The sequence below is a fragment of the Tinamus guttatus genome, unplaced genomic scaffold, assembly GCF_059628265.1.
Source record: "Tinamus guttatus ecotype Peru unplaced genomic scaffold, ASM5962826v1 Tinamus_guttatus_pri_ptg000308l, whole genome shotgun sequence".
Lineage (NCBI taxonomy): Eukaryota > Metazoa > Chordata > Aves > Tinamiformes > Tinamidae > Tinamus > Tinamus guttatus.
Genome location: NW_028288842.1, coordinates 1285049 through 1429227, shown reverse-complemented (window position 1 = coordinate 1429227; position 144179 = coordinate 1285049). Strand labels below are relative to the sequence as shown.

The following is a 144179-nucleotide window of genomic DNA, read 5'->3' as shown; positions in this document are numbered from 1 at the left end:
TCAGACGTCACATTTTTTTGAAGGCTCTTTCCATGCTCCTGTGCTCACAGCATCCAGCGGGACTGTGGGAGGTAAAATTAACAGTGACTCCTTCAGAGGTTTCTGGGACAAGCTGTGCTGCTATGGGGGAGTGTTAGTTGTCCTTTTCCTTCCTCCTGTTACCTCATAGTCCTTGTACTGGCATGAAAGTTGGCTCATGGCTTGCATGGGCTGCAAAGAAACCAGCAAAATGATCCAGAGATGAAATATGTAATTCTACCAGTGAAAAATCTATGTTAGAAACAAGCAGAAAGTCATTTTCGTAGTCAAAGCATGATACCTCACTATCTATCTGTAGCATGTAAGATGTTACAAATGTGCTACCTGGGTAAGGTTCCTAGACAGAAGGGGGAAGTGGGACACAGGATGCTCACCCTAGCTGCAAGTTAAGATATTGCTTTGTGTGGCTGTCCCGCCAGGCCACCTTCCACTGCACCTCTTGGGATCTCTGCCTTGGCAGTGAAATTAGACTGCAAACAGCTGTACGCTTTTGCAGATACAACCTGTTTTGCTATGACATTTATGAGCCTACAGGATTAAATAAAAGCTGCATGAAATCTCAAAGCCATAAAGTGATACATGTTCCTACCTCTAAGAAATCTAGATAATTGAAAGCTGGAAAATCTATTATTTTTTGTTGACTACTCTGATGGCCAACATGCACTCCCTTAGGAGATTCCTCTATCAATCCTGCACACCAGGTATGATGGAAATAGCCATTATCTATCCCTATTGAGAAGATTTTGCGCCAGTATAGCAAGTATAGCACATCTGGATGCAACCTGAAGTGCTCATATAGCCTCAAGTCCTGCTTTTTTTTTTTTTTCTGTAATGGAGAAATCTGATATGAATGCCTGACAGGCAACCAGCCCCCTACTATTTGCAATAGATTCAGTATAAATCAGAAACAAATTGTTTTATTTTCTTCAAAAGGGAATAGATCAGTCTTCAATATTCATGTCTCTGATCAATCACTAAAATTGTTTGGCATAGATATTTCATAGAGGAGCATAAACTTGTGTGTCTCAAGCCCGTGCATCTATATCCTGTTTGTGAACTGAAAAAAACCTCTTGTAATCCCTATATGTAGAAAAAATAAAAAAATCCAAACCCTAAAAATTATACTTGCTCACTTTTGAGTAAAAGCTCCCGTTAATGAATACCAACATCCAGACATGCCCTATTACTGTTTCCCTGCGGTGAGCTCTTCAAAAAGAAAAGCCATTAAGACCTTTATAAATTCAAGTAACCTATCAGAACATATAACTCCATTACTTCTGAAACAAAGTTTGTTCTGCAGTGTGTAAGTGTGTGTGGGAGGTAATTGTTGCAGGGAGGTAAAGTGAACCCTTGTAATCTCAGGAACTTACTAGAAAAATCCAATAAATTCTTTCAACACAAGATTTCTTTGGTCATTTGCTGTTTTTTGCAAACAATAGGACAGAAATACAACCTTTGTAACTGAAAAGAGGAATAAAATGGCAAATATGCTAGGTCCCTGCCTTCATGATAGGAACACCTTGCTCCCTAATCCCTCTTGTCTTCATTTTTGGTGGCAATATGTTGGTATAACTTGGTTCATTTAGAGCAGTTCCCAAGTACAGTCCTTCTAGAAACCCTTAGGGACCTGGACTGCATCCTTTACTCTCCAAAATCCATGTTACCCCGTGTAGCTGATCCAAACGTTATTTTGTCTAAGAGACAAAATTTTGGCTAAGAGAAGCATGAGAGTTATTTTTTCTGATATGCTTGGGATTGTTCTGGACACTGTGATGGAAAGGCTGATTCACGAGAGAACTGGGTATGTACAAAGGGAAGGAGACTGTCTCCCTTTGGCCAACAAAGGGTAAGCTGAACGATCAAAACCATTACAAAACCTCCCATCTCACTTGAGGATTAACCTCTCAGTTGGAGTTCATTCAAACACCCATCCCCATAAACTTTAATTTAGATTTTAGGTTGATTTTAGAGCCTCTTGTTCATTAATATAATAGTTAATTAATTTTGCTGTTAGCTATTTTCATTTCTCAATAGAATAATCAGATATCTCTTCCCTACTAAATCAAACCTGCCTGTAACCTATCTTTCAGCATAAGAATAAGACCGTCTATTTAATTTCCCAGGCATTAAATAATTAAAGCTTCCTTGTTGGGGAAGAGAGTCTGTTACTGCCACTGGTGAAGACATGACAGAGATGCATTTTCTTTAGGGAAACATGAAGAGGATGAAATACCTCCTATCCATGTTTGCCATGGCTTATCTCTATGCTTTGCATTTACTACTAATGAATACTGCTAATTAACTTTGTTAAAATATCTCTCAGGGGAGCGCTACATATCTGAAGTGTGGTATTGTCAAGTGTATCACTCAAGAATACTTGGATTTACTGCCTTTCCAAACAGCACAGAAAACACATGTGCAAAGCACTGTGGCAGAAAGCAGAGTAAAAACTTCCGCTGAGCAGATTTCCCAGGCCGGGAACATGACGTAAAATAATAACCCCGTTGTGCATACCTATTTAGTGCAAAGCCACCTCAAAATTATATCCTTGTCCTGCCATGCTTGTTTGCCATGGTGGATGCAGAATAAATCCTTCAAAATCAGTAAAATTGAGGGGCACAGTTAGCAGCTGATGCCCTTCATTGTCCAAACTGTTGGTTTTCATCAGTTTTCCTAACTGTGGCAAAGCTCAAATAGACAGGTTCTGTGTGTGCCAGCGTGAACAGTGTGCCAGTGTGAACAATGGATCAGGCAAGGGAAAGAAATTAGTTTTCTTGCTTTTTTGGAGGACATTCTAATTTTTTCTCCATCAGAAATCATAAAGGCTGAAATTTTAAAATGTGGTAGTGACCTCAGATGCTCACAACATTTAGCCTGAAGTGAAGGAAAACTGGAGCTGATATCCTTCCTTCAGAGCTACCTTCTCTACTCCAGACCTCCCCATGACTGGGAGAGGTCTGCAGGGATCTGAAGTTCACTTAAGCTGTGGTAAGGGAAAAGCAAGAAAAGAAGATGGAAAGAAAAAGAAGAAAGTATTAGAAAACACTGGTAATTATTCAACATTAGAGTTCGACCATGCAGTACAAAGATGTTTGTGTAGCTACCGGGAAGGAACTCAAATGCCCTGATACTTGCCCCTCAGGATATAAGAGGGATGCAGTGAGCTCTGCTCAGAAAAGCGAAGTTAACACATGGAAAGTCATACCAGATAGTCTGTTGAGTTGGAGATAAAAGGTTGAAGGCAGAATGTATTTTGAGGACTACAGTCATCTTTATAAAAGGCATGTCAAGCTGACCTCCAGGCTTTTCCCTGCTGAGATTTTTTTTCATTCCTGGAGAGCAGTTATTAAGTTCCCCTTCAGTAGCTTTCAACTTCTGACAGTCAGGCCTTGGAGTACAGAAAAAAAGGCTTCTCCAAGGTCAGCTTCAGAAAATATTCTGCCTAATCAGGTCAGAGTGAAGATTTGCTTGGCAGAAGGGAGGCCACCCGAGAGAGGAGTTTCTCACACCAAAGCTGTTGTCCGAAAGGATGAACCATGTGGATGCTGGTAACACTGCCCCTTTGCCTGGGAGCCCGGAGTGGTCCACACTGCCCAGACTGAACAAGCAAAACCTGCACAAAGTTGGATGCGAGGAAAAGAGAAAAACACCTCTCTTGCTTTTACTGAATACTGTGATCTGTCCCCAGGACTTGTCAGCTCTTTCCCAACTCTCTTACCTCACTAGCTTTTCATGGTTTTCCAGATTTCAGGATAAAAATAGGCTTTTGTTTACAGCTCATTAAGGTCTGGACTTTCCCGCCTGTCCTCCCACTGCTTTAATTTAAGCTTTTTAACAACGTTGCTTCCATGCCAAGCTTGTGTGACAAATGGTAAGTAGGGTTACATCATGGAGTGAGCTGGAAAAGGCTTTGGGAAACCCTGTCTTTAAGTGTTTCTTTTAAAAGCTTCAGAAAACAGGATTTTGAAGAGAGTAACTCTGTTTTCCTTCAGTGCTTGGTGCTGAAGTAATGCAGGCTGTTACGCTAATCCCTTTGATGCTATAAAATAAATAAAGTGACTGCTGTAGTCTCCTGGCATTGTGCCAGAAAGGAAGGCAACAGCTTGTGCAAGCTAATGAAAACAAGTGCAGTTTTACATGGTCTCAAGACTAATGACCTGAGTTTTAACCAAATCAGTGTTTTCAAAGTGATTGTGCATGTGGGTGTCCAACATTTTGGAAAAGTCAGATGACTTGCGTAGTCATTGCTAGATTATTACTTAGGATGGAGATCCATTTAGATGCATGTGCATGCACCTGTGGCATGCATGAGGGGTCTTCTGAATATTTCTGAATTGGAAGGGATCGTTTGTAATGGTCTGGACAATATGGACAGCTATCATATCATGTCTTCACCTTCAAGATAATGAGATTTGGCCATTAAATAAGCCAAATATTCAAAGTTTTTTTATTAGTTATTTATGATTATTTGGATAATCTGCAATGGATATGGTTGTGAATTCCAGATTTTAGCCTTCAAGGACAAGGACTGAATATAAAAATCTGGTGTAAAAAAACATTTTTGCCACATCTTTTTTTTTTTTTTTTTCTAGTTTTAAAAGTGCTTCAGCCAGTCAAGAAAGGTTAGAAAAAAGTCACGTGAGAAGAAGCAATTAGTCACCCAGATAATGAACAGTGAATAGCTGAAGCAAAATTTTCCTCTAGTTAAAAAGATTGGTAGCTTGGCCCTCTGACACTGAACAGCACATATTTCCAGATGTCAGCTTGCCTATTGAAAATACTCAACCATTAAAAATGAAGCCAACCTAATTGCAAGAAACTCTGAAAAACTCAGTCATGCTGTCATTTGCTCCATCTAGCCTTTTATCTCCCCTTACTTTATTCAGTCCTTTTCTAATATCGGCCTCCTTGTTTAGTGTAAGATGCAAAGTGCTGCTGGGTACATTTAGATTGATAGCATGTCTGAGGTAGAAAAGTTGGCAAATTGAAAGCTCCATTATTTACCCATGATGAGGAACTAAAGACTTGGGGTGTTATTTTCTCCATGTTTGTCAAAATTTTTCTGTGCAGTTGTCATTCATTCTTCTGACTTCTGCTTCCCTTTATTTCCTTACATATTTAAAGTGAAGCTATGGCTACCTATGGATTTCTAATTATTGCTTTATCAAGGTTGTCTGTGGATTTGGTGTATGCTTTGCCCTTCTATTAAGCAGTGTCCCTGTGATTCATAAAAGGTAATAAGTGATGACACTCCATATCTTAAGTAACACATCAAATGGATAGGACAACATGATCCTGCTAATACTTGCTAGCCAGTAAACCTAACACACCAGGGGCTGGACAGGTATGCTTGTTTCAACCTAGGTGAAAGCCTCTAACATCACCATTTTAGTTGATGGCGTATATTTTAATCCATTAGATGATGACTGTCTGATATCAAGGCAGAGGAAGACAGGATTGAATCACCACAATTAGTGGGAAAAATGTCTCAGTGACATTCATGTGAATTATTCAGCTTACTTCATAATCCACAAAGTTACAATCGTTTTATTATATGACAGAGCTAATGCATTAGAGGCTATGGAAAAGATAAGTAATGTCTGAAATGTGGAGCTTTATCAAAATCATTACTTTCCATCAACATTTGTTAAAGTCCATCCTGACTTCTTAAAAGATCATAATACTTCATCTTTCCCTGTGCTTCCCTCAGGAGAGTTACTTCAGCAGTACATCTTAACATACTCTAAAATAGGTTTGCTAAATAAAGGGTAAGCATTAGCCTTCCAGGTCAAGCTTCAGCTTCCCTTGCATGTGCATTTTTCATTCTTAGTCTGAGGATAGACAGGTCTATGTATCATTGCACTGCTGGAGAAGAGCTATTTATTCAATGGTCCATAGATCTGCAAGTATCTGAATGACCCGATGCTGCATTTGTATCTCTAGCATAGAGATAACATTTTGCAATGCAGTGGCTGGGGTAATACAATTTGTCAGTGTTTTTATGTGTTTATACTCCATGTCCATGGCAAAATCTCTTGCTCTGTGATTTCTATTCAATATACTAAAAAATTACTTCAAGCAGACATGTGTATAACCAAAACTCGGCTAAACTATTCTGCTATTTTATTGGATGCTCAATTGTAGGATCTGGACAAGGCTTTTTTCATTGTTTTTCTCAGTGGCAGAAGAAAAGACTGAAATTTACTGTATAGTTGCACATCTATTTTTAAGCATGAGGTGGCTCAGCAAGTCTCTATCCACCAACTGAGCTCCCATAATTAGCCCTGTACCTTCAGTCTCATTAAAAAATTAGATGCATTATTTCAAAGTATACCCTCATTCATGTGATCATATACTGACTGTGATTAGTCATTTCATTATCCTATTTTTACAAAAGCCACCTGTGATACTGTAAAAATCTGCTTCAGTTTCCAGGTTTGACTTTCTAATACATAAAGAGCTTAATGTCTCTATTCATATTTACAAGCAGAAAACCAATGAGAACTTGTGCTCTGCCCACCTGGGAGAAGTGGAACCTTCTACTTTGTGGAAGGTTTGTTGCCCTCCTGCTCTACCAGGAGACAATGAGTCCCTGTGTATTCAGCATTGCAACCACCCACAAAAGCAGACTACTTTGTAAATGTATTGCTTTTTCACTTAAATATGTAACAGAAAAGATGTGTAGAGAAATATGTGAAGGTAGGTATAATCTGGTGTGCATAGATGTGCACATTTAAATATTTAAAGCATCAACAGATTGCCAAGCTAAGTATATTTTAGCTTTATAGAAAAGCCTTCTTGGCATGGCATTTTATAACATTTTTAACAATCTCAGTCTCTTACTGTTCCATGTTTTCCTACTTGGTAATTTTCTCTAATTTTATCATTCCTCTTCCTTCTCTGCCATATCACTTATAAAAAGAGAGCCCATGACTAAGTCCAGGACAAGCGTGACTATTGTCAATGCACCTTCACAATGCACACAGCAGCTTCACCACCTCAGGTATCCTTCCATTCCCAACCTCAAATCCATTCACTTCTGGAAATAAACACATCCGCCATTTCGTAAGGATAAATAACCACACATGGCCATTTGAGTAAACAATCAAAATCATATAAGGAATTGCAATGACAGAGAGACTTCAGGTGACTGAAGGCAAATATTTAAAGAATTTATTGTTACAATTAAAAAGTACTGAGAAATGAAAATAACCAAAAATGGCTCATTTATAAATTTTAGACCCAGCAGGGTCCTCCTGTAAAATGATTTACTGTGCAACAAATTCAATCCAACAGAGATCCCGTGGTACATTTGGGCTTAATTCATAAAGGTTGAACACATTTTCCTGAAGGTCTGGGCCCTGTGGTTTCTCACAGAAAATGACTACTTCTGCAGTACATCAAGCAGCTGAAATGGTTCATAACAGCCCACATGAATGGCAGCTATTTAAGCATTACTCCTTTTTATTTTTTTTTCCCTTCAGCACTTCCAACTGTAAATGGCACAACTATTGATTTCATGCAGACAGCATCTTTGGAGAAATAGAGATGCCTTGAGACCTAATTTTGACACAAGTTGTTGTTATTTTTTCCTGACTATGAGAGGTTAGACTCAGATTGCTGAAGAAGAGTAGCTTGATATAAAAACTCCATGCTTCAGATGTCAAAATAAGTACTCTCAATGTAAGTAAATGACCAGGTGTCATAGCACAAGCATGAAACTTGGTGAATTTTAGGTTTATTTTGTGTGAATCTTTGACTCAGGAGCTTAAAATACCTCGACATATATATATCCCTTTTAAATGGTTTTGCCAGCGCTTTTTAGATGTCAGATGTGAGCTGCTCAGAAATTGAAAGAGACAGATTAGAAAAATAGGTGGTAGGAAGAACAAGGTGTTTGGCAGCTGGAGTAGATTCAGGAAAAAGCGTTTCTCAGGAGATGCTGTGAATGCCCTTAGATTTACAGCAGCTCGAAGGAGATCAAATGGGTCAATGGAAAGTGGAGGTAGAGTGTTCACATTCCTCATCGGCTATTCCAGTCTTAGGGCCCAAACTGGCTGAATCCAGGATGTGGTCCTGAAAGAAACAAAAAAAAGGTCTATCTTGATGCTTTTGCAATGCAAGTAAGGTAAAGTTTACTTGGCAAAAGAATGTTATCTTTTTATTTCCAATCTTTATAATATTTGTAGCTGCTGCAAATGATAAAAATTAATAAATGCTGTGGATGAAGCACCCCCAGTGGGAATGTTGTGATTTCTTGGCTTTTTTAATTGAAGATATATCTGTTAGCTACAGCAGCTGCATCCTTATACACCAGTTAGTTACATTCAAATTTTAATTGTACTGAGCCTCCTGAATTGTTAGTCAGGTGGGGAAGGATAAACTCAGAAACACAGACAATCAGATGGGTCTGGAGGCTATTCTTATGATTTCTGAGAGTCATGGACCTTATTCAGAGTAAGAAATGATGCACAGTACTGTAAAGGCCAATCCAAAAAATGCTTTACTTCTCAGCACTTACTGCCACTGAAATATTAAAATGAATTTTTGATTATTCCTAAGCATTGCTTTTGCAAGTGAAAACTATTTGTTTGTTTGTTTGTGTGTTCATTCCTTTTTGAAGAAGAATAGCCTGGTACAGAAACTCATAACTGAAGCTAGGAATGATACAATTCTTTCTTCTTGAAATTTCTTCCTTACAGAAAATTATAGCTTTCCATACATTCAGGCCAAAATGTACTTGAGAATATAAATAGGTCTTTATCACAAAACAAGCCAACCACTCTTCTGCTGGCTCTTTCGCTTCCTGTGGCACTGGATGCCTTCCCATATAGAATTCTTCTTGGCTGGTTTTCAATTAGTCTTCTCCAGGTATCCAACCTGTTGTGTAATGGAGTGAAAGAGTCTGTCAGTCATTAATGATGAAAAACACTCTGTGAAATAAAATGTCTCAGGTTATGTCTTCTGAAAATAAAAAGAAAAGAAAAGGAAAAGAAAAAAAGAGAAGACAGCCACCAATCAAAGTCCAACTTGAAGAGAATTCTGCATCTTGAAAAAAATTCAGAGCACTGTAAACTTCTTGCTCATCAGGAAGACAGAGTAAAATATCTGATTAACAACTAACAGTAGTGTTGCATGAAAGGTTACTACTGGAAGACTAGAAGGGAAAAATACTGAACTGAAAGCACAGGGGGAATCTGGATATCTCACATGTTATTATCTAAATAGCAGGTGACATGAACTCTTGATTTTTCTGAAGAGACATTTATGGTCTTAGGATCCTAGTTTACAGTGCTTGTATTGTTGACAGTGGGTTTCTATGCTACTCTGAAAAATACTAAGTTACCTAACAGGTCAACCTTCTGTTCTTCAGAATTTCCTTTAGTCTGTTCTGCCTCAATTCCTCATTTTCCTTCCAGTTATCTCATGTTCAGCTCCCTTTTTCAGCAAACTTAGGGAGTGCCTATCAATGGCTTGACCTTCAGAAAAGGAAAAATACCCAGAGAAGGTGCTTGTGCCTGTTAAGTGGCAGCCATCAGTGGGATCTCTCTGATGTATTTTCTATTTTAGTTCAGACTTACACAGACCTGAAGGAGCGCCACATGCCTAGTGAAATGAAGAAATTGAAGAACTTAGAAACAACCATGGGAATCAAAGAGGGGTACACTACATTCATTTTTGCCACCAGTCTGGAAAATGATACTGACATTGTTTTTCTAAGAATGGAAAGAAACTCTGACTTGAAAATTGCAGTTCAATAGGGCTGGCAGATAGATTTTTATGACTGAGTTATACACAGCAGATTGCAACAGAGAAAGATAGTTTGCTTCTCTTTAGATGTAGGACAGCAGGGATTTGCAAGCACATTGCTTTTGTATCTACACAGCACCTACAGTGCAGCACAGCATTAAACCACATGTCCCAGTTTTCTCCCCGAGGATGGAGTCCTTTGACCTTGTCCAGTTTATATATCATGTACAACAAAATATGTAGAAGGGCAATCTGAAGGAGAGGGATTGATAGGAAAGATCACAGCATTTGTTATCTCGGTTGTCATGTGGCTAGTTCATGCAGAATGGTCAAGGCCCCTTTGCTGATACAGAAATCAGCCTGCCCTGCTTCTTCTGTGTAGCTGCTTGTGGAAATTTCCAAATAAGGAGGAAACTTTGTGGCCTCCTATAAGGTCATCAGAAAGAAAATCCTTCAGTGGCCAGAGTTTCTGAGAATTTCATAGGGATAAAGGATTTATCCTCTGTTTCTTTCCCAAAATCTAGCTTAAGGGACTTACCTTTCCCACTTCCGTGGAAGAAGAGCAGAAGTCAGAGGTTTGAGAACGTATATGGAGTCATAAAATCTAGCATTACATGTTTGTCTCGTTAGGTGACCTGATGCAGGGAGGAATACAGCGTGTTTTTTTTTTTTTTTGAATAATTTGTTACTAAGCTAGTTTCTTTTGCTTGACACTAATCATAGCACTTCCCCTAATATTTCCAGCTATAGATGAAAATAACCTTCTCTCCTAGACAAGTTTTCAAAAAGCTACCCTCAAATTAAAATGTATTTTTTTGAAAGCCATCCAATCATAATTTTAAGAGTGATTGAGGAGAAACCCTTCGTTGTAGCTGGTGTCTGCATTTGCCTGTGTTACTGAAGAGATATTTCTAACTTAAATTTTAGCTTTTGGATGCTGGATATTTTTATAACCTGTGTTCATTTAAAGAGCTTTTAAAATTAGCCCTATACTCTATGGATTCCTGCAGACCATGATTCCAGATCCTTGCTTTGAAAGACAAAGCCTCCTACCTCTATCCTCTAGCCATATGGCAGGTGAGTCCATGTTTGTGTGTGGGAGGACGGAAGAGGCAAAGCTAGAAACAAATCAGTGTTAGCATGTTCAGATCCCCCACGTTTCCCCAGCCAGGCTCGGCAGCCCCTGCTGACTGCCCTCCGCTCCTGCTTTGCAGAGTAAGGCCACCAAGACACATTTTCAGAGGTCACAGGAAATCATAGAATCACAGAATCATTATGGTTGGAAAAGACCTTTAAGATCAACAAGTCCAGCTGTAAACCCATCACCACCATGCCTCCTAAATGTGTACGTTTATTGTAACGGGTATACTTATTGCATTCCAATATGCATTTTAGCCTCCAACACAAGATATTATTATGTTTAAATAAGAACAAGTTGCCAGAGGCCTTTTAAAGTTTTATGAATGTAAAGAAAGGGAAAGGAAGCAGAAAGGCACCTCTGGAAAGCCAAGTAGACTAATCAATGTAAGCAGTGAACAGGAGAAGTCCTCTCGGGGAAGCTACCTTAGACCTGCCCTCTGACAGCAGCTGCACCTATCCCTTGGCTTCTTGTGCTCTCAGGTGGGTTTGGAAAGAAACACTCTGAGCTATTCTGTTGTAGTAGATGAAAAAAAATGTCTTGATTTTTGTCTTAAACTCTTTTCTCTGTCATTTGTTATTTCTCCCCTGCCTGTCAGAGTTTATATCTGCTAATCTCAACATTGTGACCAGTAGCTGAAAGAGATTTTCCTGTAACACTGTTCTACTAAAATTAGGCTCATGGTTATGAGATAGGTGGGACACTGGCTAAATTTTCTTGTATAATAATATATTTATTTACTTTTTAAGAACAATGAAAGCAAGATGAAATAATCCAACATGTGACGTGGTTTAAAATGAATCCGAGAAATGTAGAGCAACTTCTTCTGCGAATACACGTTAAATAGAAGATTTTAAAGATGCCAGATCAGTCAAGTGTTATCCTATACAGGAAAAGTCATCACCTAGGGACAAACTGTCTAGCAGTGTTATTAAGCAAAATATGGTTCTAAAGATTCATATCTTCATTTTAGAACATTCAAAAATATTCACAGAGCTGTGAAGGCAAGAAAAAATTCTTTCTTCTTTTAATAAATTGTGACATACACAACTGTGTACCTTAGATGAAGTGTTGTTTTCCCGTGGAAAAGATGCTTTGCTGCTGCTGTGGGTTCAGCCAAAATCAGTCACTGCACAGCTTGCCTTCTCTTAACAAGCTCATGTGGATATAGTCTTTGTAACTGTATTTTAATAAACTGTTCCCAGCTCTCCTCTCTGTGGTGCTAAAAAAAGGTAGTTACACTGTAACTCAAATTTCATGAGCACTGAGGCACAGAAGCAGGAGGACAGGTCTACCTGCTCCAAGCTTGAACCTGTGTTTTTGTTCAGGGAAATTTCCATAATGTAGTAGATGTAGATGTAGATGAAGATAGGCCTAAATTAGAAAATTTGGACCCAGAAGTAAAATACATAGTTGTCATTAAAATTAGCTCTGTTTTGATTTGGGCTTCTTTGTTTTAATGCTGATCATTGATCTTTTAAGTTTGTTGATTTACAGTGAGCTGTGCCACTTGCTTTGACCCTAATAGTTTGCATTTGTTGAATCTTTTTCACTGATGAATTCACTTGATGAATTTCTTACTATTTTGAAAAACTTATCTCTGGAAGGCTTTTTCACTTTTCGTATAGCTTTGTGGAGTAAGTGCTAGAGGAACTAAAAATTTCTTAGAAGTAAAAGCAAATAGCTATTAGCAAATGATCTTCAAAGATACACTTGCCCATTTTAGTTCTGCCTGTACTGTACATCTGAAATGATAATGTATTTTTACCATGCATGAAAAAATACAGTCTTGTGCTTAAAACATAATGGTTTCTAATGTAATGCAATGTAATGTAATGGACAAGAACCTACACTTTTATGTCAATAAGTGAACTACAATAGCATGACACCAACCAAGAATATATATTTTTAAAAAGTAGACAGCCCTGGCTGTTCTGAAAATAATTGTTTGGGCTGTTTGAGACAAGTGATGCAACTATTCTGTGAAGAAGTATCTGTTAAATGAAATACAAGTTTAATACTTTAAAAATGGTCTCCCCGTCCATGGAATCATATGTTTTTCATTTACAGTAATGTTTTTAAAACCTTCCTTAATAAAATAGCTCCCTCACAGAATCATTGTGTGTTTCTCTTTGGTGAAATGAAATGTAATGTATTAATGGAAAGAAAGCTAGTCTCTCCACCTCCACAGAATTAGGTCGTTTCCATCTTCTCAGTGAGACAGATGGTTTCCACAGCAGAGGATTAATTTTGGGTGGTGGTAAAGAATAGAAGTGCAAATATAGAAAGCTTTCAGCAACACTTAGAAGACTCTCCACCCCTCAACAGTAGGGTGAGAAAGAAAAAAACAGTTCTATTTAGTTCCCAGTGATGTGTATCTCCAATGTCTCCTGGTACTAGTTCTGCAATGACACAAGAAGTGGGATTCTTTTATTATTGAAGAAGGCTACTGTTGTTACTTCTTATTCAACAGATACATATATTTATATATATACCTTCACACAGATATACGCATGCATATATATAACATATGTATAAATATACAGAATATATTGTCATGTAGTGAATTAGTGATTACGTTGTATAGCATTCACTTCTCCTTGTAGTAAGAAATATGCCCTACCTTACTAATGCTGGCACATAGTAACACATTTAGCAGATGAAGTGGAGTGTGCAAGAGTCTACTGGGGGAATGAAAAAGCGTATCTTAAATACAAAAATAATAAATCCTTTAGGAAAGTCATGGTAAAGAGGGGAATGGAATTCAGATTTTCTGGGACCTAGTCCAGGTAATTTGCCCACATTCTTCACTTCCAGTGCTTCCTTCTTATTCAAGTTGAGTTTGTTTTTTTTTTTTCTTTAAGTCATACACTGACAGGAGAATATTTCGTAGCCTCATTTCAAGATGAAAGCCATTCATTTATGCCCATAAGTGAATCTAATCCAGAACTGGTCTTTACTCTTCAGATTTAATGCAGGATTTGCTCTTAACCTAGTTCATTTTTTACTCTTGGGGAGGAATATGTTTCTTCACAGAATCTGTAGTAATTAACCTACAAACAGACAGTATTCCAAAGTGCTTCAGGAGCCAGTGATGACATGCTGATGTCTTGGTGTGTCAAGAGACATCAGGTCAATTCCTGAGGAAACTTTTTTTTTTTTTTTCAGTTCTTACATGCTTACATTCTGTATCTCCTCTAATTTCTTTCATCAAAACAGCTAATACTTAGATTGCTACAAGACTCTCCATCTTCTCAAGGAATACTTGATGGGATAAAGATACTGTCTGTGTTTGATTTTAATTAGAGTAAATGATGCTGTCAAGATTTCAGGCCTTGAATATTTGTAAGTTGATTGTTTTCCTCTATGGGATCTTTCACTACGTATCCTAAAGATGAAGGTGATTCTCATTTTGTTAAAGGCTTGCTGCTAACTTCTCTGGGATCATTCTTGATCATTCTTACTCCCTTTGGGACACTAACTTCTGAAGGAATACAGTTTTATTTAAGAAAGGAGTATACCACTGCTTTCTACGCTTCTGTTATGGTAGGTGGTGGTAAGGTCAGATTTCCGTAGCTGTTGCATGCAGGTGGCTGGACAAAACGACCCAAGTTACAAATTGTCTTGATAAAAGATGGAGTACAAGACAGATGTGAAGATTATCTTCTATGGGCCTGGAGAAATGAAAGAGTATAATAAAATTCCTGATAGAATTCCTAGCAAATCCAGAATTTTGAAACAGATCTATTTTCAGAAAGCTAATTAAAATTTTCAAAGCACATTCATGTACGAAATCTCTTCAATAGTGAAGTTCTGTTCTAACTTTGGAATAGAGATAATATAATGTGACTTGTGCAACCAATCACAACCCTTCAATGTGCCTGGAATGCCTCTTTTTAAATAAGGTCATAATAGACACAAAATTTGCTTTCATAAATGCATAATTCCAATATAAAATTCAATGTGCAGTTGTTGTATTAAAAGAAGAACACAAATAATTGGCAAGATTTTTTTTTTAGTATTCCTCGCTCTATTCTCATGTGTTGCAAAGTCTAAAACAGTTTAGGAACCGAAACCGGAGGTCCTCTTAGAAACCATTATGCTTTAAGCACAAGGCTGTCTTTTTTCATGCATGGTAAAAATCATGTCATTAACTAATTACTCCCACCCACAGAAGAACAAGGAAAAAATCCTCATGGATTTTACACTAGTCAAGGAGAAGAGAAAGGAAACAATTCTTGAACTAAAAGATTGTTTTATAATAATGTGGAAGAGTGTTTTACTGTTGTTTGCAGAGAATTAATTTTCATCAAAAGCAAATGAGTGCTGTAATACTGCCAGGGCATTACTTAATGATTTTAATTTTCTCTGTCCCTCTCAATGCCATCTCTTCACTTAGCAGTCATCAAGTTAAAACAGACATGCAACTGAGCAACAGAACTACTGAAGTCAGATTTCTTATGGATTTGTGTCCAATTCAATTCAGTCCAATCCAATTTATGTCCAATTCTTCCACTGTCATCACCGTTTCAGCCAATCCTTCCTGTTTCCTCTGAGCCCTCATCAGATTTCTACAACAAAATAGTTAAAATTTGTTTTTATTGTATATTGTTTTTTCCTTCCTAGCACATGGGAGGAACTCCCCAACTCATAGGTATTATTCAACAATAATTAAAAACATCAATTACAGAAAAAATCAGAATCTGTTTTACCTGTTTTGACAGCTTTGCAGACAAGCGGTATTAAATTTATCTAACAAATTTATCAAAAACAATAGGGTGTGTGTGAGCTGTTTGTGCAGTGTCTCTGTCAAATTGGCCAGTTTAAAAACAAAACAAAAAAAAAGGAAAAAAAATCCCCAGTCACATCTGCTGTGCAAAGAGAGATCATGGTCACCTCCATGACTGCCTGTGGTCACCCAGTGAGTCAACAACCAAACTCAGGAGTCCTGGGCTTTAACTCAACACATGTGATCCACTGCAGGAAATGTGACATGACACTGCAGAGAAGTTGAATGAATTTGTTAAATGCCCAGCAGATATCCTGCTAAAACCCTAAGTGTGCCCAAGTAGCACTTCTTTCCTTGCAGGAAGCAAATATGAAACAGAAGTCTTTCCAGCTGCTCTGTCACACTGGATGCCTCACAGCTCAGGCTATGAGCTTCACTGTTAATGTGGAAATCTGCTGTGTGAGCAGCTGGGGAACATTTGTAGGGGAAGAAAATGTATCTCAGAAAAACAATAAGCTTTGGTGTTGGTAGTAGCCATGGCAAGATACTGTTTGAGAAAGTCCAGCCTCCACAATTTCTGCCAGTGGCCTTAAGTCGAAGAAAACATTTTTTTGCTTGTGCCTAGTCTCATTATCTGAGTTCTTGCTTCCAGACAGAGATATTTCTCAGAGGCAGTTAGCTTAAGAAATGATTCTACCTTGCAGATTCTAGAGCAATTCAGGTACGTTTGTGCCTTTGGATCTCAGATGCAATAGTTACGTGGGCCTGATCCTCATTTAGCTTTCTCTTTTAATTGGTCCTGATTAGGGGCATTACCACATTGTGAGCTAATCCAGAAGGAAGCTTGGCACAAGCACAGGGCTGCAAGCAGGCCCTTGCTTAGATATAATACAAGGCAACAGTTACGTCCTCCTCCAAGGCAAATATGTCCCAAGCTTCAGAGGATGTCACTGACCATGAGATGGCTCCGCTGCACAGTAAGCCCCATGTACAGCCAGTCTTCTCCTGGTCTCTGTGCTGAGCCAGTGGATAAATCTTTCTGTGAGCCTGTATGTCATGGGGAAAGTAAATTAAATGCAGTGTGAGATACATAAGGAGCAGGTAGCGCCTGGCTGGCCTAGCAGACACGGAGCTGGCATAATTCCTGGTGCGAAATTTATCCTGTCTTCAGAAGGAAAAGATGGGCTTGCCAAGATAAAGATGGATTTACCCAAGGTAAAGATGGCCCAGGGTGGAGGGAGGCCACCACCATGTAATCAAAGCTGTGTGGAGTTATGAGCACTCTCTTTAGGGCAGAAGGAAATTACCTTCAGCAATGCTGTAGAGAGATGGGTTTTATAAGGATGAGTTTAAAGCCAATGCCCTAAAATCTGAGGCCTCCTGTAGCTTTCTTCAGTTTGCCAAAAGCCACTTCTCTCTTTCAAATAGCAGATGGAGCAGAAACCAGGATATATTACCATTACAGCTCAGATAAGTGAATTAAAGAAATGGTAACTGTAGCAGAATTTCAAATCCTTCTTCAAAACAGGCAGAGGATTTTATTTTCTAGAGCTGTAAGTTACTTTTTCCCCTGCAGATTGCTTTCAAAACTTTGCAACACTGTGTCAAAGTAAAACACTGAGTTTCTGCTTTTCTTTGGGAAGAATGTAATTCTTCCCCAAATTCCTATGGGGATCCTGAAGAAAAATGCCTTGGCGAGGCTTTGCATTATTTTGCAGTAACTGGGACTGATATGATTATATTGGCACAAAAGTAGAAGAAACATGACCCACCAAGAGCATACTGACTTTTGGATAACCTCTTCCCACATTTTTTTTTTTTACGTGGATTTTCCATCTTCCTACCTACTAAATCTCTGTGTTTCACTCTCAGTGCCATGAATCATTGCCCACTCCTAGTGGCTACTTACAGCTCTGAGGCTGCTGGCTTCACCCTGAGCCTGCACTCTTAAAGCCTTTCCTATCGTTGTGTGAGAGTTCACTCTAAGTTCACTCTTATTCCTGGACCGTGGGTTGGTCACTCCACACAGCAGCAGTGACTTGGAAGAATCTGCATAGTGCTTTGCTAAGTGCCATCGATTAATAGCTATTAGCTAAAGCAGTATCACTGGTATATTATCAAAATTGCTTTATAGTGATATGTAATGTACAACTACTTCTCCAAAGTGGTTGATAAAACTAGAAAGCTCTTCCCTGCTTCTTGCAGAAGCAGCTTCTTGCCTCTCAATTGCTGCATCAGAGCGTAATTTTCTGTACTTCACCCTCTTTGTATCCTTATTGGTTTTGCAAGTGGGATATTTGTTCTTTAAAACTGACATTATTAATGCTCTGCAATATAAGCTAGGTGTTTCTGCACAAAGTCAAGTAAAAGAGGAGTTGAAGGTGCAGCTGTGAGCTGTGGGCCAGCTGCCAAGGTTCCCTGTTCAGGGAACAACATTTCTTTATTACATTTACGTCACTTTGTAATCAGTCTGAATATGCAAATATGTTTTTCTTCTCTTGGTCACGGTCAATAGTATATGTACATGATCAATAATATAACGTATCATTAAAATATTATCTCCATTGGGTGTTCCCATGAAAAAATAGTGCTGGAGGGACATTTTTCCTCCTTTCAAAGGACACATAAAAATTATAAAATGAGGTTAGTGTTTTGATGAATATTAAATTCTACTATCCCTTCACTGGAACATAAACTTTTGCTTTCTTCTGACAAACTTTGATGTTCACCTCAACAACTTAAAAATAGAGCCCAAGGGCTGTGATCCCCAAACCCATGGTTGTCCTAGTGGGGGCTGCTTTGAGAATGCAAGGATTGGTCCTGTTTTTTCTTTTCTTTCTTTTTCTTTCTTTTTCTTTTTTTTTTAATGGAGAAAGAACATCAGTGTACTTTAGTTAGTGAGAAGGAACAAAGCTTTGGCCATAGATACAGTTAAACTGCCAGTCTTTTCCTTTCCTTCTTCAGTATAATGCTGTCAACACCACCAGGTATGGAACTTTACATAATGTGCAGCTACCTGAAGCAGCTGTACAAATAGTCATTTGAACTACTACGGAGCTAATTCCTCCCTGTTGTAATTCCTTTGCCTGCAGTGACTTACCTCCCAGCACTGATTTGACATGAATAATAACACATGTGACTTTTTTTTTTGTGCTCACAGGTGCTCCATCCACTTAGAGAGATGATGTTTCAATTAAAAATTTCTCACAGGTCAACCGAACAGGACTACCTGCAAACAGACAAGAGTAAATTACCCACGTTGTTAGACCCAGCTGCTGCTGGGGATTTTGCTGCATGCATTTCAGCAGCATTCATGGGAATCACACGTCTGTCTTCCTTTGTATCACTGCCCTTGTACTCCCCAGTGGCTACAGCTGAGCAAATGTCTGATTTTTTATTTTCAGGGCATTTTGCAAATCCTGTGAGCCTGCTGCCTACCACAGGCGGTCCTCCCGCCTGCCTCTGTCTGCTCTGATTTTCTGTGCACATCTCCTGAACTCTCTGCTGGTTGGTGTCATTAGTACATCACAGCTGCACTTAGCAGCTCCAGTTGCAATTGGAGTCCCATGGCGTTACCTGCTGCATGTAATAACCATAGTGATTTCAGAAAGATACCATGTGCGTAGGCAAAACACTTACATGAGTGGCAGAGATTGATGCCAAATCCAGATTTATCACTCTTCAGTGTGATCTATCTGTTAGATTAGGCTAGTTCTGCCTCACAGTATCCCTCAGGGTATCCTCTTTTCCCATTATTATATAATATTTCTATTTCACATCTGTTTTCAGACATGAAATAGAAATGTTCTCTCTTCTCTCTGCAGCCACTCTCTGCCAGGAACACCTTTTCCCTGTTATTCTTCTAGTCTCTTTTTTCTTTTATTTCCTATATCCTTCCCTAGAACTTCCAACACTGTCAGGATGCTTTCTTCTCTTTGGTCCATGGGTAGACCAAAAGAGGTAGAGTCAGCAGAAGAAGAAATGTGGGAGCATTTAATGTTTAATATGCTGCAATAAGCTTCTGACTACAGTATGTAAGAAGGGTTACTCAGCAAGGTGACTTCCATGGGTTTTTTAATGGGCTCAGTCCCCAGTTCACCTTCTGCAATTGCTACCAGAGAAAAAAACCTCTCCCAGCTTCCTGCAGGTTTTTGCAGAGATTGATTAGATAATGGCAAAAATACCAATTTCCCTAATTTCTCGCTGAGCTTAGTGTTTACAAAGCACTTTGTGTACCATTTGTGGCACATCTTGCAAGCCCATACCTGTCACAGTTGGAGATGTTGTTGAATAAAGTGATCACACAAAATTGCTGGAGATGTCAATGGAGCTGGCTAAATGATTGAAGATTTTTTTTTCTGATAGAAAATATAATTTCAGCAAAACTCAAATAGTCCACAGAAATATGTACTTTTCAATATAAATGTGCTCAGAAGGTAACAAAGTAACCGATCTAATATGTAATGTAAATGCGTGGACTGGGAGTAGCAGACCATATTGCACACAGTTAGGGTAGAGAGTCCACGTTTCTCAGTTTTGAGTGACACATGATGCCTGTTCCAGCTGCTAGCAAGGAAACAAGTGGAGTCTGCATTTTTTTTCATGTAAGGGTCCCTTTTTGTTGAAAGGATGTTGAAAGGATACCAGTGTAAGAATTCTAAAAATCTTTTCAAGAAATATGTGTATTTTTTTTCCTGCCGTCCTAATTATTACCCTGAACTTAGTTGCTGGGAATTTGGTGGATTTTTTTATCAGAAATAATAACACCCCTGGTCCCAACACACACACAAATGCTTGGTAATCCACACCATATGTTCGATCCTTCATCACTGTTTCAAAGGGAATTCTGCAAGACTGGGGATTGCCAAGTGTCACGTGTAATGAAAATATTCCAGGTTACTATGGAGGCTTTGCTCGGGAAGTCTGTGTTCTTCTGGTGGTTGTGGACACGGTGTATGTTACACTGTGGAAGGAGAACTTAGCCCATTTGGTCTAGGCATGAAAGGGGCTGCCTGAGACAGCTTATTAATTGGGATTGCCTTTAAAAAGTAGATAAATAAATAAATAAACAGATTTATATTCAAAACAAAACAGATTTATATTCAGGTTGGGCAAGAAGGCTTTAATTTGGAAATCTGCCCAAAGCAGTTGATCAATAGGCATTATAAAAAGGTTTTACTATATATGAGAGCAGAAAGAAAACAAGTAATACCCCGTCTTCAAGTAAACGGACGAATTCCAGCAGAATAACATCTGATAGCAAGAATTGCTGAGTCTGATCACACTGCAATGTCTTCCTTCAATTGCACCACGTGTAATACCTTAGATATTCGTATATACTTTCCAAGATTTAATTGTTTATTTCTTCTTTTCTTTTCTTTCTCAAATACAACTACTTACCAAAATGTGAAATATTTTCCTCTCAGCTCTCTGTAGATGCTGCCTGGGCCAATTATGCTAAGCCTACACTGATGTGTGATATTTCACTTGTAAGGCAACTAATCTAAGCCTGCCAGCCTCTGCATCTAGAAGCATTTATAGCTGTCAAATCTAATGAAAGTCAAGTGATTGATCTTCTAGGTAGCAGCTGCAACATCCTCCAGAAACTAATTTAATATGAGACCTGTGGCAAATCCATAGAAATAGTGTTGCTTAGACGATCATTTTACTTCCCATTTTTCCTTCGGTTTGTTTAAACATAATGGGGCAAGGGAGGATAATAAGGCTGCAGAAGCAGATGTGAGAAGAGCATTTGTCCCAGCAGGTGTAATAGTTTCAGAATGAGAATCCGATCCATTTGGAGGATTTTGCGGTCCCCCTGCCCATGTTGCAAACATTTTCCTGATAGTGTTTTTGGCTGTTTGTCTAGTGCTTTACAGATGCTGCAAATGATTGTGTTGTTAGTAGACTGTGGATTGCTTCTAAAGCCATCACAAGTGCAAATATCTTGTTATTGTCTTGCCAGGTGGCTGCTCTCAGTTTCAGTTTATTAGTATATCCAGCATTGGCAAATCATTCATCAGATACAGATGCATTAAAGACTTTCCTATGACTTGGTCTGACTTGACTAGTGGGCAGGCCAACATGCTCTAAATACTCAACGCCGCATGCAGGGTTCAGGTACTGGATAGGAAGCAGTTCCCCGAAGTGCCTTGTTCCTTGCAAGCACCAGATCCTTCTGCCCAGGACTCTGGGTATCACAGTGGCACATCACTTTTCAGTGCATGGTGAGGAGAAAATTGAAAGGTTAATTTTAAGTGGTTTAGATTCATCATCCTCTTAAATCTTCTTGGCCATTAATGGATTATAGAGTAAAGCTAGTAAGAAAAAAATAGAGTCTTTTAAATTAGAGGCTCTCTTGATATAATTCTGTTTTTGTTTTTCAAACAAAACAAAGTCTTAAGTCTTTTTTTCTTATTCTTCTGGATTTTGATAATACTCTCATTGCCCACAGCATACATGATGGTGTCTGGAGGAGTTCACAGTATGCGGAAAATCGGCCAAGTCTGGGGAAGGCCTTCACTTGCTCTGGATCTGCTTGTACATAAATAAACTAGGGGCTGCAGGACTTGGCCTCTGGATCCTGAAAACCTCTCAGACCTCCATACAACATATAATTTTGCCATTTGTCTGTGCATTTTGCACCTCTTGTTGCATTCTTCATATGGGGTCTTATATCTTTCTGTGGGGTAGGGCAGGAGAGAGAGGTAGAGCCAGCAGAGGGAGAAATGTGGGAGGAATTAAGGGCCTGATTTAATGTACTGCAGTAAGCTGCTCGCTGTGGTGTGCCTACTCAGCAGCCAGAAGAGTCACTCATCAAGGATCAACTTTTTCCTGCTTTTTGCATGCTATTTTTTACATTCTATTTTGCAGTTCAATGGCACAGGAAGCAGCAGCAGAAGCACTGCAGGAAGGAGAAGGAGAAGGAATACTCGCTATGGTGAAATTAGTTTAGAAGTGGAGACAAACCAATTTTCCCCATTTTACATCCTGGTACTAGATCCCTGTTGATGGATCTGTCAAGATCTGATAGGTTTGACCAAGGTCATATCAGAACTGGATCTGAATAAATAATAGTCTTAATTTTGTCCTTCTCAAGTAATGATATATCTCACATAATGATATATGGGCATAACCCACATTTGCATCCTGCTAATGTGCAGATTCACACAGTATTACATCTTATTTTTCAGTAAAAGAAGAGCATGGAAATAAATCACTATATGCATGCTAGTAACTCCTTCAAATCTCAATAAGGTGTTTCATTTGCTCAGTTTAAGAAGATAATCGGATATTTTGCTATCATTCTGTGAATTTTAGACTGAAAAAAAATCAATATTTACCTTATAATATAAAATATTTGCATTACATCAATTTATATTTTTATGCCAGAAGGATTATCTAGGACTGGCTCCTATTTGTTGCTGCTTAGTAGAAATATGCCTTAGCGGTAGAAAGTATTCTATGGACTAAGTGAATTAATACTATAGAACTAATTTTGTGATCGTTTAAAAATAAATTAAAATCAATCAATCAAAGATGTCATCTGCCTATCTGAAACAAATTAGTGGCACACTGCCCAGCACAGAAAAATACAACTCTGGACTTAGGTCTCAGAAATTAATAAGCATTAATTCTGTGTTAAAGTTCAGGATATTGGCTGGCTGCTACAACCCACTTTTACATTTCACCAAAGGAGCAGCAGAAGTAAATGCAAAATAGCCTGGAGATTTTAATATGTCTTCATAAATGAGAGTGATCTAATCACTGCTTATTCTACCATCTGACAACAAGAACAGACTTCTGCTAAAATCTTTCACTGTCAGCAAGATAAATCATTTTTCAAGCCTAGGGAAAAGAAATGGAACTAATAAACTGGACTTAATGTTCCTAATATATGAACCTAATTTGCAAAGTATTTTCTAAATCATAAATATGCATTTGAAAACCTCTCTGATTTCAAGATTAAAGGAAAATACAGATTGTATTTACATGTATCTTTTTCCACATTCTAAAGCCAGGTTGGACTTCTACACAGAGATTTAAAGAAACCATGCACTCAACTATTCCATTTTATACTCAGCAATCAAGAACTTTTACAAAGTGATCTTCCTCCAGCTGGTAACATTTTTTATTTTTATTTCTTTCATATTTTTATTTACTTCCTCCAAATTTTTTTTTTCAGATCAGGCAAATCTGGTAATAAAAAATCCAGATTCTTATATCCATGCATACTGTTTTCACTCAACTCAGTGATATTTCTCATTTTCTGAATAAGAATACAGCTCTGGGCCCAGAGTTACATTCATGCAAGAAACAAAGGAATTTTTTTAAAATAAATACATGGCTTTGTGCCAGAAGCATCCCTAAATCATGTATATGCTTGGAACCTTTGGATAAATTTGAGTGGATTTTGATATTTGTATTTCCTATCTATCTAATTCATTTTATAGGATCATTCTAGGAAATTGACTGCAATTGATCATGCAGAAATAAACTACACACCCTTTTTCTTTCATTAACTTTTCTCTTTTATCACTCAGCCAGCTAATTTTTCTTCCTTTTGTGCAGTAACAACAGAATGGTACAAGAAGTAATGAGCTGAAAAGGCAAGAAATTGTGGGCAATTTTGTGAAAAGCAGCTGGAATTCTAGCTCTCTAAAGCTGGCACTAATTTGCTCTATTTTGCATTTAACCTGTCGATCTTCAGAAACATTTGCTTCTCTTTGGGGAAAACTAAAATACCTCATGAAGCTGATAATGCCAGTATGAGAGAATTCTGAAAAAATGTTTGTCAATTGAAGTTCACCTGAAGAAATTATACTCTCAATCAATTAATAAAAAGTGTGTTGATGTGAATGGAAAGTACTGAAGTTGGGTAAGCACTGGTGTAAGGTGGAACCTAGTGAGTTAGAATTTAAAAAAAGACTAATAGATCTGACCAGTTTACACCTTAATCACAGAGGTGACTCCGAAAATGAAGATGGAGCCAATGGGAAATATTGGGTTTAAGGACTTGGGTTATATTTAAGATGTATAAATATGGCTCCACAAGTGTTAATATTGTTGTGGATTCTGGCCCAGCAATCTTTCAAGATTGCACAAATAAAGCTTGTGTTTGAATAGTGGCCTTAGCATCCGATTATAAAATACAGACTGATTTAGTTTAGGTTGGGAGAAAACTGAGGCGAGCATCCATCCCAATCCCTGTTCACAGCAAGGCTAACTGCAAAGATACGTCATTTTGCTCAGGACCTCTACCATTCAAGTTTTGAATAACTTCAGGGATAGATATTTCCCAACTTCTCTGGACAACCTGTTCCAACATTCAACCTCCCTTCTAGTGAAAAAGTCTTCCTAGTATCTGATTGGGATCTCCCTTTTTGCAGCTTGCGATCACTGCTGCATGTCCTTCTGCTGTGCTGAGGAGTGTTCGGCTCCACCTTCACTATAAGTACCTATTATAGTACCTAATGTTGCATACAGCAACAGTATCTCCTCTTCACATTTTTTTCTCCAGGGTAAACAGCCTCAGCCTCTTCTTGTACATCATGTCAGCCCCCAACAAACTCAGTAACCCTCTGCCACACTGGCTCCATTTTACCAATCTCTTCAAAACTGGACTCCAGATACAGCCTCAGAAGTGCCGAAGAGAGGGGAGCAATGTCTTTCCTTGGCCTGATGGCTACAAACTGATTTGTGCATCCCAGTGTATTGTTCCTGGCCAAAATGATATGCTGTTTATTTATATTCATATTCCAGTAAATCCATATCCAGGCTTATCCTCAGCATAACACTAGAAAGTAGCTCATCTGTACATGTTTTGCACAGATCTATGGTCACTGCACCAGGATTACAAATTAGCTGGATGCAAAAACAGTTCTCTTTCCAAGCACTGTGTCTTCTGCAAGGTGGCCATACTACCTTGAGTTCAGCACCTCCAAGGACTTGCTTGGATTCTTTTGATGACTAGGCAGCAGATCTGTGCAGATCTGCCAAGAATGGGCTGTGCAAGGGGCCCGACATACATACATACATAAAGACAAACTACTAAAAGCCTCAGTCTGTTCAAAATATTATCACAGTGGGGTACTGATCACACCTAGGCTATCTGTGTGCTGCAGTGATTCATCTCGAAACCTGAGAGCTCTGCTGCCTGCGTCAGCAAATCTTCCCCTCCTGTGTTCTTGCTTTGTGGAAGTGTTGTGTTGTAATGGAAATCAAGACCAGGGATTTGAACCCATTTGATCTTTCTACCTTGTCTTGAGAAGAACTAATGGTTCTTTCCAGCTCACTCTTAGACTGATGGTGTTGATGAAAAGTTCAGCTAAGCTGAAGCTTCTTCAAGTTTTTATAATACAGAACTTTCCACAAAAACAGTTTGGATTGATTCTTGGTCATTTGCATTCTGAAAAAAAAAATCTATATTTTTTTCTTTAGTGTTCCTCTCAAAGTCAAATTAGTGCTAAGGCACAGATGTAACAGTGGGCATGAATATGTACAGAGAAAGAAATGACTACTCTGTTATTCTGACACTTCAATAAATATGAGTTATGCTTCAGTGTAATAGGCTGTTGAGATCTGTCCAGGTGCAACTGGATGAAACTGTATGCTGTGTTAGATGTATCATTAGCCTATGGGTCTAAATTTGTACCTTCAAACCTCCAAAACAAAATGATATTTCACATGATGGAATGAAAGAGTTATGAGTTCTGCTCACTGTCAGGAAACAATTTGGGCAGCTGTAAGGCTTCTCTTCTCAAAGCTTCCTTTAGTCTACATTTTTTTTTTAACCCTGCTCTCAGTATTACGACTGAAAACACCATGTGTCAGAAAATGACTGATTCATTCGTCCTTTGTTCTGGACCTCCTTCTAGAAGGCAGCTGGGTAATATAGCACAGTACAAACTCTCTATCAAAAGAGAAAAGTAGAAAAACTTTGCTGAATGAAAAGTCTATGCTCAAATAATTCATAAAACATTAGAGCTTAGACAAAAAAAATCTTAAGAACAGAATAATCTAAAAGAATATTGCAGAAGATTAGACAAACAGGACATGAAAGAAGAAAAGTTATACTAAATACATATTTCATTTCTAAAGTCTGGATCTGGCCTCCTTCCTGCTTTCTGATCCTGTTCCAAGTGACAGAGAAGTCTCACAAGAAGGAATGAAGTAACTTTTGCTTGCTCTTTGCAGTTATTTTGGTCTGCCTCAAACTTCCTAGCAGCTCTGCCGACTATCAGGTCAAAGCTTGGTACCTGGGAGCTGGGCATGTGAAAGAAGTGTGGCTCCACCACAGGGTGACACAGCAGTTCCTGTTATTTAATCCTGCTCAAATGAAAAGAACATTATCTATGGCAAGAAAGGTAAGTGTAGCAACCTGGCCTCCAGGTTGCCTGTAGGCCACCTTGCCTGCACAGGAACTTGTCCTCCTGTTTTTTGTTTTTTGTTTTTTTTTTTCCACACACACAGTGAAGGGTAAGATCTTGCTTTGAGCTGCTTTTTCTCCATCTTTCCCCCATACTTTTCTTTTGCATGTGTTGGCCCAGAGAAGGCATCCCTCTGTACCACAGAGCAGGAGCTGGTTCAGGAAGAGCCACCTCTGCCCGTGCCATTTGCCTCTTTGGGGCTATAACCATGACTTGGATCAGCTGTGGATCTAGCACAAAGAGCCTTGGCCAACGTTTCATTGTGAAAGAGATGAAAAGAAGGCAACTTCACAATCTGATATACCATAAAAGCAGTGATTGGGCATAGACTGTTGACCTTCACAGGGTTGCCTAAATGCGGGTGTAGCCAATGCTGATAGCGACAACTTGTAAATCAGACACTGGCAATCAGAGCTGTTAAATCAGAGCTCAAGATTAGTACTGGACTATGGTACAAAGTAGGCAGACCTCCTTGCCTAGACCTCCAGGTTTAGCTGCTGCTGTTATTGGAAATGGGAAGCGTGCAGTCCCCCCATCCGTGACACTGTTCTGGCTAAGGCACGACATCTGGCAGCTGGGACTGGCTCAGAAAACACATGGATGAGCACTACCAGTGACACTGCCGAGGCCTGATGCGTTGAGGACAGCCTTGTGTCCACCTTATCATCAAGTGCTTCTGCTGAACACCAAAGAACTGCCCTGATTTCCCAAACAGATTGAGCACTTGAGCAGTGTTTAGGATCTTACAGCTGTTTCTATTAAATTTTCACTGATGGCAAACTTAAGAGAGACACGCTGAGGTGTTAAAATAAGCAGGGATCAAAATCACTGCAGTTCTGCTGCACGTAAAAGCAAAGGCTGCAAGGAATGGTCCCCACAGAAGGGGTGGTGGGGCTCAGATCCTTGTGGAGGTGCAGAGTTGGGGCCAGGATGGCACAGCACTGCCCTAGCAGGGGATTTCCTGCCTCTAATTCTGTATTGGACATCAAGAAGCAGCTGTGCTCGGCCTTCTGCACTGCGATGTCCCTAGAAGATTTCACTCCACCATCACCCCTTGTGAAGCTGTATGCAGATTTCACACAGGTGCATGGGGACCGTCTGTAGCAACCTAACTTTCTAATTTCAGGTGACTGGTGCATCTGCTAGAGAATTAGGCAACAAAACCGGCCAAGTGATGGTGTCAGTTTTACCTCTCCATTCATTAGTCAAATGTGACAAGATTAAAATGTCACACTGCCTTAGGGCATTTTTGAAAAATGACGAAACTCTTGTTTGACAGTGACACTTAAAAGCATTCGGTAACCTGTAGTTGTACATGGAAATTGTTTCGTATAACCAATACATGTGATTTCATCTACATATTTTGCATAATTTTGCTCTTCCTTTTTGTACTTGCTGCCTGAGATGGCTATGGATGGGATGAGTATTGTGACAGTTCCAATGCATGATGTACGTGGTGCTGTGTTTAACCATACTGAGAAGAGAATGGTCATCCTGAAGTGATCAAGAAGTGGCAGGGCAGAGACAGGTGAAGAACAAATTTGAGGAGTCTTTTAAGGTGGCAGAAAAGGGTCACTCACCAAATGGGAGAAGGTAAGGAGGTCCAACACAGAGGTAAAAGGAGCTGGACTCATGGGGGCCAGGAGTCTGGTATCCGGCCACCAAAATTCATGTTCTACCGACACTGATAGTAGGGCTGGAGAACAGGCCAAAGAGAAGTTGCAATTGTGAGAGATCTGTGTAGTAGATCTCTGCAACAGGCATGACATTTCTCCAACTTTACCTCTCCTTGCATGTGTACATCTGGTTCAACACGTGCCATATGGAAACACTGAAGCCGGTGCTGTAATGCACACCAAGAAGGAGATTAAAGTTGCATGGAGGATTTGATTCTGTAAACACATGCTCTCTTTGTATTAGACTAACCTAAAAATTGTAAATTTGAACCCAGTCCTGTAAGGCACTGATTATCCTCTTCGTTTTTAAATCAGTTCAGGACACTCTGCCCTTTCAGAGTAGGCCCTCTATTCCAAATATAGGAAGCATTTAAGAAGGGAGATCTATTTCAGTGTAATTATCCTGAATTTCCATGCTGACTGACACGCATGATAACAACAGAAAATGGTATAAAAAGTAATTGAGATAAAGAAGAGAAGTGGAATTTTCCTGGCTACTGTGTAGCTTCTGTTTTACACCTTGACCGTTTCAATTGTGGCTGATTAATTGAACTCCAAGTGATTAGATTAGGTCAATGTGCTGACTCAAAATGCAATAGAAATATATGATGTAATGAAAGGGGAAAATCAGGGCAAATATACAACATATTTTACCCATTAACTTTTTTTGCTAGGGCAAGGTTATGCAATTTTATTAACCCATACTAAGTGCATATGGCAGAAATGATGACTACAAAATAAACCTTACAAAACTTTATATTTGAACTACTGCACAAGCTCAAAACAAGACAGAAACAGGAGTATTATGCCTCCGAACATACTTTATACATCTAAAATACACAAAGCAATACAAGCTGCTGATTGAGGAGAAATTTTTAAGGATTTGGACCCTAAGTTCTGAAGCAATGGCTAAGGTCTTCAGAGCCAGGAGCAAGAGAAAAGCGTGGAACTCCTCACCACTGAGAGATTCAAAATTCTTTCTGAATATCAGCATCCCATCAGTCCTACAGCTGACTTTTCTGGATGTTGAATTAGAAGGAAGCAAGCACAGAAGCAATGTCATTATTCCTTGTCAATAAATCGGCTCAGTATCAGGAGTTTATTGGAAGAACTTCTCCAATCATTAACTTCTTATCATGGGTCATGGGAGGTGCCTTTTGCAGCAAGCTCCCATGACCAAACCTAAGTTATTAAGAAATTTGTTATTTAAGATATAAGAGGAACTGAAACATTACTAAACTTGGGAAAATCCTTATCTACTGCCTTTTTTTAGAAAAAGGTTTGCAGAGAAGTCCTCAAGTTGAGCTGAATATATTCCAGTGGCTCAGCTGAATAGATTGTTTGGGTTTTTCAGTAGGAATAGTGAAGCCTCTGGAAGGCTGAGGAAAAGAATGTAAACATGAGTAAAGCTCAGTTTGCAAATGATTTTCTTATCTCATGAAATCTCAGGAATTTTTTTTTTTAGACTTAGAGAAAACAATCCCAATTTCAGATGAAAAACAAAGTCTGCAAGTCTTGGAATCAAATCAACCTGAAAAATTAAAAAAAAAAAAAAAAAAAAAAAGGAGGCCTGTGAAAATGAAAATTGAGAACGTAAAGCATTCCAAAATGTTTTACTTCAGAGCTGAGATATTAAGTTGAATGTTAAAAGCACATTTTTGAGGTCATTTTGAGCAAAAATGGAGCTTTCAGTTTGAAAAATGCTGAATGATGATTTCCACAGATTCAAAAAAACCCCCAAATTTTCAAGTAAGTAATTCAAAACCTAGCTTTACTTGCCTGTCACTTTTGTTTTCTGTTTTATTTACTTATTTATTATTTTGAATATTTTCTGTGGAAAGATTTCAAAATTCTCAACCACTCTTAGTCATGAAATATTTGGATTTAAAGACAATTTGAAGTACCCATCTAAAATTTCCGATTTTTATTGTCCATACTCCTCTTATGGAGACGTATGACAGCTTACAAACTGGTCTTCTGTCCCTCTGTTTCCAAGATGTCTCAGGCTGAAATTCTAAAGTGTTCAAAAATTTATTCCATTGACATCACAGTTTTGAAGCATTCAGAATCACTTTGCACTTTTGAAGATTCAAGCCACCATACATTTGGAAAACAACCCCCTATATATTTTGTTCACACATGTAAAGGAAGACACTGTTTTTGTACTTTTTTGAAAGTACTTCTGGATTTAGCCTTTTTTTTCCTTTAGAAGCAGCAAGTGCTTGCAACAAAGTATAATTTATATGGTAATCATATTAATAACCTTTTATGGGAGTATTTAATTGTTATTTTCTGTAATTAAACTACTTGAGTAGTTTAATCTCCTTTCTTTATCTGGAAATGATAAATGGCATGTATTTTTCATGACAGTGCATTTCAGTTATTTATTAAGGTACCTCTAATATTTCAGTTTTCTTTAACAACTAACCAGAAAAATCAATGTGTGATAGGGCTCCACAGTGTGTAGCGAAGTATATAAGCATGCAGTTTGTATTGCCCGGTCTTTCTCTGCCACTTCAAACTGTCTGCCTTAGAAGTGACTCCTAAATCTGCTTGTCATTTCACTATTATCTGATCTGCAAGAATCCGAGACTTAAGCAAACATGTCCAGCCCCGGTAAGGCAGAACTCATTCATGTGTTTAAGGGAATTCCCTTTACCACTAGGTCATCTCCAGAACTTTTAAAATCCTTGGATAATTTTGATGCTAGAGAAGATGATGTCCTTTTGGTTTCCTACCCAAAATCTGGTAAGTTCTGCTTTTAGATATCTGTCAACTGCAATAAATCTTGATTGTTTGTTTAGTGTTCTCTTCTTAACAAATGTAATGGAAAATGTCTACGTGCAGGAGGCAGAGAAGGATATTTGATTATGGGGATGCATTATTCAAGTGCTGAAGTACAGAAATTCAAGTCATTTATCTAAATTTTGATTCTGTAATTTTAAAAAGTCATGGATGTTTTCATATTGGAAATCAAATAAAGAGCTCTTTCTTAATAAGAAAAATCCATACTTGAAGGATTTGCCTGAAGACTTATTTTGTAGTTAATTATGAGCAACTCAGAGTTGCATTAAGTTGTATGTTTCATGCCTGAAGATGTGTTCATTTCTCCTTCCTTCTTCCTGCTTCTCACTTACACAAGACACACACCAAACTGAGCTAGTTACTTTCCAAAATGTATAGGCTAGTTATTCTAAAATAAACGATAATAGTAATAATGTAACTCTCCACTCCCTGCTGAGATGTAGTTCTTCTAAAGAGAAAATTTTAAAAAAACAACTTGCTTTGGTATTAATAATACTGAAGCCTTCTCAAAGAATTGTTTTATACTTCAGCTACAGGCCTATTTTTTCATTATTTACACATTTGGAGTCAATGGGTTTATTCAATTATATAAAGTTTCTTGAATCTGGAGGCTCAGGACTATCACTTACAAACAAGCAAGCTATTTCCAAATGCAAACTGCAGGATCCATATATTTTTTTCAGTAACAAATCTTCCTTCTTTCTTTCTTCTTTTTTAATTTTTTTTCCTTCAAAATAATTTTTGAAGGCACTCACTGGCTTGCAGGAGTTATAACAAAGCTTTATAAAACTCAAGTTACACTAACATCCCCCATTGAATTTGGAGACACTTCCAAACTGGAGGAACTGGATAAACTTTCATCAAGGAGAATCATCCCAACACACTTAGACTACAACATGCTACCTCAAAACTTTAAGAAGAAAAAATGCAAGGTAAGATATATTATGCATCTATTAGACATCTATTTTATCTCGTTGATCCGTTGATCCCTAATCACTCTTAAAGTTCAATTGTCTTTGGACCAAATTTATTATTTGCCTTTGGAGAAAATTTGGTTTTTAAAAATTCTGTCATAAATCTACTTATTTAAGTAAGTTTTTCTAGATGTAACAGCAGTAATATTGATGGTTAGCCAGAAGAATATTATTTCAGGGCCTAACATAAGGTAGTAAATCTGATTTGTGTGAGCTGTTTAAAACTCCCAGAACTCAGGGTCTAGAATTTCACTAATTACCCATCAGCACCTAGAGCTAAAACACATACAGGTTTTATGAATCCAGGCAGCATAGATTTACCACTTGCAAACACAGTTTGCTCAGTTGTTTTACAGACACACAGCAATAACAAGCAGCCTCAGCGGAGACTTGGTGAGGGTTTGCTCCTGCCCCACAAAATAAAATGTTGATATCTTTTAATAAGAAATATATCATTAAAGGTGGAGTGAGACGTGTGTCTCATCACCCCACATCCTACTAACTGGAGCACCTGCTTAAAAAATAGTCATCTTAGTATCAATAGGCTTTCCTGGGGATGAAGGTACTTGCCTTTCCTGTGGAAGCTTTGTGAAGACCCTCTAAAAAGATATTGGGCAGATATAGGAGAACAAATGTGAAAATGATGATGGTCCAGTAGTTAAGATGCTTAATGCGGTAATGTGCTTCAAAGGTGGGTTTTGATATGTTTTTCTATTTTGTTACTGTTCCATATAAAGCAGGTAAACAGTCTTAGGAACCAGGATCATGTTTTTTTCACTGCTCTAGATCATCATTACTGACCATTCTGTAACACGAAATCATTTGGCTCCACAGATACTATGTATGTAGAATATCCTGTACTGACCAAGAGAATTGGCTTGAAATGGTTGTCCTGATGATTAATCCAGCCATTTCTACCTCCCTATTGATAGTCCTTTGACCATGTGTGTTTGGTGAGGTCCACAGCTAGCAACCTGAAACCCATGTAATGACTGAAATGCAAAGCATTCCGCTTTTGATTTCTAACTGTATTTATTCACTTCTTGTCACATTTTCCTGTTATCTTTCTTTAACACATTATCGTATCTTTGTATCTGTGCTGTGTATCTGTATTCTAACTGTGCTTGGTAAGTCACAGGACTCGGCTTCCAGTCACAAAGCTGATGGGTTTTACCTTCAAGTGAGTGAAGGGGATTCAAAGCACAGTTTTTGGTTCCTGCCACACTAGTGAGGGAGAGCTGTAAAAGAATCACCTCTATGTCTCAGATTTTATAAAGTGAAAATCAAGAATTTTGAAATTTCAGGATTAATCAGATCCAGACTATTGGGTCATGCCTAGTTTAAATGGAATGGTAAAATTTACATTTGTCATACATTATGTAAATATCAGTTGGTAAATGTTTTATCTGTCAGGTATATGAGATACCTAATACGCTCTTGAGTTAAAATTCAAACAGTTTATTTCAGAACATATAATTAGCCATGTGTAAGAAACATTTGTCCATATGTAACTGTACGGTAACCACTGCTGACTTCTGCCTGAAAAGGGACAAATATATTTCTGCCTTAGAGACATAGTCACTGATAAAAGAATCCTAAAGAAAAGGGTTTTGGCATTGCAATGACACATTTATTCACACATATGAAATAAAGGAAGAGTATTATTGTTTTCATTTACAGATGATCTACATCAGCAGAAACCCCAAAGATACTGCAGTTTCCATGTATCATTACTACAGAGATAATCCAAACCTTCCCACTGTAGATACCTGGACTGCTTTCTTTGACTTGTTCTTAGATGGAGATGGTAAGAATAAATGCTATGTTTTCTTCTTATAGCCTATGGTAATAATAAATATTATATTTTCTGCCTGCAGTCTATGTTAGCTTGTCATTCACAGAAAGGGTTGAGAAATATTAATGAAAAGTGAAAACACCTTATTGAACTCCTTATTCATGTGCCCTTGGATTATTTTTAGGCTAAATTCTAATGTCAAATCAAAAAGGGGCAAAAAATATGATATTACTTTTCACCCTCCAAGGAGGCATGTTGACAAGCATCTACATTATATCAATACTCCTGATCTTTGCAGGTTGATGTTCTTTGACACATCTGTTTGTTAAAAAAAATGCTCTCACAAACAAGTTGCTGATTTACTTGTTCCCTCAAAACCAAACACACAATCTGTTGATTCTAAAGTAGATTTGCCAGTATCAAAACATTTTCAGTTATGTCTTGTGAGCTGCAGTAGTGGAATGGTTTACACAAAAAAATATATATTTAATCCTTGCAGAGGAAATAAATACATGTATACAAACAGGCAGCCAGGACCTCTGCAGCCAGAGCATCCCTCCCCCTGGCAGGTGGACCAACAAGGTAGACTTTTCAGTTGAACATGCCCGGAGAGCTCTCCGGACAGTAGTCCCACCAGAGTGTGGATACTACATGGCATGTGAGGCCCTACAGAGGTGGTCCCCAAGCTGAATTGAAAACTATGCTTAGGGACTTGCTCTCTCCTTAAATTCTTTATGATGGTGATGATGGCCTTGGGTAGCCTTTCAAAAGGAGTCTAGACACTCTCATAAAGTGTCTTGCATATTGGCTACCTGATGTGTTGTTTTAGTAGCAGAGTCCAAAGACTAAGGACAAGAGTGAGATTTTTATTAGTGGCAGTGTTAGCGTGGAAGCTGATCACAGGAGCATGTTCCAGGTGCCCACTCCCACTTTTAGTGTTTTATTGCACCTTTGAGGACATGTGCTTATGCTCTACAACCACAGGGATGATAAGAGCAACAATGACCGATGAGATGATAGAAAACATCTGAAAGAAACGTGCTGTTGCAGTCACCATGGGCTTACATCAAAGCTCAAGAAGTCAGTTTTTATTTTCTATTGACTTCTGCAGGCTTTGGTTCAGATGCTGTGTTTCTAGTTCACAGCAGCTCTTAGACATGTTCTTCAAAGATTTGTAGGATCTGGGCCTGTTTAGTATCAATTTTGAACATACAAGAGTCTAAAAAAGAAGGTGGATTATATAAACTTTTTAAAAAAGCACCTCCTATTTATCTGACTAGTAACTTGCTATTTTCTGTGTGTATATGCATGGTGTAAAAGATGATTGTGTTGTTACACGAGAATTTGTGTAAGAGGTGATCTGTGAAGAGACTTTGTCATTGCTGCTCTTAACAGAAACACATGAAAGTTCTGCTGTTTCATTCAGCCCCCCTCACATCCTTTCATAGTTAGTTGGAGTTGAGAACAAGGGCAAGGACACAGAGGCGATGGTGACACTGTCACTGGAGTCTCCTGGCAGGTACTCTGTACCCCGGAAGGCAAAACGATCACTGGCTTTTGATTACTACAAACCAGATCATTCACCCTGATAGTGAGAACCAGTGCAGTAAGAACTCAAGTGCTTTGGGGCAAAAGAGACAGTGATGACCTAATCTGAGAACCTACTGGACAGAAAAGTCATGGCTGTCATTTTTCACTCTATTTTGCTTTGTTTTTAATGGACAGACTTGCACTCTTTGCGTATTTACTTTCTGATACTTTGAAGCCTAGATGGCTTCTTTCCCTGTTAGAAATATATACATATATAAAACAGGAACTCCAACCCTACATGCAAATGTGGAGATCTTCCCTTTCTTAGGCCCCAGATTTGGGCTGAGGAGAAGCAGGAGCAGCCACTGGCTGCTTCACCCATGCGGTTAGCCAAGAGAGCAGGGTTTAACTGCACATTAATCTTGCAGTTAGACAGTGCTTTATGTGCAGGAAAAGACTCTCTTGGAGAATTCAGCAAACTACTTAATTATAGCACAAGGTTAGCAACCAGAATGATGCCCATTACAACGTTGTACTTTTCTAGTAACAACCCAAAAAAAACAAATCTGACTGTGATTGCTCCTTCTGTGCTTTTTCTCTTTGCTCTAGCAGAGGATTTCAACCGAGCCTTAAAACAGAAGGGTCTAAGTTACAAATACTTCACATTTTTCAAATGAAGAGTGAAGAGAGTTGGATGTGCTCCATGCTGAGGGGTTTGGTTTTTTTCAAACAGCATGGTCCACAAAAAGCACAATATCAGCTCTAGAAAATGCTGCTGTTTAATGCCCAAAAAATCTCCTTTGTTTTTGTCATCTGGCTTCTGATCCATTCTAGATACTCCATCCTTCTGTAGTCAGTCTTGCTACCCAACTACAAGAGTCTTTTTTGTTGTTGTTTTTTTTTAATCTGTTGGTTTTTAACTCCCATTGTCCTCCCATAGTTCAGCAAAAGGTACCACAAATCATCTATAAAACCATAGGATCTCTGTTGTTGCCAAATTATGTATTTGGATGATAGCATCTTAGGCACATAATCTTAAAAATACTACAGTATTCTCCTCTGTTGGGCTGAAAAAAAATTAGAAACAACAATGCAGTGCACCAGTGCACCTTTTAAAAAAGATCATGTATTTCCTAGTGAAGTAATTACCTTTCTATTGAGACCACAGACATGTAGACATTTTCTAAGATACTCAGATCTTATTATGTCATTATACTAACCCCAGATACCAGACTTCCAATATGTTTAGAGTCTGTATTCGACTACAAAATCATATTTCAGAATAATATCTGCATCTCTGATATGAAAACAAATTCTTAAAAGAATGTTAATGTCCATGTATTGCAAGTTTGATTCACTTAGCAAAAAGGGTTGAATCAGTTTTAGAGGAGCATGCTAAAAAAGTATTGTGAGAGTTAGAGTCCTTTATGAACCAAGTTTATATGAAGACCTTTTATATATATATTTTCAGTTGTCTGTGGATCCTGGTTTGATCATTTCCTAAGTTGGGAAGAGCATAAAAATGAAAATAATATCCTTTTTTTGTTCTATGAAGACATGAAGAAGGTAAATATGCTTTTTGTTTTTACTTCAAAAAACATTACTTGTAAATCATGATAATTAAAATTTCAAAGAGCAAATTATAATGAAAAAGCACAAAGGTGAATGTTGATGTATGTCTATGAACGCATTTTATATTTGCATAGAACTTTCTGTGTGAAACCAAACTTAGGTGAAATAATTCTAACTGCACATGCTGCATGAATAACGAAGACAAAAAAAAAAAAAAAAAGGCAAGGAGGAGGGTCATTACCCAGGCGTGTCTGACATTTTGGGTGAAACTTCCAAAATGTGACACAAGACAGCAAATCTATCCATGCTCAAGGGAACATGTGCTCCCAATAAAGAAGCAAATCAGAACCTTGGGTGGGTGGGAGAGACATAGTTTTGGCAAAAGGAAATTATTATGTGGAAACTACTTTGCTATCCTTAAAACAGAATTGCAAATTGAACAAATTTCAGTTTCCAGAGAATGAATTTTTGAGTAAATGAATTTTTGAGTAAATATTTTCCAAAGTTTTGATTGAAATAGTTTTGTTAATATTTGTCAAAAATTTCCACTACGAGGAGTACAAATTAGCCTGTTTTGGATCCCAAGTCAGTTGGGACTTGATATGCACTAAAATGAAAATTCCTTCCATAACAACTAAAACTCTCCTCAGAACAGTAAAAAATTTATTTTTCTTGTACCTCAGGATCTCCCTAAGATTGTAAAGGACATCGCTGTATTCCTGGATATAAAAATCAGTGATCATGAAATCCAAGATATTTGCAAGAAGTCGTCATTTTTGGAGATGAAAACAAACACAGAAAAAGAAAATAGTCACCCCAATCATACTGTTTGTGCACTTACTTCCAACACGAAGCTGGTTTTCCGAAAAGGTAAGTGATCTTAACACTGCAAAAAAATTGCCACCTATCTCGAGCCATGGGCTGAAGTCCTTCCCCGACTACAATGAGGTTTTGGATCAGCCCCAGGAAGTGGCAGCAAGAGTCTTCAGATGAAGTCATCTTGAAAATCACTTTCTTTCTGAGTTCTCTGGTTGCAAGTTTATGCTTGTAGTTGAGAAAAAGAGAGGAGTCACAAGAGTTTAATACTGCTCTATATGAGCTTTTGTGCTGAAACAAGAGACTCACATAACATTACTCTTTATTTGCCTTTTTTTTTTTTTTTAATCTGAAGTTTACCAGTATTTAAAAGCAACAACATGTTCCCTCCTGTATCACCTGCGAAGGCTGCTTAGTTTGCTGGAATGGAAAAGAGCTAGACACATTCCTTCTGTTATTAGTGTTCGCCTCTGTACTACCTGCTATCTGTTGAAACGTTCCTCAAAGTAGAATATGCTGACAACCAAAAAGCGTGAAAGAATGAATTAGTCGCTCACATGATGACCTAATAGGAGGCATCTGTAAGATCTTGGCCAAACTCAAGCCACAGTCTGAAGAGTCTTCATGGGTGATGATCCAGCTCCTTCAAGCAGGGTCCCACCACACCTATGAAAACATTACTCATGATCAAGATCTAACAAAGAGACTGTGGCTAATAAAATAATCATAATTTGTGCCAACTATGGCATAAGTAAGAATGGATTACCGCTAAAAGCACAATTAAAATATTTTTTTTGCACAAAATCACATAGTTCTTTTTCTGTTCCTGCTCTCCTAGGTACAGTTGGTGACTGGAAGAATTATTTCACTCCAAAGCAGAACTTGAGATTTGAGGAAATATTTAATGAGAAAATGAAACTGAGCAATATGGCAAAAGATCTCATCTACGAATTCTGACTTCGGGTGAAGAACTGCATCCAGTTATCAAGAGAGAGAGATCTAGTGGGAGAATTTGGAAGGGGACTAGCAGACTTTAGAAGAAAAGAAAAAACATGCCTTTGGAACAGATGCCAGAAAGTTGGAAGCAGCACTGAGGGACCCCATTTTTTTTATCTATCTTTTTTTTTATGTACAAATTTACCTCAGATTATCAACCAATCTTTCACACAGTCAAAAAATAAAAATGTGAAGAGGAGGAATCATGAGCTGGAGGTCTGAGGACAGGAACATTCTGACACAATCCCAGAAACGAACTCCGTTATCAGAGAACAGATATACATGGTGTCAGGCTCATTTTTCTACTGCTAAATCTCTCCCTCCTGCCTTTTTTTTTCTTTCTTTCTTCTTTTTTTTTTCCTTATAGCATATGGCAACAACCAATGAAATTGTGAGTATTTAAGTAGTCTAAAAACACATCAGAACAGTGACCAAAGATTTGACAATGCCTTCCTGATCTGGTATGATTTGGAAAGTGTCTATCTTATCAGATATTGTTACTGAGACTGAAATTGAAAACTGCTTCTGCACATTTGAATATCTGCAGTAAACTTTGTTTAAAAAAGGGGTCTTTTTTTAATTCTATTTTACAAAATGTAGCTCTTTATCATAACTTATTTCTGGGTTAAGGACTGTATAGTGCTTATATCTTAAAGCAATTGATATAAATCCATGCATATTTCTGGACTGTATGTTGGGAATCTAGAAATAAATATATTTTTTCTTTCCAGTGAGTTTCTTCCTGCAAAATGCCAGTTTCCAGTGCTTTTATGAGAACTTCTTTACTTCCCAGTTATTGTGCAATAGCATTCAACAGTTTTACTGTGGTGAACAAGCCAGAGCTCAGAGATAGCTTAATCTGAATGTGACATATTTACCATGTCTTGATAAGACAGGTCTTTCAAGAATCAGTTGCCAGTGTTCACATCCTAGGGACTGCTCCAGGAACTGTGAAGACTTTTCTTATTTTCTGTCTTTGGTTTCAATTTGCCTTGTGGACTGGCTGTATTGACTCTTATCTCCAAACTGCCTTTTCCTCCTGCCCAGCATCAACAGGAAGGAAAAAAAGACAGCAAAAGCAGGAAACTCATGCAAGAAAACTCTGCTCTGGCTTTGTGTGCTCTGGAAAAAGCAATGTAAGCACACCCTCTGCATGAGCTCTCTGAAAGGCTCTCTGAAAGGCTCTTGCATGGCCTTATTTATAGCGAACATAGATGTCCTATTCTCGCATCAGCCCCTTCATTTCCTATCATCTTGCTTGTGCAAGCAGGTATCAGCATCTACAGATTTGGCATCTGCGCAAGTGATACAGAAGAGCTCAGTGAGAGAAAGGCCTGTTCAGCAGCAGTCCCTTGCCAGCTGGACACATTTCAAGGGACAAGCTGCCCTGAGCAAATGTCTCATTGGGAATGTGATGCATGGCTCTCTGGCACCAAAATCTCTCGTTCTCTCTAAAATGCTGCGAACCATCCTTGCCGTGGATGCATCTTTAAGAGATAGCTTTCTCCTGCTACTGAGAGGTAGTAAGAGACTAGAGAATGAAAATATTTGAGCATCTTATTGCACTAATTTTTGCAGCCCTTTGGGGATAGAAGAAAGCAAAATGTCCTTGTGCAAATAAGCAGTTGCAAAGGATTCCTTTAACCTAAGTTAGGTAGTGATATTTAAAGTCCAAATGAAAGGCTCAACAAGAAGCCTTTTAAGAAAACAGGAGTAATGATAGGAGGAATGTTGAGTCACTGTCAAAGGCACAAAGAATAAGGTTTTTACTGTTTTTACTCCCTCCACAACTGAATTCAAGATATGCTTGAAACGGAAAAGCAAGCAAACCCAAACACAACCTCAAACAAATAATGGAAGGGAAAACAATAAAAGAGAAAAACAAGACTAACAAAACAAAGAGGCAGAGGAATGCAGATTTGTACTCCTTTAGAAAACCTTTATAAATATACTCATGCCAGGACTTGGTGTATGAAGGTCTGGGGGCATGCTACTTTGAACGACAAGGACAAGGGGGTTAAGTATGTAGCCCTGAATTGGCTGAAGAGGTAGGACTGGAATATAAGGTAATGAGTATTTTGCAAGCTGGCTGAACTCCAGCATTGCAGAGTTAATTGATCTCTCAGAATAAAGTTCATTTTCATAGAATCATAGAATGCTTAGGGTTGGAAGGGACCTCCAGAGATCATCTAGTCCAACCCCCCTGCATACGCAGGGACACCTAAAGCACGTGGCGCAGGACCGCATCCAAGCGGGTTTTGAAGATCTCCAGAGAAGGAGACTCCACAACCTCTCTGGGCAGCCTGTTCCAGTGCTCTGTCACCCTCACTGTTAAGAAATTTTTCCTTAAGTTCCTATGGAATTTTTGGTGTTTCAGTTTCCGGCCATTTCCTCTAGTCCTATCAGTGGCCACCACTGAAAAGAGACCATGACCGTCCTCTGCACTCCCTCCCTTGAGGTATTTATATACACTGATTAGATCCCCTCTCAGCCTTCTCTTCTCCAGGCTGAACAGGCCCAGCTCCCTCAGCCTCTCCTCATAGGGCAGATGTTCCAGGCCCCTGATCATCCTTGTAGCCCTGCGCTGGACTCTCTCCAGCAGCTCCACATCCCTCTTGTACTGTGGAGCCCAGAACTGGACACAGTACTCCAGATGCGGCCTCACCAGGGCTGAGTAGAGGGGCAGGATCACCTCCCTCGACCTGCTGGAGACGCTCTTCTTAATGCACCCCAGGATCCCATTGGCCTTCTTGGCCACGAGGGCACACTGCTGCCTCATGGTCAACTTGTCGTCCACCATGACACCCAGGTCTTTCTCCGCAGAGCTGCTCTCCAGAAGGTCGGTCCCCAGCCTGTACTGGTGTCTGGGGTTATTCCTCCCCAGGTGCAGGACCTTGCACTTGGCCTTGTTGAATTGCATGAGGTTTTTCACCGCCCAGTTGTCCAGTCTGTCCAGGTCCCTCTGGATGGCAGCACAGCCCTCTGGGGTATCGGCTACTCCTCCCAGTTTGGTATCATCAGCAAACTTGCTGAGGGAGCACTCTGTGCCTTCATCCAGGTCATTGATGAATAAATTGAACAGGACTGGACCAAGGACTGACCCCTGGGGGACCCCACTAGCCACAGGCCTCCAACTAGACTCTGCACCGCTGATCACCACTCTCTGGGCCCTGCCATCCAGCCAGTTCCTAATCCATCTCACTGTCCACTCATCTATCCCACACTTCCGGAGCTTGCCCAGGAGGATGTTGTGAGGGACGGTGTCAAAAGCCTTGGTGAAGTCGAGATAGACGACATCCACCGCTCTCCCCTCATCTATCCAGCCGGTCATTTCATCATAGAAGGCTATCAGGTTAGTCAGGCAAGATTTTCCCTTGGTGAATCCATGCTGACTACTCTTGAGCACCTTCTTGTCCTCCATGTGCCTGGAGACAACAGCCAGTATGAGCCGTTCCATCACTTTTCCGGGGACGGAGGTGAGGCTGACTGGCCTGTAGTTGCCTGGGTCCTCCTTCTTGCCTTTTTTGAAGACTGGCGTGACATTGGCCTTCTTCCAGTCTTCCGGCACCTCCCCCGTTCTCCAGGATCTTTCAAAGATGATGGAGAGCGGCTTAGCTATGGCATCTGCCAGCTCCCGCAGCACTCTGGGGTGCATCCCATCAGGGCCCATGGATTTGTGGGTATCGAGGTTCCTTAGGTGCTCTCTGACCCAATCTTCCTCTACCCAGGGCAAGTCTTCCTCTCCACCAGCTTCTTCTCTTGCCTCTAGGGCCTGGGGCTCTAAAGGGCTGCCCTTGGTAAACACCGAAGCAAAGAAGGCATTGAGCAACTCTGCTTTTTCTGTGTTATTTGTAACCAAGGTGCCCATCCCGTCCTCCAGCGGACCCACGTTCTCCCTGATCTTCCTTTTGCTGTTAATGTATTTGAAGAATTTTTTTTTGTTATTTTTAACGTCCCTTGCCAGCTTGCCTTCCAGACGTGCCTTAGCTTTCCTTGTCGCATCTCTGCACTCCCTGACTACGTTCCTGTATTTCTCCCAGGGGGCCTGTCCTTTTTTCCACATTCTGTATACCGCTGCCTTCTGCTTGAGCATTGCCACAAGCTCCCGGCTCATCCACGCAGGTCGCCTGCCCCCTCTGCCTCCCTTCCTACACACAGGGATGCACTGTTGCTGGACGTGGAGGAAGTGCCGCTTGAAAACTAACCAGCTCTCTTGGGCCCCCCTGCCTTCTAGAGCACTAGCCCATGGGATTCTACCGAGGAGGTCTCTGAAGAGGCTAAAGTTGGCCCTCCTGAAGTCCATCGTCGCAAGGCTACTTACAGCCCTGCCTCCTCCTCGTTGAATCCTGAACTCCACCAACTCATGGTCACTGCAGCCGAGGCTACCCCCCACCTTAACATCTCCTACTAGGCCCTCCCTATTTGATAGCACAAGGTCCAGTAGCCCACCTCTCCTCGTCGGCTCCTCCACAACCTGCGTCAAAAAGTTATCGTCGACGCTCTGCAGGAACCTCCAGGACTGCTTATGCCTGGCTGTGTTGTCCTCCCAGTTGATGTCGGGGTAGTTGAAGTCCCCCATGAGAACCAGGGCCTGTGACCGTGAGGCAACATCCAGCTGCCTATAGAAGGCCTCATCAACCTCCTCGTCCTGGTCAGGTGGCCGGTAGCAGACACCCACCACAGTGTCTCCCACATTAGCCTGCCCTCTAATCCTTACCCACAAGCTCTCAACTCGCTCATCCTCGACTCCCAGGTTGAGCTCCATGCATTCCAGTTGCTCTCTCACATAAAGAGCAACTCCACCACCTCGCCTTCCCAGCCTGTCCTTCCTAAAGAGCACATAGCCTTCCATGGCAGCGCTCCAGTCGTGTGAGCTATCCCACCACGTCTCTGTGATTCCGATGAGATCATGACGCTGGGACCGCACATTTTAGTAACAGTTTGTGTTTATATGGCATGTTACATATCCAAGTGCTTTAAATATAGCTTTACCCAGGTGAGAAAATACAACCAACCTTGGAGTGCAGCAGCTAGTTGACAGTGAGTTATAGCTTGAGAAGGAAACTAACTGGTTGCTTAATGCTGTCAAGGCCAGTATATTAAAACTTGCCTATGTCAGAGGAAAAGAGTTATGTGAGCCACTGGCATCCAGGATCTCCCAGTGATTATCATTCCCTTCATTCTGTTTCCTCTTCCCCTTCCTAGGCATTCTCAGCAGTCTCACTCTGCAGGTCATTTTGGCAGGCCTTGGAGATTTTCAAAAGGTTTTCAAAATTTCCATACGAATAAATTTTAAAAAAAAAACACAACAACTACTACAACAACAAAAATCTCCCCCTGCCTTTCATGTCTTTTCTTAAGCAGTTAAAACTTTTGGAGAGAGAGAAAATTCAGCCCTGCAAAATATAAAAATACTTGTCCGAATGTGCTTAGTCCAGTGCAAGCCTTATTACATACAAATGGTTGCAAATTACTTTCCTGCCGCAGTATGATGTGCCACCTTCCTGAGTATAGGCTCTTCCCCAGATCATTTGAATTAGGGAGAACGACGTTAGACATTTATGCCACAGATCCTGGGATGTGCGGGCTCTAGCAACTCTTGTTGACAGTTTTCTGGTTTATGCTGATCTGGGCTTTGTGTCAAATGAGAATGAGAACAAAAGCATCTGAACGGCTGAAACACTTGGAAGGGGAACATGTGAATTCTAGGCCTTGCTTCAAGGACTTTTTCCTGACAACGTGGCACACTTATTTGCTAAAGTAGCTCTCAGAGCATCGAAAGTGCTCAGGTAAGCATCCTAACAACCTGACTTCAGTCACATTAGTTCTGATGCAATGAGTTTGATGCCTGGAGCAGTTTCTTGGAGGAAAACAGTGGCTGGGGAAAGATCTCTAGGAATACATCAAAAACAGCCTGTAAAAGCAGCAAGTCAGGCTGGAGAAGATGAGGGTAGAAAAGGAAGTGGAAGGAATCTGAGCTGGTTCTGGTAAACTTTGATACCAGAAGGCACAGGGAGCTACAAAAAACTCAGGGCAGGAGATCATGTATGGGTTTGTGCACTGGATTAATGTAGAGCAGAGGTGCCCAGGGGTTTGAGACAGGGCTATACTTGTTATCGTCTGTCACCTGGTTAACGTGCATGACCACAGCACTTGCTTAAAGAACAGCCAATGACAGAAACGACAGTGACAAGTCACAGTCTGAAAGCCAAGGCTGTTCCTACACTGGAGCCTGCATGGGGATGGGAAGGGCAACAGGAGGAACCCAGCCTGCCCGGAAGGGCTGGGTCTGTGAGTGAACATGACTGCTGAAAGGAAATATTTACAAAAGCACGGTAGGTGCTCAATTGCTCTCTCACCAGTTTTAGCCTCCCAGGAGGCCACGATCTTACTTGCTTTGAAGGAACCAGCAGCTTCCTCTATGAGGAGTTTGCCTTAATGCTTCTATTAACTTTGAGAGCAGAAAGCCCTCCCTTTTCCTGGGTCTACTTACACTCTCATGCCTATCATTGTGGACAACCTGTACTACAGGCAAGCAGTGGGCAGACAGGGACACAAGGTGGCTCTGGGCAATCTGCCGTGCCCCTTGCAGGCCTCCCTGGAAAGGCTCTTCCCGCAGGCCAAGCATAGAGGAGCGGCGGCACCTCGCGGCCCAGGGAGAGAGAGCAAGAGCATCGGAAACCTGCTTGAGAGACAAGTGCGGCGACAGGAGTACACGAGTCACAAACTACATCACCATGTATCCTCCTGGCCTCTGCGAAACTGGCCCCCCAGGCTGATACTCATCTGAGAAACAGCAGCCTTGGGAAGTGATTTCAGGTCCTGGGCACAAGGAATATTTATGCTCGGCCTGGGCTCCAGAGGCATCGAGCAAGCTCTGTATCAATACAGCAGCAAGTAGCACCGCTTCTCAAAGGAACGCAAGTGTATCTTCTTCAGCATCTGTCAGCTCTAGTGTTCTAACTGCAAAGCCCATACACATTTTGGCACATGCTTTCACAGGAGCTTGTGAGGGCCAAAAGCAGAAACAGGCTCTAAAAGGGAAAGACTCAGATTTGAGGGGAACAGGTCTCTCTGAATATCTATTGCCCACCCCAATGCAGAGCCTGCTTAAGAAATCCCCTTCATTTCTGACTGCCAAAATCCACAAGGAGCACCACATTAACCTGCACCACGGAGAGTCTACCAGACTCTACTAGCATATGTGAGAATATACTTGCCCGTTCCAGTGCTCAGGAGCAATAAAAGTAGATTTTCCCTTTCTGTCTGCAAGGCCCTGCACTAAAACAAAGGATAACTGGGGCTTTTTGTTCTCTCTGTCACTTGTGACCTTGGAGACTAAGGGATTTAATCCTCAAAGGGCCCTAATCCTCAAAGGGACTTCTTCCAGACAGCCAGGTAGGAATCACTGTGCTGAAGTTGGCTGTCAAGCTACTTCAAAGGGATGAGGAATTAGTCTATCTATAGCGTTGCCTGCTGGTTAAATTAAGGATTTACCTACATTACGATTAAAATAAAGGCACAGCAGGCCTTCATTACCAGGTGAATGAAGCACAGGAGAAAACTAGATCATGTACCCATGTGCTAGCCAATCTCAGATGCCAGTGACAGCAGTTCTGCTGCAGCCCAGACCGAGCTCCCTTTGTTCTTGGCCAGGGCATCAACAAAATGCGCCATAGGGACAGCTGGGCACAGATCCAGGCAGCTTGTTCTCTACATTGCCATGCACGGGCCAGCATTTTTACCCTGAACTCCCCTGAAATCCTTTGGTTTTCATTATAAATCACACATGCTTTCAGTAAACAAACAACAAAGCTGGGAAGCCTCGCTTTTATTAACTGCAAGGCGCTCAGTGACAAGCTGATAAAAAGCTGGCCGTGTATCATGCACATGTGAGCAAAGAGTTAATCGCAGCAAGGCTTGCAGAAAACCCACAGGTTTATTTTATAGCGAGAGTGCATAAAGCCACAAATCTGTTGATATGTTGACCTGGCATGTCAGGACTAAAGCTTGTTTGTGAGGCATCAGAACTACTACTAAAAAAATCCTTCCATAACCCAGTTTGGTGAAATTGAAGCTGCAGCTCCCTTAACAAACAGGAATACACATAGAACTCAATTAAAAAGCAGACCATGACACTTGAATGTGGGTGTATCCACCTACATCATGTTACTCCATCCCATTCCCAGGCTTTCCAGCCTAGACTTCACCTAGTCAGTTGGGACTCTTAGCTGGGAATCCCTGATCAGAAGGCTCAACTGATTGGCAACTCATCCTTCCAAGTTGAGGCTGTGTGTGGACAAGATATGATGAGAAGAGACAGAATAATAAGAGCAGCTAAATTTCTAAACAGGCATTACAGCCAATCAACAAGTACAGCTTTCATCTCTCTGGGGATGTAACTCCTGACTAATTCCACACCTAACTTTAACCTAAGGGTGACCTTCAGTCATCCTTCTTCCGAAGGATTCTTACCTACTTAGCTATTCCTCACACAGAAGTTGATTCCTTTCTTTGATCTGCTTTATCCTTCCAAGGACCTTCCGAGTCCTACTTTAACTTTTTTTTTTTTTTTTTATATGTAATGACAAAAAACACACAGTATTCAAGATATGGGCAAGCCATTTATTTGTACATTGGAATAATGACTGTTTTCTTGTTTAGTCTATATTATTTTCCTAACAATTTCTAAAACTCATAGTCTGCTTTTCACTGCTATTACATACTACTAACTGATAGATGTCTTTATAGATTACCTCTGTCAGTAAAATTTAAATCCATCAGTAAAAATACAAGCTTTGATATGTGATATTACCACAGATTTACTATTATGTACCTCTCAACATTGCTAGTGGAAGTGGTCTTGATGCTAGAGATGGGCAGGACAGCTGTAAAACCAAATAATGTATTTCTCTGTCCTCCAAAATTTCTAGCAATGTAAAGCCGTTAAACCAGAACCATATCCTTAAAATATACCTAGAATCAGAAATAAGGAAAAAGAAATATGTACCAGGGCAAGGAAGATGAGAAACAACTCACAAAGAATCTTTCAGGCAAATTAATGAGTGGTAATTATTTTCTAGCTAATTGATGCAACAGGTTAATACATAATAAATAGAGTGGTTTTGCGCCACTTGACATACCTCATTATTGCTCTTATAACACTGTCCTTTAGGATAATTAGTCATGCTGGATGTACTGCATTGTAACTAGACTCGCTTGAAACAGATAAGCATGTCTTAGAAGAGTATTGATTGAAAATATAATTAAAAATCTCCCTTTCCCACAGAGGCACTGGAAAGGCTAGGTAACTAACGTGCACTCAAGGTTTAAAAGTATTAAGACCTTGAAATCACCAAGTATTACAAAATCTCTCCAAATTCAAATGGCCTTGGAGTCATATACGCATTGTATATGGACCACCCTACAGGAAACAGCACAGAACTTGAGGGAAACGTGTAGCGAACAGGACAAAAATCAGACCCAAATAAATAAACTGGGCTTCCAGTGAAGGGCTCCTTTTGGACAGGTTGGCAAATGCAAGAGTCATGTATCACTATCCATCTTTTTCCCCACTCCTCAACCCTCCTGGCAGAGCCATGCAATAGCTAAAGCTAGTAGTTATTGAGGCCTACCCAAAAAATAGCAGAAGAACAAAAAAAATCAGAATTTTGTCAAGGAATGTCTTGTCAAATAATCCTCAGCAGGTCCTGCTCAATTTACAAGATTATCCTGCTACAGAAATACTGGGCTGGCCTTGACAGCTCAGAAAACTAAGAGGATGACGAATCTTATCTTTCACAAGCACAGACATAAATCACACAGCACTGCCGAGCGGCTATTTGAAAACACAGAAGACGTGCAAGTGCAGAAGAAGGCACTTAACAGAACATAGCCACGCATAAACGTGGTGAAGAGCTGTCCCCAAGAGCAGATCACAACAAAGATCTTGGGAACTGATCAACCATATGTCTATGTGATAAATTTGGGCATGAGGCGGGCAGGAGGCTTCCCTGCCTGTGTATATTCCATTCATCTGGCACATAACTTTGGACGAGTGTAATTCATATTGCACAAATTCATTATAATGTACCCCATAATCATTTTACACTAAAAGGACTATAGAAACCTATTTATTTCAAATTCCAGTTACTCTAAGAAGTATATTTCCTTTATATATACACACACCTGAATATAAATTACATGGTTTCTTAGCTTTTCCTGTTTAACCAAATTGTGAATTGTTTCATGACATTTTTTCTGCAATGCTTTCATATTAAGTAGGCTACTAAAATGTTTTAAATAAGTACTAGATAATTAAACTAAAAATATGCTCATTTAATAATTTTTATTCAATTTTGATAATCAAATTATACTAAAAATCAGCCCATTTTAAAGAAAATGATGTTTCAAGTACAAGTCTGAGTGCACCACACACCCTTAATGAAAGACAAGCATGGTGCAGGGTATGTACTGGAACAGTCATTAGTAAAAAGTATTATATACATGAAGGCAACGCAGGTCCCAGAATTTTCTTTTTAGGGTGACTATTATAGTCATATTCACTGTCTCTGCCCTTTTGTGATATCTAATTCCTCCATAGCACGGAATATTTTCTGGAAAGTCAAGAGAAGGTATTGAGACATGTCCTGTTCTACTCTAATCTGGTTAAGCTTTCTCTTTCAGCGTGGGCAATGCAATTCCGAATCCTTTAGGCAACGGATCCTGCGTTTCCCACACCCCATCCTGACATTGGGAATATGAGGTTGTTAAGTATTTACCAGATCAGAGCCTAAATTAGAACAGACAAATGGGGTTTACTTTGTAAGTTACCTCTAGTGGTCTTTCATTCTTCATTTCTTGCTTCCACATACTTCTTGAATATCCAGTGTAAGATGTTTATAGCAAGTTTTTCTAAACAAGAATTTGCCGTAATGAAAATACTTATGGACTAACTACCATTTTTTCTGCCCAACACAAACACTCATACAAAAGTGTTTCTACATTTAATTTTTGAGACATGTAGATATTTTGGGGTGCGACATACTGTATACACAGGATATACTGCAAAGTTACCAAAACATTAAAAGAAGTTGGGGTTCAGAGAGAAACCTCCAAATAAACAGTATTGCCAACTCGTATTTCTTCTATAATATTTGTACTTATTCATATATTTTCCTTCTCTACTATAGAAAGAACACATATCAAGTTCAGCACCATGGCCTTGTTTAAGGCTACCTATTCACAAGAAAATGCTTTTCAAAATCAAGTCAAAAACATAATCGGCTATGATGGAGCAAAATAAAAATGTGGCCAATTTTAAATGACGTATTAACAGTGATTTGTTAATCCAATCTGAACTCTAGCACAGGTAGATAAATCATTTTCTTGTACAGACTAATGTGATAAAACTGCTTAAGTTCACGGTGTTGTCCAAAATCTCTCTCCCCTTAACAAAGTCCACAGACTTATCCAATGCAGAATCCTACAACCTCATGAAAAGGAAATATTTAAAGATAACCTGGAGTCAATTACTGCAGCAAACTACCTACCTGCTAATAGAAGCTGATAGGTGATAAAAGAATTTCACTTATAAACTTTGCATAGCAATGGAAAGGAAACATAAAGTTAATTATTAGAGAGCAGTAGATCAGAAGATACCATATTGGGAGTGTATATTTAGCAGAGAAATATAAAATGATAAATTATTATTACTCATCTCAGCAGCAACTGCCTGTGTGCAACTATTATTTATTTTTTATCATAACCCAAGGCCCAGATTGATAAAACACAAGGACTGAAAACAGATCCTTGTTTTTAGTGTTGATTATACAAATATTTATAGATCATTGAGTTAATTACATCAAAACGGGATAAAAAATGACATAAATACACATACACACCAGTTTTAAATTAACATGCTAAAATAGCCTGAATATATGCTTTACATAGCCCCACGAACATCAACTATGATTTTTGGTTTTTACAACAATTACTTTTTCACACAATAAAGATATTTTCTGTTGTTATTATAATAAAGACTTCATAGAAAGAAATAGTTTCTGCAATAGGTAGATTTCACAGTAAATGGGAGATTTCGCTTCAAATTCAGTGAAGCATTTGGGTATGTTAATTTACACTGAGTTCCATTTAAGTGCTTAAAGATATTCAGAATTAAGAGGCAAAATTCCAAGCACCATTTAATTACTCAGGAGCTGAAAACTGAGCACATGCTTAAATGCTCTTTTTTGCTAACATTAAGTGGCTTTATAGTATTCAAATTCTCTTTTAGAAATATAGGAAAAGATTTGATTGGTATTTTATACCTGACTTTCCTACCATATCTTAAGACTCATGCCTATTAGAGACGCACCACATAAAAAGCAAGCTGCGGGTGCAATGTCATGTTGACATTCAACAGAGGAAATGTATGTAAAAGGATCACTACTGACAGAACAAAGTTGTCAAAAATCTGTGACATAAATCCTCAAACCATAAAAAGAAATCATTTCTGAAAATACTTGATATGAAGTAATTCCTGCAGAATAGGTATAATAATTATGGACGCTACCTTTTGTAGCGTTCCTTCCATTGCACTTATATGGCTTTTAAAATGATTATGAATATAAACGTTCTCGGTCTTTAATCAAAGCGGAACCTTCAAACTGGAGGGAAACACCCTTTTAACTCTACTTGCTAAATTTGAAAGGAAAGCTTTCCTTTGGGATACAGACATATACAAAGGGGAAGGAGAAAAACAAGAAAATAATTGTCTTATTTCTTTTTCATTTGCTCCTTATTTCCTATCCTGCTGTTATCACTTCCCCCAGGTTTTTCTCCTACTGAAGTCACTTCTTCCATCTGCTTTCTCGCAGAGTTCACTTTCTCCAACAAGAGGAAGATGTGTTCTGCAAACTCCCGGATGGCTCCACAGCCGCCGTTGCTTTTACAAATGTAGCCCGCAGCCTTCTGAGCAACTGTACAAGCATCAGCAGGGACGCCACTCAGGCCTGCATTTTTTAGGCACTCCACATCAGACTCTTCGTTACCTGTTGAGAAAGATGACACACACGCAAATATCACATAGGGGATAAACTCTGCAAAACTCACTTTTTCCTTACACACACTAATCTATTTCTAAGAACTGTATTCTTGCAGCAACTTTCATCTGAGAAGCTCAACAGCACTTTGTGTATGTGAGTCAGTTCTTAAAAAACCTCCATGATATATGGCAATACTAATCACACTTTACACAAACAATAAGCAAAAGGATAGCACTTTTAGGACTGGTAAAACTGTTTAAGCAACTGATTAAGCATTTGCACAATTACCTACCTAAGCTGCTATGGAAATGTAGTTTGTACAGGGCTACATAGCTTTAACACTTTAGCTTCCATTTCATAATTTATGTAATATTCACTTGGAACTAAATTGAAATAATTTCAAACTTGTAAACTTCAGCTTGTATGTGTATGCAACAATATCAAAGGCTTAACAGCTAAGACTTATGAAATTAGATTTTCATTCATTAATGTATTTAATATTTAGCTTGCACCTCAGCAGAACTTAAAATGTGTATTTACTTTTAGTGATCGTATGCTGCAATTTGCACTTAAGTCTAGTTTATCTTCAAAGTACTTTGCCCTTTGTTGATACATAGTGTCATGAAGCTCACTATTTCTATATGAAATTTTAGTAAAAAAGAAAAGACACTGACCTAAGTAAGCCACTTCTTTCCAGCTCAAAGCAATATCTTTTCGCCAGTCCTCTAGGACTTGTAATTTATTTGTTGCATTAACTTTTGCTATACATCCCAGCTGCATGGCAGACAGTGTTTTCAAGCAATCTCTTTCAGAGATGAGTCGAACCTATTAAATTAAGACAAGTTAAAATAAATTCTACACACAAAGAATCAAGACATAGATTAATTTACAAGGAAAAGGAGAAATTTTGCTCATAGAGGCTCTCTTTGATATCTGAGATGTTGCACAACTGATTTCTTCATTCAAAAGTCGTAGCAAAAGTGATTAGGGTTCAAAAAAAAAGGCAAAAAGAAGCACATTACAGTCTTCAACTGCAACTTGTTAAGACAGAATGCATCATCAGTCTCTAGGCTTCCTTGAAGTTCACAGAAAAGGAAACTGTTTTCTTTTTTAATGAAATGAACTAAATTAAATATCGGATATCAGTATTGTTTTTTACAATAGGACTTTTAAGCATCAACAGAACATTAAATAATGTTCTGCACATTCACCTGAGGAATTTCATTCTGATTTTGAAATTTAAGAACACACCAGAAAAGAAATTAGTTATCCTGCTGCAGTTAACGTTATGTCCAGACCCATTTTCCCGCACCAAGTTTTAAGTCCAAGTTATGGACAAATGTATTCTCCCTAACTACTACTATCTGATAATGCATATTTGGCATATCCGATTTTAAATAACGGGACTCATGCACAAAGTGCAAGTGGAGTAGAAAGCCCAAGACATTTCTAATGAAAGATTGCAAGACACAGTAGCAATAGACACAGGTGCAAGGTTCCTCTCCTTTGCTTCCTAGAAAACAGAGCTGGAATCTCGAAAACCCATCTACTCCTTTCTATTGCCCCAAGGCAGCATCAGCTTTTTCAAGAACGTCTTGCCTAACCTGTTTTAAGAACTCCTACTATTGAGACTGCAAAATGTATCTAAACAGTCTCCTCAGGGCTTGGCTAAGTTTACTTTGTCCATACCTATCTTCACTTTTAAATAAAGCTCTCTGAAGACTGCCTGTATCAGTTAGTTCTTACCCGCTCTGAAAATTCTTCTGACTATATTGAAGGCAGCAGCACATACAGAAAACCGCAGGATGGCTAATATAACCTAAAAGTTACTAGATCCTCAGTTTAGCAGAATCCAGTACGAATAATTCAGGAAAGCAACCATTAATAATCTGTGTTGTTCCAGTTTGCCTTGAATTCTTGAAGTTTCAGAGAGTATACATTGTAGTTAATGCAACTACATGGACAAAAGCAACTGGTGTTTGATTTTCCCACTTTGCCACCATCATGGGTAATCTAGGATTAACTAATGAATTTCCCTGTGTACCCCTTCCTCTTCCATAACTAAGACATAACAACATATCCCTCCTTGGCAGAACTACTGCAAAACCATGTTCATAGTTTCTGTGACATGCAGATGTCACAGTAAACAAAAACATATAATTAATGTGCATCTAAAACACCACACAAAATGACTGAGGATAGCAAAACACTTCTTCCGATTTTTCCAGGACAGGAAGAGACAAAAAATGCCATGATCGTAATGATTGAGAGCAAGAACTTTATGGAAAAGCATAAATTTCCTTGAGAGAATCCGGGCATTTGCCCCAGCCCTGTACTGACACCATCACTTTGCTCTCAAGTACTCTGAAGGAACTTCAAGTGCTGTAGATTTCAGAAACTTTTAATGTTCGGTTTACATCAGAAACAAAGCTCGAGCATTTCAGAATAATGCTTACCTGAATTCCTCTCTTCTTTAAGAGTTCAATCCCAACAATATCTCTATAATCATAAGAGACCATTTCCTTCTGATCTTCTGTCACATAAATGCGACCATTTGTCAGGCATCCATCGATACTGCAAACCAAGAGCTTCACCTCTTTTAATGGCTCTTTACCAAAATATCCAAAGCTAGACAAAGAAGTTATCTTTTCAGGACGGAAGCTTTTGCACAGTCAAAAAATAAACAAATTCTTTTGTGTGAAGATCACAGTTCTAACACCTTTGAAATTGTGTTAAGAAAAGAAAATTCTTTTTAGAAGAGTCTTTTCTCATCTTCATTCATCAATTATATTCTCCCCCATCAAAGAAGAAAAATCCAAGGCAACTTGGATATGCTTTCTCTTTAAAAAACAGGAAGAGACTTATTTCCTTAGGATAAAATGTTATGTTCTACAGCACCAGTAACATGTATCAGTAAACATGGAAGTCCAAGACAGCACAGACAAAAAAGGCTATAGCTGATACTAATATCTCTGGGATATAGTGGGAGTTACAATCTCCTTTTGCCCTAGGTTGAAATCTTAAAAATGAAATAGCAAAGGTAATTCATCAGATTTCAACAGAGGAAAAAATGATGGATCCTTACTTTAAGTTATAATCTCAAAACTAAACAAACATTATGAATTCATAGGATCATAATTCGAAACAGTGAGCGATACAGAAGTCGTAAGGGAACCAAAAGTGTTTTTACCTCAGCACTCTTTGCTCCGCAATCGGCCAGTCAATGTCTATATCAATATCGACGCTGTGCTCTGCACGCATTTCATAGTAGGCCATTTTACCACCCTAAATGAAAAATAACATATTAACATTTTCCATTTGGACTAATACAACCATAAAACTGTACCAAGGAGCAAGCAATAAAGCCTAGAGACCCATTTATGCAGCAGTCATAGTGGCTTAAAAACAACTGAACCACCAACAATGACATTTTGCCAATTACACAGAATTTTAAGTAACTCTACATGGGCAAAACAATTAATAAATATCTTCAGTTTACAACTGCACAAAGTGTGCTATAAGGATGTTATGCCTTCTAGTCAATAGATCATAGTGATTTGACTAGGTTTTTTTATCTAATACAGTAAAATAGTAACACATTTGGCATTGACTCAGAAGTACACTTTTTTTTTTTGTTACCTACACAGACTTCATATCAACCAGAAACACATCCACTAAATCCTAATTTAATTACAACAGAAGAGAACCAACAAAAAGAGAGAGAGAGAGAGAGAGAGAGAGAGAGAGAGAAAAGAATGATCATCAAAAATTTAGCACCTCAGTCTTCACAGAATGTACAAAACAATGAAGCTCAGTGCTTTAAGTCCACACAGCACCTGCTGGCACTACATGGATCTACCCAAATTATAGAGACCTAAGTTAGTAACTAGTGAGTTATTTTCAAAAGACAAGAGCCTTATATTCTTGCCATACCTCATAAAGTACTTCCAGTAGAAATATGGAAATACTGGTGTTAGACTTTTGTGTAGTTCTGGTGACAAACGTTGGAAATAATTTGTGATGGAAAGCCTGTCTTACATGAGAAAAATTAAGGGGCTATGCGAGTGGACAAATAAAAGCTGAAGTAAATACACTTGTTCTGTATTACCTCACTGGTAATGCACTACATGAGGTAGTGGGAAAAGACCCTTTTTAAATTACAGTACAAAACTGGTACAAGACCAAAGGTTTAAACTGGCCATGAATAAGCCAACTGATGTGAATCTCAATACCATATCCTTTTTGGCTTCTATCCAGACATACAAATATTATTTGTATGAATATATTTCCTGTGGAGGAAGCTATTACCAGAACTGCCCTACCTACAGTGGGCAATGTTCAATCACACTGAAGTTAACCATCCTGAGGTCAGGGTGCTGGTACTAGACACTGCCAGAAGAGAGACATTACTGAATCCAGGACCTCCACGTCAGAAGTGCAAGAAGCATTATTCTAGAAAGCCATAAAGGACAAAAAGACTAACCTGCAAGTAGCCTTTCTCAATCAAATGCCTCTTAGCAAAGTAAAATGAGCCATTTTCATACAGCTCTCCAGGCCAATCTTGTCGCCGGTATCGTTTCGCTGGGTTTAGGTTTTGGGGCTCTGTCATTTTGTTTTCTGTTATAGCAAAGAAAAACAACAAAATAAGTTTTCCAGAAATCCTTCTTCGAAGACACTTCGTAACTTTTTTTTTTTTAATATAACAGAAAGCTATTTAAAGAATTAAGGAATAATTCAGATGCTCACTTCTTTCACTGCTGTTTCTCATAGCTTAGCTTTACAAAGAATCACTGAACTGTGTGTTCTTTGTTATAACTGGTAATAACAAATTGGGGGACTGCCCTACATTTCTAGCAGAGGAAAAACAATGTTTTTCATTCCAATTTGAAAACAAAAATTCTTGAGAGGCCCTCAGCTCCATAGTTGGTTAATAAATTTTCTTCTGGAGAGTTCTTGCCTGTGTGAAGGAAACATCAGACTTTCCATGTTCTATGTATCTGCCAGCACACTACAGGAAGGGTTAAACTTAAACACGCACACAATTATCTACCTACACCTAAAAACAAAGATGCCCTAAATAAACTCTGAAAGCTGAGGGAACCAGCCTGAAATCTGGTAGGTATAAAGGCATTATGAGAAGCAGTTTTGCCTATGGAAACACATCATCACTTCCTACTTGAAAAGTAGCCATATTAGCCATTCTCAACTGGTTTAATCAGTGTCCATAAATAAACAAAACACAGACCTTGAAGAAGTAATAGTTGTAGTGAATCAAGCAGAAACAAAGCCAAGGACCAGAGACACCTATGCTTAGGTCACTCAAATTCGTCCACAAAACAGCTAAAATGCACCAGCTCTCATGATACGATGACCCACAAAAAAAATGGTGGGAATTCTCAAATACACCAAACATCCTGATGCTTTCATATACACACATTTTACATTTAATAACTACATTACAGCTTTGTGTTCCAGGAAGTATGCAGCCAACCACAGAGACACTGTTCTCCTTCAGGGTGCACATATATTAATCCGCTAAGGAGAAGGAACAATAAAAATACACGTAAAAAGATACAAAATACTTGTAACATACTTTAAAACTGCCTGAAAAGAGTCCGACACTGCATTCTACTTTTGTAATTGCTGTTACCTGAAACACCACATTCCTGTTAGCATCACAAGATGTTAAATGGACTTAGTCCTGGATGCCTAAAACGTAATTCACAGAATCCTAACTTTCAGCCATGATTTTAATGTTCCTCTTCTAAGTTACATACAAATTGCATAACATTATTTTTCCTCTTTTCAGAAACAATTAGGATGTTCAAATTGTCTATTCAAAAACCTAACTTTCATTCCATCTCTAGTACCATGCTTCAATTATATTTCACATACTCTTCTATAACACAGTGTGATATAAACCAGTAAAAAAAAAAATTCTGCTTTAGCCACAGAAATTAAAAAAAAGTGTGGGGAGGAGATCTTTGTACAAGAATGCCAGGTAGTTCTGCAACTACAATAATGCACAATCTTTAATTACTAGCGAAGAGTTCAGTCTTTATTCATCTTGGCAACTGTAGTTGAGAAGCACACTTTGCAATGAGAAATAGGCACATTTCTTCATATGAGCCAATTAACATGAGCTCAGAATTAATGATTCAAAGGCAGTTTGCAAACTGACATAAGTCCACAGTCTAATTAACATGCTGAAATAAACCCTAAGCCTTCAGGCTATGAGATTGCAATCCCACCTTCACTTAGACTTTACACTAGCCTTTCACTAGCCAGAGCAAAGAAAGAACAAAATACTTTCCTAATTAAGACCTCAGGGTCATGTTAGTATACACCTGAATACCTGCCAAGCAGAAGTTAACACATACAGTTTGGGAAATTTTTGTTTTGAGCCTGGGCATGCTAATAATGTTTGCACTTTCAGCATCTCATCACTTCTGCAAAACAATGAGCAACAACTATACATAAACTTGATATATAAATGATGATCATATAAAACCATATAAAGAAATTTCCAAGTGATCTCATTACTTGGACTTAAGTCTGTGCCTCTGGTACCACTTCCTACTGTACCACAACATTTTTATTGAGTATAATTGTAACAAGAGAAAACAAACAAACAAACAAACAAACATTACCTCCTTTTTTCACCTCGCTCCATCTAAACTGATGCCTTCTTACAACAGAGAAGACGGAATCAAAGCCCTCCTTCTGGATCAGATCTGCCACTTTTATAAGGTCACTGGGATGTAAACAGGGAGATGTTGCTTGAATATTTCCTACAACATCAACCTCTAAAGAAAAACAAACATTTATGAAACAGTGATTTTTTAATATGCACGATTTCAGAGTGTGGCATGAGCAAATGCCACGTAAAAAAGAGAACATTACTAGCTTCTATTTGGTATAGGCTTTACTTTCCTTTTTTTTTCCCAAATAAAATAAACACATCATCCTTCTAGTCTTTAATAAAATACAAGAACTCAGCACATTTCCCTACTGAAACTTAATGAATAATGCTCATGTACCATGATGATGATTCAGAAACTCTCTGATAGTTTCTAGAGAAGTAGAGGAGTCTTGAGACACTTCACGGCTTCTGCGATGAACTTGAGCCCCAAACTGCTTAGCAACCTTCTCAATTTCATCGTGGTCTGTAGAAACCCACACACTGTTGGCAGAAAGTGACAGAGATGAATGAGCATAAAAGAACAACAACTTATTTTGCCTTGAATCCTATTAAAATAAGACATAATGGTTACAGAAGCAGGAGGTTGCTAACACAACATTACTAACTTGCCTGTCATAGTGTGCTAAACTGAACAATGCCCTGTTTCATCCATGGACTAAATTTGGAAAGAAAGAAAGGGGAACTAGTTATTAAACTGTTCCTGTTGATACAAGGATGAACCACTTTTAGAAATGAAGAACAAATTTGCTAGATCATAAAATGTCAAGCCTGAGCTGCACTTCGATTTAAGCCAGTATGGCACCTGATCTAGCATGCAGGTAGGTACCTTGAGTAACATGGGAGTCAGAAATGTTACCATAAATACGCAACCCCAGCATGCTACAGTCCGCTAGGCACAACGGGTGGAAGGGCACATTCAAAAAAGAGTCACTTAAGAATTCAGAAACAACCCTGACAACAGACAAAACTGCTATTCAGTTACAGAACTAGCTTTTTCTTCAAGGAACATGAAACATATTAGTTAGGTTCCATCCAAACTTCCAGCAAGAGCTTTTTAAGATGCAACCGCAGATAATTTGGTGAGGGAAAAATAAAAAAAAAGTTTTCACAATGGCAAAGCAAGATCATTTTTGTTTCGTTACGATAAACATTTATAAAGGAAAACGGCCAAATCTGGCTCTTAGGAGGTGACAACACCCACATTACTGCTGCCACCAGTCTCAGAAGCAGGACAGCAGAGAGCCACGTCAAGTCACACCCATGTAAACAAGCGCCAAAGCAAGAAGCACTCTCCTTATGCTTCGGGCTGCCTGGTTCAAACATACCCACCCGTTTGACCAACAACAGCTGGGCTGGGTAACGTCTACACCGACGCGGTTCTAAAGGCATTTTTTGACTCCGAGGGGTGCACCCCTCCCTCTATAAAATCAGAAGGCGCCTCACTAGGGGGTTTATACGCACGCATGTACACAGGCACACGCATATATACGAAAGACCCCGAAGCGCCCAAACGCTTCCCCGGCCCTCAGGCTTCCCCCGCCCGCCATGGAGCCCCCCTCGGCCCGCAACGCCCATGCGCACACGAGCGGCGGGGGCGACGGCGGAGCTATGCGCATGCGCACCTGTCGAACACGCCGGCGTCGAGGGCGGCGCGCAGCACCCAGCCGATGAGCGGCACCCCGGCCAGCAGCTTGATGTTCTTCAGCGGGATCCCCTTGCTGCCGCCGCGGGCCAACACCAGCGCGGCCAGGTGGCCCCGCGGCCGCGCGTCGCCCGGCGGCAGCGCGCGGGAGCCCCCGACCTCGGCCTCCATGTTGCCGCGACCGGCTCCTCGCCGCTCCCCACGCCCCGGGGAGCGGCGCTGCCGGCCGCCCGGCGCGCCGGGCATGCTGGGAACTGTAGTCTGCCACGGGGGTGTGGTGGTGTCACCGCGCATGCGCGGAGCTGTTGGGAGCGGGAACGGCCGTTGGGAGAGCCGGGGCGTGTTGGGCCGGCTGGGCACCTCGGTGGGGTTGTGACGGGGACAGTGGGCATGAGACATAGAGTCACCGCACGTTTTCCTCAGATAACGTTTTCCAAGGTGCCGCTGCTTGTGTACCTACCTGCGCACAGGTGTAGCGGCATCTCCTACCTTATATCCAAGGTGGCTTTCGGTGCTGCTCAACAGCACATAGCCCGGTGTGTTGCTGGGCATGCGCTTTCGCATCATGTCTAGGAAGCTGCATAAACCAGATGCTGTTTTCCTTCAACTCCTTCAGTATAAATCCTCACTCTTTATGCGTTTGGCCTGTGTCGTTTCCTTCTGCGTGATGAGTCCCGGCAGAGGGCAGAGTAATCACACGAGGGGGAATTTTCTTCCCATCATCGCTTCTATTTTCCATTTGCTGAAGGCATATGAAAACACCCTATCTTAAGTTCTATGAGCGAAGCCATGGAAGGTGGGATGGCTGCAATAAAGTATTACACTACCAATATAAGGCTGTACAGGAGTGTGATGTTTAGTGCTCATAAGAAAATGAAAAATAGAGGGTGGCGAAGCACGTCAGCTCAGTCTTGAACACTGACATGCTCACTCCATAATGGAAATGTTTCACGCCCAGTTCAGTGCAGTTTTCATTTTTTTTTTTTTTTTTTTTTAGGTGTGTGGCAGGCTGGAAGGAGGGTCTCTAGGAGAGTCTGAAGCAAAGTGCTTTTAGTGGTGACTTCTTCACCTGATGCAACCAGTGTTACTACACCCTACCTATCAGTTCTTTTAGGACTATATATAAGAAAAACAAATATGTCAAATTCTAGCCTAACTTCTTAGTAAAGACAACATTTACTTCTTTTGCAAACAAAAAAAAACCTAAATCTTTTTTGTGTCACGGAAAGATGCAAGTACATTTGGGGTCAGTTTTATGGACTAACCTTTATTTTAAATCATATGAGTTTGTAATGATCTTTGAGATAGTTCTTTAAAGAAGCCATAAACAGGACTTTATTATATAGAGAGTCTGGTGGATGTACTATTATGTAACGTGTGCATTAATTCCTAAATCACATTTCTTACTGCATTGTCTTTTCCATACATTTTGAAACATGAATTTTCATTTTGGAAGGTATTATGATAAAGTTACTCATGTTGCAAAGAGAATGTACAAAGATTTATCAACTGAAGAATAAGAAAAATATATACTCTAGTAAATCTCTTTCTAAGTGACTTAGGTAATTGTTACACTATCCAATATTCCTGCCTGCTAAGTGAGAATGTGTTAAAAACATTGTGTTTCTGTATTTTGGTTCATCACATTATGGAAATTGGACGATTTATCAATAGTAATAATATAATAATTTTTTTAAAAAATAGATCATCTACAAAATTAACTTCAGTATCTCAAAGTCCAGGGGTATCCTAAATCGGGAGCTGAGTCTAGATTCCACTTTCATTTACTGATAAGAGAAACTGCATTGGAAGATCTGGCAAACATCATTGATCTTTCTAGATGAGGTTCCTCTAGTACAATTTTCTTTACAAGACCATACTTAATGTAAAACCTTTTGCATTCACTTTTCCCTTTGCACCAGGAGCGAATGTACTTAAATACCTTCTGACCTGTTTCCTCTGTATTATATTGGCATCTTGCTCCTGAAAGAACTGCTGGTAACATTTCCTGATAAGATAGAACATTTGCTATTCTTAATAACAGAACAAAACAAAGTAAGGATTTTATTTTGTTATCAACATAAAACTTCTCATTTCTTTGGAGAGTTTCATGCAGTCATGAGGTGGCCTAAAGGTGCAGATTTCCCCATGCGGAGGAAAGAGTTTCAGCTCTCCGTCATCACTAAGTAGCAGCCTTCACGTTCCCACGTTAAATGCCGTGGTCACAGCCTTGTGACTGTACAACCTGCCTGTCCCATGTCATGTCATGACCAACCATCTCTGAACAAACAAGGCCAAATGTGCTCATTTCAAGGAAATACTGATATATTAGAAAAATTAGTGGGAAAAGATCTCTATTAAAAACATGTTCCATGCTGCATGATTCCATTGGGGATAATAAAACTTGTGAATTTCCTTTCTGGCCACAGTTCAGTTGCTGTAAAGTATCACATTGTAGTTTCTCTCAAGAAAGTCTATTCATTCATGTTTGTATACAGGGGTATGAACAATGTATACAGGGAGATGAACAAAATCTGAGGTATCAGGCAGATCTGTGCTCAGGTATTACTGTAATCACCATTAAAAAAAACAGTAATCATATGCTAACAAGGACCGCACTTTGGAATTAACACATATTAGCCCCCTGCATGTGTGGGGCAGTATTTGAGTATGCACTATGTTATTAGTAACTGTTATTGATGCGTATCAGCTGTGGCAGAGATGAAACCTGAGTCCTAACGACAGCTGGGGCCTGATTTCAAACCGATGCCCTCTGAACTGCCAGTCAGGAGATCTACTCTGCTTTTTCTACCATTCATGCTAATTTTAACATTGCTCTCAGTCCTGAAGATAGGCAAAGTATACGGTAATCATTCCCTGAAGCTCACATGGGGGCTGCAGGAGAAGAGCCTTCTGATGGGCTGAGGGAAGCCTGACTCCTTGGAAACCAGTGGTAAAACCAGCATTGACCTAACAGGGGACAGAACAGGATTTTGTGTGTCTGAAGTGACTTCCATTTATGTGAAAGAAAAAAAACCCACGATCATTGCAGGCAGATCCAACTGCCTTTTCCTAGGACATACGTAATCATGAATGCTACGGATACATGTATGATACTGTCAGTGGCAGCATGTGGTGGAAGTCTATGATACCCAGCGTAATACTGAAATAGGTAAACTGGAAATTACTCTTTCTTTGCTCCTGTACAGCAATAGAGACATTCAGATATCCAGGTCTTACCTTTCCCTGCAATGAATCATGAAAGCTCCAGTGAAATCATTGGAGTTGCACTTGAATCAAATCACTATAAGTGAAATGAAAATTGGGCCTCAGAATGCCAAGACAATCACCTGTTCTTGTTATTCGAAACTTTATGCAGGTCCTGGGTTAATATTATGTGTCTGTCCATAAGAGTTAGATAAATAAGGGTTAAAACTTATTTTTTAAAAAGGTCAAGGAAGTGCCTGTGGGCCTGAGATTGCTGTAAGTCACCCCTGAAAAGCAGATGGAAAGAAGCATGATTACTTAGAGCTTACACTTGACTTGCTGTATTGCTCAGATGTTCTGCAGAGATGATGTGAAACAATCTGCTTTGCTGAAAGGTACTGAAATACACGGTTGTTTAATTCAGTGTCCAGGGATGGATTGTTTTCCCTTTGGCCATCTAATGAATACAGAAGAAATCAGAGAGAACTGAAATGTGTATATTTAAAAGGGATTTCAGACAGCTCAGCTGAAGTCTGTATTATTATTACTAACTCTATTACATTATTTGACAAATGTTGTTGACATTACATATCTGGCTATAAAATAATTATTAATTCTTGTAGCAACAACACTAATTTCACCTTTATTTTTCACTGTAAGAGAACCCAAATCACTCTGCAAAACAAATCCTTGATGCTGCAAATGTTTATGCAAAAATTATGCGTATACTTTATTTCCCATATCATGTTTACCAGCATTCATCCTACCTAAGTCATTAAATGAGACAATAAAACAGGGAGCCTGAATACCTCCATTTCTTGTATAGCCAAAGGAAGGATACCTTTAAGTAAGCTTCCAGGGGTTCCTGTGTCTGAAGGCAAAATCTTTGAATTATTCTCTAGATAGGTGATATTAAGCTTTGCAAAAAATAAAACAGGACACAAATCTTCAATGACAAGAAAAAAACCCATGTAAAATAGGGTGACTAGAGAAGGGGTGAGTCTCTCGTATCAGCAGCTTGATCCTGGAAAAAAAAAAAAAAAGGATTTTATTAGTGCTAGGGATCCTGCAACCCTCATTCTTTAACCTCATCTTTCCTGCATGCCAAGTTAGTGTGTCCTGTTAACACAGGCACGGCTGAGCCCCCGGCCACCACGCTGGCAAAGACCTTTAGGACCTTTCTTGGTAGTTTTTGATTTTTATTTTGTAGTGTTGCTTAGGTGTGATCCTCCCTAAAGTCTTCTGATATTAAGTTCCCTACTACTTAAAGGGTTTTGTACGCATGTGGTATCTTTTTCCAATGGTTAGTCGCTTTCAGTCTTCTGACTTAATCTTAGGTCTTGGTACAGAATGTCAGGAGATGTCACGGTTTGGCATTGTGGCGTTTTTTGAACTAATGCTTTTTCACACTTAGGACTGGCTGATTTTTTTTCCTAGCCTGCTGTTCTTGCATCTCCCTTCCACCAAGCAGGCTATGGGGGGCCGAAACAGGAAGACGTTGTTGGCAGCTGCTAAAGCGAAAGAATTAAATTCCTTCGTGGTTTCCCTTACTAAACTGTAACTGTGAAGAAAGGCTGAGGAAAAGGAGTTTTTTCAATTACAAGAAGCAGAAACTGAGAGGAAATATGTTAATAGTCTTCAAATAAATATGTGCAAGAAAAGAGAAAATAATGTGTCATGTCAGTGTGGACAAGCAGTTATAAACTTGAGTTATATTGCAGGATGCTCAGACTGTCTACTAGAAATTTAATCCGAAAAATAACTGCACTCTCTAATAAATTGCCTATGGGGATGTGATATCTCCCTCATTGACAGATGACACTGTCACAGAGTTAGAGTTTGCTGTAGGTATAGTTGCTGCTTCCTTGGATAACAAGTGAAATAAATTATCTTTTTTCAGACCCATTTCTTGTAATTTTATCAACATTATGACTGGCAAAGAAACAGCCAGAGAAAATGTGTTTTATTTCTTAACTCAGTGCCTCCATAAATTACTATGGGGAGTTAAGAGACATGGGAATGTAAGTGAAAGATGCTGTAGGAAAATTCAGTGAAGGATCTCAAACAAGGGCGAGTTTATATTTAATTACAAAATATGTAAGTTAATATGATGAACTAAACATTCACTTGTGGGCAACAGAGGTGACAAGGGACACTGGCTTTTGGGTCTTTTTTTATGTCTTAGCAGAGTGCAGGCCTCCTGGGCTTGACACAAACATCACATTTCAGCCAGCAATGCGTTCTTCCAACAGAAGCACAGGAATATACAGGAATGTGTCTATCCGGCCTCCTTTTTGTCTGGCACTGAGCATCCCTGGCTGCAGGTCACCTTCCCAGATGTGGAGAAATCCATGATGTACAATTGTGGCCTAATCAGAACATAACTCACTTTATCCATACCTAGTCTAAAGCAATTTATATCTTACTTTATCTAAAGCAGTAGATTTAATTGTAGATTTATATGGCTCATACATCTCTATCTGTTTCCTGAAACTGCTCCTGCCTTATAACATGGCACAACCCAGCATAGCCCAAAATTAACAACGCGGGTAGCATTCGCACTCACATATATTGCAGCTGATGAGAACAGTGCCATCTACTGACACTATTTTAACAGCGGTAGCACCTATCCTGTGGAAGCAATTAACATCAGCTGAGGAAATCATTGTCAGAGATGGAATAAGAATTGGAGAATTATAACTTTACTTAAATTGCCTTTCTAGCCCTGACAGTGATGTAGAAGTTTTTCCATGGAGAACTAAATAATATCACCGGCTGTTTTTTACTATATGTGCATTGCCAGACAATTATCTGGGAGTATCGCCCATTACTTAGCTTCTGCAGATGCTATTCTGCTATTACTGTTTCAAGTTTCTACTGACTGTGTTTTTTGATTTCTCTTATGATTATATTGAATTGGATTTGCTATGCATTAGAGAACAGAATGTAGGGGTATAGCTTCCTTTTAATTCAAATGATTCACTTGTGCACACTTGTTGCTCTTCTTTCTTTCAGTGTAAACACCCTCTCTGTATCAAGGCCTCAAGCTGGATGGGAAGCAAGTATAGTAAAGTGTTGTTGTTTGGACTGGTTCCTATTTCCAAGCTCATCGCTGGCTGATGACCTGCAGAACAAGCCGTAGATAGAAAGCACATGCACAGCCTGAACATAATTTTTCAGGGTCAGATAAGTAGTCTTCTTAATAATTTTTCTATGATCATATGAGCCAATGAGTGCTGTACAAAAGATCAGACAGATCAGATTTTCCTGATGCTACTCATGCTCTTAAGAAATCTACTTCCCACTCACCATTGCTTAGGCAATGGCCAACAGCGTCATAAAGTTCTTCTTTCTCTCATGCCCCTGTGTTTAGCAAAGTGTCTTCTCAGTCTCAAAGATACTTTCTGTCATGTTTCTGTAGGGTCACTTGCCTCAAAACAGCTGCTGAGAGCTCAGGTCTGCACATACAATCTTCCTGTTTTGTTACAATGGAAACTTTTGACAGACAGTTCTCACACTCCAACTAATACATGTAGTTACTTTGGACTATGCACAGCAAGACGTGAGCCACCCTGTAGCCTGAAATACTGCTGGAAAGGCAATGTCATTGAGTATATGTTATAGAGACTGACATACAGCTGTGAAACATTTGACCTAGGTTTTAATTTTTGGTAGAAAACACCCTCAAAACTAGAACTACGCTGATTTTGGATTAGAGATTAAATTATTATGGATTAAAGGATTTCCTTTTTTTTTTTTTTTGAGAAAGATATAGAACATTCAAAACATCTGGAATATAAAATAACTCTATAGGTTACTCTCAAACAAGTTCAATCACATGCTTTTGATTAATTTAGTGATGACTGCAGTGACCTTGAGTACCTGACTGAAGTAGAACAGGTAGCTAAACTGATCAGTAGAGCTAAAATGACTCAAGTGCCTGAACTACCTCAGGTGTACCTTAGTACCTCAAGTACCCTGAACTGCGTCTTGGAAGAGGCTTAGATCTGTGCATCCAACCTCTAGAAACCTCTGCTTTCTAGAGATAGAAGTTGTCTATCAGCAGGCCTCATAAGTAGACCGATTTGCGGATGGGCCAGTAAGATCCCCAAATATAATTTCAGTGATTTTTGAGAAGATGCTGGAGCATTTGGAACTACAGAACTACTTTTTTGTGGTTTAAGACTGTGCTAAAGCTCAACGGTGACATACTTTCTAATTCTAGCTTCAACCTCACAAGAATAGGAAGTCTCAACCCAGCTCCAGAAGAACTTCCATCCTATGACATAGCTTTCTTATCCTTGCCTTTCAAAGATTTTTGTCGTTTTCCAATAAGATTTGTTGGAAATTTACAATTCATGAGCTTTTGGTAACAATGTGGGACCAAAAATTCAGTCTGACCTACCATGTACTCTCAAATTGTATTTCCAACCCACAGCCTCTGCTGAACAGACATCTGTTCTCTAAGATACAGCACTTCAGTATTACACAGTGGACTCTCGCTGGAGCAGGGGGGTTGGACTAGATGATCTCTAGAGGTCCCTTCCAACCTTAAGCATTTGTGGATCTGTGATTCTGTGATTTGAGCTACAATTTGCATGCATTGCATGTCACTTGTTCCCTACTGCGTCTTAAAACAATTTAGAGAATTCAAAATTGTTCTAGTTGATGAAATACAAGGATCTGTGTTCAAACAAGCAAGCTTCCCTGGGAAGCTTAAGGCAAGTCATTTAGCACATCTGCATCTCGATTTTTGGAAAACCTTGCTATCTGTTCTCACTCAAGCACTTGCAAAGGCCACTACAGTGAATGCCACTTAAATACTCATTGGTTACCTGTTACATTATCTCAAACATACTTATGTTCCTTTTCCTGTCACTAGCTTTGGAAGCCTCCTGAAAATATGTGTAATGTGGAAATAAGTATTTTTTTAGGCTGGATTACTTGTGTCTCAGGCAGAACGTGCACTGATGGCTGCAGTGGGATTCCCTTCTGGAGTTGGAGCTCCTCCTCGGGCTGAACATGGCCATGCTGACCATGAGAATCAGCATCTAACTGTTTTATAAGGCATCTTTCTCTTCAGGCTCCATTTCCCCCATAATTATCACTGCAGACTAATTTTCCCTTGTCTTTCCCTAATGAGTGACTCTCTTAGCTCAGGTCTGTGTAGACCTCAGAGGCAATGACACCTATTTGGTCCAGTAGTAAGTGTTGATATGGAACAGGAAATTTCCCCTGTATCCCTCTTTTCTTCTGTAACTGTGCAAAGATGGAAGATGCCTGAATACTAGTACATTTTGTTTCAGGGGAGTTTTGTATGCTTCAAAGTATGAAAACTGGCTTGTGTTAACGTGATAGTGGAATCAATATGAACAGTTACATGCCCAGAACAGGCAGTAATAAAAGTCCTTTTAAGAACTGCCACACTTTGGACCAGTGTATTTTCATCATGGTTTTGTTCTTCAGCCAAATATTCGGTCCAAATGAAGCCACCTGGCCTTTCAAAAGTGTCTGCTTAATGTAGGTCAGAAGGGGATGTGCAGATGTGTTTTTCCTCCAAGACAGATGTTCTCAGAGTCATCCTCTAATGTGACTCTTCTTTCTTTCACCTCACTTGTTCTCACAGTTTGTTTCCCCATTCTGTGTGGCCGCACTAATCAAAATGTCATTAGCTACTGGTCTCCAAAAATAAAATATTGCCATGAGGACAATTTTTTTTTTTGTGTAAGTAAAGAGTGCATATACACATCAGCTACTCACATTACAGCGCATGCAACAGATGTTGACAATCTTGTTTCATGAACTCATATTTTCATCTGGATCTTCTGCAATGGTAAATAGGAAATCTACCTCCTGAAGATGCCATTTCATCTGTTCACATATAGCATGCCATACATACATATACCATAAATGACTGTTGCCTTGTGTTTCAAAGCCCAAACCAACTACATTCTGCTACTCTCAGGCATCACTGAGCCACGGCTAGTGGTCAGATGCTGCAAGCTAACACACAGGATCCGTCTTACTGGAGGAAAAAATGTGCCTTTTAGTTTGAAACATCTGCTGGATGATGACTCATTTACAGGCCAGATCTGTATCTGAGTTGTGCAGATGGGGCTCATTCTTAATTGCCACTGGAATGATAAGCGATATGTTACTGCGCACGTAAGACACACACATGTCCCTGTACTAGTTTATTCTTCATGTCCTTGGGATAACTTGGAGAACACATAAATTAATTCATCAGAATACTCACAACATCATGTGTCATCGAGTTAGAAAAACACTTCATAAACAGAAAATTTGGCCAGAATCATTCTGATCATACTAGTTCGACGATCTCCAGATTGCCTCAGCATTTCAGCATTTCACTTGGAAAGTTCTAAAATAATCCGCTGGTCCACTTGAAATGAGACAGTGCTCCCAGCCAATCCTGTGACCATTACAGGAACAAGATGTAAAACAGAGAGTGACTGCTGACAAAAGTCTACTTAATTCGTTTTTACATTGCTCAGATAATTTACTTTATTGTGATAAAAATGATGTAAATCTCCCTTAAGTCATATTAATAAATCTTACATGTCTGCCAAGAGTCTGCCTTGAAGCACTAAGCACTTCGTGCTGCTGTTTGTCCACTACTGTGCTCTACAAACTATCATCTTCATCCCAAAGACTTTTATTTTCTACCCTATGGTGTCATATTATTGAAGTCTTGTATTTGGACCAAGTTGTGCTTTAACAATTTACCCTACTCTTTCTGTGCTGAGCTGAGAGGAAGGGTAATGCTGATTGCTACATAACTGAGGATATTTTAGTTTGTTGTCGTTAATGGTCTTCTGTGTCTTCTGATAAGCCGTTGCCTTCCCCTAGCCTGCCATTGCCATATCCTGCTCTAAGGCAATAGAGTTATTTTAAGGTAACCTCAGTCCCTTGAACTAAATTCTGCTGGAGCTTTTAATCCATGTAACTATGGGGATTTAGTAGAATTTTATGTTTTGTAAGATAAATATTGGGCTTTTTTTTTTTCCTGCTTTCAGCAAGGGTCACAGATGACACCGGCAAAGAGAGAATAACAGAAGATCAGAGATCAGGACATTAGCATTTAGCTCCCCCATTTCAGGATTAGTTAACGCGAAAGAACAAAGCTGGCCTGTTTTTTAATGAAAGTGAATTTTAATAGAAGTTCTTTTTTTATTCCCTGGGAACTTTAACATGGGCTTTGCAAAAATTTCCTTGTTTTGAGACACAGAACTTCAGAGAATGGAGTATGATGGTTTAGAGAGAAGTAAGGAAATTACACCACGTATCTTGCCTGAAAAAAAAAAAGGAAAAGATATGACTTCTCTTAAGGAATGGTCCTTAGTCCTGCCATGTTTGTAGACAGGATGAAATCAAGTTAGTAGGTTTGCCTGTTTAGAAATAAGATAAAATTTTGAGGAGTAACACACAAGAGTACAGGAAATCCCTGTTGAAGTCTGCTGGCTTTAGCTACCCCTTCATGCTGGTGAATTCTGACTTTGGAAATTTCCTTGTAGTTCTCCTTATAGAGTTCCTCTCTGTGTGGACCGCTCTGTTAAACTTTTGCTGTATATATTTTTCCACAACATTTTTCCCCATAGAAACAAGGAATAATAACTTTAAAAAAAGCTGTGGAAAATATTTCAAATAATACTGAGCTTCTTGCAGCTTCCCCCCGCCAAGCTTAATCACGATGAATATGCAACAGGGAGAAAGAAGTTATTCAAAGACCAGGCTGCATTTTCCATTGCATAAAACAAAAAACAAAAACAAAACAATAGAATAATGCATCTTTGCTGCTTCATTAACATTTCTGAGATAAAGTAAGCAAGGTGTAACTAAAACCAACACAGCAAGTATTTTATTTTATTTTTAATAGGGCTGTATGCGCAGACAAAATGAAGATTGAAGTCATGTCAAGCTGATCTTTTTATACGATGGCAAGAGCTGTGACACCGTATTAATGGGATTCTGTCGCCGCAACAAATCTAGAAGTAAAACAAAGACGGAATAGAGCGTAGCTTATAGAATTTACTTATGCATTTGTTTATAAAAGCTTAAATCAAAGGGCAAAAAGCCCCAGTATAACTGATCTATGTAAATTTAAAAAATATCAGATAATTTTCCACCGCTTGTTCAGCACAATGTGCATGAGAGGGTTTCTGCAAGACACCTACTTCAGTGTCACCAACTCTAACAAAATTACCTGTGTGCCATGGCACAAAGAGGGGATTTCAACCCACTGCCCAGCACGTGGAGAGCCCGGGGTACCCCCGTTCATCTAGTATTGGCCGAGGGCTCGTTTGGGCCCGGTGACTTGGTTGCTTGGGGCTGATGTGCCCGTGGACCGCGCTCAGCGGGAGCCCTGCGGCCCAGGCTGCAACGTGGGAGTTGTCGGAGCTACGGGCTCCTGAGAGCGCAGCTGCTGCAGAGTGCCGGCTCTGCGGACACTGTCCACGCTGCAAATGGCCTTTCCTGTTCAGTGACTTACATAAACCAAGGAAATGCACGTGGAAAGTGCGCAACGGCAAACTACAGCAAATTGACCCGCCACCGCAACAGTCAGTCCAGGCAATTTCCTCATGTAGCAGAGTGCTAATTTATTAAAGCATTTTTCTGCTCCTGACTCCCCTTCTCAATTTAGGTTTTGAGGGCATTTTAATGCGTTTTTCCCCTTGATGGCTGCCTGCTGGGGAACAAACGACCCAAACGCAGCGCTCTGTAAGATTTTTTTCCTTTTGCACTGATTTCCCCCCCCCAAAAATCCTGCGGTGTTTCTGCCCAAGGGCGCTGCAAGGGGCCGCGGCGGGAGGGAGCCGCGTTGCGCGAGGCGAGCCGCGGCGCGCCGGCGGCCGAGCACCGCAGCGAGCACCGCAGCGAGCACCGCACCGCGTTGCGCGGCCGCCGCGTCCCGCACCGCGCAGGCACCCGCCGCTCATCCCGCGCGCGGCACCGGGAGCACCCAGGCCTTGGGAGCCGCAGCCGGGGTCCTCCAGGAGCAAACGTGGGGGATGTGGTGCAGAATTTCAGTTGACGCTACCTGCAACCTGGCCTGTGTTGTCTTTTTTTTTGTCTTTTTTTCCATTTAATTACGGCTCCAAACACATCGTGAAACATAAATTGAAGCATATAATCCTGAAGCATATAATCCTGTGCTCTGTTCCCCGCTATTTTTTCCTGGCAAAATGAAAAGCCTAAGCGAATACAAAAAAAAAGAAAAAAAAAAGAAAAGTCAGAAAGATCGAAATAAGATCGAAAAAGTGTGTTCTATCATCTTGGAGCTTTCTGTTTTTTCTTTATCCTTTCAAAAAACACATTTCAAAGCATCCTAGCTTTGCGAGTGGAGGCTTCTGCTAGAAAACAGCACGGTAAAAGGTAAAGCAAAAATGCAAAGCAAAAAGGTAAAGCGCTTCTGTTAGAAAATAGCAAGATGAAATGAAACATGTCGGTTGCTTCCACATGTATTTTAGCTTTTTATTTTTTTCTTCCTATATATTTTCTTCAATAGCAACAATGGAAATGATTGATAATGAGCAAAATTTTCATGTTCTGATAGAGGAAATTCTGACTACAAACTTCACTCGACACTGTAATTATGTCCATCTTCAGAAATGTCATGCTATGGTGCTCTTGTTAAATGGGTTTAAGATTTATTTTTTATCTTCTTAAAGAAAACATACATATGTAGCAGAACTTATGATGAACTCAATGACTTTTAAAAAAATGTGGAATGAAAACTCCTATAAGTCATTGAAATTTAAAAGAAAATCAGAAAGGAAAGGAAAGAAAGCAGAAAAATCTGCTATGCATATGCATCTGAGGTGCCATGTCGGACTGCCTCAGTTACTCAGTGTAATGAGGTGCTGGTAGTCGCAGGTCAATGGGACGTAACAAAGGGCAGTAATATTCTGAAGATCTGAGGTTGCTGCTTTCTTGACCTTACAGTCATGAGGTAAAAAGTTACAGGAAAAAGATAAGGAGGGGCTTACAAGATTTTGATGCATCCTGCCAATATCCAGCCCCAACCATCCAGCTATGTTCTCAGCTCAGATTTCCTTCACTCTCTTTCATGGTATCAGAACAAACTTGACCCCAAGCCACTGATGAACATTTGTGCTCTAGCAGCCTATGTATAACCACCAAATTCTGCTAGGTCCAAGCAAAACCTATCCCCAAGGATCTCCAGCTGCAATACTTCACTAAGGACTGCTTGTGCTCAAACACACGCTGAGCTGTGGTGCATCCTGTAATGCACCACAGAGTCCTGCATCTGGCAGTATGATCTCTGCCATTCGTGGCCTCAGGTTTTATGGCTGAAGTGAAAGTTATTGTGATGGAAAAGCCTGATATATGTTGCTTCAGTAGCACCGCAGGAAAATAAACAAACAAACCTACCAACAGCATGCAGGCTCTCTAGGGACCTCTTTCTCTTTCAATAGGGAAACATATTCAAAGTTGCAAGTGCTAATGCTGCAAAAATATGAATTCCATGTAAATAAGTGCAATGACATTGAAAATGTATTCCCAGTATATATTTTTATTTAAGATTAAAAAAAAATCTGATTAAAGAAAAAAGATACCCACTATCTCAATTTCCTCTTTTTCTGTATGAAAAAAAAAGGGAGGGGAATTTGCTCTGTATTTTACGCAGCAGAATCTGCAGGAATCAAAGGTAAAATAAAATATTCGAGTAGACTTTTTTTGCCTTTGGCTTGGGATGATGGAAGATTTGCAAAATTCTATTGTCAAATTCAAACGAGGAGAGATTAAATTGCAAAAATTCACAAGCTGATACTCCCGTGGCTGCCAGAAGAGTTAGGCTACCTCGTGTCATGCTCAGTTATTTCGGAAGAGCCGTCAGACACCGGTGCCTGTTCTTGAGTGCAGCTGAGCTGGCTGCATCTGTGAGCCAATGTGAAAATATAAAAGAGAGCGGAAGAAATCCCAGGGGACTGTCGCTTCAAGAAGGCGAAAAATTGGTGGTTTTTGCTTGCCTGTCTCTTCCCAGCTTCCTGCCCCCTTTAGCGTGTGAGAAAGGCAAGAAGAGCTCGTGCACTTTGGAAATTCGATAGGAGGCAGCAGCTGATCTTCCCATCACCAGCCTAAAAATAATCCACTCCAGGGCTTGGAGCTGCTTCACCAAGTGGAGGAAAATCCTGCCATCGGGATGATATTGATCACATAGCAGAGCCGAGGGAAAATTGGGGTTGGTATTTTGTTTTTTGGTGTGTGCCAAGGTAAGCGAGAGAGTTTGATCTAACGCTGAGCGGCCAGATGGGGACCCTCCCCTCTCATTCCCCACTAACCACCTCCTCCTCCTCCTTCCCGATGCCTGTGGGACAGCACTGCTCCTTTGCTCCTTGCCGGACTTCCAGCTTGGATCTCTTCCCCTTTTCCCCTTTGCATTCACAGGCGTCCTCAGGCTTTACAGCCCCCTCCTCTTGATGTTTTTCCTTGCTGCTGCTCGCAGGGCTGTGTTGCTTTTTTTAAACCGTCCTGGCTCGCCATGGGAAGTGCGGGCTGCGCAGCACGCAGGGCAGCACGCTGATGCTCACCGTGTTAGGAAGCTTACCAAAAGGAAAAGGCAACGTGCTGGGGGTGTGAGAGCACGGCAGATGTTTTTGGGAAACGCTTTGCAGTGCCAATGTTGGGCTGAGCTGCACGCTCTTGGGGTTTTCTCTGTGTGTGATCCAAAATGTGCTGAAATCAGTGAGCTTCTCTGCATTAAATTCACAAGGCTTTGGATCAGCCTGCTGCTATATACCCATTAGCGATGCGAATGCTGGCAGCAATCTCAAATAACTGATCACCTGATGGCCCCAGATGGACAGGGCTTACAAACATAGCAGGATATCTCTAGGATAGGTGGTCACTGCTGAAACAGTAATAATAAGGAAAATTATGTTTTTTTAGAGTATCGTATTTGCTAAAATATGTCTTACATGGTTAGCACTTTCTCAGAGTTCTTTGCAAATAATGCGCAAACTATAAAATACGTAGCTTCCATTAGAACACGTGATTTTAAGGAGATAAAAAGAACAAAATGAAAGGTTTGTACCTTTAGTAAAGGTACCTTAATAAAAGGAAAGGAAAGGTACTTTAAAAAAAAGGAAAGGAAAAGGATTCAGAATATTAACCTAAAATCTGTGGCAAAACTCAGGGTTAGACCTTCCGTTGTGCTTATCCAAATCTATACATTCAGAATCCAACCTTTGTTAACTTTTGGGTCTGTTGTGAAATTTCACAAGGAAAGAAAAATTCTTGCCTTTGTAATGTCTCAGTAATTCAGAAGATAAACACTAACTACTTCTGTATAACTCTTGAATATTTTCTCCAACCTGCATATATATGAGTATGCATGTCCATATATAGAGATCTATAAGTATATATACATGTATATATGCGTATCTGTGTAGGTGGGCATATAATGCACATTATATGTGTAAGACAAAGAAGAAAATAAAATCTGAATTGAAATATATGTCCTGTAAACTACTATAATTGGGAAGTGCAGACCTGCAGTAGCTATTGAACTTTTTAAAAATATATGCAGAACTCCTGAAATAAAAAAATTGCAAAAGATTCCAATATCCCCCAGATAAGGTCCACCTGAGGACTCTTTTCTTTAGAGTGAGGAGCACACTCCTGGCAGAGCACACAGAACAGTTGTAATCCATGTAAGATGAAACTCTTGAACATGAAGATTTTTAAGCTCATTCCACAAGAACTAAAAGGAATTAACATGTACTTAAGCAGAATTCTTACAGCTTTTGCAGTTAGTGAGGATGTTCTCTCTTGGGAATTAAAATCTGCCATTTTCCTATTATCTTCTTAATTGTTTATGGAAAATATATCTCAGCAATTGATCTGGTGCCTTGGGAATCCCCAATTATCTTTCTGAAAATTAGTTCCTTTAATTTTTTTTAAAGTGTTCAGGTTAAATGCTACATCATATTCTTGCTAACAAGAATACTTTTTCCTTTCTCTACAAAACACTTTTCTCATACAGTGCAAGCATTTTTTCCTGAATTTCTTTTGTACCGACTTCTGTTTGATATGTTATGACAATGTCTGTATATTTTAACCCTAAAATAGAAATGCTTGTCTTGCCAGTGATGGGGATCTTCAGATGAAATTTTAAATGCTTTAAGGACACAATTTTATTTAGCTGTTTCATTCCAGAGTGAACAGCCATTCAGATAGTTACATCCTCATTACATAAACCAACAGGGAAACTGATATGAGGAACTGCTGTAAATGCTGGGGAGGTGAAACTTGCTCTCATGGCACCACCATGGGCCCATTCTCTCAGTACTTCTTTCTATCTTCTCCCCTCCTTTGAAGTGTTGCTCATGTCTTTAGCTGACTGCTCAATAAAGGCCATTTTCGAAGAGAGGAGTGAAAAACACCTGTAAAACTTTTTGACTCATTCTAAAGTTTGTAGAGACTGAAATTAAAGGGAACAATTTGCCACTAAATTACAATGAATGTCCAGCCATTATTTGAATCAATAACACCCATGTTGGGGTGTTGAATGTAACTGGTGCATTTAGATAGCAGCACATACTTCTTATCAGATGATTGCATTTATCACATGGCTGTATTTTCCCTGACTGAAATGCTAAGTTAAACCTAGTGTGCTGGCATCAGTATCATGAGGGGTAACATTCCTGTTAGAATTAGTTGTGAAGCCAGTATATTGCAATGTACTCACTTCGGTGCACTCAAATTTTCGTGACCTACTCTAGGCAAATAGAAAGGGAAATAATTTCCGTGAGAACACATCTGCCTCCAGGAGATGTTCTGGGTGCCTGTCCTGAGCATTCAATATTATTCTCCTAGCAGCTTGTGTAATGGGTCTTTATGCAGGTCTTTGGAGCTTTCACCTGTGTATTAGAGATCTGCAGAGTACTGATCTTGTGGTAAAAAATGTCTATTGACATGGAGAGGCAGGAGCAATCCAGGACATGCATGTGCCATGCATGGCAGGCCTTTACAAAGGGGTCCAGGCAAAGCAGGAGCACAGTCCCAGCGTATTTTAGCAGAGTTATTTGTCTGTCACTAGTGGCTTAAGAAACTTTAAAGCTTGGTGAGATATTTTGTCACTTTTTTATCCAACAAATTGTTAGAATATGTTATTGCAGGTATTCTCTTCCCTGTATTCATTCCAAACAGTGAGAAAACCTCAGTGACTATGGATAGGACTGTTTTCTGAAATGAGTATAAGAGCATCTCAACAGTTTTTCTGAAAGGCTGCTTCTTTCGGATGGGAAAGAGTGGTCAAGCAAAGTTGCCTTCATGTAAAAGAAAAAAACAAACAAACCCTCAAAGCTCCAGAGATTCCTAACTGAACATGACTGCACGAATTTAGGAAAAAAAAAGGTGTTATTAATACATACAAGAAAAAGAGGCCTGTGCACTTTCCAATAGCCATCATTTCCATTGGAATGCAGAGATACAAGTACAGATTCACTAAAAAAAACGGTGGGCATTTCTTGGCTATACACATCCTGTGGTTCATGATCCTTTAGGTGGTCCCAAAGGACCTCGCTTTGAAACTGAAGTATGGTGCCCCTGAGCTCCATGCCCGTGAGCATATTTAAGCACGAAGCTCAAACTTGTTGCAATCAGACCGAGTTATCATGGGAATAACACTGTGGTCATATTGGACCATTAATTTGGAGACTGAACTAACGTTTCCCTTGCAAATTTGCCTTTACACTAGGCCGTGTAGACCACGGTGAAGCAGGTAGCTGCTGGGGGCAGCACATTGTTGTGGGTGGTAAAATGATCTGGCTTTGCTGCTTACCTCACCTACATGCCATGCCAGGAGGCCAAGCTTTGGGCTGCTGCTGCCAGTGCTACCAAGGATGGGTTCTTTGCAAGTGGAGTTGGGGGTGGGTTGACTGCTCTTCACTGCAACAGTCACTGCTTTTCTCTTTTCCCTTGCCTGACTCCAGAAATCTCTTCAGATCTCTACCTCCTCTTACACCCTGCTTTTCCTCTTTGATACTTAGTGAAAAGTATGTCTCCTCCTCTATGGGCAGGTTAAAATCACCTTTGCCTAAACTGTGGGAAGCCTTGAGTGGGAATAATAACAATAATCTTTCTTCTAACTTTCTTGGAGTTAATTGTGAGATCTTCAACCTGGCTCTTCATTACATGGTTTCCAGTGGGTACCAGATCAGACTGTTCAGTCACTACTTGGTCTTAAGCAGTAATCAAAAACTCTGCTTAGGAAAAAATATTTTAAAAGTCTTTAGTGTATTTAAATACATACTTTTACAATGCTCTGCACAGAACGATTCCTCACGTAGCCAATATACCTCTGTTCCCCTTTCTGCAGGTCTAGTTCTGCCTGGAATGTGTAGGCTTTAGATTCGATTTAGATTCTTAAATTAGTCAGATACTTTTGAAAGTGCCACATGCACTATTGCAGCCCTAAGGAAGTGCTCACCATTAGCCACAGTAATCTTTGCAAGCATGGGATCTTAGTGTGGGCACACTATTTCTGCCATTATGTTATCCAGTTTCTCAAGAAGCCTTGAGAAGACACTGCTCCCTTGGAGGAGCACTTGCACCTGGAAATTTGTTGTCCAACTGCTGTTAACTTTGATGGAGCTGTACAACCATTGCTGGAAAATGCTCAATACTATCTAGAAAAATCAAGGATTTATTTTTCTGCCTTAGGGTCTTTTTTTTTGTTGTTGTTCTATCCTTTAATCCTTGCAGATGAGCAGAGTATATAAATACTGAGGCAGTTTGAAATGAGTATCTGGAGACATGCCTTGAGGCAGCAGAAAATCATGGCTAACTTTAGCCTTGAACCAAATGGGACTGTCACATGCAGAGAGCCTACCCTTGCATTTCAGTAGAATATAATCCAGTTCATTTGCACTATCTGTGAAAGTTGATCAAAGAAAGACATGGAAACTACATAAGGGCATTTATGCTTCATGCCATGAGCATGTGCATCTGTGCATCTCCAGAGCCTCCTACATGAGGTTTCCAGAAAGGGAGCTGGAGCCAGTGCTTTTGGGCCGTACGTGGACATCACTGCAAATCATAAGCTGCAGTGGATCAACACTGCACTGTGATACTGGTCTGAATGCCCGAATAGATGTTAAATATTTGGAGCTTTAATGAAGATGATCACCAAATGTGCTGATCAATGATAAAGTATTGGTGGTTCACAGGCAACACAATACTTTACAATACTTTTGACTTTTTTTTTCTTTCAACATATAGTAACCAGCCTGTTGCCCTTGATTTTCTCCCTTGTTTTTTAGATAAAACACTTAAATTCTGTCTCCTTTCTGAAATGAGCCTGTAACACAAGTATTGTATTTGAATAGACTGCTCATACGTACTATGGAGAACTATCATATGTAGTATGGAGAACTATGATTAGTCAGATGGGCACCATCTCTGTCTGTCAGGACTGAAGATAGGGCCAGATCTTTTTTTAGCACTACCAATATGCAAAGGACAACTATTTTTAAGAGGATGTGGTGCTGGACATACGACAGTGTCACAATATTAGGCCCAGCACAGCTGTTACGCATCATCCTGGGGAGATCCTAGGGATGAGGGTTTGAGGTGCAATACAAAACCTCTATAAACTGTTAGTAGGTCCTAGGTGAGAAAAGCTGAGTTAGTAGTCCATTACTCCATGGGAACATCTACTGCCTACATTTCATTTCTCTTCCAGAATAAATAAATTAAGAAAAAAAAACAGTTTCCTCTTATCTTGCTCTCTTGGACACAGTTTTAATACTTTCTCCCAGTTTTATTGTTGACTAGAAGCCAAAAGCTACACTGAGAGTCACTTGAGCGCAGGATACTCCTACCTTTTAGTACCAATCCAACCACTAGACCGCAATAGCAACTTATGCTGTGTCAGAAGAGTCATATTTGTGGGAAAGGGAGGAAAATTCCCAGCAGGACTTCCTTGGACTTCTGACCTTCAATAAAGATGAGGAAACAACACTTTTGATTTTCAAGATTATTTTGCTATTATGTTTCTCTTAAAGGAGACATGTCAAGTTTTCAGAAAGAAAGAAAACATCAAATAATCTCTTTGTAGTTCTTTTGAAAAACAGATTTTCCACATTCCTACTGAAGATTGAATAAGTTTTCTTGTCAGCAGGTAATTTTGATGCTGAAAATTCTTCCTTATGCACTTAATTTTTTGAATGTGAATAATTCAACTGCTTCTCTTATTTCTTGTAAGATCACATTTGTACACCAAGTATTTTTGCAAAACGTGGTCCACCATATGACCCCGAGTTATGCCTAACTTCTGGCTAATGTCAGTCCTTGACTTGCTAGTATGTTTGGAAAAGGCCTACGTTTGACACATTCTTTTCACTGGAACTCCAACTCCTTTACATGTTTCACTGAAATAGTTCAATTTGGGTTATACTTTGCAGAGCAAACAAAAAGCAAGCACAGAGCAAAAAGGGGGTTTAGCAGAGGTGCAAGGTTTGTCTTTGAACTCTATAACCTTTTAAAAATCTCTATATTTATGTTCACTCCAAGGATACACTTGAGCAGCTTATGCATTCTTTTATTGTTTTCTTTGTTTAAATAAGGAGAGTAATATAACTTATCATCTGAGCTATTTGAGAAAAGAAAAAAAACATTGTTTTCTTACCCAACTAACCTATTTCTTCATTACATTCTTGCATTTTTGCATGTCTATATTGTTCTGATTCCACAAAGCTCATTTGTGTCGAAGTTGCTGCAAAAAGATACATTCACCAAAGCATGCATATGCTTTACTGAATTTACATGAATTAATGACAAGCTTTGTATTTTAAAAAAAGATCAAATAAGCTTATATAATCTATTCTACAGAAGTATGTTACTGCATATAACTTGCAGAGAAAGAAGCCTGCATGGAAGCATTTGGTTCCCGTCTTGTTTGATCTTCTGATAAAGAAAAATGAGCAAATAAGTAACACATAGGCTGATAAAAAACAGAAGCTAGCTATAATTCTGGGTCATACTATACACTGTACAGACCCCCCCACTATACAGGCCCCTACTATACAGACATGGCTATGTAAGTTCATCTTGGTGCACAAATGTAACCATAGAAGCCATTGAACTACTCAGATGAAGCTAAGCATTTGCATAAGAATTTAAAGGTTCGAACATAAATACTGATTTACCACCCATGCAATCTTCAACACAACCTACTTTGGTTAACAGTTTGGCATGTAGCATCTGTAATAGCAATTATAATGTAACCATTGTTGTTCTCTGGGGCAATGAGGGAACACAAAATATCAGTGAAAGCAAAACTGCCAAGCCACAAATATCAAAAGTTCAGAGCTTGCACTGAAAATGAACTACAACAGAGGATATGAACAGAGATATTGCATAGATATGTGCAGAATGTGGCCTCATTAAATAATCAGTAACATACAGGCTTCAGTTTATGTGCCTTTGAATTTTCTTGCAAGAAACAGAAATAAAAATTTTCAAAACTTTTTCTCAATATACTCTTTTGAATATAGAGCTCTTCAACACGGTATTTATGCATTTAATCAACACTAAAATTAATTGCACAGGATAGTCAATGTCCAGGTACTTAATAATACATTTATTATAAACACAACTTTAGCTCTGTTGTGCTTGGATGAGCACATAATCATTTTTTGTTTAGCTAAAAGAAATGTTATAAGTCTTGCTGGCCACCCTCTTGGTTCAACAAGTTCCTGGTATCTTTTTTTTGTAGTGGACAGACCTTCTGGAAGCAATGAGGCTCGCATTCTGTGGTAATGACAACACTTCAGCCTATAACATCACTGCTGGGGTCCTAAGAAATGTCTGCTTTGTGGATGCCCTCAACTTGGTTCCCCATGTCTTTTTGCTCTTTATCACCTTTCCAATTTTGTTCATCGGTGAGTTAGTCAATGGAGCTGTGCAATCCTGCAAACACTTGACTGTGTATTTAAACTTGACCAGGTTTATATGTGCTTGGAGGCGTGTGGTCTTTTAACATTACAAAGGTGCTGGTGCCTTAGGTTATTGTATTCAATAGTTTTCAGAAAGAAGAGATAAAACAGCCTGACCAAGAAGCCTTGAAGCCAGACCATTTGAAAGGGTGGGAATTTGGGGTACAAATCTGAACTAAAGCAGCATGAAAAGATGAATTAGAACCATATCAAAGCTTTGAAACTTCTCTCTGGATAAGTTTTATTCACGTTCAAACTTGGCAGCTTGCAATCTTCTCTATTATTAGATATAAGACTTAGTATAGTGGAACTGAATTCCCTTGGTGTTAAATGAATTTTGTAGAAACTTTTGTAGGAAACTTTTAAAACAGAATAATTTGATTTTTGTTAACATTTGTAAACAAAAGGAGAGCAAAGCAGATAATATTTTTCCGTGGAAATGAAAATAAGAGATTATAAATCTATCTCTAGGGGAATTTATGACAGTGGAGTGGCTGTGGCTTACATATTCTTGTAGAAAGCCAAATGTAAATGTTTGAATGATACCTCTTCTCTGTAGTAGGATCTTTGTCTCAGTATTTGCAGTGATGAGACAAATGCAGTTGAAAAGACTGTTTCAGGGCTTTTAGTGTCCCCTGAGACACTGCTCTTAACAAGGCCTGAGATAGAGATAATAAATTTGATTTCATTTGTTTGAGTTAAATATATCTCTTTGAGCATACATTGGAGGATAGCATGTTTATAGCCTTTGGAAATTTTATCCATTGGGATACTGGGAAAAAGGAGACAACACCATCATACAAATTCTGTCGGTTCCTCTTATGTGAGAATGAAACTTTTAGATGTTTCTATTGCTTTCCTGCTTTTTTCTCCCCTTGACCAGGGTCCAAAAATTTGCCTTTGCTGTTTCCAGAAGTCTATTTTCCCTATTGTCTTTCGGGTCAGGCCTAAATGAGGAGGTGGGGGGTACATGGCAACTCAGAGACTCCTGTGTCATGCAATTTGTAAGAACAGCCCCTGTAGCCTCCCTGCTCTTTTGCATTCATTATATACCATGGAGCAAGAGGTATGGAATAGAATAGGAGGTTGATAACCTGATCCTTGCTGGCTGCATGACAGCGTTTCTCTTTCACTAATATTATTTTCCAGGCTGGGGAAGCCAAAGCTCCAAAGTCCAGATTCACCACAACACATGGCTGCACTTCCCCGGACACAATCTGCGGTGGATTCTGACATTCACCCTCCTCTTCGTACACGTGTGTGAAATAGCAGAGGGCATAGTTTCAGATACGTAAGTGACTGTCTGCTGGATAATCTAGCTAACTGCATTTGTTAATGGGTAGCATTAATACATGGTAGACCTACTATTAAGGTGTAAGGAGTTTTTCCTAGAAGGATGGGGCTTTGCTTCGCAGACTGTCCAGGTTTTAACAGGATGAAGAGAAAGCAGCTGTTGTTAGCACATTGCTATTCTCCTCTCAAACTACAACCGCCAGTAAATATTGACTGCAGTTAAAGCATTCACATGGACAAAAATCTTTCTCTGTCCAAGGAAGTCATACTCTTCCTTTCAAGAGGCTAGCATAACACCTAGGGATGCAACAATGATCAATAAATCCACCAAACTCACTGATCTATACTTTCCTTATTTTCAGACAAATGAAATCTCGCCATCTGCATCTTTTTCTACCAGCTATAATAGGATTTGTGGCTGCCACAGTATCCATAGTTTATTACCATAATATTGAAACATCTAACTTTCCAAAGTTACTGTTGGGTAAGTCTAAGTCTGACATTTATGTAGTCTTACAAAAACTGGTAGTTTATTCAATTTTTTTTTTTCAGTCAGCTTCCTTAGATTAAAGAGGATGGAAAAAAATGCATGAGAATATTCAAGAGTTTGTCTTCATTCACAAGGACTATTTCCAAAGGCCGCTTTTCATTGTGATCAGACCAGGAACCATCCTGTGTAGGTGGCATTATTTCCCTTTGCAGATGAATTTGGTATTACCCAACCTAGTGATGAATGCAATCTCCCAGGCTTTCCAAAGGGACAAAAGAGAGATTTCCTTGTGAAATATACAGTTGTCTGATATTTGCCATAACTAGCTCAGTAAAAGGATGGTGCAGCAACAGAAGAATTTGACTAGATATTGCTAGATAATATTTTGGGGATGCATACTGCCTAAATTGCCTGTAGCTCACAAAGTTGTCTACCCTGGGCTGATACAAACCAGGTGGCAGGATAAAATTTAAACAGTATAGACTCATTTTCAAAATGAGTGCATTTGCAAATGAGCAGCAGGGATGCACCCTGCTAAGTTTTCCCAGAGGCTAAGTCATACGTATCAGGTTAAGAGATTTCTCTTTCATTTCAATAAGTTCCCCATCAGATTACATTAGATGGCCTTTTGTAATTGTGTGAAGACCCACCATTGTGGAATTCATTGAAAGGTGGTGGCCCAGGAAAGGAAACAACAGCTGGGAGAAATAAAGTACAAAACAGAACTCTCAAGCCTGAGTCCTTAACCATGGCTGATGTCACATGGTGCCCCTGCCAGCCTGCAGGCTAATGATATATAGGATCATCATGCTTGCATTGAATTAAACCATGGAGTATTCCTGCTTGAGAGTGCTACAACTTCTGTGGCACTGACGTAGCTAAAACATGTTGCTTTGGTTTTTAAAAGATCATGGATGTGTGTCTGTTTTCCAGCTCTCTTTCTTTACTGGATAATGGCCTTTGTCACCAAAACAATCAAGCTCGTGAGATACTGCCAGGATGGCGTGCCTTTTTCTCAGCTGCGTTTCTGCATCACTGGAATTATGGTCATCCTCTACGGGCTGCTCATGGCCGTGGAGATCAATGTCATTCGAGTTAGGGTATGTGGTTTCTTTATGGGGATCTGAAAAGTCATCTGTGGTATCTCAGGAAGGAAGTGGGTCTTCAGCCCCACTAGTGTTGGCACGTGTCAGCTTTGGGCCCACGTGAATGTCTGATTATATAGAAATCAGTGGGACCTGTCATCTCTTTAAAATGTGTCCTTGATTTAGATCCTGTATGTGGTGTGTGTGTGTGTGTGTGTATTTGTATGCTTACACACACACACATATACATACACATATGCAGATGTAGGCATGCATGCATATTTGTGTGTGTGCATGTAATCTTTACATTATATATCATGTTAATTCAGATAAACTATATATGAAGTGAATGGATAAGTAAATATATATTTTTTTACCTGTTATAATTTAAAGTGTGGTTATATCCCAAGAGTTCCTTTTTTATTATGAGACAGATGGGCGGGACTGGTGAGCTATGAAGCTGTATCCACATTCCAGCTTGCTCAATTTGTTGCCAGTTATGCTGTCAAAATGGAACTATTCCTGTTTAAATGCAAATTTATATTTAAATTCAATTTGCAATTACTTTCAAATGCAAACTTGACAGTGGAGTTATATTGCATGTCTTTTTTACTAAGAATTGCCATTAATACAGATAATTCCTGAGAATACACTCTCTATTTTTTCTTCTCAGAAATATGTATTTTTCACAAACCCTCAGAAGGTAAAGCCACCAGAGGATCTACAGGACCTGGGTGTGAGGTTTCTGCAGCCATTTGTCAATTTGCTCTCAAAAGCAACTTACTGGTGGATGAATACACTCATTATATCTGCTCACAAGAAACCTGTAGACCTGAAGGCAATCGGGAAGCTTCCAATTGCAATGAGAGCACTAACCAACTACGTTTGTCTCAAAGAAGCATATGAGGAGCAAAAGGTAACCCAAGATGCCCATGTCACTGTTGGGTTTAAAAATGACAGTATCACTTTGAACTTTTCCTGCTGCTATGAAATCCTAGTTTTAGGAATTTTTAACTCAGGAATGCTTGTTCCGAGGTGAAAGTTCATTTAGGAAGTTCTAATCCAATGGTTACTATTTTCATTTTAGAAGTGAAAGCTTACTTTAAACTTTAAATAGTCATGAAAACATCTTAAATCAGACAACATCCTGTCTATAGTTTCAGTTGGAAACATTCTTCTTCACTTATTCTCCATAAATCCTCTCTCGAAAATACTGTACATTTAGGTAATTGCTCTTTGTTTGTATAGTGGGAGGGTGCAAACTAATGAATGTTTAACCTGTGCTAGTTATGCATATTGGGCAGGGGCTCTATTATGACCTTTCCTGTCAGATGTGCACTGGAAGCAGAGGGGAAAGTTGTATAAACAGAGCAGGATATTGGAACACAAAAATCTTTTTGCACATGGAGGCATTATAGCAACCTCTTCCTCCTAATTGTACCCTAATTTCAAAAACACGCATCGAGGAAAAGAAATTTGGATAAACTCACTAGGTTAGGGTGAGGAGTTTTCGAAGAAACTACTGAATGCATTTAGGGAAAACTGTGAGGGTTCATTTGAGCTTAAAATTAAGCTGGTGATTCCATAAGAAAATAAATAATCTATATTGCTGAAAAGAGGGTGGTTGAGAAAGAGTGTTACCCTGATATGTACATACAGATCAATTCTCAAGTATAAACGGAGAGAATACAAAGGATACTTTGGAAAATGTAGCAAATTGAACAAAGGCATATAAACCTTTTCTTCTATGCAACAGATAAACTTGTTTCCAGGCAGTGCAGCCATTTAGAACAGCAATGCAAGGAAAAGCTGGGAATAGCTCTGTTCTCCCAGTAACTAATGGAGCTATGGCCTCTTTGCTGTGCAATCTGAAATGAAGTCATAATTAACATAATGGTTTCTATTTTAATAGATTTAAGTTGCATCTCTGGATCTCTGCAGTTGCATCTGCATTAATGGATTTCTAGAGTACTGGAGAGACCAGAGCCCTTCTGCCTTAAATAGAAAACTACTGAAGTCACTGGAATTGTGCTTTTCACACCCAAGTGCATCTCTTAGGCCAGCTCCTTAATGAGGTATTTGGTGCCTCAATGTTACTTAAAGAAACCAATGGCACTTAGGTGCCTACCTGGCCCTGTGTATCTGGGCTTTTGTGCCAGACTCTTAATGTCGGTCATGCACCCCTGAGTGCAAACTATTGCCTTTAGCTCATTTACATCTGCAGATACTGTGGATACAGATACGCTATTCCAATGCCAGAAAGCCAGTTAATGGTGTTTTACTCATGTGCATGCATTCAGGGTGCAGCTCTCCTGGTATGCATTATGCACATATGAAGATTTGCAAAAATGCATGGATCCAGTTATTTTCACCTACATTTATAAAGGTGGTGTATGTCAGACTTTTTCTTCATATTGTTTTCCTTAATTATTTAAAATCTCCAAATGAGCTTTGCCTCCGGCACATTTGTGTTAATATTCTAAAACAGGCTGTGACCTTAAAATAAACTGATACTTCGTAGATAATGTTAAAGTAAACCAAAGGGCTAGAACCACTCCAAAAAGCCTGACAGCATAGCTCACAGCCATTCCCTCCCCCAGAGAAACGTGTTGGTTTTTTGTATGCTTGAGTTAGAAAACAACTACGGAATTAGGAAAAATCTTCAGTTTGAAACCTTATCTGCGTTCTGGAAGCGATGTTATTTCACAGTCTCTGTTGCCAGTGTGTATTTCATGTTTATCTTCTGTAGCTGGTAAGGGGAGCCCTCCAGAATCCCCTGGATTAAGTTGGGTTATCCCTGCTTCTGCCAGGAAATAGCTGGTCTTGCCTGCACTTTGTAGCCGTGTGGAAAGAAGGCTTCTGTTGCTCTCCAGATCTCTTTTATCACACCTTGATGAAAGACGCTGAGCATGAGCATGAATGTTCAGCATCGTAAAATGCATTTGAAATAACTCATATGGAGTTTTTTTGCTGTGCTTTTTTGTCTGAAATGAAAATTAAAAACAGATGAATCTTTCTACAAAACAATATAACAAGGAAGATGAATCAGGTTAAACTTTAATAACTGTTTCCCCAAAACCACTGCTTCCCAAACCTGTGCCCCAAACATATGGCAGATTAAGTCTGTGGGTCTAAAATTAACATTTTATGGTTGCTATATTTTGTAAGATTATATTATGCCACTGGAGTAGTCATGAAGTCTGTGAATACTTGGTGCAACCTTTTCTGTTTCCTTTGATGGCAGTGGGATTGCTTCTGAAGTCCTTACTCTGCTATTTAGATAGAATTCCTCCAATTCCTACAACAGGAAAGTTTGCCCACTGTTACATTAGACCCGTGCTAATACTCCCCAGTGACAATTTGAATCTCTTCTTCCATTCTTTCTTTTTCTTTTTATTTTTTTGCATTCACAAATTTGTATCAAGCAATTCTTGGATTATGGATACATTCACTATTCAAAATTCTTTAGGCATAAAGGTTTTTTTTCAAAACATCGAGGCATTTAATCTTCTTAATACCATTTTCTTGCTGGTGTACTTCATAGAATTTTTAAGTTAGTTATCAGTATTTTAATTGTGATACAATATAATATATTCCAACACAAAGCTAAGTAAGTGGTGATTGATATTCTTATTAGCTGTTAATCTGGTAGAGGATACTGCAAAAGGTATTCCACTCTTACAAGAAGACATAGGCCACTTGTTACTAATTTTGTGTCTAGTTTGAGGTTCTCAACATAGGAAAACACATAAAAACATAACATATCTTATGTTCTTTAAATGAGAAGATACTATAAACCTGTAGATAAAATATGCTCTTTTGAAAATCATGCTTGCTTAAACATGCTGTTTGCATTTTCTTTCTGAGCAAAGAATTGCCTAAGAAAGCACATTGCAATTAGCTTCCCTTATCTTATTGTTTTCTGCCATTAGTAAATATTCTAAAAGATGGGCACATTATATTTTCTCACTGTTTTCTAGATATTTTGTTACACAAATATTTTTATCATAACTTTCCAGGAGAATTTCAGTGATAGAGGATTTTGGAAAAATTCTAAGTGTGAATAGGAAGCTTGATTCTGCAAAATAAGCAGCAGTCCACATCACACATAATGTTAGACCTGTGACCTTACATCTATGTATTCTTCTTAATACATATTCACAGTTCCTACAATATTAATTGCCATTTTTGCTGAAGATAAAGAATTCTTTAATAAGAATTCTTAAATAAGAATTCTTTAAGAATTCTTTAATAAAGACTTCTTTAATATCTTTCTAAATTCTTTAACTTGGATCAATTTTCTTGGTCCAAATTTTTGGACCAAGAAATTCTATGTGGAACTTGTTGCATAATCCTTAAAAATAAAGATTTGAAATGTTAATTTAATTAATAGAATTCAAAAGAAAGGTAGATAAATTTCATGTAGTGATAACAAGTATGTGCATTTTGTAGTAATACCAAAAATTGCTATTGAAATAGCAAACATTTATGAGAGAAATAAGTTCTTTTTTTAAGGCTGAAATTTAACGATAATTGAAAGTCCTAAACAGTACATGCTATTGTTTCTAACAGACTAAAAATTTTTTCCTAATAAGTGATCTTAGCCCCTCTCAAGAGTTCTTCAAGGCATTAAAGCTCAGAACATTTATTTGAAGATGACGTGAGCTCTTGTATAGCTCAGAGCCTATTAGGCAGCAAATTCTGACTTTATTTTATTTTTTTCCTTGGAAGACTTGCGCTATATCCCTAATCAAAAGAAGTAGTTTACTTCTTCCTACTTTCTGAAATTCTTCTGGAGCTCTTCTGAAGTGATCCAACCTCTCTTTATAACCACTGCAGAGATATAGCCACATTAATGAAAGAGATTCAATTGAACTATTTTAGATGTGTTCTTTCAAACGAAGTGACTCGCACCCAGCTGTGCCTCGTACTGTGCACTGCCACTGTTGTAAATGCCACATTTGATTAGAGGAATCTTTACATGTTTAATGAGATTCCTAGGAGAGCCTGGGCCCAGGTTTGCTGAGATTTAGGGTTTCACACACCTAAGAAGTTAGGTTTTTCACACCTAAATTCTACCGTTTTAATCTCTTTAATTTCTGTCTGGAAGCAATGAGGATATCAATGCGTCTATAGGGCAGAAGCACATGTAGTATCTACTTAGACAAGATCAAGCTGTAAAATACTATGGTTTCAATAAGAAAAGTGCCTTGAGATAATCATTTTCTAATATTCTGGTAGCTAATTTGAAATGAATTCAATAGGAGATTTTTTTTGATTGACATCTTCAAGTGCAAAAACAACTTTAAATTACAGTCTCTACCCTGTAACTTCTCATAACTTCTCTCTGATGTCCATTTTCCTTACCTAGAGACAAAAAAGCTACCTCTAAGAGATGATGAACTTAAAACTAGCATATTCGCTACAATTTGTCCCAGTGCTACTTATTTTTCTATACTGAGCTTCTTACCATTCCTTATGACCACCCTGATCTAAACTGTACAAGCTAGTTAGCAGTTGCTTGGTTCTCTGGAATATTTGCACATTTCTGGCAACTATCTAACTGTTGAAGTGCCATAAGTGAAAAAAAATGAGAAAAGAGAAAGAGAGAGACATGAAACAGACAGGCAGAGTATAGACATACTTGCTTTGCCTAATTTGCTGGGTAGGGGGTTGTTGTTATTACTAGGCCGTACTTAAAATGTCTGTGAACACTCAAGAGGGCTTGGCTTGGCAAGGCATCTGTGTTACTTGAAAAATGACAGATGCTTTTTTAGTGTGTCAAAAGCTGCTGCCTGAAGTGCAAGAAAATATTCTGCAGGCCATAGATCTGTTGAGTAAAGTCTTTCTTCTCTAGATGAAAAGGACTTCAGAAACTTCAGAACTCCTCAGACCAGACATGGAGGTATACACTGGTTGACGTTAAGTGCAAGAGTCCTGATGCTGCTTAGATTAACAGAACTAGAGAGAACAGAACGAGAGGGTAGAGAGGATCATTGGATGATTTAATCTTACTTCCCAACATAACCCACTACTTCCACTTTTTTGCATCCAGTAATTTGTGGTCAGCTGAACTGAATCTTCCTGAAAGGTATCCAAGAGATAGGAAACATCAAGATAAGCAATAAAGTCATATGACACACGAGCAGGTATCTGTCCATGTTTTTGCTAGGTTTGTTCCTTCAATCCCTCATTCATATCAGAAGCTTTTATTAGATCAAGTGGTTTCACAGCTACAGTGAAAGCAATGACCGAGGGCTTGACAGGTCAAACCTTCCCCTGAGCTGCACATGTCTCAAAGAGCAATGGCTGTGTGCCAGTATGATTACTGTGCATTCGTGTTCTGAGTCTATAGGTTCTGAAAAGTGTTAGTATTTCGGGCTGAGAAACCACATTTACCAAGAAGAGACAGAATTTGAATTTTCTCTGAAAAGTGTTTGACATCTGTTGATATCTGTACTGTGTTTGCTGAGTCTTTTGCTTTAAAATATCCTCAGGAACCATTTGTATAACCAGACAGGAATTAAATTAAGACCTCCAGTTGCACTGACACCTGTCCCTCTGTTTTACAGAAAAAGGTAGCAGACCAGCCCAATCGGAGTCCCTCGATATGGTTAGCAATGTACAGCGCCTTTGGACGACCAATTCTTCTCAGCAGCACGTTCCGTTACTTGGCTGACTTGCTGGGTTTTGCTGGGCCGTTATGCATCTCTGGCATTGTCCAGGGCTTCCAGGATACAACCAACAACACAAATACAACAGAAAAGGTAACCTGACAACACTGCTAGAAAGATTTTGTTTGGTATCAGTTTTTGATTCGTATCAGGCATTTAATATGTCTGGCTGCATGGTCCTGTGTCTATGATTCTCATTTTGTTACTGTCATTATTTCCTTCAAGGAAACTGGGTGTTTGTTGGGAGGGACAGTCAAGTTATAATTCTGAGAAGTGGAAGACCCTACTATGAATGTGACACAGGTAGTGCAATGCAGATAGGGCAGGCTTCCACAAAAAAGACAAAGTTAAAATTATTTTACTGGTAGACAGCAGACAAGATATGAGGAATATATTTTCCTACATCTCTTTTTTTTTCTGATATGGAAATACGCATTATGCAGTGAGTGTTTTGCATTTGAATTAGCTGATATATATGTAATGGAATAACGTTCTGCCCTTCAGATAAAGCATTTCACTGACTTCACTTTATCTGAGCATCTTCTGCTTGATTGCTTGCTCCTGAAACTCATGTTCTTGGCTAATGCTCCGAATTTGGCTTCAGACTCTCATTTAGCCATTTCACTGATGAAGCAGATTTCAACTGTGCAAGTTAACAAATTATGCTCTTTATCATCACTGAAACTCCATGTGTTGCATTTAAGGCATAGAGTCAAAAGCAGAATACATCTTTTCCCTAAAAAATAGGTTTTTGTGTGTATTGAGCAAACAGAACATTTTAACTTGAATATGATAATTTCTGGAGCTAAAACTTAGGAATCCATAACTTTCCCCCCTTTCTTCTTTTGCACTCCCCACAGAAGTGGTGTTTAAAGTTTTAATCAACATTGGCCTAAGGGAATCTTAAAATCTTTGGAGAACTTGAAACCACCTCAAGAGACTGACTGACTTAGTGACAGTCACTATTTTTCTTGGACACATTTCAGAATACATTGGTTTTTAATTTATGGATTTTGGTAAACTTTGTCTTGGTTGTTCTTGCTATTATGGCTTACTCCTTTAAAATCTCTCTCTCTTGGATTAATGTGAATTAATTGAATTTCATGCTTATTCCCCCTTAGTTTTCCTGCTTGAGAACTCCATGAACATTCGTGTATCTATAAAGCGTATTTCATTGTTGTTACGCCCACTGTACACATGCAGAAGTCAGATGCAGGAAAACATTAAGAAAAGGATTTTCAAATGCGTATGACCAACCAAACACATAAGTATCTCCATTTCAAAGAGTCTTCAGCTGGTTAAAAGACTTTGTCCTACTACTTCATGGGGATGTACATGTCTTAAAAACATTTGCACATTTGAAAATACCGTTAGGTGGCCATAAATGCTTGAGTACCTATATGACTCTGGAAATTTTATGGTATGTTGATTATCACAGAATACATCTGTCCAGAAATGGGAAACAAAGTCCCCTCTATTATGGACTAAGTCCAGACTTCAAACTACACATCCTTTGGGTCAAACAGAGTAGTGAGTGTGTGGTGAGGCTGGGATCACTGCAGTGATCACTGCAGCACGGGTGGAACAGAGCGCTTCTCTCCTGTCTGCAAGTCTCATGGCAGATGACAATACGAAGAGTGATGAAAGAACTTTTAAGGGTTTAGGTATGGGGCTTACATTCAAGTATTTTCCAAATCTTTCATCTCAAAATCGGGCTGCAGATTTCATGAGAACAGACTTTCTTCTTCACCTTTTTTTCTTTTTCTTTGTGAGAATTCCAATGCATCCTGCTTCCAGCTGGATCGGAAATACCAAAAGAACAGCTTTTCTTGCAGTATTTTGGTACATTTACTTCCTCCTCTGACAGAAACAGGGCAGCCCAGTAACTGTTAAAATGAGAAAATGAAAACAAATAAAGTGATTCAAGCAAGATATCTTTTTATTTTTCCTTTTGAGGCATTTAAATATCATTTTGTGGGAAAGGCTTGAAGGCATATTCTTAATTTATTCAGAATGGTGCCTTACCATAGGTAAAAATTATTATTCCTTAGATTATATTTCTGGAATGAAATTATTTCCTTAATATGCAAATCCATCACAAATAAACAATTCCATATAATAAGTATTTTCTTTCATCTTTTTCATGGTGCAGGTGGAATGGTGTTTATTTTGTACTGAGTAACATATTTGTCCCCAAAAAGAATCATCATAATTCTATTGAGAAACTGAAGATAACATGGACCTGGTAATCTCATTGTCCATTTTCTGCTAATAACAATTCATTTCAGAACTGCTGAAAGGTCTCCTATGTCTTTGGAACATGAGCACCAGAGTTCAATTTCTAGCCAAATGATTATGATATACAGGACAGTACAAATTCTTATTTTCTATTAGTCATGTTTTCTGTAATACCATCAATACTGTTGTTCTAAAGAAATGCCTGGATCTCTTTGTTCTATTTCCTTCAGAAATCCCTCTGATTTTCCTGTCATATAATTTCTTTTTTTTTTTTCTCTTTTCAGATGCAGGATCCATCAAATTCATACCTCTCCTCAGAGGCATTCTTGAGGAATGTTTATGTTTTGGCAGTTCTTCTCTTCTTGGCCCTCATCTTACAGAGGACATTCCTGCAGGCTTCCTACTATGTGACTACAGAAACCGGCATCAACCTGCGAGGTGCTTTATTGGTGAGCTAAGATACTGTTCCTATGATCTGTTAAAAATAATATCTCCATCTTCGTTCTCTCATGTATCTTGCCCTTCATCTAAACAGTCAATTAACAGCAGTATTTTGAGAGAAGATAGGTCTTGTATTTTTACACAGAAAACTGAAAACATGAGTATCACTGACACAGCCAAACTAACCGTAGCAGTTTCTTTTGCTGAAAACACTAAAACACTAACATGTGGAAGTTTTACACTCACTGTGTTCATATAAGAATGCATGATGTTACATATATGAAGATAAATGATTTCATTTTGGCTCTGTGTCTGCTTTGTGCATTTGCTTATGGTGTTAATCTTGCTCGCTGAGAATAGCGTCAACTTGCACAGTATCTTCGGCCAAACTCTGTTTTCCTGGAATACTGTCTATATATCTTGAGTGGTGATTTTTAATATTTATTTCAAAATTTATTTGAGCACTGTCACACATAGCTCTGTCAAATTAGATGGGATGGGACCAGGTCATTTCCAATCCTGTGTACAAATCACGTTTAGGAACTGCAGTCAGTAGCTGTATCTAAGGGTGGGAGCTGAGGCAGGAATATCTGAGCCCAAACTCCTCAGGGAGCAGTAGTACCTTGTGCAAAACAGAACCTGAAACTGATGTTTTCCAGGTAACTAACTGTAGGAATATCCTGTTGACATGGAAAATTCTTTTCTTTTCTTTTTTTTCTTCTCTTTTTTTTTTAATATGCACTGTTTGGTGTAGCTGTTTCGAACATTTTCTGATTTCTACCAGGGTAGATATTACAGCCTTGGTGAGGATTCAGTGCCTGATTATTTTCTTGTGCTTTTGTGACCACCAGTTGCCATACGGGGGATTCTTAGGACCGTATGCAGTGGATATAACTCACCATGGTGTGCAAACATTTCTGTTTAATTCTATGGAAGATCTCTTTCTTACAGACAAAACATGACAAAGAGCACAAATTATATTAAAACCTTACTTAAAGTTGCACTATGTGATATTTGTTCATAGCTAAGGCTTACAATATTTTTCTTTTAAAATTTTAGCAGATATAAGCCTCATTTCCTGCTATTAAGCTACTACAGATTTTATGGAAATAGATAGCCAGGTAAAGGAGAGAAACCGAAAGGAGTACGTGGCCACACAAATCAAAACTCCATAACATGAGTTTAATTTTATTACACATTTGAGTATAACTATTAGCTACCAGAATACTTATGCCAGACAGTGTCACAAAAGGACAGGCTCACTGGAATGTTTATTAAAGAAAACTTGTTAGTCTAGTTCCTTAATTCTGATGTTTGGTTGTGATTTTGTTCTATTTTAGGTCTACATTAAGCTCCTGTCCTTTTAAGAGGAATTTGGGGTGCTTTAAGTCTGTTCTCTCTTTCTCAATCTCTCTCATTCTCTTTCTTTTTCTCAGCTGAGAGACTGAGAGAAAGGCTGTGTAGGTAATCACTGGTAATGATGTTTGCAACATCCTGATGTTGCTATTGCTTTATAATGACACCATTTTCATACATTCCATTTTATTCCTCCCCCACAGGCAATGATATATAATAAGATCCTGAGGCTTTCTACATCAAATTTGTCCATGGGAGAGATGACGCTGGGACAAATCAACAACTTGGTTGCCATAGAAACTAATCAGCTAATGTGGTTCTTGTTCCTGTGCCCCAATCTGTGGGCTATGCCTGTTCAGGTAGAGCACTGAAGTAAGGGCTTATTTTAGAGACCCTCCGACCTCTTTGAAAACACTACACACATACACATCTATGAGACTACTTCAAAATCCAGAGGGGAACCTCTAGTGATTGACTGTTGAATCATGCCCAGAGCACCTGACAGGGAGAGGACTAGCAAGCAGGACTGTGGTTTATCACCTTCTTCAAAGGTTGTGAGGCTACCCCTGCAAGGACTAGCTAGGAGAGAGGATTTTTCTAAGCAGGATTTCAAGGTTGTGGATATGGTCTGCAGCTTTCAGGATGATGACCTGTCATCCTTTCCCTGTTCATACTTCTTCCAGTTCTGACATGAGTAATTGCCTTTATTTCTGCCACATGGCAGCAGCACAATCCTCTGACCAGAACAGAGCTCAAAATATTAATGTGTTTGCAGTGTCCACCTGTAACTATGTGCTGTGACAGGAAGGAAGAGCAATTGGCTTCAGTTCTGTGACTGACAACCTGCAGCATTAAATGCTCAGAGGAGCTCTCATCTAAACAAGAAGTTTAGTTACTGTAAACTTCTGGTTCTTAACAAGGCTGGAACAGAAACAGAAGAAAAACAGATCTGTAGGAAGGAAAGGTGGATATTGTGAGCCTGAATGAAATCTTCAAAAGCGTCTAAATGGCTTGGTAACTTAAACGACATTGATTTTCCATGTAGTCTGGGCTCCTATAACACTTTCCAAATTTTAGCTTGGGGTGGGATGGGCATGGGCATTATTTATAGGTAACACAAACATTAAACAAATTTAAGAAGGAATAGGAGCCATTCTTATACTAGATCTGAATTGCCTTAATTACTGGAGCTGCCTGGTATCAACAATCTGTTGTAATAATCATCAGTATTACTATGGCTAAAGGAAACAAAACTTCCCAGTCATCCAAAACAGCCCAATCACTGCTCTTTGGAGAAAGAAAAAAAGGAAGAAGAAGGAAGTAACCCATGGTAACTGTGGGCTACCATGCAAACTGGAAAAAGTGACCAAATTATCCTGCCATGCCTTATGCAAAGGAGATGATCTTCAAGGAATATCTCAAGAAACAGTAACTGTCGAGGCAGTCCCCTCCTCAAGCAAAACAGCTTCTAGCCAATACTGAAGTTACATTCATCCAGTGTAATCAAATACAGTGTAGTTGGCCATATGTTGCTGAAGACTGTGTTTACTCTTAGAACCTACTTAGTATATCTATCAGTGCATAGACTGGTATCAAGCCCGAAATGTCATTGTAGGATCAGGCTTTGAGTAAGACCTTCAGGCTTTATTCCATGTACACATTTCTGCCTATAATTTGGTACAATTCTGCAAAAGAAACGGTATCTAGGTATATTAACTTACATTACAGGCGCCTGAAAATCTAAATAATGCTTTCAAAACGTTGAACTGAACTGATTCTAGTTTATGAGACTTTATACTGAACAGACAAATTTAATGAGAGAATTGACTCATTTAAGAGAGAACAAAAATAAAAAGTAGGAAACTAATTCTGTATGTCATGTTATCACTGAGGATGCCTCTGCACAATTATGTGGAGCTTTATATAACAACAGTAGTAGTAGATCTTGTATTAGCCCCGAAACCAGAATTACAGCCATTCCCAAATGTGAAAATTGTACCTAAACTCTTTGTAGTACTGAGGTAACATCTTGATGCTTTCCTACAGAGCTGCATGGTGTTGACATGCAAACTCAGGTCTATGCCACTTCTTCATCATCCTTCAGTACAAGTCTGAGCTGTGCCTCCTTCTGTAGTTTGATTCCTACAAACGGTTAAACTGGTTATTAGAATAACACATATATTTTCTTGCTATCATTCTGACACACTGAAATCTACTGTCTTTTCTATGTTTTTTTTTTCTTCATAGATCATAATGGGCGTGATCCTACTCTATAATTTGCTTGGAGTCAGTGCCTTGGTTGGTGCTGCGGTCATTGTACTGTTAGCTCCAATACAGTACTTCATAGCTACAAAGTTGGCTGAGGCTCAGAAGAGCACTCTCGTAAGTAATTTATTTTAGTGACATTTGTGATCCAAAAATTAAAACAAGGAAGCAGAAGTTCTGGATTTTATTCTTGTTTTAGTGCCCGTTCATTTTAAAGGTTTGGACAAGGCATCACTTAATTTCTTCATCCTTTCCTTTCTGTTTTTTCTGTTGTCCAGTGAACCTTCTTTGTCAGAAAAGGAACTGAAAAAGTGTATAGGCCTTGCCTTCTCTACAGAGAACAGCAATTTCAACAAATAGCACAGCCCTCTCTCAGTTAAGAGTCCAGGATATTCTGAACGTTAGCAAATAATACAAACAATACTGACAAATTACATAACTACAATATTAAGAATGTGAACAACTGCCCTCTGAAATGTCTAGAAACTTTATATTCTCACCCCAGATCTGATATCAGCTATCTGATATCAACTGGCATTACTTGATTAATCTGTATTGCACATGCTCTGGGACTGGAAGTTTATTTTACTGTCTAATCTAGTTTATCCATTTTCTAATGTTTTCTGATACTTTGTCTAATTTTTAACTTTATTCTCATGATCTTTGAACTTCTTTATTCAACCTTTGATGTTTAGAGAATTCAAGTATTTAAAGATTCCTCTTATCTTCACATTCAGGAAACAAATTATACTATACAGAAATAATCTTCAGCATATTTGAATCCTCTTGATTATGCCAGTTCCTATCAGCAGAGCATTTTTTCAGAAGTAATCCCAAAATATCTTGTTGCTCTTTTCTGAAATCCTTCTGACTGATTAAAATCTCTTTTTTATCATGATGTTGCCAAACTAAGTGAGCATTGTTTTGCCTGAGGGTCAATTAAAAAAATACTTCAGTAAACATCTCACCTGTTTCATGACTATTCTGTCTGCAGCCCGTATGGAACCTTCTGTCTGTTATTATGGATACCATAGACCTAGAGATCCACCTTCCTGACTTTCACGCAATTTGAAGGATTCAGATATTTTTGTTTGGTTTATTCTCAGAAGAGGATCTCTTTATTTTTTTTTCTCTATGAATGTAATCATTTTTATATTTCCAAAGAACATAAAAGTCTATATTTTACTTTGAATCACAACTGGAGGCATGTAGAAGCTCACAAACAGACAAAATTGCAAATCTTTATTTAAATTTGCAACAAAAATGAGAGGGGGGAAATATTTTCTCTAAAGCTACAAGCCATTCTCAATTTCTTACCTGTGTTTTCCTTTTAAATACAGGACTATTCTACTGAGAGATTAAAGAAAACCAATGAGATATTAAAAGGCATTAAATTATTAAAACTCTATGCTTGGGAGCATATATTTTGTACTAGTGTAGAAGAAACAAGAATGAAGGAACTCACTAGTCTCAAAACCTTTGCTCTTCATACATCTCTTTCCAGTAAGTAACTATGGTTTTATCTCTTGGAAATGGATCCTGCTCTTCTTGTCAAAATTCCTTTACCTAAAGCAAGACCCAGCCGTGCCTGTGACATTTTATTTGTGGGTGGGATGTCATTAAAAAAGACATGACATATATAACACAGAAATTTAAAAGCGTATGGAAAATTTTATTAATGTTTCTTTTGTAGTAAATCTTCTATCAACTTCATTATGACATTATAGTTGTTGGTTGTTTTAAAGAAAGGAGTCTCAGGATAACATCAGTAGTTTTGAATATGTCAAAAGATAAATTATTGCCTACATTTCTTGTGCTGTAGAAGATTTGAGAGGGTAATATTTTAGTAGTGTTGCATAATAGTTGTGCACATTCATTTTTTTTTATCCCAGTTCACAAAAATATACAGATGATATAATTCCTTGGCCTATTTGTATGTTTAAGATCTCTCTCTCTACATCAGGGAAGGAAATTTCTTCCCACAGAGGAATTTTCCTTTGGGAGTTTTAATTGTTTGAACTAGAAATAATTGTAGTGCCATGCAACTAATTGTAAGATTGTTTTTCTTGCTTCATATAGTCTGATGTCTGTTCTATTTCTCTTCCACAGTTTTTATGAATGCAGCCATACCAATAGCAGCTGTTCTTGCAGTAAGAAATGATTTTTTCACCTTTACCTAAAAAAAAAAAAGAGCAAGAAGGAGAGAGAGAGACAGAAATGACACAGTTGCTATTGTGGAAATAATTGCTCATAAAACCTGAAAATGAGTTGGTGTGCCTCTGTTATCTATGAGATAGTGCCCATTTCCAAAGCTGATGTTCCACTGGTTGTGATTTGGATAGATAAAAACAAAAGGAAATATAAAACTTCATTGTCAGAAAATGAACAAACAAACAAAAAACAACAACAAAAATAACTCCCACAAACTTCCTAGCAACTTGAAAGAAGACTTATTTATGAAGCTGTCATTTTGCAGGTTTTTCAGGCTTTTCCATTGTGTAGCAATGCAACTCATTCCTCTAACAGCACAACTTAAGCCATTATTTCAGTATTCAAATAAAATCTTAACTTGGAATTAGAGGAAAAAATAAATTTTACTTTCCTCTGGTGAGGTTCAGACATCAGGTTAGAGGAAATAAAGTCTTGATAGATACAATTCTGAGGTCATTACTCAGCTGTGGGGTATTCCAGAACTGGGTGAAATATGATGATAATTCTATATCTGTGAAAAAAACCCATAACTTTTAACAATACCTTGCTGATTTTTCTGGGTAGTCTGTTTCATTCAATTACAAAACCTTTCAAAACAAAAATGCTTTAATTTTACAAAGGTAATTTTTCCATGCATAAGTGCATAATCACTAAAATAACTGGGAAATTTTAAAAATCTTTTTCATTTTGGCCAAAGACATTTTTCTCTTTGATTTAGTGGAATTCACCCCAGCTAAATAGTATATAGTTCTTGGCGTTGGCTGAGCATAATATTTTGCTTGTTTTCTTTCAGACATTGTTTATACTGACATGCTCTTTTTCTGATATGACAGACTTTCGTGACTTATGCATATACCAATGACAAGCCTCTGCAGCCTGCACAGGCTTTTGCGTCCCTGTCACTGTTCCACATCCTGGTCACACCACTGTTTCTACTCTCCACTGTGGTTCGTTTTGCAGTCAAGGCTATTGTAAGGTAAGCAGGGTAGTCCGTTTTGTTCCTCCAACCCTTGACCACCTGCATTCAGTAACGCAACAGGGAAAGTGCTAAAGAAAGGGTTGTTTCCCCCACCTTCGTAGAATTAGAAATAGGGCTCAGAATGATCAAAGACCTGAGAGAAAACAAAAGAAGTGTTTTGATTTATTGTATGACATATAGACAAAGAAATGTTCCCTTCTTTTTTAATTTCACCAGCTTTGTAAGTCTGGTTTCAGAGCCGGATTCTTCTTCCTTCTCAGTGTGGCCAACCACCACTGCTCTCACCTAGCTTAATTTTGGGCTCTAGCCAACACAGGGAGGGTAGGTATAGCTATCTAGCAAGACTGGCCTTGCTCATACAGTGAAAAGCAACTGACTTAACTTTACCTCCATAAAGGGTGCTTTGTGCTTTGTGCTTTGTGTAAGGAAAGACAGGAGTAGGAGGCATAGTAAGACAGACATTTGGCTTAAGCTTTTGAGGGTTCGGGAGCCTCAAAAAGTATGGCAGGAGTATGGCAGGAGTATGGCAGGATGAAAGTGGCATGAAGTAGAAAATACTCAAAATCGAAATTAAAAAAAAAGAACTCATAAAATGTGTTGCTACTTATATGTGCCAGCATTCATTTATTTCTCCAAATAACCTGAAAAAAAAATAACAAAGCCACTTCCTTCATGCTGGGCAATAAAGCATTTAGTCTCAAGGAAGTTTGTAGCAAGTCAAATTTTCAGACTTTCAGTGGTCTATATGGAAAGAGTCATGGTCATGGGCCACTTACGTAGACATGCATACTACCTAGCTGTCCCAAGCTGCACAGGCCAACTCCTGGCTGAGGGCAACCTAGCAGTTGTGGAGCACTAGCAGGATATAAAAACCAGACTAACCTTCTGACACTTAAATATAGTCCCTCCTTGCCAAGTCTGAGGCACTCTGGCAAGACATTGCATTGTTGCTGCCTCTGGTCCCTCTTTCTTGGGTAACAATAATGATTAATAACAATCAAGGAGACATTGGGCTCCACAGCTTTCTGCCAAGCAGCAAGGCCACGTGAGAGAATTTCCCTAGGTTGAAAATGATTTTTTATTAGTCAAAATCTCAAGTCTCCTTTATAAATCATCCTAATCTCTACATCTCTGTGCTATGTTTAGCATACCCCTCATATCAAAATGGCATATGTGTTTTCCTTAGTACTGCTGGCCACCCCTCAGAACATTATTTGAAGACCATATTTGCCAAAACAAACTTCAGCCTTTGGCAAGCTTACTTCCTATCATCTTTCTCCCATGAACCTCATATTCCCCAAGTGCAGAGGCATTAAGATGGAAGCTTGGGTATTCTATGGCCTCTATCATCAGTCAGACATATGTATATGAGTATGTGCTCCTTGATGTTGTGATTATACTTTGGTCAGGATCTCCATTTCATTTTAAAGAGTAGTTCTGGTGACATGAATGCTTTTGGCAGCCTGGTCCTCATTCAAAAGCAAAGTAATGATTGACCCTAGTCTTTTTAGGCAGGCAAAAAAAACCTCTCACCTTCTACAAGAAGATAAATTCCTGCTTGACACACTTTGCCTGATAGAGAAATTTCTGCTTGGCCTTGCTTTTGTCTTCAACTTGTTGATCTTCCTCTGACTTTCTTGTGCTGTCTGTCTCTGGTGTGAAGTGAGAACTCAATCAAACTACTAATCACTGGTTCTGTGAATTTGGGGCAAAAAGATGAAGTACTTTGTTGGGTACCTCGCTTCTGCAGTTGATTCTGTAGGCTTGAGTTAGAACCACGTTTTCCCCATGCAATGAGTTACACATCTCAGACCTGGGCTTATGAAAACAGTGCCATGAGCAAGGATATGCCTTCTTTTACCAGGAACTCAGAGGTGGATGGCCCCAGGCTGGGCTGAAATGAGGGGCAGCCCTGTTGCAGGGGAAGGCCAGGAATTGGAAGGGATGGCAAGGGCTGGAGTAGTTCATGGGGCCCTGACATACTGCATACAAAAGCTGTTGAATTGAAATTTTCAGAGGATATAACTAGATGAATGACCCATTTTTGCATCCTGACTGTGTGCAGAACAGAGCAGAGACAGATGCCAAGACAGAAACTACCCCACAGAGCTCTAGTGGCAATCACAGGACTTCAGCTCTCCTTTTCATTTCTACCTACTAATATTGTGTTTATTTTCTTTTGTCTATCCTTCTTCCACACAGTAATTGTTCATTTGCTGTCTGGGTGGCAGGCAATCCATGAACTTCCATTGGATCCCTTCCAACATATCCTGCTGGCTGGACTGTAGACCACTGGAAAAGTACCCATAGAAATCTGAGTTATTTAACTCACTGTCCTGTTTTTTTCAAGTGTCCAGAAGCTGAATGAGTTTCTCCTCAGCGATGAGATTGGAGACGACAGCTGGAGAGGTGGGGAGAGCTCTCTGACTTATGAATCCTGTAAGAAGCACACAGGACTTGTAAGTTTTGTTTTATGACACTGAATTTCCAAGCAGAGAGGCCATATAGCCCAATAAAAGGCCAAAGACCTAATAAATATGGGTCAGGAGCTTTAGGTTTAGCCTGGCTCTAACTCGCAAATGATTTTAGAGAAGACAGCTCCTCTTGCAGGTTTTTCATCCTCTGCATAGGAACCTGTATGTTTCTATCGCATGAAGGGTCCCCAAACACACTTAGGCACCACGGAAGTGCCGTAGTTGTAAAAAATTCAAAACACACAAATACATTTATGTAGGTTTCAAATTCAACTTCCTCTGTTTTTATAAATGTCCCACATGCGTTTCCTGTGGCTGTGGGGATTGCACAGTGCATTGCCACTATATTATTAGAGATTGTACCATATATTGCCAACATGACGTGCTGGGCATTTTTAGGTAGGTCTCATCCTTGCTCTGGGAAATTGAGAATTAGAGCGGGGGTGAACAACACTGGAGATTGCCAAGGAGAATTTCATTCCAAAATGCTGTTTCTGGAGTGCTAAACATTTTATGAAATTGAGAGAGATTTGAGGAATCTGGGAAGAAAAACAAGAAAAAAAATATAGAAATCAGGGAGATGAGTTTGAAAAAGACATTTTCTATTTTGAGGTTTCTGTAAGACAATATTTCAACTGTTTCAAATTGATTATTTCATTTGAAATGTGACTGAAACTTGAAGATAACAATGGAAAGAAAGGATTAGCATAAAATAAATTTCATTTTGAGCTGAATTAAATAGGTTAGCCAGCCTGAAACAACACTTTCTTTGCTGTTCTGGTTTAGCAATTACAATAAAGGAGAAAAAAAATACATTTTCAGTATTTTTGTTTGTTTGTTTGTTTGTTTCTCTTGTCCATTTTTCACCCAGCCCTGCAGACAGGCAGACAAAGTCTAGATGATGGGGAGAGGGAAAAATAAAGGTAATGTCTATAAAGGTTAAAACCTTCACTATAGAGAGCCCAGCTATAATGAATCACTAAGTTTACGCCTACTCGGCTCAACACAGTGTTGCTTAGAAGTACCCAGAGAGCCCTGAATGATCTAGCTCCATAATCACTATCATGCATTAGCAAGGTGCTCTAGCCAAGCTAATCTGACTCGCTTCTCACTCCCACAGCAAGTCTGCTTCCAAGAACCAAAGTGGTAGCTCTGCATGCCATTGCACTTACTGTGACACAGCTTTGTTTGGAGCTACCCCAGGTAGGGTAGAGTTACCTAGTGGTATCTTGAGAAGGATGACACAGCTAAAATTCCACATGGGAAACCAACATTATGGAGATACTTCCTGTGATTCAGTTAAGGGTGTTTAAAACCTTGCAAAATGTGCTTCAGAGCAGTGTTTCTTTCTTATAGCACATATTGAAAAGCACTGGTTTCTTTTTATGACCTAGGATGGTGGGAGGAAAGGGAGTGGATTGTCCAAGTGACCAAATGGCAACATTTCTTGAGAATTTCAACTTTGCTCCCTTCTGTACTTCACCCTGTAGCACACCAAGGCCATCAACAGGAGACAACCCTTGAGGTATCAGTTGGAAAGCTATGAACAGCCATCAAGGAGGCAAACACGTCCTTTGGAGATAGATGATATCGCAATCAAGGTGGTTTGAAAACATCAGCTCATTCTTTACAAGGAACAGGTTCTCTTGCTCAGTACTACAATAGTATCAGCTCATGCCCAATTGCTGCTGCTGTTCAAAAGGCAAATGGTCCACTGCAAAAACAAGCCCAAAGCCCTAAAATAAACTGATGCTTTTGCCAAAATTAAAATGAGAAGATTTACTTCAGAGCAGCTCTTTATAGTGGATTTGCTTCAGAACACCTCTTTATAGTGATCCCCTGGCTTCTGAGGATCAAGACATCATGAATCTGAAGGGGAAAAAAAACCACAAAATAATCTGATATGAAGAAATTAACATAGATTTTTTTAGACTTTCTGTAATATAGGTTTTTTAGGCCTTCTGTCTTTCACTCCCAATCACAGGATTAAGAAAAGGAAAACTGCTCATTTGTTTTTGCCATTTATTTCTTATAAAGAACATATTTGACTGAATGTGCTGTAGTGTTTCTAATGTTTTCTGACAAAATTCATATGAATTTTGTATGCTAGTTTCAAATGTCTATTTGCACCAAATTTTGTCCTAATATGTCCCTGTTCTCTGTCAGAAGAATGGGTCATGGCCATGCTAACTTCAAAGAAAGTATGTACAAACAAGGCCATGGTCCATTGTTCTACACATTTCTTCTTAGTGATAGAATTGACAGTTTGGTACATGAGTTAACTCAAGACCATCTATATACTGTTTTTCATGCATGTTATATGTGTGTGTATATAACATTTCCTAATCATAAACTTATCTGTGTTTGGCAGTGTTTTCTAACCTAACTTTTATTTTTGTGTGTGTGAGCATGCCTCATTTTATCAAGATTTTTGGTAACATTTTAGGCCCAAGTCAGACATTCTAATTTGTTTCCTCATTTGTTTACATATCTGACATGTGGTAATTGTTTTGTAGGTGACCAACGGATACTTTTCCTGGGGCAGTGGTTTGGCTACATTGTCCAATATAAACATCAGAATCCCAACAGGTAGGATAAACATACAGCTTAAACATGATTTATGTAATATCAGATTGCTGTTAATTCCATTTTTTTATGTTGCAGCATGCACAAAAGTACAAAACATTCAGTTTTTATAAGGAAAAACGAAGGATGAAAAAAAATACAACGTCATGAGCTGTAGGAGTCATGGAACTTTATCATTAGCCTAAAATACTACAAATTAAAAACTTTTATACTTAATGTTTAATTTTTATTTTTACATATTTAAAATATCATTCATTACTTGTTAATAATAAATTATTAATTAATATTGATGATTATTAATAATAAAAATGCCAAATAGTAGGAACAAAATCAACACTAAGAAGAAATATGGAGGATGTCTACACAAAAATTCATTGCTATTTTTACAGTCAATTTTTTAAAAATAATTTTAGATTGGTCTGACTAAGGATGCATCTGCTTCCATATTTTGTTTCTAGCAGTGGCTACCAGTTGGTGCATAGGGATAGGGACACAGCTGGCATATGTTATAACCTCTTCACCCATTCTCCAAACTTACTCTTTCCCAGTGTCCAAGTATTGTCAGCTCAGAGCATTTCCTGAGCCTCATGCAGTTTGTCTGTTCAGTAAGGCCCATTTACCTTTTTTTTAAGTACTTGTCCGGTCTGTCGCTGAGGTCCTGTGCCACCACAGGGGAAGACTACAGCATGGAGGAGGGCATAGGGGAGTACAGCAAAACAGGAAAGAATTAATGGAACTTTTTTTTTTTTTTTTTTTCAGTTGCAATGACCTATTAGATCGACCCAAATTTTCATGGAATCACAGACTGAATAAATACTCCCCACTTTATACCATTTCATCCTAAATAACCTTCCCAATGTAACACGTTTCTACACACTATATGATAACATGTCATAGAGGTATTCTCATTCCACTGGATATTAGTGTGTACCTGCATGCTTTCAAAGTATTTTAAGATGATTACATGCAATATTGATCATTAACATACCGGATAATAGCAAATGTTTCCACCTATTTAAAGTGCTCGAGAATTGCATCTGGTGGTCTTGAATTGAATTGGTTGTTTCTTTTTTAAAAACCTGTTTGTTGTTATCATTATAGGTCAGATGACAATGATTGTGGGTCAAGTTGGCTGTGGCAAGTCTTCACTTCTCCTTGCTATTTTGGGAGAGATGCAGACACTGGAGGGAAAAGTTCACTGGAGCAAGTATGTTTCCTATAGCTGTTAATTGTTGTATTCTTGTAACAAGAAAATGCAGCAAATAGCAGGCATTTCCATCGTATCTCCAAATAGCTGTTTGGTAAGAACAGTGAGGTGCAATTTGCATTAGTTGTGTTTCATCAGAAGTGTTTTGCTGGCTAGTAATGTTTCATACAACACTTGCAAGTTATGAAAATAATGACATTCTGCAAGAAGCATTGAAAGCTGACAAATGCAAAAGAAACTAAAGGATTCCGGTTTGGATTGCTACCTAGATTATTAAGGCAGCCCCTGTGTTTTCCATGTTGTTATCCTGCAACTGTATGTCTGTGATGGAACGACAGGCTGGAGCTTCTTCAATGTGTGGGAGCATGGGCATACAGGAGAGATTATGTTTCCCACTCAGTGATGCTGCTGATAGCAGAAAAAGGTTATACAGTAACATGTGAGTAGTGCTTTCGCCTACCCCTGGTATCTGCCCAAGCCTCAGCCTGTAGAAAACAATGTAATTCTTCACTCTTCGCAGAAAGCAGCTGGGAGGCACTGAATACCAAGAGAGTTAAGGATCAGAAGATGCTGTTCTTGAGGAGAGAGTTGCCAATGAGTTCAGGCCTCTGGATCCACATCAATTCAGGCCCAGTGAATTAGAATTTCACATAGATACTAGTTGGGACTGTCTCTGTGATTTTAAAGATCAATTCTGTTATTCTAAATCTATTATGCTAATGAATATTCTTAATTAATATTTTAATGACTGAATCACAAAATGGCTGGGGTTGAAAGGGGCCTCTGCAGAGGTTCATCATCTGCTCCAACACCCCATCATCTGGTCCAAATAGGGCCAGCTAGAGCACGTTGCCTAGGACCATGTCCAGTTGGGTTCAGGGTTCTGAATATCTCCAAGGATGGAGACTCCACAGCCTCTCTGGGCAATCTGTTCCAATGTTCAACTACCCTCACAGTAAAGAAGTATTTTCTTACATTCAAGTCGAATTTCCTGTGTTTCAGTTTGTACCCATTTCCTCTTGTCCTACAGAAGACAAGGAGGGTCTTTTGTTGCCACATCCCTTGAATTGTTTTGTCATCTTTTTCCTATAGCAAGGTTGAAAGCTGGATACTTTTTCTTTTCCTGTACTAATACATGTGGCGTTTTTTGTTCTCTAGCTGTATGTTACTGTTTGCTATTCTAAAATGTATGATTTCACTGGAGTAGTAGGTACAGTTTGAGCCAAGGCAAGACTTTTTTTTTTTTTAATTAGCCACAAGTTTAAACTTTGATGAACAAAGAATACATGACCTCTAGGAATAGTATGTGACACAGTTAATTCCTTTGAAACATGCAATGAGAATGTTGCCATCACAACGAGACATTTTGTTTTCTGAGTAATTAAAAAAAAAAAACACAGGGATTGACCAGAGTGTGCATTAAAATTATTCTCATGACTTTTCAAAGACGTATTTGAGAAAGACTGTGAGAATCTCTTGGAAGTGAGGTTGACTTGTACTGAAAGGAAATTATGAGAAAAAAAAGGCAGTATCATTATGAGACAGAGACCAGAAGTCATTACTTTGCTGATGCTATATTTTTAAATAGTATTTGGGACTTGCTTAACATTTATCATTTCCTATTGAGACGAGTTTGAGATTTAGCAGATGTTTTCTTAGGATTATTTCCTAAATTCGATAGAGTTCCCAAGTAAAGATTTCCAGTAAAGGTCACATTTTGCCCAGTGCTTTATGAGTGTATGCTGTGATTAGTAATATGCATAGGACCTTTCATGTTTTGTCCTATGTAAACTGTACTTTCCAAGAAACTCTGCTCAGATATCACAATGTTCAAGAGAGACCAAGTTATTATTATCTGTTGATTAACTATCTCTAGATAACCAAACAGATAATTACCATTTGTGAGGATCTGGGGCTTTACTGAGTGACTGTATTAATTCTAGCCTATAATTTGCTACTGCATTGTAGCTGAATGCAAACATGGCTATGTTTGGCTGACAGTGCCAAACTGCCTGAGTTTTCAACTGAGAGTTGAATACAGGAGCATACCTCAGGTGTTTAAATGGATGCTGCTGTTGTGCTCAGCAAAATCCTAGTAAAGGGCCTATTTATGCTCTTGAATCCACAGAATTCTTCATACATGAGTAATTCAGCTACTGATCCAGGGATGAAATGCAGGCTAGGTGAATTCCCCAACAAATTCAGATGGATTAGATTTTAGCCTGATTTATATTGCAACAAACTTGTCATAAATCTTTCTGAAAGCCCATTGTGTATCTTGGGTACAGTATTGCTGCTATTGCACCAGGATTGTCACCAGCTTACTGTATTAAGGAAAGAAAGTGTGTTAGTGCTTCTTTCTGTACGATCTTGGCCAGGACAACTCTTACAGGTAAGATTTCATGTCTTCCCAGTTAAACGAGACATGAAACTGGTTTTTGGTTTCCCAGTGAACAATAGACTAGAGAGATTTCTTAAACACTCAAGTGTGAGACTATGCAGACCCAGTGATTCAGCTAAGCCTTTTATGAGAAGCTGAGAAAGGATATGAGCTTCAAACTTTCTAAGTCCATGTAGAGACAGATGTGAGGAATGAACAGAGACATGTATTCCTCACATCCACACTGCCTTATACAGTCAGAATCATCTTCACTTGATATACATCTTCTATTGAACTTGCTTGTGTGCAGAAAGGTTACTGTGTGCCAAATTAAAAACATGAGCAATGCAGGAATTAGGAATTAGATTCTCACAAATGGATTGTTCTGTACTCAAACAGTGAAAGAGCAACTGCTTAGCAATGTTGCAACCACAGTAGTTTGTAGAACACAAAGAAGGACATCCATAGAGAGATAAGTGGTTGGCTGGGTAAATGTCAACACCCAAAGCCTGCATAACTCCTAGTCCTGCTATGGTGGTTCTGGCTAGTTGCAATGACTGGGAGATAGAACAAGATAAATTGGTCCAAACTACAGGATATAGTACGTGCTTGATCCTTGGAAATCTCTTGCCTGTATTAGAAAGGTAAATGGTCTGTCCCACCGTTATGATGGTATCGTAGAAATTTTGTATCCCTTTATTCTCCTCCATATTCATTTTGCAGGCTAAGGGATTCTGGGCTCAGTTAGAGATGCATTAGTCTGTTTCAAGAGGTCCAGAGTTACAAGTTGTCCAACCTTCAGCTAGGCTTTTTTTAAAAACCTTTGCTTAAAACTTTGATTTAAATATGTTCCTGAGAGATCAGCCTATGTAATCAAAAGTCATATGAATATAGCTCATCAATCTGATCAGTTTGTTCTTTTCTAACATTTTAGAATTGAGCACCCCATGTATTTTGTGGAATACATATATTTTATGATACAGAATAAAAATCAGTATAGACAATTACATTGCAATAAGTAAAGAAATTAGAGTGAAGATTACTTATCCCACTGTGCAAATAAAAGCCTCTTTATAGAAATCTCAGGAGCTTCAGTTTCAGCCCACTCCCATGTCCTGCAAATACATCACATTTTTTGAATTGGGCAATAAAGTATGAGAACAAATACTTACTCTCCTTATTTGTGAAGGCCCCAGCTCAGCATGGTCTTACCCACGTATTTATTTATGAGTTTATTCATGAACATGGGTTCTCACAGACCTCTGAATTCAGGAGAATTAAAGCATATTGTCAAGTTACGCATGCAATAAATATCTAACCAAGGAGAAAGAGTTTGAGAAATTAAGATCCTAAAATTAGTCTTTGTCCATTCAATTAAATTATTTGATTATAATGGAAAGCATGGTAATTCTGGTAAAGAATTAAAAGGGCCAGTTTTTGTGAAACAGTACAAATAGGCACTCCAAAACATATCCTTAGGAGCATTATCTCTTTTGTTGCCTACGATTATCATGCACTACTTGATAAAAGTTTGTTGTTTTGTAATAACAGAAATTTAAGTTTTCTTCTGTTTCTTTTTTGTGTGTTTGTTTCTTTGCTTGACTTGATTGTGTTTCTCTGCATTAGACCCCGTCTTTTGTTTTCTTTTAATTTTTTTTCATTGTGTAGAAGTCTGGAAGCTTCTGCTGAGTAAAGGACCAACTTTTTTGAAGTAATATCTGTTCTGAGCCTTGTTCTGTGGCTCTCTGACCCTTCAGAGATAATGAGCAGGGCTTAATCACCTCTTACATTATAACATCTTGTCTGACTATTGGTGCTCCAAAAACACACTGATAGTGCCTCTCAAGAGACAAGAATTATCAAGAGAATTGGTCTGAGCATGTAAAGAAATGTGTCCCTGTTCTGGGAAGATGTTAAATATGAGAATCCAGCATAACAAGAACTTTGCTATTAGAATGATTCTACCCTTTGCCAGAGTTGGATACTCTACGTCAAAGTGCATCTGCTGTTGCTGGAATCCCAGCAGGCAAGCAGGCACTTCAGTGTCAGCAGTAAAATACTTCATCTGGAAGATTCATAGGCTTGGGAGAGGAAGGTCTATTTTTCTGAAGTTAGGCAAATAACATATTATTTTTTTTTTGGTCCTTTATAATGTCTGCTTCCATTTACCTGGCATAATCTCACAGTTTTAGGTTTTGCAGCTTGCAGCGATGCGTCGTCATTCCTGGCAATGGAGATCATCACTATCCCAGACCTCCTTGGACTAGCATTCCATGTCCTCAACACTGCTGGCATGACAGTTAATAACAAGGGAAAGCTGCAAAATCTTTCATACTGCCATTGCGTGTTCTTGAAAATGTATCCCATGAATCTCACATTCCTTAAGAAGTGAGGACTGACTGGAAAAGCCTACATGTTCTAGTATCATGACTATCTTAATGCAGACTCATTTTACTGTGTTCAAATCCTGTTCTGATTTACAAGTGAAAATGTTTTATCTGTTGCTTACAAAAGATGTCTACAAAGCTTGTCATAAGTCCTAGAGAAATTGGAAATTAGAATAGTTGTTAACTTTTGCGGATCATCAGCGGAACAGTATGGACAGCCTTTTATATATCCAGGCTATATTAATAACTCAGTTTTTAATAGATATTAGACTATCCTTCTCATTTTAAAGACATTTTCTAGCATTACTGTAATTCATATGTTCAGCAGCTACACACTATAAATATGAAACTATTGAAATTAAAAATGTTATATGCAGCTATTTAGACTTTGTTTCCCATTAAGAACAAAAAATCTCGAATTCTTAATATTATGTTTGCCTAAATATCCAGTTTTCCTAAGTATCAAACTTGTACAAAATGTTATTCTCTATATTTCCAGCTTACTAAATGTCATTTACCATAACTTACAGTGTAAATGAAACTGAACCTTCTTTTGAAGTCTCCAGAAGGTATTATTTCATTTTTAGTGTATTTGAATACATTCATTTGTTTCCTCAGAATCTCCTTGAACCTTCACCTGTGTACTTTTCAGCCATTTCTGTTTTCTTATGCCAATAATCATTTACTATAGGATTAGCTGACAAGTTGTATTAAACCCAGTGGATCCCAATCTTTTCTAGCCATTGTACCACTACCTCAATTTAAAGTGTAACGCTTTAGAACGGTCCAAATCTTGGCCGAAGGATACCAAGTGCTCCCAGCTCCTATTATGACACCTCTGGGAGTTTTGTGAGCCTCTGAGACATCACTACCTATGTACATTTGTTTGCGTGTTTTCTGCTCAGCGCTGGGCTTTGTGCTATTCCAGCTTCCCAGCTGTGTGCCAGAGCAAGGTGGACAACATGTACAAAGGGAGCCAGATGTGCTCCAGTTGAAGCCAGCTACTAATGCTAGCCCTGACTTTTTTGAAAGGCCCTGTGGTTTTAAAAGAAGGGCAAACTATATTAAAAACATTTAATCAATGGCAAACAAGTAGTGGCACACATAGCTGTGGTTGGGAGCCACATTATTTATTGATAGCTGATAATCCCAAGGACATACTTCCATACTAGCATATACCAAGCTGCTAAAACTTCTAAGAATTTTGGGGATGCTACTGACTGCTTCTAACCAGCTATTTCTCATACCCCAGTGCCCTCTCTCTCAAAAGCAAACCCTAGATACCTACAGGCAAAACCATGTCAAAATTTTGGTCTGACACAATGTAAACAAAGAGACTGAGAAGGAGCATTAGCATTCAGGTTTGCAAATCATTACCAGTTCACCCCAGCTTCCTTACACATCTCAGGTATCTCATAAAAATGTCTGAGACTGTAGGAACTTCTTTGCCACAGTACACAGGCAAATCAGTCAGAAGAAAAAAAGATCATACCCTAAATGTACGCATTTTATTAGGTATTTAAACATATTTAAATTACTTTAAATTATTAGACATTTAAAATTTTTCTAACAAATAATTGGCAGGCTGCAATGATTTCTTCCAAATATGTATTGAATTGCCCAATTTTTCCAATATCATGTCAGTCCACTGAGGATCTAAAATAAAAAAGCATCCACTGAGAAAAAGTCTTTCAGGTGAACAGGCATGATCTAAAATTTCAGAGCACAATGAATTAAATTAATAATTTGTCTGAAAAGTATTTCAGGTGAACAGCCATGTAAAATTGTAAAATAACCTAAAATTTCAGGGCACAATGAATTAAATTAATAACTTCTCGGAAAATCTCATCATTTTGGCTATTTATAAATCACTTCTGCATTGAAATTGTAGATATGAAATTGAGGTATGTACATACCAGAAATTTATAGTAAAAAAACCTATAATATAGATTTTGCCTATAATATAATATAGATTAACCTATAATATAGATTTCCATTAGAGGAGAGAGTGGGTGCTGTTCTAACCAAAGATCTCATTTAAAGTTCTTATCTCCACCTTTGTAACCATTGCTTTGCTTATGTGTTTCTCTTTTTTTTTTTTTATGAACACTAATTGTTACCCCCAGCTTCTCAAATGTTTTGCAGGGGTATTTTGCTTTTTTGCTCATGTTTTTTATTTGCCTGTCTCTAGTAGGAACAGATACTCAGTGGCTTACGCAGCTCAGAAGCCGTGGCTATTGAACGCAACGGTGGAGGAAAACATTATCTTTGGGAGCCCCTTTAACAAGCAGAGGTAATTACTAACCCTCTTGCAGAAAAGGGAGGTTTGCAGAAAAATATCAGGATACATGTTCTACTGGGGTGGATTTTGATCACCTGACTTCAGCCTTTTCAAAACCAAATTTCTCCTTTAAACTGTTCTTCGGGGGCTTCGTTTCTGAGTGGGATGAGTGTCTAGAACGTGTGAGAAATCAAGCATTGGCAGTGCCGCTCTCTCTGATTTGGATATGTGTATTTTTCAAGCAGCTAAAGTTAGGTGAGATGAATCTCATCCGTGGAGATGAAAGACATCTTTAATTTTGTTTAGTGGAGCCTGAGTTTGCCAGAGGACTCTGGAAGCAGAGATACTAGACAGTTTCCTTTGAGTTTATGTCCTAATACTGCTGTGATCAAGATACCAGAGCAGCCACTTCATGTGCTAAGATGGGGTACCTCAAGAGTGCTTACCTCAAGAAAATAACCTTATTTCTTCTTTGGAAAATACAGAAATAAAAGGATTGTGATAGCTGAGGTGTGCATCTTCTATTTTTCCTATCTTGCATTTGTCCTTAAGCACTTAGGTCCATCTAAAAGGCCAGCTAATGCATACAGTGGAAAAAGTGATTTGGTTCAAGGAAAATAGATTGCTGAAACCTTCAGAAGCAACTCTGACTTTAAGTCATGAAAAAAAATACATCCTATTCTTCTTAGTGTGTGCTTTGCTAAGATCCATGACTACATTCCTGCCCAATAAATATTTGCAATGAGTGAATATCCCACAGTCCAGATAAACCCATAAAATTTCAAGGGACCAAATTCTTACCTAGTGCAAATCAACCTAACTTCACTCATATCAAAGGAGGAAGGCTGAATTACACCACTCAAACAGTCTGATTCCAGCTGCCTGTTAGCATATCATCCAAGATACCCCACAGAGTTAGAAATGTCCTAAGAGATTTTGAGTTCCTGTAAATGGTTTCCTGATTCTGGCAATACTGTAAGAACCCTTTGTCCTGTAACATCACACTGAAGTAAATGAAGAGGCACTAAAAAGGAGAAGAATAAAAACTGTTTTTAAAATGGCTTTAAATACTCCAGAGTCCAGCAAAGTAGTTTCATGGCAGAGAGGTACGTGCTCAGTAATTTAAGTCACCACATTCGTAAAAAGCAGACTTACCAATAATGATCTCTAGTAAAGATGTCATTTTTTTATGATGCTTGGCCAGCTTATTTTTGCAATTATCTGGCCATCATAGAGCCTCAATAGCTTAGCAGTGAATCTGAGCTGGAGATTTTTGTGCTAGCAAAGAAAATCATTGGTTAAATAATTTCAATGACTATATGTTTTTTACAGGTACAAAGCGGTTACAGATGCATGCTCTCTGCAACCTGACATAGACTTACTACCATTTGGTGACCAGACAGAAATTGGAGAAAGGGTAAATAACGTAACGGTGTTTATGTCTGCTTAGCCTATGTATTAAGAAGTCTCTCTCTGTCTGGATCCCAGGCAGAGGCTGGGATCTCAGGCTCATAAATGACTAGTAATTCACCGGGACTTATGGCAGTTAGTCTATATTAATTTCTATAGTATTCTGATAGCCATGACATTGAGTAAGGTATTACGACAGTACACAACATTCGCATGTGATCTCTAATCTGGAGAGCTCAGGATAGAGGTAAATCTAAGTAATTAATTTTGTTTCAGAAATCAGACTTTTCCTCTATGCAAATAATGTTAGATTTTCTTCAACTGGATTGGATTTTACCATGTAAAAAACACAGATACTCAAGGAATTAGTATTTCATCAGAAAACTATGGAAAATTCATACCTGCATTATGTTACAGAATGTTTATATGGCAAGGAGTTTTTGCTAGAAGTACTGCAGTAAATTTATCCTGTATGTTGTGTCCTGAAAGCAAATATGGTTACTTGACACTGACCTTGAACAAGCAAAGTTTTATTCCCAGACTCTTGTCATTCGTACGCTTATTTATCAACAGAATTAGCACTTTAACCAAGTTTTTGCTTTTTATCAGAACTCTGTATATAGTCACAAAATACCACATTTCTCATGTTCTATCATAATGTTTATTCAAATATGCATATTTCTGATCCATTATATTCATTAGGGGATTAATTTAAGTGGTGGCCAGCGACAGAGAATCTGCGTAGCTCGAGCACTCTATCAGAACACCAACATTGTCTTCTTGGTAAGATTATTTGTTCTTATATTAAGCATGGAGAGTTAGTAATAAAACTGTCATTCCTTATATTTAGCTTTCCTATAGGGATTTGCATTTAACTCCCAATCTGAATAATAGAGATAGGGAATAAACAGCCACTGCAGGCAGTACCAAAGGACACTGAGAGCCTGGTGAAGGACGGGTCTTTTACAGAGATTAACAATATGAGTGTAACAGATTGTTTAACTTGCACTCACTTGCAGTGATGACCCAGCATCAACACGATTCCATTAAAATCAACAGGATTTTTGGATAAGGTAAAGCATCACAATGCAGCTTATTCTGGGTAATGAACAGGCTGAACATTCAGCAGTTAACTGTTTAATATTTACATGCGAACTTCCGTGCTGAGAGACCCCGGGAGAAGTCAAGAATTTAAGTCTGAATATTATCTTGCTGCTAGCCATAGTCACTCAAAGTGAAACACCAAGCACTTCTGCAACTTATTTTGGAGGAAACTAATTAACACCTACCTCTGTTCTTCTCATCCATGTCAGATTCTCATCAAGATTAGGCCAAAATTTGTCTTAGATCACAGCATTTTCCATTTTGAATGAGAAGTTTCAAATCTAGTCTCTCTGATCAGATTTACTCCATATTGTCAGTGCCACCAGTACTGCACAGATCTGGACTCAGAACTCAATTAAGTCATTGTTATGAATCAAAGAGTAATGGATCCTAGTTCACTGTTTCATAGTTTAGTCCTCTGACTAGGTTTTAGTCATTAGAGAGTGCTGAAATATTTATAAATGGCAGATGTTTCCAGTTTTTAGAAAACTCTTGAAAGAAAAAAAATAACTCTGTTTTGACTTTAAAAAAAAATTTCTTTCAGGATGATCCGTTCTCTGCACTAGACATTCACTTAAGCGATCACTTAATGCAGGAAGGTATTTTAAAATTTCTCCAAGAAGACAAAAGGACCCTTGTTCTGGTGACCCATAAGTTACAGTATCTACCGCATGCTGACTGGGTAAGAGAGGAGACACTGTGATGCAGACTTACTAATAGTGGACATACAGTTGAAGCAGTGTGGCACGTGATGAGATCACTATTTTTGGCTGTAATTGAATTCCTTCCTCCTGATTCTGTAACCTTATGCAGCATGTATTTTATAGTAATAGGAACAATTTTATGTTTTTTGTACAGTTTTATTGGTTGAAAGCCACAGAAGAATTCTGACTTAATTGCAAGTAAATTTGAGTACAGATAAGAACAGCTGTAGAAATTTCACTTTATGAAAATAGGTGTTTCTTTGTAAACAAACTTTAAAAGTTATTGATAAATATTTATGAATACAAAGAGGAATTTGCATAACGGTAATCGCACAAATTCTGAAACAAGTTTTGCAGTTTCAGGTCAGTGATGATGGTCACATCACTGAGTAGATTTATTGAATACTTTCTCTCTTAGATCATTGCCATGAAGGATGGAATGGTGCTTAGGGAAGGGACACTGAAAGATATCCAAACCAAAGATACGGAGCTTTATGAACACTGGAAAACTCTGATGAATCGCCAGGATCAAGAATTGGAAAAGGTAAATAGGAACATTTGTGCAAGGATGTGCTTTCGGGAAGGATTTTTTTTTCAATTAATTTAAAAAATCAAAACATGTCAGCAAGCAAGTTTCTACCTGCAATTTAAGGAAGAACTTGTGAACTGTAATGAGATTTGAGAAATGGAATGGATTGTTTAGGAAGTGTGTGAAAGGAAGTCTAGGAAGTTTCTCACAATCCTATTTTCTGAGAGCCATATTATCGTTGGTGTTGAAGGGTTTACAGTTGGATTCGATGATCTTGAAGGTATTTTCCAATCATAATGATTTTAAGAGTCTATGATTCCAGACGAGAGGGAATAAAAGAATGAAGGAAGGAAAGAGGGAAGAAAGTCAACAAAGGGGGACAAAGTCAATGAATTTTCTGGAAGATAAATCCTAAAATACAGTGTTTTTTCTTTCAGTTAAATAAGTGATCCAAACAATCTCTCTTTGAAGTTACTTTTGGTGCTATGACAGTGTCACCTGAATTCTCAAATTAATGAGAAGATTTTCTTATTACAGGATATGGAAGCTGACCAGACTACTTTGGAGAGAAAAACTCTTAGAAGGGCAATGTACCCCAGGGAATCCAAAGCACAACTGGAAGATGAAGATGAAGGTAACTCTTCATTACTCTGTTAACATGTAACTTTGCCTTTATCCTTGAATAAGAGGATGCCAACCACAGGGATTCTCATGATGTTGTTAAAATGACTATAGAAAGCACACTGGCTTTTTGAAGGCTCCTGCTTTTGGTCTATACAGGAGAGCCTTGCCAAAAAGCTAATCCCAGATGCTAAAACCTAGTATATTCTTCCTGGGGTAAGATAGAAAAACACAGGGAAAGAAGACGTCCATACAGTAGACAGAATGCCTGCAAAATATAGAAATATTAGGATCATAAAATACTTATCTGTAACTTAGCTGAAAAGTAATCTCACATTACTTTCTAGTCACCCATATTTATGATGTTTTATCTGCATCCCAACATGTGTGTAATTTCAACTTTGGGAACTGCCCTACTAATTCATTTTTCTTGTTCAGAATCAGAAATTTGTTTCAGGTACTGTCAATGTAAGGCTGTCTAGTAAAAGCAGGTCAACATTTGCCTTCCTCCAGTATATACTGCAAGGCTGCAAGATGTTATACCCTTATTATTTGAAAAAAAAAAAGTAATCTTTAAAAGGTAATGTGTATGCATATATGAAATACCCATCTTGCAGAACAGAAGTCTGCCACTGTGTTGTATTTCAGTATGATGTGAATGATTATCATGTAATCAAAGGTAAGACTGGAAGAAATCTTAATCCAGTGTCTGAGCTCCTTTATATAGATAAAATTTTAGCACTTCTAAATAAAGTCAAAGTGAAGTTCTCTTATGCAACAGATGACAGAGTGTCTGGATGGAAAGCTTGAAAGAACATTCTACAACTTTCCACGTAACCCTAAGTGCTCTGTTGACTGTATAATAAAAGAAGTTGAACAAGTTGGGAAAGCCCTTGGAATTTCCAGGCCTAGTATCTACCATAAATGAAATCAAAACTGAAGACTTGACTTACAAAAATCTTTTGTTAACAAAACTATATCTATTCAAAGATCGACAATTTATAGAGTTGCTCAAAAAGCAGGAGGAAAGTCTTACGAAAATATGTCTGTAGTGTGAAGTGTTTGCTTTTTTAAAATGATTAATTTGCCAGAAAAATTGCCGCTAAAAAGAATGATTCAAAACAACAACAAAGTCAATCAAATCCAGTAATACGAGAAATAATTCCCTATTAAGTTCTGAATCCAGACTAATTTGATCAAATGTCTGAGTCACAGAGGAAGAAGAGGAAGAAGATGAAGATGACAATATGTCAACTGTCTTGAGACTCAGGACAAAGATGCCATGGAAAACCTGCTGGAGATATCTAACATCTGGAGGATTCTTCTTGCTATTTCTGATGATTTTCTCAAAGTTGTTAAAACACTCAGTTATAGTAGCCATAGATTATTGGCTAGCTACTTGGACATCCATGGACAATGCAAATGAACCCGGGAACATGGATGATGCTAAAAGCACAAAGAAGGTGGGCCATATCTTAGACTTTGCTAGAAAAAAAATAAAAGTGTTCTGAGATAATTATTTGTTGTTCACATAAAAACTAGAAAGACAGACAAATGTAGTCAGATCATTTTTATATAGAAATTAAAATATAAATCAATTCTTTTTTTAACTTTTTCAAACATACAAGACTGAAAAAGAAGCATGTTTCAGATCTGAAAAAGAATGATTGACTTGTATTTTCAAAGGCAGAAAACTTAAGCTAATCTTTTCCATCTGTGTTTTTTAACTAAGTGAATGACCCCATTATCCTAAGTACTGGGTTTCTAGCAATGTCCTATCAGATAATAACTATTTAAATAGGATCTGCTTATTGCTTTAGATTTGACTTATATACAAATGTCTCACCAGAATTCACTTGGTAAACTTTCAGAATGCTTCTGTTCGTTTTAGTCCTGCCAAATTAGTTTAGGATTTGCTCTGTGAATTTTTGAGGTACTTGATGGTGATGAACTTTCCAAGGTCTCTCAAATGACTAAGTTCTTGAGAGGCTCTACTTTGGTTGCTGAATTTCTCAGCTAACAATTTGCATATTTACAGGCTTATCCAGTCAGTCTATCTTCACAGTTTGAAGTATTTGCACTTCAGCATCTTGAAGGATGCTCATCAGTAGCTCGAGAGATCTTGAACATAGCCAGGTCTTCTAATTATGTGAACTTGATGAACTGCAGTTCCAAGATAGTTCATTTATTTGCCAAAGATTGTATTAATATAACTATGTAATATATGCATTCTGACATACCAGCTGATTAATGCCAGCTACTAATTTTGAAGAGCAGTGGATTGGGGTCTTAATAGTAGGAAAAAAAAAAGTGTGTTTATTTCTAGGATTGATGCATTTGTCATTTTATTAGACCTATCATGTTGCTGTATTCAGCATCCTTTCTGGAGCTGGAATTGTCCTTTGTCTTATCACATCTCTGACTGTGGAGTGGATGGGCCTCACAGCAGCCAAGAACCTACACCATAATCTACTCAACAAGATCATCCTTGGACCAATCAGGTACAGCAAAAATAAATGTACCTCCTGAAAAGCTACTTGGTTGGAAACTGCTCCTCATAACGGGGAGAGTACTCCTGTTAAAAATTATTTTCTTTGTCCTTTTTTCCTTCAAATCCTCAAAAAGTGAAAATAAAGTGATCAAGGAAATAATGTTTTCATGTTGGAACATGTGAAATTGATTGCTTTTTTTATGAGAGGTTGAAATGAAAGTGTCTAGCATTGGTTAGCATCTAGACAGCTAGCAACCCTCAAGGCTTGGATGTTGAGGAAGGTTTTGAGTGCAGACCTAGTTCAAGGCTAGCAAGGCTGAGCAATCAGCCTGCAGTTCAACAATGTGGATGGGACGGGGTCGGCCAACCAGGTGTCTGCAAACTGAGTACAGTTATCATGGTTCTTTCATGAAATGACTGAGTCTCAGTGCCCTGTCCTATACAGGAGATTGAGCAGGACCAGGGACAGGAGGTGACCTTTGGGATGAATTTTAATTCCTAAGGGAGCCAGAGCACGAATGAAAGAGCAAAGAGCAAGACCGCAGATTCTTTGGAATAGGAGGCTTAAAAGTTAGTGGGAAAAAAAAGTTGAGAGAAGCATTTGGATAATCAGAAGGCAGACTTTATCTTCTGCTGTATTATTCATGTTTGCTGCTTGATCTGGAAAATGGCTGGACACAAACTTGTGTTCTATCTGGACTGGCTTTGTATAAAAAAAAAACTGGAATGTCTTGTCAGTTAACTTTTTGCCTTTACTTTGTTTGAAAGGTTCTTCGATACAACTCCATTGGGGCTAATTCTAAATCGCTTCTCTGCTGATACAAATATCATCGATCAGGTATGCATATCAACATATTCTTTTTTAGAACATATTTGTTCTGCAATGTTACCTAGCTACCGAATAGGTGATGTATTAGAATGCTCGGTAGAGAAAGGCATAGTGAATAAAAAACACTTCTGGGGATGATAATAGAAAAAGACAAATGCAAATAGAAATTAAACACATCTTTTCACAGCCAGACTGGGACCGGTTGCTTTTGCTGGAAGTTTGGATTAGCAAAACACAGGATTTGTTACTCAAATCAGAAATATATAGGGTAAAATGTAACAACTTTTAGCATATGCAGTACACATGAAATAATTAGATGACCACTCCTGGCTGTAGCACATGTAATTTTAGAGCATTGAGGAGAGAAAGGAATGCTTCTACTATGCCTATGAATCAAAATGTTTGGATGAGCAATAATCCTGAATGTAAGGGTGGTGGGAACACAGAAGAAAAATTGCAAAGCTCTGAGAAAGAGCATGTTATTTCTGTAAATATTTGGTATATCAGGAACAATATCTATTTCTTGCCTGTTTTTTTAAACAAGATGGAAATGGCTCCTACATCCCCATGTTCTCTGAAACCCTGACCTCTAGAAAATCCTAACGACTCATTTTTAAACTCTGCATGCTACAGTAGTTGACCAGTAGGAACAGAAAGGCCCTTGGTATAAAGGGATTGTCAGTTAGTGGACAGTGATGATTGTTGTATGTTCCGTATGGCTCTACACGGAAAGGCATGTAGTGGTACTATCTGTGATTTTTGTCTTTTGTATTTTCTTTTTGTTGATCCAGCACATTCCTCCTACCCTGGAGTCACTTACACGGTCCACCTTGCTCTGCCTGTCGGCCATTGGAATGATCTCATATGCCACTCCATGGTTCCTTGTTGCACTCGTGCCTCTTGGGATAGCTTTTTATTTCATCCAGAAATATTTCAGAGTTGCATCCAAGTATGTATTTAAAAAACTGTTCTAAAGATGTCTTTTAACAATTTGTATATAAGGATTTTGATGGAATATGAGCTAGCTTCCAATTTGATGGAATTGAAGCTAGTCAAAGGGAAAATTTGCCATAATGACCATGGTATCCTTTCAATCCTGAGGCATGCGTTTGAGCTGTATGTTGGAAGATGTCAGCTGAACTGACCTTAGATGTGGTGTGTTGTGGATGTGATGCTAGCCGCATCACTCTCTTATACTGTTTGTTCCCAAAACTAGTGAGCACAAAGTTTGTCAGCCAGCTGACCCAGCTAAGATCTGGTCAAGGCCTCTTGGGATCAAAAAGGTCAAGAATGGAAAATAACTTCCTGGATTAACATCAATCACACAACTTTTTCCTCATCATAATGAAAGAAAAAAAAATCCACAGAGTCATGTCCACTGTAGAGCAACATTTCATATTCAAAATGGTTTGGCCGATTTGTAAAGATTCTTTTTTTTTTTGTCCTCCAGGAAAACAGTGTTATGATTTTTCAGCATCATGTCTTTCAGTGCTAAATCCAATATATAATTAAGTAAAGCATTCTAGGAAGGCATTCAAGGTTTCTTTTTCTGTTCTTTCTTTTCTTTTTTTTTTTTTTGTAAATATGAATGCTTTTTTTTTTTTTTTTATCTGGCTAGTTATTCTTCACTTCCTGATACTTAAAAATACCCCTCAAGGTGCCTGCTAACAGAAAGTACATGGAGACCAAAACAACCTACCATCATTTGCAATCATCTCTGCAGGTCCCATTTTTGCAGTTGGTACATGATAAAAGATTAGTTAATGTTTTGTAGAATCCATGTAAGAGACACACTGATTTTTCAGCTGGGCATTCCAGTACAGGCGGTCACATAGACAACACTCTTATCTAGATAGCTCAAGAAAGATTTCTTAAATGAATGGATGATATAGAACACAGAGTAACATGTGAGTAACAGAGTAACTGTTCTGCATCTTTCCCCAGAACTTCCAAGAAGATTTATTCAGAGGGAAACTCTGAAATCAGAATTAGCAAAAAAAAAAAAAAAGTTTAATTTTGAAGTAATTTGTATACATTTTCCAGGAACCTTGTACTTTCCTCATCAGTTTTCCAAATCACTGCTGTACCTGGCACTACAACAGGTCTCAGAAGGGACTGAAGAATCGAGAGACCTGTTTGCATTTCTGGCTCCATTATGACTTTCTGAGTGTCATCCTGTCCTGCTACATATAGCAGTGTACACTGCTTAAATGTCTGTCTTAAAAATACATAGGAATAAGCAAAATCTCATGTATTACACCTCAGGGAACCACTAGGGTTTCTCTCTGTGATTTTACATTAGAGTAAAGCCTCCATCCATTTCCAAACCTGCTTTTTCTCACTGACAGTCGTACTGTGTGAGCCAGCTAAAGATTGGTCACTCCTGTAGATCAGCATACACACAGACATATCCACTGGCTCTGCAACTGCTTATGCTTTGCAAGCCCATAACTACCTCATTCCTTTTATTCCATTACAATTTTCTGTGTCAGCAAGTAGTTTTAAAAATCTATCTATGTTAATTTTAATAACCTGTGAAGCACCCAGGATTGAGCTGCGTTCTTTTACTTTACAGTAGAAATGAAGGATGAATGCGATGGTTATTTCTAGAGAAGTTACTCTTGTGAAATGTTTGATGAAGAAATAGACTGAGCCAGTATTTATAACATGCTTGTATGTAGTACTACTATCAAGGCATATGAGCTTAACTAATTTTTAGAAATGCAAATATTTATAGTATTCCTTGCAGCACTTGACTCCTTGTTATATTTTCCATTACATCTTTCAAAAACTGCTGTGTATTTTCCATCATATATTTGAAATAGAATGCATTTATCATCAAAATACAAACAGCAAATTCACTTCTGTATATGTAACATTCAACATCACAGTTATTTTTCCTGAACTATCTAATACTGTATGCCAGTATAGTAGGATTTTAATTGAGAGTTTAAGGGGCTGCAGAAGAGGCTCCTATTATGCTTAGCTGTGACCAAAACCTAGCGACGTCTTGGAGATGAGACTATTCCCTAACTCAGAAGATTTTAATATCAAAAGAGAAATATCAGGTTCTTTTCGATGTGGAAATAGCGTTCTGTATTCTCCTAAAAAGATCGCATGCAATACAATGTATATTGTTATTTGTTGTGCCGTAGGATATCTACGGGCAGAGACGTTTACACTCTAATGGATGCCTTTTGCTTCTCTTACTTCCAGAGACCTCCAAGAACTTGACGATAGCACCCAGCTACCTTTGCTCTGTCACTTCTCAGAAACAGCAGAAGGACTTACTACGATTAGAGCATTCAGGTCTGTAAAACAAATCATATGCAAGGGGGTTGACTTCTGTTCTGGCCCTTGCAGCTTGCTTGGAGTATGTCTGAGGGCAAATTACTTGACTTGGTGAGCTTTAATTAAGACATCTCATAAAAGGGAAGCAGTATTTATTCCGTTCTTTCCTTGTCACACCTTTAAACAGTGGGGCAGACTTTTAATAATACCCATTTTTTTCTGTATTGGTTTGCTGCTGAGTTAAAACTAATTTTCCAACTTTGGAGGGGTTTAATGCCTTATTTTGACAGTAGGGAACTCTCCTTTGCAGGGGAGATCTCACTGCTTCAGGTATCCCGCACTGTCTCCTACAGTCTGTGCTACCCAAGCGCCCCTGAATCATTTCTGTCTTTAGATAGTTTAATCAGGGAAACAGCATTATTTTATTCTCCACCTGAAAGGAAAGCAGGAAACCATGGCAGAGCAGAGACTCAAACTTAATATTCTTAAAACCTAGTCTAGTCCATCAAAACTAAAAAATGAAATTCCAGAATAATTTAGAGAATTCTTCTGATTTTCTATGTACATTTTTTTCTCTTAACGCATGAAAGGTAGGTCAAATTCTCCTCCAACATTGACTAGTTATACATACAGCTAGTATAACTGTTAAAACACCACCTCAATGTTGTCCCCAAGTATATCTCATTTTGTACCTTGAAGGACTTCCATGCAGATCACATTGCACTGCTATTTACACATGCATTTGATCAGCTTCAACTCAGCAGGGAGTTTCTGATATTTTTCCCAGCCCTACTAAAACCAGTTCATCATAGCCAATAAATATTCTTCAGGCTGAATTTAACCCTGCATGCCCGTTTGCAGCAAGATGAAGGTAAGATGGGTAGGGGAGAGCCAAAACCCCAAGAGTCAGTAGCTGGAAGACCTGTCTTTAATTATCACAAAAGTATGACAAATTTCCTCAGACTTTCCCTGCTTAATATCCCAGCATTAGGACCCAGCCTAAGAGTTCAGAATGCTACAGAAAGGACTGTAGCAGGACAAGAAAAATGTTGTTTCTTTGTTGAAGAGATGTGAGCTAATGGTCAACACAAAATGTTCTAACAAGCTTTATTGATCAGGATGATGTATATTAAAACCATAAGTCATATTTAAGGCCTGACACATGATTTGTGAGAGGCTCAGAGTGGCCTTTCATTACATTATTTTCTAAAAAAGGAGCTTAGTGCTCTTCGGAAATCATTCAGCTATACCTTATGACACAGCGATGTGGGCTTGGACAGCAGAGAGCAAAAGGCAGCCCTCAGAAAAGAACAGAAGTCGTAACTGATCATTCAAGTTTTCCAGAATCACCACCATTAGGAATCAAAGCCTTTCCATTGCCCCATCCATGGTCCTCTGTCCACCAAATCTGAAGTCTCCAGAAGTTTTTATCAGCAAGGTCAAACTTGCTAGTAATCCTGTTAGTCACTCACTGTAGTTTGAGTTCAGGGTGTTCTAGGATGAAATAGAGCAACTCCTCACATAACTTACCACGAAGTAGCCCAGTTGGATCAGAAAGTGATTTCAGTGACCTTTGCTGTTTGTCATCTGGCAGGATAAAGGTCTAAGACTGTCCAGAGGATGAGCTGGACGTGGATGAGAAGATACAGATTGAGCATGTCAGATTTTCCATTAGGAAAACAGGCGTTTTGTTGCCAGAAAGACAACACTTTATTCACTGAATCTTTGCTTCTCCCCACGTCTTTTCTGTTTCAAGTTGTTATTCGGGGTGGGTTGCTTGTCCTGTATACAAGCTACACAAAATATAACCAGTAAAATAATGTTTCAGCATGAAAAGGCAAAAATACTCCCAAGTATTTTGGCAGAACCAGGGTTACAGGTGCCTCCCAGCAGAGCCCTGAAACTTTGAAGCAGAAGAGCTTTTCACAGAATGACAGAATCACAGAATGGTTGAGATTGGAAGGAACCTCTAGGGATCATCTAATCCAACCCCCCTGTTCCAGCAGGGACACCTAGAGCATGTGGCACAGGATGACATGTAGGCAGGTTTTTAAGATCTCCAGAGAAGGAGGCTCCACAACCTCTCTGGGCAGCCTGTTCCAGGGCTCTGTTACCCTTTTCAAGATAAAACAGATGATAAGCTGTTGAAAAAAACAGATGATAAGCTGTTGAATGAAGTTTGGCTACTTTTTAAGTAATAGTATTGACAGTGGACTATGACACAACAAGACGTCTTCCATCTGACTGCCCATCAGAGCCTAAAGTGCAGTAAGGTCCCATAAATTTAATGCACTTATGCCAAGAGAGGTTTTGCCCCCTCAAGCCTTAGGCACTCTTTCTTTAACTGTTTCTTAAACACTACCAGCATTATGTGGGAGAGAGAAACAAGGGGCTAAGAAATAACCCCTCATTTCTGTAATTCAGGTCTAATTTAGGCATGATCAGATTTTAAAGTAACAGGTAAGACCTGAACTCTTTCTCTGGAGCATAAGGATTTGCTGCTGGCGTGTAACCACCCACCTGAGAGAGGGCTGCAGAACAAAGGCAGTCTCAGTTTACAGTTATAAAGCTGATAACGACCTGCAAAGGAAAGCAGGTTCCCCTGGATTCCCTTGGCCTCTTCTGGGACACGTGCTCTGATGCGGAATTGAGTCAAACGTAATTGCTTGTAGAAGAAATTGCTCCCCACAGTAACTTTTCCGGGTCAGAGAAAGCACTAACTGCACACATGCTCCTGAAGGGTTTTACCCCAAAGTCTGGCAGCGGCACAAGTGCAACAATGTTCAGCTTGCAGGGAGAGGAGGGAGTTCAATGCTTCATGCGCTTGTGTAGGAGCGTGGATATGTGTTGTAATATAACAACTTCGCTTTTGACAGGCACGAAGCCAGATTTAAACAACGTATGCTGGAACTAACGGACACGAACAACATTGCCTACTTATTTCTGTCAGCTGCCAACAGATGGCTGGAGGTCAGGACGGTACGTTCAGTTTAGTCCCGGCTATGGTTTTGAAACCTTGGAAGCAAACAGAGACTTTGCCTGAGGCAGAGGAGGAGATAATAACGAGAATTAATCTCACAATGAGATTATACGTGATGTTCCTTAAAATAGATTGGATTGTTTAGGTTAAAGTTGTAGGCTTTTTTTTCAGCTTTCTTGGCCAGGAGCAGGAAAATAAAAGGCTCCCTCGTCTTTTGCTGTGGTGATGTCTGCTGTCTGAGGAGAGTGCAAGAAAAAACATTTACATAACTTGAAATAAGGCTCTTTTCTACTACTGTGCAGCATCTTGCAAACTTGTCCTAGAAGAAACTATTTTCAAAGCAGAGCATGGCGTTTAAGTACTTTTTATGCTCTTTGCCATGAACACATCAGGGCTGTGTTCTAGGCACCATTCAGCTTCCAGGCCCTGAGGTATCTCCCCAGCAAAGGGTTTCATCCTGCAACTGTAATGTAGAGCCCCCATCTGCAGTGACCTTGCTCCAGTTGTGAAAATAGACTCCATCTTAAAAGCAAATGGCAGTAAGACACAGTGTGGCCAGCACGAGGGAGTCAGATTCGGTGAGTCTTTGATGAGGACTCTCCCCGGACTGTACAAGAGAAGTTTCCCTGAGGTCTACATGCCTGGAAAGCAAAATAATTTTGATTTCCCCATTTATCTTGCACTACAACAGCAGGGAATAAACAGAGCTGTGAACCTGTTCTTCCAGACCTGTCCAGAAAGCAAAGAACTAAGTTCTGCTAGACACATATAGTGACAGGCATCCTGTATCCTCACTTGCACATCCTGATACACTGTCAAAGCAACAAATTTCTGCGTTTTTTAGGCACAGCATTCGCCTATGCATGAAGCATTTAGCTTCCTACAACACCCAAGATCAAGCTGAACTTGCTTCTAGATCAAAAACAGATAAAGAACAGAGCAGCATCCAACCTTGGAATAAACTGTGGCATTGTTCATTAATGTCTCACACTCTTACACTAGAAATGAATTTGATCCAAGAATATGCATCACTTCATCATAGCACTTGAAATAGCCTAAGCTTAAAATAGATCATTTAGCTCTGCCTAATGGCACAATGAGACTAATATAATTCAAACTTTATAGGATTTAATAGCAACTGTGAAGCCTTATCCCAATAACTGATGGAGATACAAGAGCTTTATGCTTCTAGTGCACGTTTTCATTGTAGATATTAAGTTACAGTCTGTGTCATCTGCTTATCAACACTTCCTACAGACAGATGAACTGGGCAGCCATCATTTCAAATCACACAGGTAAAGATTCCAGGCCGGAAATTATCAAACAGGCCAAGAGCAGTGGCAGTAGGTTAGGGCACCAGTTCCAGCACCTGGAACTCTAAATGGGATCACATGTAGTTGGCATTTGATTCAAAACTGAGGTACACACCAAGAAGGTGGGTTCAAGCCCCTTCAAAGTAATCAGATCTTTCCGATAGCTCCTCCATAGCTTTTTCTGTATGACAGGCCATAACTAGGGCTGAGATCTTTCGGGATCCTGCCTTCAGGTCTCTCAGGGCACAGAAGAAGCAAATGCTTGTAGCCCCAAAACAGCACAGCTCTACACAGTTATGCAGCTATACACAATACACTGCTCTACTACCACTCTACTGCTTTTAGAGTCCACGCTACTATCACTCACAAGCACCCAAATCACCCACAGACTGAGTGTACTAGCAGACTTAAGGCTGCCTTCACTATATGCAGGCAGGGCCCCTTTGTATGGTGTCTGCCCACTTATGTCCATAAAATGTGTGCACGTCCCATATAAAATACAAGCAGTACCAAAATCCTTCGTGAGCTTTCCAAAAACACTGATGCTTCTTCCTTTTTGGGAGTCAAATCCACATAAAGGAGAGCGGAGGGAAAAGGGGGAGAATTTATTTCTTCTAGTGCTAGGAATTAGTGATGTCAGTATAACACAATCCTTATTTTCTTTTAGACTTTTTTTATACCTCCTCTTTTAGGGGTGGCCATGCTGAGATACCCTAGCACAGCTAAATTTGCAGAAAATGCTGACCTGATTCAGCTGCATTCAACAAATTACTTTAAAGTGTTTCAGGCTGGACACCCAAACGAACTGATCTTTCCAGGAAAAAAAAAAAACAGAATTAATGACTAAATATCATTATAGACATAAGCCTTAGTAACAGGTATATGCTTTATAACTTAAGAAATTTTCTTTTTGCTGCATTTTAATGTTGTCTATAATCTTCTTTCTCTCTCATTTTAGGATTACCTTGGTGCTTGTATAGTTCTTACTGCAGCTGTCACGTCCATTACCGAGGAACCTAACTCTGGATTTGTGGGGCTAGGTCTCCTGTATGCCCTGACAGTATGTACTGAAGCGAAGAATAAGAACTATCAGATTAATATACTAGTTTCATGGTAGTTTTAAAAATACGTATATATAGTTATCTTCCAGCTTTCTTAATCTTGAAAAAAACAATCTCGCAAATAATGGATTCAAGCCAAAGTTGAGAGAGTTCAGGGCAACTTGGACTTACTTCAGGTTTCATGAGCCAATTAAAAAAACACAACCATTCCCAGGCCCTGCATGCTCCCAAGAAGAGCAGGAAAATTAAAAGTGCGTAAGAGGACCTGCTGTGCAATCTGTTTTGCACAACACAGTGTTAGTTGCGCCTGCACAGGGCAAAATCAGCCAGAAATTGCTGTCCCACAGACTGCATAAGCAAAATAGCATTTAATTAATGACCAAATAAATTCATTGCTGAAGAAATACCAGTTCCACCTTTTGAGGGAAACCATTTAAATGCCCAATATTGTCCACCAATTTCTAAATGGGTGTAGGGATCGGGACCTTTAGGGCTGGTAGGCATGGTTCAACATAACAAGTAGTATGACGAAAGTAGAGAAATGAGGGTTTGGCCAACTAATTTCAACTCCTATCATTAGCACAGAGGGATTTCAGATCAGTCATGGAGAAGGAACACCGTTTTAGCGTAGTAGACTGCGAGAGGACCTCAGAGTTCTTCACAAGCAGAAATATCATTGAATTAATCCAAGAAGAAGAGGACAAAGCAGGATAAGGATAATAGGAAAAAGAATTTTTGAAATCATGGCTGGCAGGGTAAAATACTGTTTGCTTTACAGCACTGGCAGGAGGAACAGATGCCATAGGGAAGATGGGTTTAATATAATTTGGCTTTGCGCTTGGATGCTGGCTGTCACATGGTTACAACAGAAAATCTTCAGCAACTGCCTTAGGGTGGCCTTAAATTCCCTTTGTGCTGCTGCTGCAGTGCTATGAGAATCTGCCAGCAACTGAGAATCTGTCCCAATGTCTTAACCTCATTCTGAAAACATTCCTGGTAATCCTGCTTCATTATCAGTGAAGCTCTGGAAGCTCTGAGATATCTGCATAAGCAAACCCAAACTTTGCATTTAGTTTGTATCTGCAAACCAAACATCAGAACAAATCTGCAATTTGCTCAAGTCTGGCATAACAGACTAAGAGACTCTCCAGTCACTAAGTTGATACCTATCTCTTTCCTATTCCACAATAAAACCAGTAAAACTTGAGATGCAGTTGGATCCTCAACTGTGTCCCCAAGTGGCTTTTGTATTACTTCTTTCTGGGGCCAAAAATGGGCTGACGTAAGAAACTGGATGAGAGCAAAGTGCATGTACCAACACCGTGTTTACAGGAGACCTTCATAAGCTCATTCTCTTCTCCCATATAAATTCTGCCAACTTTATTGCAAACTGTGGTGAAGATTGAAATGATATGTAAAGCCTTTTGGATGCAAGGCCCCGTTATCAAATCTGCTGGACCTATGATTGCAGTATGTTACTGAGAAACTAGCAGGTCTGCACGTCATTTAGCTTATCTATGGATGCACTCATTTCTGTAAATGCATGATTCAAAAGCAGAACACAAGTTTCTAAAGAACAAAGGAATTCCTTCACACTAGCTTCTAGAATGACTCTTTATCATTTTGGCAAGCAACCAAATCCTCTAAATGGACAAAATTTATTGTGGAATCTCAGTGAAAATTATTTACTATACTCCCATTGCATCAATATTTGCTAAGAGGAAAACAAGTGAATCTGGGTGATTTATTTATAACAAACTTCTTATTTGGCAGATTCTGCAATCTTTCTAACAAATGAAACGACAAAACTTTTCTCCAGATGTATTTGTACATAGGATGTTTTCCTTGTCTAAGTTAGGTGTCTAAACCTTTATTTGGGTATTTTAAGTAGCTCAGCTTTTACATGTGCTTGCTCAACAGTTCCTAATGAAATCAGGGGCTTTTTAAACAGGCACCTAAATATAGACTTATGAACCCAAGTTTGGGAAATTGCTTTGAAATTTTCAGCTTACAAATAGTCAGTCCTGTCTGGGGATCAGCTTCCCTAAGCTACTTGGTGTTGTTAGACAAATAATTACCAACCTTTATCTACTGCAAATAATATCTGACTGTTAATCAAATCCCTATAAAGCTGAAGAAAAGTAAAAGGGAAATACCATTGAGATGACCATACATTTTTCTCACATATTTCTATGCTAAAACAACACCATTTTCCATACAGAAAGAAAAGAATTATATAAATATGCACAGAGGGAAACAAAAGAAATGCTCATCAACTTGTTGAAAATATACTTGTGAATAGTAAACTTTCCTATTCTTTATTTGCAGTCTTTGAAAAATTAGAAAATGTACTATTTCCAAATACAGCTACCCATTTTAGTTTCTGCTGTGTCTCTGTGTTTAAAAGACATTGAAAGTGCTTTTCAGTACTGTTTATTAAATGCTCAGAACAAGAGATTCATTCCCTTAATCAGTCACATCTTCAGACTGTAGATATAACCTTTCCATATTTCTCTTTCAAAAAATAGAGATGAGAATACTGAGCATTAAATCACTGTGTTCGGATTGTTTGGGTTGGAATCTGACTGGCCAGTTCCATTTTTAATGCTAATGTTGCGCTAGGTCTAGACCAACTCTGCTGAGTCAGGCCAAAGACTTTTACAAATTTATCTGACCTTTATTCAAAAAGAGATAGATGAACAGACAGAAACTTAACCTCTGTCTTTGTTTTCCTTTTGCAATGCAGATAACCAACTATTTGAACTGGGTGGTGAGAAATCTGGCTGATTTAGAGGTGCAGATGGGTGCAGTAAAAAAAGTACACAGCTTCCTGAACATGGAGTCGGAGAACTATGAAGGCTACTTGGGTATTGCACTGTAAACTTTTTGATTTTTCTGTGGGTATTCTGGAACCAAGACAAATTTGGTTGTGAAAAAACATATAGGCCCCTTTGGTCAAATTCTGTTCTTGTTGACCATGGGATATCTCCCTTTATATGTAACCCATGCTAATAAATATGAAAAACTACCAAATGCCAGACAGACAGAGCTTCACCCTATAGTATAAGTCGGAAGAACCAAGGCAAAGTTACAGGTAGTATAAAACATCTCTATAGCCATCCAAAGAACAAAAATGTGAATTAAAGTAGAAATGAACTAGCAATCAAATACTTAAAAATTTCTGATTTCGCAGCAAGTTCCGGCCGCAGGACAGGTTATGCTGAGGAATCAGACCTCAGCAGCTCTTCTCTGAACCACACATTGCTGTTCATATTCCACATATTTCAAATTGGCTTGATGGTAGAAATAAGCATTTTAGCAGTGCTAGAAGTACAAGGCCAAAGAAGCCTGTGAGCCAGTAAGATTCTTTGAAAAGCCGAGTCCGTTAGTTCGGAGACAAAACCTGCTGGCATATTTGCAATCCAGCATGAAAAATGAGCTGTGGTAATGTCAACAGCTCCATCTGTGAGGTAGCAACAACATCCTTCTTCCTACTGCCCTTCCTGCAATGATTACTGACCACAGATGATGTTAACACTGCTCTGACATTATGTTCCTTTCTGCTAGTTTGGCTTCATCCCATTTCATTACCAGCAGCCACTTTAGCATTTACCCTCTTACCCTGTGTGTCAAGACCTGGGAGCTAACGTGCTTGCCGGGCACTTCTTGGCTCCCCTGAGAGCCAGCCCAAGCACGCCAGCTTGGAGGAGTGCGCACTCGACACCAGCACTGTCCCCTTTCCCAATGGGACTCAAGATCATAGATTTCTAAGGTGGCTCCAAATGGCTGCCCAGGGAGGAGGGAATGCCATAAAAGGTGACCTCTGATTTCTTTTATTTTTGGTAAATATTTCAGATCCCTCCCAAGTCCCAAAAGACTGGCCCCAAGAGGGAGAAATCAAGATTGAAAATTTGTGTGTTCGGTATGAAAACAACCTGAAGCCTGTTCTTAAGCACGTGAAGGCTTACATCAAACCAGGACAGAAGGTACTGTGCTCTGCAGTGGCATACCATCCTTATTCTAAGCCATGTCCCTCCTAATTTGTTTTTTCTTCTAAGCTGGCAGAAGAGCAAGAATAAAAGAAGATGCATAAATTGATAGTCCTCTTTGAGGACCTTGGGCCTAATTAAGACATTTTACCCAATGACATCTTATTATTGGATGGGATCTGTTGTCCTTCTTAGAGTCCCATGTTTTTCCATGTCCATCCACCTAGCACAGAGCAACCCTAGGTGGCAATTCTCCACCAGCTCTAGGTGATGAAGCTCCTTGTTAAATTAGCAGAGATACGAACTCATTGCATGTGAATGGGAAACAGTCTCAGAGTATAAATTAAATAACAATTTTTTATCAAGCTGAGATCAGCTAGCTTTTATGAAGTGATGATTAAGAATGTTCTGGAGGGAAAGTGGTAATCCTTAGTGCATGAATTGTTTGATCTCTTCACTTTACACACGTGCTTCTCATGCAGAGAGCCAGAAATGAAGAGCGTGCTCTCATTTGCTTTATCCCTAATATCTGGCAGTGGCCATTGGGAAGGACCCTATTTACCCCAACAGAGCCACTTTCACAATACGTCTGATCTGCTCCTTCTGTTAGCAAATAACATCTTCCTTTCTTTTACAGGTTGGCATCTGTGGTCGCACTGGCAGCGGCAAATCCTCCTTGTCTTTGGCATTCTTCAGAATGGTGGACATATTCGATGGTTAGTTTTCACTGGAGTTTTTTTGTCACTCCTGAGCTCCTCCCCCTTTATTTCTTCAGAAAAGATGAGACTTTTTGCTAACTTATATCCTGCCTTTCTGGCTTGGAATATACTTGATTAGAGTGGGGTGCGTTATGCCTGCTCCTTCAAAGTACAAACTGTCCCGCTGTGAGCAGCACTCGCCTCTTCCAGGAAATGTTATACGCCTCGTAGATTATGCTTCTAAATCTCTTTTTCTTTTTTTTTTTCATATGCTCTGACAAAATAGTATTCCACGCTCTAGATAGGAGAAAAAATATGCAACTCTCTGGAGCCTCTAAATTTCTCCCTATAAAATAGCAGCATTAAATTATGATAACTGACAAAATATTAGTGAAATAGAAACTAGACCTCAACAAGTGCATTCCCTCATTATTTGTTTTTTTATTTTATTGTGGTTTCCCACAGCTACAGCAGAAATTGATTAAGGATTTTGGAAACTTCTTGCTATGCCTTCACTCCTACAGTATTTCACTCTCCCGGATAGTTGGAATAAACTGGTATGCAGCTATATGCATACTGGCATTTATAATTAATATATTCTCATATTCAATACATATGTACTGCTGCTGGAGAATGTAAACCTATTGGAAAGTCACCTTTTTGTTTCAAAGATTTCCATGTTTCCACATGGAATATTTGCTAGGGAAACCCCAGAAGGATGTGGGAGGATAAGTAAATCTGATGCTTCTAATACAAGCTTTTGCTCTTGTTCTGTGTCTATATGTATCTGTAGTAACAAGTTTCTGATTTGTCACTGGAGTTTCTGGATACTGCAAAAGTGCATGCAAATAGTAAATTTATTTATGTCTGACTTTTACTTTTCTTTTACTTTAATCTGTCTTGTATATCTTTTCTTTGTCATTTCTTCCTATATCCCTGATTTTCTCACTGGGAAAACTTAACTCTTTTTAACCAAGTTTTGTGTAGCCTTTATCCAAACCCTTCCTCTCTCTTGCTACGCTATGTCAGGCCTCTATGCTGTCCTTCCTTCTCCTCTCTGTGTGTAGTCCTAACTTAAAGAAAAAAAACCCAACTAAATAACAAAATTTACTGGAACCAAGATTTCATTTATGATGTTCATCTGGGCTCATTGTATCTCTGCTATTTCTTTGCATTTGTTTATGTTTGATGTTATTCCCCCACAACTCTCCCTTCTTTTCTCGGTAGCATTTTTCTCTTCTTGCCCTCTGGTGAAACTACCTCTCATTTCTCCTGTCTTGCCTGACTGCCCTTCGCTCTCCTAGTTTTCCAGCTCCTCTCTATTTTCATTTTTCTCTTAGGTTTCCTCATCTGCTCTTTATTCTCCTGAGCACCTGAGCACCTTATCAAAAGTGCATTCCCCCATTCCCAAGCAATGCCTAATTATTTTTTTTCCAATTAGTCCATCTCCTTTTCCTGAAACTTTCTCTTGTGTTTGCATTTGGAATAGAAGAACAATTGGTCAAGTTCATGTTACTACTGGCATGTCATGTTGATGTTTCATGACCTAATTCTACAAACAATTGGACTTTGCACCTCCCAGATGAAATCATGGCTCCTCTGAAATTCTAGTAAAAGCACAAACCTAACTTTAGACCAAGTAGGTTGGGTTTCAGGTTTTTGGCCATTGTCTCCAGACACATGGAGGACAAGAAGGTGCTCAAGAGTAGTCAGCATGGATTCACCAAGGGGAAATCTTGCCTGACTAACCTGATAGCCTTCTATGATGAAATGACCGGCTGGATAGATGAGGGGTGAGCGATGGATGTCGTCTATCTCGACTTCACCAAGGCTTTTGACTCCGTCCCTCGCAACATCCTCCTGGGCAAGCTCCGGAAGTGTGGGATAGATGAGTGCACAGTGAGGTGGATAAGGAACTGGCTGGATGGCAGGGCCCAGAGAGTGGTGATCAGCGGTGCAGAGTCTAGTTGGAGGCCTGTAGCTAGCAGTGTCCCCCAGGGGTCAGTCCTTGGTCCAGTCCTGTGCAATTTATTCATCAATGACCTGGATGAAGGGATGGAGTGCTCCCTCAGCAAGTTTGCTGATGACACAAAACTGGGAGGAGTAGCCGATACCCCAGAGGGCTGCACTGCCATCCAGAGGGACCTGGACAGACTGGACAACTGGGCGGTGAAAAACCTCATGCAATTCAACAAGGCCAAGTGCAAGGTCCTGCACCTGGGGAGAAATAACCCCAGACACCAGTACAGGCTGGGGACTGACCTTGTGGAGAGCAGCTCTGCGGAGAAAGACCTGGGTGTCATGGTGGATGATAAGTTGACCATGCGGCAGCAGGGTGCCCTCGTGGCCAAGAAGGCCAATGAGATCCTGGGGTGCATTAAGAAGAGCATCTCCAGCAGGTCGAGGGAGGTGATCCTGCCCCCTCTACTCAGCCCTGGTGAGGTCGCATCTGGAGTATTGTGTCCAGTCCTGGGCTCCCCAGTACAAGAGGGATGTGGAGCTGCTGGAGAGAGTCCAGCTCAGGGCCACAAGAATGATCAGGGGCCTGGAACATCTGCCCTACGAGGAGAGGCTGAGGGAGCTGAGCCTGTTCAGCCTGGAGAAGAGAAGGCTGAGAGGGGATCTAATCAGTGTCTATAAGTACCTCAAGGGAGGGAGTGAGGAGGATGGTGCTGGGCTCTTTTCAGTGGTGGCCACTGACAGAACTAGAGGTAATGGCCACAAACTGAAGCACCAAAAGTTCCACAGGAACTTAAGGAAAAATGTTTTAACAGTGAGGGTGCCAGAGCACTGGAACAGGCTGCCCAGAGAGGTTGTGGAGTCTCCTTCTCTGGAGATCTTCAAAACCCTCTTGGACGCAGTCCTATGCCATGTGCTCTAGGTGACCCTGCATGTGCAGGGGGGTTGGACTAGATGATCTCTTGAGGTTCCTTCCAACCCTAAGCATTCTATGATTCTATGATTCTATGATTTTCATTAGATTAGGACTACACACGTTAACCTAGAAATTGCAGCGTCATGACAATTGGTCATGACAACAGGGCTGGATATCCACAGCCTTCAAAATCCACACATTTGCCACACTTCATGGTTAGCTTCACTTCTCATTGTTGGGAGAGAGAACTAATAAATTTAATGTAGGCCCTTTCCAAGGGTTGGTGCAGCTGCTCAGCTAAGAAATACACAGAGAAAATGCAGAATTGAGACTGATGAAAATACCCCTTATCATATCTTCTCTCTGTTTGCTTTGTCCCATCTTCTGCTACAGTTGAAGTTAAGGAGAGCAAAGGCAGAGAACATGGCTAATTATATTGGTTGCTCTTGTGCTTGCTCTGTTTGGTTGTAGAGCTCACGTTGCCTCATAATAATAAACTATCCTTCTGCTATCATTAATCACGAAGCATGGAAGCCATATATTTCCTTAAGGGAAGAGTGGAAAAAAGAGAGAAAAAGGCCAGTGTCACCAGTAAACTGGATTCCCTCTACTACATGCATTATGCTCTCTGTGTTTATATCGCAATGCTGAGAGAATGCAGAAACTCTCTGCCTCGTAATTTGGAGTCCAGCCCAAAGTTTCTGCTTTACCTTTTTGTCTGCTACTTACAAATCAAACGATCTGTGCAATTCCTTCAGGTGTTTGCACATGTCATTTTAAACAGGGAGGATAGTGATTGACGGGATAGACATCAGCAAATTGCCTCTTCATACTCTGCGTTCCCGACTCTCCATTATTCTCCAGGATCCCATATTGTTCAGTGGTTCTATCCGGTAAGTGCTCGTTGTCCGGGGGGTGAAGAGCAACATTGCATGATGTGTTTGCGGTGGGCAATCGTGGAAAGCACTATGGAATAAGAAGGGATAAAAAATGGGAGTAACCTTCCCTGCTCACTTCAGTTGGTGTGCACAATCTGCCCAAGGAAAATCAAGTGACATAAACAGTTCTAAAATGTCTGCATGAGCTGTAAGTGCAGTGACAAGACTCCTGTTATGCTCTTCTTTGCAGCTTTAATTTGGATCCAGAATGCAAGTGCACTGATGATAGACTTTGGGAAGCACTGGAGATTGCTCAGCTGAAGAACATGGTCAAGTCGCTGCCAGGAGGTCTTGGTATGTGTGAACCAAGCATCCATAAATATCAGCCAATAAAAATATATGCATGCATGAGCATGCATACATATAAACAAATACATGGGAAAAAAATGTACCAAAGTTCTGTATCACGACACTTGATGGGCACCTAAAGAATATTCTTTAGGACAGAACATCTTTACTAAAAAATTAGACAATGATCTATTTTTCCACTCATTCCAGAAAAAAAAATTCCTTTAGGACCTCAGCAGCATGATGTGGTGACCAGTCAGCAAAGAGCTAAAAAAGAGAACTTTACCTCTGCTCCTTCAGCAGAATCTGGCATTGTCAGCAGACCTGTAGCTCTTGGCTAGAACACTACATTTCCCTATCATTTCAGATCTGATCCATGATGGAAACTCACATATTTCCATCCATACTAAGAGTGTTTCATATTACTAAGATGCTTTACTACAGTTTACCAGATTTGTTAACTGTCTGTGCCAACTATTTGTTTGATGATATATTACTCCTTTCCCAACAGCTGTGTTCACTTTTCTTGGTATCACTCTGTTCCAGCGCTCAGTCAAGATTATGCTTTTTGGCTTTTACAGAGATTTTGTTTGATGCTGGAATTGTGCATGAGCAGAGTTTTAACAGTGCCCACTCAAAATCATCTAGTCCTGAGTGTATAAATCTCCTGAGTTTTGTCGGTGCCACATTGAGCCTTATTAATTTTATTACAGATGCAGTGGTTACTGAGGGAGGAGAGAACTTCAGCGTAGGGCAAAGACAGCTCTTCTGTCTAGCCCGAGCCTTCGTTCGTAAGAGTAGTATTCTTATCATGGATGAAGCTACAGCATCTATTGACATGGCCACAGTGAGTATACCAAATTAGTGCTGTTGGTGCAGTTCATGGATCTACCAGGAGAGAAAGTGTTGAGTTCCCTAGATGTCAGTAAAGAAATCTCTTTAGCAAGACTGATAGCCTTTTTGCTTTTGTCTAGCATTTAGTTTCAGTTGATACATTTTTGGGTTTGGTGTCTATGGTGAAGACTAAAAAAAGACAAAGTGAGACATATCAGAAAACCACTGCTTCTCCCTGTGCCATTTCTCATTACCGAGAGTCTGGTGCAGAGATGGGAGATTGTGTGGAATATAATCATCTCTTTTGATTTAAAGACACAAAACCATATAAAACATACAAGGACAAAATAACCATATATCCTTTTCTTTTGATAGGAAAACATTTTGCAGAAGGTTGTGATGACTGCCTTTGCAGACCGCACAGTTGTAACAATAGCTGTAAGTATGCATGTTAGCAGGTGCTGTATTTCCTTATTCCTCAAGCACTGGATCTTGCTTTTCACCAGCTAAGTACCAGTATGCAAGCAAAATAAAAGTAAAGCCCACAGTTAAAATATTCCCAGGTACTGAACAGATCAATACCTTCAAAATGATTTTTGCCCATAATTGCTGTATTTCAAAAATAAACTAAACAGTTAGATCTGAAGATAGACTTTACAGGAAAGTTCAGCATTTCCACTACCTCCATCAGAATTTGAAGTCATTCTCAGTAAACAAATCAAAACTGAACCCATGGGTATAAACATTAATGAAAGTTTCTTCAAAATCTGGATCAAATTTTGCATCTAAGATATACGGTGGACATACTGCCCACAACAGTACCATGAATTTATAAATAGAACTGAGATTTCAAAAACATTTTGGTGACATTTTCAAAGTTAGATATGCTTTTTTCATTCTCCTTCCCAAATAAAAAATTGAATTCACTATAAAGTTTTTAAAAATTGGAGTCAACGGAAATTGTTCAAAAATTTAATTTTGTGACATTTTTCCTGTTTTTCTGCCCTTTTTAGTCATAAGGAACATACCCAAATGGTCTGTGTATCTGTGTAGGTATGTACCTGGGCATATACATGTATGCATATATATGTATGAACATACCTACCCACAGGTACAAAGGATAACTTTAAGATTGATTTCACCTTGTTATAGCATACTTACTGAACAAACATGTGTTTTATCCATGAGATAAATATGTGCTTCAACAGGTGTTTCAGATGCTTTATCTGGAATCCAATTCTACAGTTAGAAATTAGTACTTTGTCTCCTGGATTCTGGTTTCAGAACTGCTGGTGACTAGTTTGTATCGGGCAAATCACTTAACCTAGCTCACTTAAAACATTCCTGTATGCCTAAATGCTGAAAGTTCTAGCAGTAAGCATATTCCCATCCAGTTAATCAAATTTTCAATATTGTCCTTTTTACTGGTTTCTTTTTTTTTTCTTTCCTTTTCTTTTCCAAAGTTGATATTCCAAGCAAAATGATATCAGTTTATATTTAGCTTGCTTCACAGAATTGGCTTAATTTCCTTCCTTCATCTATGGCTGATCTTTCTTCCACCCATCTGTTTCTCTTTTCTTCTTTTCTAGCATCGCGTATCTCACATCTTGGACGCCAACATTGTTCTAGTCCTTTCTGAGGGCTTTCTAGTTGAATGTGACACTGCCTCAAACTTACTCCTCAAAGAGGACGGCCTGTTCACCACTTTGGTGAAGACTCACAAGTAGACTTTCTCAGTCCGCACTGTTCACAAGACCTCTGGCTCTTTGGTAGTTGTCTTTACCTCTTTAGTTTCTTTTCACTCTGCTTCCTTTATACTGCATGCCTTCTTCAGTCACAGTGCAAGGAGGTGTTTACTGCATGGTTTCTGGGTTTAATTTCATAATTGTATTTAGCTAAAGCCTACACATGCAGCTGACATTCAATTCATACTATTAAAGCAATCTACCACTTGTGGATTATGTTAGGAGCTTGTCCTATCTCCAACTGGTTTGCCAAATTCACACAGCAGGGAAATCACATTCAGCCTGTTTTCATCCATGTTTTCATCCATACCTATACAACTGCGCTATACTCAAACACAAATTTCATTTCAGAGGGAGCAAATTGATTTGCAGAAGATGGAGCAGGAGTGATTAGGAGGTGCAGTGTAGGCAGTCAGAGTGCCAGACCGTGCAGTGAAGGAGCAAGCCAAGTCACCTGAGCGCTAAGACATAACCAAGATGTTTCTCACTCATTTACAAAATAGGGATGCATATTTTGGTGATGTGATAGGATTTATTCCAACAGTTGTGTTGTCCATAACTGCAATTAGCTGACCAAAATTGAAGACTGTGCATAAGTACTTTCAGGCTTGGTGCCAGAGGCTGTAAAGTAATTTGAGATCTCTTCAAATTAAAAGATACAGTACAAGGATATATTTCTGTAGATAACGATAGCCTTTCACCAACTTCATAAACTTTGTGTCAAGCCCATTATTGAAATGCAGTGAAAATTATCATACTGAGAATTTTTATGTGCTTTTCTTTATGGCAGCATCGGGTTCACACTATTCTAACTGCAGACCTGGTCATCGTCATGAAGCGAGGAAACATTTTAGAATATGATACGCCTGAGAACCTACTTTCTCAAGAAGATGGCATCTTTGCTTCATTTGTCCGAGCTGACATGTGAATTATCACTAAGTCTTATGATGCATTTTAATAGCTTATTTTTAAACAAACAAAATGCAAATATTTTCTATTCAATGTAACTTCGCTTTGATCTTTTTTCAGAACTTCTTCTTTCTTCACACTTCCATCTTTCCCAAATAATAAAACCTGTTGCAATATATGTATGCTCCAAAACAGTAAAAATGTCACTTCATTCGAAAGCCAATAAGCTTCACACACGCACGCATAAACTGGCAGAAATTTTTATTTCCTGGGAATTCAGCGTGTTCCTAAGACACTTTAGTGACTTTTTTCTCTTATAGAGAGCAAAAGAATGCACTGCTTTTACAAGCTGCATATGTTATGCTGGAACCAACAATCAAATCGTGCAGTTTGTCA

The 144179-nt window shown here is 39.0% G+C and overlaps 3 protein-coding genes across 3 annotated transcripts; 2 read left to right on the top strand and 1 right to left on the bottom strand.

Moving 5' to 3' along the window:
- The first annotated feature begins 31364 nt into the window (after nucleotides 1–31364).
- On the top strand, nucleotides 31365–39298 carry LOC104578997 (sulfotransferase 6B1). Its single transcript, XM_010226583.2, has 6 exons — nucleotides 31365–31509; nucleotides 32314–32498; nucleotides 34221–34347; nucleotides 37337–37431; nucleotides 38121–38307; nucleotides 39092–39298. The coding sequence occupies exons 1-6, from the start codon at nucleotides 31365–31367 to the stop codon at nucleotides 39208–39210; spliced, it is 858 nt and encodes a 285-aa protein (XP_010224885.2). The 3' UTR covers nucleotides 39211–39298.
- Nucleotides 39299–51999: 12701 nt separating this feature from the next.
- On the bottom strand, nucleotides 52000–60826 carry CMAS (cytidine monophosphate N-acetylneuraminic acid synthetase). Its single transcript, XM_088528348.1, has 8 exons — nucleotides 60618–60826; nucleotides 59333–59475; nucleotides 58943–59098; nucleotides 56776–56909; nucleotides 55483–55577; nucleotides 54749–54920; nucleotides 52967–53117; nucleotides 52000–52298 (listed from the first exon to the last, which is right to left on the bottom strand). Exons 1-8 carry the CDS (start codon nucleotides 60806–60808, stop codon nucleotides 52024–52026), a joined length of 1317 nt encoding a protein of 438 aa, XP_088384474.1. The 5' UTR covers nucleotides 60809–60826; the 3' UTR covers nucleotides 52000–52023.
- Nucleotides 60827–74822: 13996 nt separating this feature from the next.
- Nucleotides 74823–143975, top strand: ABCC9 (ATP binding cassette subfamily C member 9). Its single transcript, XM_088528403.1, has 39 exons — nucleotides 74823–75099; nucleotides 82608–82773; nucleotides 83977–84118; nucleotides 84483–84604; nucleotides 85544–85710; nucleotides 86369–86611; nucleotides 92268–92462; nucleotides 94898–95056; nucleotides 96608–96763; nucleotides 98652–98786; nucleotides 100010–100172; nucleotides 100779–100819; nucleotides 101714–101856; nucleotides 104210–104318; nucleotides 105824–105934; nucleotides 106850–106922; nucleotides 108021–108126; nucleotides 113424–113462; nucleotides 115085–115186; nucleotides 116507–116591; nucleotides 117287–117367; nucleotides 118233–118370; nucleotides 118811–118936; nucleotides 119459–119555; nucleotides 120758–121005; nucleotides 121895–122043; nucleotides 122802–122871; nucleotides 123654–123811; nucleotides 126079–126171; nucleotides 129030–129132; nucleotides 131405–131506; nucleotides 134254–134374; nucleotides 135363–135493; nucleotides 136134–136212; nucleotides 139854–139962; nucleotides 140198–140301; nucleotides 141009–141142; nucleotides 141505–141567; nucleotides 143665–143975. Exons 2-39 carry the CDS (start codon nucleotides 82629–82631, stop codon nucleotides 143800–143802), a joined length of 4680 nt encoding a protein of 1559 aa, XP_088384529.1. The 5' UTR covers nucleotides 74823–75099; nucleotides 82608–82628; the 3' UTR covers nucleotides 143803–143975.
- The last annotated feature ends 204 nt before the right edge of the window (nucleotides 143976–144179 follow it).

Excerpts from the sequence above, each read along its gene's own strand:
- ABCC9 (XM_088528403.1), top strand. The coding sequence starts at position 82,629 with ATGAGGCTCGCATTCTGTGGTAATGACAACACTTCAGCCTATAACATC. Across the intron at positions 84,605-85,543 it reads CTTTCCAAAGTTACTGTTGG|CTCTCTTTCTTTACTGGATA; the intron begins GTAAGTCTAAGT and ends TCTGTTTTCCAG. Across the intron at positions 126,172-129,029 it reads ACTACGATTAGAGCATTCAG|GCACGAAGCCAGATTTAAAC; the intron begins GTCTGTAAAACA and ends CGCTTTTGACAG.
- LOC104578997 (XM_010226583.2), top strand. The coding sequence starts at position 31,365 with ATGTCCAGCCCCGGTAAGGCAGAACTCATTCATGTGTTTAAGGGAATT. Across the intron at positions 31,510-32,313 it reads GGTTTCCTACCCAAAATCTG|GCACTCACTGGCTTGCAGGA; the intron begins GTAAGTTCTGCT and ends TAATTTTTGAAG. Across the intron at positions 38,308-39,091 it reads GAAGCTGGTTTTCCGAAAAG|GTACAGTTGGTGACTGGAAG; the intron begins GTAAGTGATCTT and ends CTGCTCTCCTAG.
- CMAS (XM_088528348.1), bottom strand. The coding sequence starts at position 60,808 with ATGGAGGCCGAGGTCGGGGGCTCCCGCGCGCTGCCGCCGGGCGACGCG. Across the intron at positions 53,118-54,748 it reads TAAAGAAGAGAGGAATTCAG|GTTCGACTCATCTCTGAAAG; the intron begins GTAAGCATTATT and ends TTAATTTAATAG. Across the intron at positions 52,299-52,966 it reads GAAAGAAGTGGCTTACTTAG|GTAACGAAGAGTCTGATGTG; the intron begins GTCAGTGTCTTT and ends CTTTCTCAACAG.